At 44.9% G+C, this 144,179-nt stretch overlaps 1 protein-coding gene across 1 annotated transcript; it reads left to right on the top strand.

The window, feature by feature from the left end:
• Window positions 1–57,797: 57,797 nt before the first annotated feature.
• Window positions 57,798–134,789, top strand: TRPM1 (transient receptor potential cation channel subfamily M member 1). Its single transcript, XM_068990963.1, has 28 exons — window positions 57,798–57,927; window positions 59,278–59,366; window positions 71,042–71,121; window positions 72,597–72,792; window positions 75,861–76,074; window positions 77,204–77,328; window positions 78,013–78,184; window positions 81,106–81,280; window positions 82,140–82,263; window positions 83,404–83,476; window positions 84,353–84,453; window positions 89,035–89,208; window positions 89,377–89,511; window positions 90,359–90,409; window positions 94,223–94,363; window positions 95,427–95,456; window positions 99,924–100,216; window positions 102,040–102,268; window positions 107,627–107,749; window positions 108,167–108,298; window positions 111,113–111,241; window positions 114,649–114,900; window positions 116,384–116,558; window positions 118,124–118,144; window positions 118,911–119,055; window positions 122,339–122,541; window positions 123,475–123,607; window positions 133,532–134,789. The coding sequence occupies exons 1-28, from the start codon at window positions 57,798–57,800 to the stop codon at window positions 134,787–134,789; spliced, it is 5,103 nt and encodes a 1,700-aa protein (XP_068847064.1).
• Window positions 134,790–144,179: the final 9,390 nt, after the last annotated feature.

Raw genomic sequence — 144,179 nt, 5'->3', positions numbered from 1 at the left:
AGAGCTGATCCCACTCACCAGCCCAGTCGTGCACACCCCTCCCACACACACTCATCCAGGATCACATTTTCTCTGCAAATGGAGAAACTCTCCATCACAGATTTCAGCACAGCTAGAATCTATACTGGGAAAGACTGAGGGCAAGAGGAGAAGGAGGCAACAGAGGATGAGATAGTTGGATGGCATCACCAATTCAATGGGCATGAGTTTGAGCAAACTCTGGGAAATAGTGAAGGACAGAGGAGCCTGGCGTGCTGCAGTCCATGGGGTCGCAAAGAATCGGACACGACTGAAACTGAACAACTGAACCTCCACGATTTACCTGGGCCACCAGGAACCAAGTGCCCCCACTCCTGGAGGATGCTCTAGGCCTAGAGGTAAAAGTCAGATTGCACCTGTTCACCAAGATGAGTCCCTTGCCCCTTTCCTAGAGGTGGTGACACACACAAGTGCATCGGGTTCCTGACAAATGCTGGCTCCCTTGGGACTGAAACTGCTTGCCTGCAGGAGAGCACAACTGCATGAGGCACTCAGTGACCTCTGTGTTTGCTGAGACGGGATGGGAGGTGGCTGGTGCTGCCCCTCTGGTGTCTCGCCAGGCCCCTCTGTGGATCTTGCAAAGAGTCAGTATTTAGGAGATCAGGAAGTGGTCCTTATCACAGGGCTGCCTCGAATTATTTCAGCTGCACCAAGGTATTTCAAAGTCAGACCAAATAAACATTTGCATCTAAAAGAGGCAAAACAAGGTCATTTGAAATAGAAAAGAAAGCCTTTCCCGTATCCGGAGGGTGTGGCCAGACTCCCCCATGAAGCCTCACAGCGTTAACTTTGGTTTTATGAGTTTGCCAAGGCACGGAGCTCTCTGGTTTCAGGAGGAAAGTGTTTTGTTTCAAATAAAACATGAGCCGATCTAAGGTTCCTTCCCTGATCTGCTCCGTGGCCACCCCGGCCCCCTGCAGCTGCCGGGATCACATCTTTAAAGGTTTGTTTTTCCTGAGGAGGCAGCCGGGACCCACTGGGTGTTAACAAGCAATCAGGCTCAGGGCGGGTGTCTGAGTGTATGTTGGGGCAGGGCGGGGCGCTGCTCCCAGCCTCCACTCAGCATCCCGCATGTGGTCAGATGGGTCTCTGGCCTGCCCCCAGCTTTGTCTTTCCTCCTTCTTCATGTTGGGCCTGGCACCCAAGAGACACAGCCAGACATTTCCTGAAGAGTCTGGACCGAAACCAGGGTGTTCCTGTTCAGTCGCTCAGTCATGTCCAACTCCTTGCCACCCTATGGACTGTAGCATGCCAGGCTTCCCTGTCCCTCACCATCTCCTGTGGGAATCACCTTTTCTTTCCTTCTAGCGATTATTTCTGCCCTCCCCTGGTTTAAACACATCTTTTAAATTAAGCCCAAAGGGAGGGGCCGTCTGTATAGCATTCTGTGTGCTGACACCCCCCCTCCCCCACTCCCACAGGGACCTGTAGCATTTCCACCAATCGCTGAGCTCCTGGGTGACAACAGGGTCAGGGCACACCCTGGCCTCACCTGAGGTACAGGTACTCTTACATAGGTGGGACTTCCTATCCAAACCACATGCCCTCTGACCCTCATGGCATCCTTGCCTCAGAGGAGTGTCTGCACAGACCTTGGCCCTCCTCGACCCTCCCACTCCTCCAGGAGCCCTTGCTCATTCATTCATTCATGCATTGGGCTCAAGATGACTCATTCAACATCCAACTCTCCCTCCTCAGACCCTCTGAAATAGCAGGATAAATATAAAAACAAATCCTTTTGTTGCAGGAAGGGGGACCCCTTCCAGGGCCTGAAACTGGGCTCTTGTCTAACACTCAGAAATGAATTGTCCGGGGAGACACATGTGTTGACGAAGCAAGAGATTTTATTGGGAAAGGGCATCCTGGTGGAGAGCAGTAGGGTAAGGGAACCCAGGAGAACTGCTCTGCCATGTGGCTCACAGTCTCAGGTTTTATGGTGGTGGGATTAGTTTCCAGGTGGTCTTTGGCCAATCATTCTAATTCGGAGTCTTTCCTGGTGGTGCACGCATCGCTCAGCCAAGATGGATGCTAGTGAGAGGGATTCTGGGAAGTGGACGGACACCCAGTGTCTCCTTTCGACCTTTCCCCAACTCTTCTGGTTGGTGGTGGCTTATTAGTTCCGTATTCCTTATCAGGATCTCCTGTCATAAAACAACTCATGCAAATGGTTACTATGGTGCCTGGCCAGGGTGGGTGATTTCAATCAGTGTGTTTCCCCTTATATTTCAGTTCAGTTCAGTCACTCAGTCGTGTCCGACTGTTTGTGACCCCATGAATCACAGCACGCCAGGCCTCCCTGTCCATCACCAACTCCCGGAGTTCACTCAGACTCACATCCATCGAGTCAGTGATGCCATCCAGCCATCTCATCCTCTGTCGTCCCCTTCTCCTCCTGCCCACAATCCCTCCCAGCATCAGAGTCTTTTCCAATGAGTCAACTCTTCGCATGAGGTGGCCAAAGTACTGGAGTTTCAGTTTTAGCATCATTCCTTCCAAAGAAATCCCAGAGCTGATCTCCTTCAGAATGGGCTGGCTGGATCTCCTTGCAGTCCAAGGCACTCTCAAGAGTCTTCTCCAACACCACAGTTCAAAAGCATCAATTCATCCGCGCTCAGCCTTCTTCACAGTCCAACTCTCACATCCATACATGACCACTGGAAACACCATAGCCTTGACTAGATGGACCTTAGTCGGCAAAGTAGTGTCTCTGCTTTTGAATAGACGATCTTATTTACAAAACAGAAATAGAGACACAGGGGTAGAGAGCAAACATGGACACCAAAGGGGGAGAGGGGTGGGATGAACTGGGAGATTAGGATTGACATATATACACTACTAGGTGGCTCAGAAGTTAAAGCGTCTGCCTCCAGTGCTGGAGACCTGGGTTCGATCCCTGGATTGGGAAGATCTCCTGGAGAAGGAAATGGTAACCCACTCTAGTATTCTTGCCAGGAGAATCCCATGGATGGAGAAGCCTGGTAGGCTATAGTCCATGGGTTCGCAAGGAGCTGGACACGACTGTGAGACTTCACTTCACTTCACTTTATGTGTAAAGTAGATAATTAAGGAGAACCTACAGCATAGCACAGGGAACTCTACTTATTGCTCTGTGGTTCCCTGAATGGGAAGGAAATCCAAAAAAGAGATATATGTATGCATATAGCTGATTCATTCTAGTGTAAAGCAGAAACCGATACAATATTGTAAAGCAACTGCACTCCAATAAAAATAAGAAAAAAAACACCCAGATGCCATGGAAAACTAGAAAAAGTGCCACCAGTAGACCAGAATATGGGCGATTTCGCAGAAGAGACAAAGCAGAAGAGGTCAGACTAGTGGTGAAACCCAACATCCCTGAGGACCCACAAGGCTGGACCACCTTCTGAAAGGGAGGAGGGGTGCAGGGCCATGAACCTCTATGGGGAGAGTTACCTGAAGGGCCACCCAGGCAGTGAAGCTGGTTTCCTGTTTGCCTGGGGGATAAAGTCAGAAGACAGTTTTAGAGACTTCCCTGGAGGCATAAGATATGACACAATCGGATAAGAATCTTCATATCAATGGGGGTGAACAGAGGCTTTATCCCTGGTCTGGGAAGATTCCACAAGCTGCAAGGCGACCTAGCCTGTGAAAGTCAAAGTGAATTTGCTCAGTCGTGTCCGACTCTTTGCGACCATATGGACTGTAGCCTACCAGGCTTCTCCATCCATGGGATTTTCCAGGCAAGAGTACCGGAGTGGATTGCCACTTCCTTCTCCAGGGGATCTTCTCAACCCAGGGATCAAACCTGGGTCTCCCGCATTACAGGGAGACACTTTACCCTCTGAGTCACCATGGAAGATGCACCACAACTATTGATTGAGCTTGCATGCTGCAACTACTGAAGCCCGGGCCTAGAGCCCATGCTCAGCAATAAGCCCTTCGCAACAAGACCAAGCATCACAATGAACAGTAGCCCCAGCTTGCCACAACTAGAGAAAAGCCCAAGCAGCAATGAAGACCCAGCGCAGCCAAAAGTCAACAGTAACAAAAAAAGAAGACAGCTTTACAATAGGACAGGGGGCTGCAAGGGGCACCCCAGAGAGGGAGCAGGGCCACTGTCCCTTAACTGTAGCAAAATGAGAGGCAGATTGTCCCTGCATCAGAGGCCTCCTCAGAGTGGGAACAAAAGGTTTGAGGCTTTGTCTCTTCAAAGTGGCCCCCTCCCGGCATTCTGGCTCCCATGTGTTGGTCTGAGAGAAGCTTCTGTGGGAGATCCACAGCCTAGAGCCGCCCCACCAGGCTACCTCAAGGCATGGCCCTTAGGGGTGGGGGATGCAGCCAGAAAGGAAGGGTAGCTCCTCTCCTAGCCCTTCTCACCCCGGATGAAGACTCTATAGGTCCGCCCCTCCCCCCTAGAAAAAGAAAACACAGGTTGCTGGCCCCAGGTAGCTAAGGTGGACATCAAAGGAATGATTTCAGTGAGCCCAGACTTTTGCATATCTACCCATACACAGTAAAGCGCCAAATTCCTTAATTTGGGATATCTGGTTTTCTTTAATTAACAATCATCTTTTGATGTTCAGGGCTTTCCTGGTAGCTCAACTGGTAAAGAATCCACCTACAATGCAGGAGACCCCAGTTCTTGATTGCTGGGTTGGGAAGATCTGCTGGAGAAGTGAAAGGCTATCCACTCCAGCATTCTGGCCTGGAGAATTCTATAGTCCATGGGGTCAAAAGACATCACTGAGCTACTTTCACTCTTGATGTTCAGACCACCTGCCCTTTGTTGCAAAACTTCTATATAACCTGACTCCTCCCCCACTCACCTCCTGGAAGCAGTTCTCTCAGGGTCACTTGAAACACTGTCTCTCTGGCTTAAAGTCCTAAAAATTCCCACCAAATAAAACATAACCATCAAACTTTATGTTGTGAATATTTTTTAAGTCTACAGGATCAAATGAATTACTGCATGCAAAATGCTCAGAGCAATGCTTGGCATTTGGGTACCAGTCACTGCCCAGTAGGTCTTTTACTATCCTGATCTCATTTCTACACCAAGCACATTAAAACACATCAAGGCCGATTGATCCAGCTGTACATCCTTGGCCATGAATAGTGGTTACCTGAAGTGGGAGTGAGGTGGGAGAAAGGGGGTCAATATGTTGCAGGAAGGGGGACCCCTTCCAGGGCCTGAAACTGGGCTCTTGTCTAACACTCAGAAATGAATTGTTCGAGGAGACACACGTGCTGACAAAGCAAGAGATTTTATTGGGAAAGGGCATCCTGGTGGAGACCAGTAGGGTAAAGGAACCCAGGAGAACTGCTCTGCCGTGTGGCTCACAGTCTTGGGTTTTATGGTGGTGGGATTAGTTTCCGGGTAGTCTTTGGCCAATCATTCTAATTCAGAGTCTTTCCTGGTGGTGCACACATCGCTCAGCCAAGATGGATGCTAGTGAGAGGGATTCTGGGAAGTGGACGGACACCCAGTGTCTCCTTTCGACCTTTCCCCAACTCTTCTGGTTGGTGGTGGCTTATTAGTTCCGTATTCCTTATCAGGATCTCCTGTCATAAAACAACTCATGCAAATGGTTACTAAAGGGCCTGACCAGGGTGGGCGGTTTCAGTCAGTGTGCTTCCCTAACAACTCCCCCTGAGAGACTTCATACTCAAGATACTTCTTGGGAATTGAGGTGGAGGTCTCTTTCTTCTGTAACTTCTTTCTGCTGTGCATGGGCATAGGCCTGCCTACTAGAGCAGAAGTCTCTCTACCTGATCTAAGTCAAGGTATTTTTTTGCCTGAAACCAGCATTCACCCTTGTAATAACAGCAATTTAGTTTGAAATTGTTGGCCCCTCTCAGAGATGAAATAGACAGGGGCCAAACAGGAGACCTAACAGGATGGTCATCTCTGGTCCCCAGAAACAGAAGGCAACATATGGGGTGAGGGTTGCGGGGTTTGTGACCCTTTTTGATTGGTTGGTGGTGAGAAAACGGAGCTGAAGTTACCATCCTCCACCTGGGTGGGGGCTCCAGTTCTGTAAAAGAACTCAAAGACATTGTTGTGCATATTTATTTGAGTAGGAACCAGGACCGTGTCTGGAGGCTATACCAACCTTTGATTGTTTCTCTTGTTTCTGTATCCTCTCCCTTCCCTGATTAGCAATTGTTTGAATCCACCCTTTGGAACTCAGGGAAAGTAAAGGAGGCTGAATGAAGCCTGTATCTTACAGACAAATGGAGGACACAGAACAGATCTGTACTCCAGAGCCCCAAAGAGTCCTGCTTAGTTTTAATTTAGGGAACAGGGCAACTATGACTGTGATAACTTCCTGTCAAAATGGGGCATAGGACTGCCTCAGCTTGGAGAAAAGACACTGAATTGGAAGCATTTCTGAGTTCCAAGTCCTACATCTGAGCCTTGTATGATTAAAATCTCAATCCCTTGGTCTGTCATTTTGTTGTAAGAGACCCAATTAGAAGTAGCCAGAGGAGGGATAACTGGAATTTTAATAGACAAAATAAATCTCATTTCTTTTTAAAAGAATAAGCCTGAAACTCAGTTTGGACCTGGCACTGCGGGGAGACTTGTAGCCAGGTAGCCAGTTGCCTGATTTTATAAAAAGTAAGGTTGCAATTACTAGCTTACAGCAGACATTGTTTTGAGAATGGTGGCATCTAAACCTGACACAACTCAGAAAACTCAAGTGTTAGCAATACAATGTCTAATCAGAAATTACACCATAGTGTCACCTAGTTATTTCTCAGTATGTCTAATCATAGCCACTCTATTTTGACTTTTTAACTGTAAAATTTTCCTTAATAGCCAAAGCAGATGTCACCATTAATGACCTCAGTGTTTCTCTAGGTATGAGAAGATGCAAGAATTGGAACTCATAAAATCTTTTCTTGAGAGGATCTAACTGAATGCCTGTTCTGCCAGTTTTTTCCAGAGCACAGAGTATCTCATTTCTGATTTTCACCCTGAACTCCTTTCAGGGGCGTCGAAAGTCAGCAGTTGCAGTGGCCATAATTTAATCTTTGTAGACGTAGATGGCAAGCATCAGTTTTCAGTTGGCAGAGCCCCTTTTTGCTCATAAACTTGACCATGATTTTGAGGGGGGCATTTCATGACCATATTATCCCATGGTGCTGAGAATGTCCATTCTCAGGTTTGGCAAAGACTTTGTTGTTAGGCCACTCAATGTGCTGTTACTGGAAAGTGAAAATGAAAGTGAAGTCGCTCAGTTGTGTCCGACTCTTTGCGACCCGTGGACTGTAGCCCACCAAGCTCCTCCATCCATGGGATTCTCCAGGCAAGAGTACTGGAGTGGGCTGCCATTTACTGGACTAGGCCATAAAACAGTATCCAAAATTTTCTGGACCACCTGTCTTACTAGCCTCTTGGTCCAGGAAAATATTTTTTCTTGTTGCTTCTTCCCATATCTTGAGTTACACTGTTATCATCATCAATCTCATATGGAACTATATATTATTCTATCAGAGGTCTCAGTCACACATTTGGCAGTGGAAGAAACAGCAATTTTGTAAAACAGGTGAGATACAAATAACATAGCCAGCAGTATTAGTAAAGTCACAAGTAAGACTTAAGTTAAGAGCTTCCCTTAGATGTAGCCCAGTATATCTCAAGTCATCTGACTTAGTCTGCTCTGTAGAATCTTTATCTTCCAGAGAAATTATATATTGGCACCGTCTATAAGGTACATAGCCCAGTTTTCTAGTGTTACTAGACTGATTATCCTTCAGTTCAGTTCAGTCGCTCAGTCGTGTCCGACTCTTTGCAACCCCATGAATCACAGCACGCCAGGCCTCCCTGTCCATCACCAACTCCCAGAGTTCACTCAAACTCATGTCCATAGAGTCGGTGATGCCATCCAGCCATCTCATCCTTTGTCGTCCCCTTCTCCTCCTGCCCCCAATCCCTCCCAGCATCAGAGTCTTTTCCAATGAGTCAACTCTTCGCATGAGGTGGCCAAAGGACTGGAGTTTCAGCTTTAGCACCATTCCTTCCAAAGAAATCCCAGGGCTGATCTCCTTCAGAATGGACTGGTTGGATCTCCTTGCAGTCCAAGGGACTCTCAAGAGTCTTCTCCAACACCACAGTTCAAAAGCATCAATTCTTCGGCACTCAGGCTTCTCCACAGTCCATAGTATGATTTAATTGTTTCCAACATAGAGGGGAATTTAAACCTAAATTACCATAGCATGGTGTTATCTATATAAATCCATCTCATAATTGTGGGAGATTTTTTTCCTCCTTTGCTGAAACTTTGCTTGTTACTCTGATTGAGCTTGAGTAATAGAAGAAAGCTCAAATTTATGGCCAGAGTCAGAGAAGACATTATTAATTGGCTCAATGAGGGGATCCCATCTAAAAATATCATAGTCACCTGAATATGACTATAATTTTTTTTTAAAGTAAATTTTCTCAGGGCCAACCAGGTAGAGTCTTGTAGTAGAGAAATTTACAAAGGTAACCCAGAACTGCTGCTGCTGCTGCTAAATTGCTTCAGTCATGTCCGACTCTGTGCGACCCCATAGATGGCCTCCCAGCAGGCTCCCCCGTCCCTGGGATTCTCCAGGCAAGAACACTGGAATGGGTTGCCGTTTCCTTCTCCAATGCATGAAAGTGAAAGTGAAGTCGCTCAGTCATGTCTGACTCTTAGCGACCCCATGGACTGCAGCCTACCAGGCTCCTCTGTCCATGGGATTTTCCAGGCAAGAGTACTGGAGTGGGGTGCCATTGAACTAGACACAGGTAATTGGCCACAAACCCAACAATTGGATTGATTTCTAAAACTAGCATAGGGTCAGGCCTATGATAGAAAAGCATTTGATTTATATGCAAAGGTCCAAGAAGTCAAGGAAACATTATAAATGATCATACGAATCAGGTCCAGCATCTTGGGCAAGCTGTCTACCTTGGATGTCATCTTCTCATCCTGTTGTAGTGTAGTTTCTCCTCTGTTTGAGGATCATTTTAAGGTGAGATTAGGTCAGCTATCTTTTTTATAGACCAATCCAGTGGAGGGGCCTTTGGAAGTGGGAATTAGTCTGAGTTAATTTCCCTTCAGTTTCATTGTGCATGAGCTAGTTAAGAGTACCTGATAATAAAGTCCTTCATCCAGGTTGGAGACAGTCCCTTAAATTATGTCTTTTTCCAGTCCTGGTTGCAGGTCATGAGGCATCTGATCTTCATCCAAAGATAGATTACTGAGATAAGCTTCAGAAACAAACTTAGGGTGTTCTTTAAGAATTCAAATAAATTTTATATTAATATTACATAACAGCAAAGAACTATCCAAGAGATGAGTCTTACTACCTCCATCGGTAGACCTCCATTAACAAACTGGGATTTAGCATTTATTGAAACATCTTTTTCTCCCTAAAATTACCCTCATTTTTATCAAATATAACCAAATTAAGGCTAGCTTGTTTGCAAAATAGGTCTGTTCTAATTTTGGTCTGATGATTTATATAACCATAATTGATCATAGACTTTTTATTTTGCTGAAACATTTATAGAGTCTCAGATTGAACTTTTAAAATAAAACAGGGCTGGGAAACTCACACCAAAGGCTTATCACAGATTTTGCCTAACAAATCTAAGTGAATTTTTCCCTTTTTAAGGTCTCAAAATTCCTTGAGATTTTTGTACCTGTTAGTCAGATAACCTTCCTAATTAATTTGATAAACTTACTGGAAACCTAAGAGTTTCCAATTTCTGGAGGAGTCAGAGAGAAAATATAATTGATTTGTTTATAATGTATAATTTCACCAAAGTATTGTCATAATTAGTTTGAGAGGAAGGTTTTCCCTACTCCTGGAAAACATAATCCAAACCCATAATTTTTCAGACAGAAACCATAAAAGTTATAAGCATACTCACTGGTTCATTCAGTCTTTTTGTTGCAGGAAGGGGGACCCCTTCCAGGGCCCGAAACTGGGCTCTTGTCTAATACTTGGAAATGAATTGTCCGAGGAGACACACGTGCTGACAAAGCAAGAGATTTTATTGGGAAAGGGCATCCTGGTGGAGAGCAGTAGGGTAAGGGAACCCAGGAGAACTGCTCTGCCATGTGGCTCACAGTCTCAGGTTTTATGGTGGTGGGATTAGTTTCCGGGTAGTCTTTGGCCAATCATTCTAATTCAGAGTCTTTCCTGGTGGTGCACACATCGCTCAGCCAAGATGGATGCTAGCGAGAGGGATTCTGGGAAGTGGACAGACACCCAGTGTCTCCTTTCAACCTTTCCCGAACTCTTCTGGTTGGTGGTGGCTTATTAGTTCCATATTCCATATCAGGATTTCCTGTCATAAAACAACTCATGCAAATGGTTACTATGGTGCCTGACCAGGGTGGGCGGTTTCAGTCAGTGTGCTTCCCCTAACATTTTTGTTAACTTTTGTGAAGTCGTCAGGTTTTCCATTATAATACCAGGACATAGCAGAATGTTAAGAACTCCATATAATTTCTAGGATATTTGTATTAGTAATTTTATCATATATTATAATGAGAGTGGATTTATTACTCACTGATAATCTTTTTCATGTAATTTAACCAACCAAATAAACACAGTTTAATATCTCACTTTGGGATGTTTCAGAGGCCCTCTGAAGCACCTCAAAGTTAGCTAGAGGTCAAAAGAACTTAAAAAGAATTCAATTTAGGAAGTTTTATTGAAAAGATCAATTAAAAGGATTTAGAACATTTGGTCAGATTTAGTTGATGGGTGTATTATTTAGCTTGTTGATATGTCACAATGGGCTTTGCCAAGAAAATGCACTGGTCATAGCAAACACCCTCTTCCAACAACACAAGAGAAGACTCTACACATGGACATCACCAGATGGTCAACACCAAAATCAGATTGATTATATTGTTTGCAGCCAAAGATGGAGAAGCTCTATACAGTCAACAAAAACAGGACCAGGAGCTGACTGTGGCTCAGATCATGAACTCCTTATTGCCAAATTCAGACTGAAATTGAAGTAGGGAAAACTGCTAGACCATTCAGGTATGACCTAAATCAAATTCCTTATGATTATACAGTGGAAGTGAGAAATAGATTTAAGGGCCTAGACCTGATAGATAGAATGCCTGATGAACTATGGACTGAGGTTCGTGACATTGTACAGGAGACAGGGATCAAGACCATCCCCATGGAAAAGAAAGGCAAAAAAGCAAAATGGCTGTCTGGGGAGGCCTTACATATAGCTATGAAAAGAAGAGAAGCGAAAAGCAAAGAAGAAAAGGAAAGATATAAGCATCTGAATGCAGAGTTCCAGAGAATAGCAAGAAGAGATAAGAAAGCCTTCCTCAGTGATCAATGCAAAGAAATAGAGGAAAACAACAGAATGGGAAAGACTAGAGATCTCTTCAAGAAAATTAGAGATACCAAGGGAACATTTCATGCAAAGATGGGCTCGATAAAGGACAGAAATGGTATGGACCTAACAGAAGCAGAAGATATTAAGAACAGGTGGCAAGAATACACAGAAGAACTGTACAAAAAAGATCTTCACGACCCGGATAATCACGATGGTGTTATCACTCACCTAGAGCCAGACATCCTGGAATGTGAAGTCAAGTGGGCCTTGGAAAGCATCACTACGAACAAAGCTAGTGGAGGTGATGGAATTCCAGTTAAGCTATTTCAAATCCTGAAAGATGCTGCTGTGAAAGTGTTGCACTCAATACGCCAGCAAATTTGGAAAACTCAGCAGTGGCCACAGGACTGGAAAAGGTCAGTTTTCATTCCAATCCCAAAGAAAGGCAATGCCAAAGAAGGCTCAAGCTACCGGACAATTGCACTCATCTCACATGCTGGTAAAGTAATGCTCAAAATCCTCCAAGCCAGGCTTCAGCAATACGTGAACCATGAACTTCCAGATGTTCAAGCTGGTTTTAGAAAAGGCAGAGGAACCAGAGATCAAATTGCCAACATCCACTGGATCATGGAAAAAGCAAGAGAGTTCCAGAAAAACATCTATCTCTGCTTTATTGACTATGCCAACACCTTTGACTGTGTGGATCACAATAAACTGTGGAGAATTCTGAAAGAGATGGGAATACCAGACCATCTGACCTGCCTCTTGAAAAACCTGTATGCAGGTCAGGAAGCAACAGTTAGAACTGGACATGGAACAACAGACTGGTTCCAAATAGGAAAAGGAATACGTCGAGGCTGTATATTGTCACCTTGCTTATTTAACTTATATGCAGAGTACATCATGAGAAATGCTGGACTGGAAGAAACACAAGCTGGAATTAAGATTGCCGGGAGAAATATCAATAACCTCAGATACGCAGATGACACCACCCTTATGGCAGAAAGTGAAGAGGAACTAAAAAGCCTCTTGATGAAAGTGAAAGAGGAGAGTGAAAAAGTTGGCTTAAAGCTCAACATTCAAAAAATGAAGATCAGGGCATCCGGTCCCATCACTTCATGGGAAATAGATGGGGAAACAGTGGAAACAGTGTCAGATTTTATTTTCGGGGGCTCCAAAATCACTGCAGATGGTGACTGCAGCCATGAAATTAAAAGACGCTTACTCCTTGTAAGAAAAGCTATGACCAACCTAGATAGCATATTAAAAAGCAGAGACATTACTTTGCCAACAAAGGTCATCTAGTCAAGGCTATGGTTTTTCCAATAGTCATGTATGGATGTGAGAGTTGGACTATGAAGAAGGCTGAGTGCCGATGAATGGATGCTTTTGAACTGTGGTGTTGGAGAAGACTCTTGAGAGTCCCTTTGACTGCAAGGAGATCCAACCAGTCCATTCTGAAGGAGATCAGCCCTGGGATTTCTTTGGAAGGAATGATGCTTAAGCTGTAGCTCCAGTCCTTTGGCCACCTCATGCGAAGAGTTGACTCATTGGAAAAGACTCTGATGCTGGGGTGGGATCGGGGGCAGGAAGAGGAGGGGCCAACAGAGGATGAGATGGCTGGATGGCATCACTGACTCGATGGATGTGAATCTGAGTGAACTCTGGGAGTTGGTGATGGACAGGAGGCCTGGCGTGCTGTGATTCATGGGGTCTCAAAGAGTCGGACATGACTGAGCGACTGAACTGAACTGAACTGAACCAAGGCTCAAGGTCTAGTGAAATCAGCTCCGCCATCTTGGACCAAATTGGCTCTAACCAGTGTTCTTATGGCTGTGTTATTTCTAACAAAATCCATATATCTGACTAATTGTAATCCAATTTTAGAAAATCCTGATCATGCATAACTCTTTTTAGTATTTTTCATAACTTTTTTTTTAACTGAAGACACACTTCCTACTTTTCTTTAGCAACCAAGAACTAACTTTTATATCAACATTTTATAGATTGGTGAGCATAAATACCAGTGATAATTTCTAAAACCCTTGCATTTTTAGAACATTTAGGATGGCTCCAAACATTAGTCACTTATAGTCCCAAATTTCTTTGTTTCTCTGTAAAAGGAAATTAGGGTTTAGTAGTAAATGTGTCAAAATCTTATTTTATTTGGATAATGGCCTAACTATTTAATAGACTTCTAACACTTAGCACACTTAGCATAACCCATAGAAATTCAAGTTACGCCAATCTGGAGAGACTATTTTAGACAGATATTCCTAAAGAACATTTTCTAAGTTTAGTCATGAATTAGATATTACAATATAAATTTTACTAGTTTATAAAAAAACAGTCGGAAGATATAAAACTTTTCTTTCCATTTTTACTCAGTGTCAGAGGTTAGAGATGGTCTAGATAAGTGTTCCTGAGAGCACTGATCTCAAGGCACAGGGCAAGAAAATCAAGTTCTAACAAAATGGTGGTAGGTCTAAACCAAATGGTGGCCAGACAAAGCAAAATGGCCATCAAAAATCACAACACAGAACACCGAGTTGAAGTACACACATATAAACCTGGCAATCCTCGTCAGACGCTTTTTTAAATATAAGAATACAGTCTCTCAGAAAACCTCCTATAGAGACACAGAACTTCAGACCCAAGTACTAACACTTTAAGGAAAATATCTCAGGTCTTCAAAGATTTCAAAGGGAGGAAAGGAAGCCAGGTTGAAAGAAGAAGGGGGAGGAGGTGGGAGAGAGGGGTAAAAGGGGTGGCCTTACAGATGTCTCTTGCCACCTGCAGATACCCAGGAATTATGGGACTTTACCCTGGACTTCCCTGGTGGCTCAGAGGGTAAAGCATCTGCCTGCAAAGCGGGAGACCTGGGTTCAATCCCTAGGTCAGGAAGTTTCCCCTGGAGAAGGAAATGGCAACCCACTCCAGTATCCTTGCCTGGAAAATCCCATGGACAGAGAAGCCTGGTAGGCTACAGTCCATGGGGTCGCAAAGAGTCGGACACGACTGAGTGACTTCACTTTCACTTTCACTTTCTTTCCCTGGTGGCTCAGATGGTAAAGCATCTGTCTACAATGCAGGAGACTTGGGTTTAATCCCTGGGTCGGGAAGATCCCCTGGAGAAGGAAATGGCAATCCACTCCAGTACTATTGCCTGGAAAACCCCATGTACAGAGGAGCCTGGTAGGCTACAGTTCATGGGGTCGCAAAGAGTCAGACATGATTTCACTTTCACTTTCACCCTGGGCCTCCAGAGAAGGGAGGACTGGAACTTGGCCCTACCAGAAATCAGACCAGAACAGAACCAGAATTTGAGTTCTCTACCAAGAGGAGGTGATCAATCTTCAATCCTCAGCTCAGGCTGAGGCCCTTCGACCAGATTCCTGTGTCCACGACCGGAGAACTAGAAAAAAGGAGGAGGATAGGAAGGGTTAAGGAGAGGAAGGAGAGAACGGAGGGGAGAGAGGTCAATAAAGTCTCTTGCTCCTTACCAGTCAGGGCACTCTGGCCAGTTGTCCACGTCAGGAGGAGACCAGGGACAAAAAGGTCCCAGTTGCGGCTGCTCGGTCTGGTTCATTGGCAGGCAAGCTGGCCCCTGAGTACCTCAGTGGTTAGGATGTCAGTTGCAGTGAAGAGTCCCACTAGAGTCGCCATTTGTTGCAGGAAGGGGGACCCCTTCCAGGGCCTGAAACTGGGCTCTTGTCTAACACTCAGAAATGAATTGTCCGAGGAGACACACGTGCTGACAAAGCAAGAGATTTTATTGGGAAAGGGCATCCTGGTGGAGAGCAGTAGGGTAAGGGAACCCAGGAGAACTGCTCTGCCGTGTGGCTCACAGTCTTGGGTTTTATGGTGGTGGGATTAGTTTCCGGGTGGTCTTTGGCCAATCATTCTAATTCGGAGTCTTTCCCGGTGGTGCACGCATCGCTCAGCCAAGATGGATGCTGGTGAGAGGGATTCTGGGAAGTGGACGGACACCCAGTGTCTCCTTTCGACCTTTCCCCAACTCTTCTGGTTGGTGGTGGCTTATTAGTTCCATATTCCTTATCAGGATCTCCTGTCATAAAACAGCTCATGCAAATGGTTACTAAAGGGCCTGACCAGGGTGGGCGGTTTCAGTCAGTGTGCTTCCCCTAACAAATATAATGTCTATTGGTCTATGGTCATTGGATAAATCCTTTCAATTTCCTCTAAAAAGTACTAACTCCTGTAGGTAGGCAAGTATACAGATGACAAATACTCAAATGGATGTAACAGGACAACGCAGGCAGAGCCCTGGGACCTGAGGCCTCTCCAGGTCCCTGAGAGGCACTCAGGAATGGGATGGGGGTGGGTGGGGGCGGAGCTGAGGGGTGGACCCTGGAGAAGGGGCACTGCACAGAGCCAGGCCATGATATTCATCATCGCCACTCTCCTTTCTGCCCCGCTCTTCGATCCACCACGTCCCAGGGCTCAAGGCCCCCCCAGTGGACACAGTCAGTGAGTGGACAGTGATCTCATCAGAAAACGCACAGCCTTCCTGAAGGTCCAGGGTCCCAGCTTAGTGGGAGGCGCGGTGTAGGCACTGTTTGAGACAGCAGCTGGCTGACCCCAGGCGGGGGACGGGGGTCAAGGCACGAGGAGGGTGGTACAGCCTGTACCCTGCACCCCTTAGACCTGGAAGGCAGGTACACCGTTCATTCATTTCATAGTTCCCTGCAGGGCTAGCCTAGGGCCCCGGGGAAGAGGCAGGGGTGCGGCCTGCGACCTCCATCTTCCTCCCGCTCCTCCCTTCCCCCTCCTGCCCTTCCCAACCCTCCCTCCCTCTCATTTCCCTTCAGGTTCCTTTCTTTTCCTCCCCACTCCCCGCTCCTGTCCCCTTGCTTCTTTTTCCCTTTCTTGTCCCTCCCAACCCTCTTCCCTCTCCTCTCCCCGACCCTCCTTCGCCGTTATCTTTTATCCTCCCCCATCTCCTGTCCCTCCCGCGCCCTGCCCCCAAGCAGAGGCGGGCGGGCTGGGTGGCCCCGGGCTCGGGCCCCGCCCTGTGCTCGCACCTGCTCTGCGGCCGCGTGGATTCCCCGCCCCCGGCTCCGCGGCTGGAGGGAATGTGGGTCAACGCGGAGCCGCTGCGCCTGTGTTTGGGAGCAGACGGGGGACCCGGGACCTCTGCCGGGGCGGGAGCCGCAGGCGGCAGCTTGCGTAGCCGAGGACGCGGGCCCGCTGGCCCCTCCTCGCCCCCTGGCCCGCGGGAGGCTGCTTCCCTCCGTGATGCCCAGGCCGCTGCGCCCAGCGCGCCTGCACTTCATTTGGCCGGTCGGAGGGTCTCCCCTCCAGGACTTGGTTCCCGCTACCCGACGCTGCCCCCTAGTGTCAGCCCCCGGACTGCGCAGGCTGGAGCCCAGCTCAGGAGCACGCCCCTGTGAGCGTCTATCTGACTCCCCCAGACCCCGGCCCTTCTGCCCAGGTGTGCGGGGCCCTGGGTCTGCTCTGGGGGGAAGCCCCGAAGCGGCCCTCTCGCCTCAATCCCGGGCGGTGCTCCCGCCTGTAGCCTGGCTGAGCGCTGTCCAGCTGCACCCTAGCCCAGCATCCCGAAGTCCCGTTGCAGATCCAGGTCTCTGGCCTGCGGCAGGGACCAGCTATGGGACCATGGAGATGACCTGGCCTCCCAGGCATCAGCCCACCCTGGGCCTCGCTGCCTCCTGTACGGCCCTGGGACTTCTCGGGTGGGCATCGCAGCTCTACCACCTCCTAGTACACTCATTCTGAGCTCTCTCCAGCCTAGGCCTTGGATTCCTCCTGGACTTAAGCCTGATCCTGGAAAGCCCTACCCCTTGTTCACCTGACCAGTGGGTCACCTTAGCCCAGAACCATTCCAAACCCTCTAGCCAGAATGCTGCTTCCTGCCCTGGTTCCCGGGATCCACAATTTGCATCTGTCAGTGACCAGGCTGAGCGCTGGCCTGTCAGGGAGGCTGGTGTCTGTGAACCCCAGCAAGATGAACTTCTCATATAGGAAGCAGGAGGCCTGCTCAAGTCAGAGGCTGCCAGAGTCCATCCACCCCGACTCCACACCCACCCCCCACCCCCCTGCCCTCATAGGGCTCCAGGTTTGAAAGACTGCCTGGCGTCCTCAGTCATGTCAAACTCTTTTCAACCCCAAGGACTATAGCCCGCCAGGTTCCTCTGTCCATGGGATTCTCCAGGCAAGAATCCTGGAGTGGGATGCTCTTTCCTTCTCCAGGGCATCTTCCAGACTCAGGGATGGAACCTCTGTCTGCTGCATTGTCAGGCAGGTTCTTTACCACTGTACCACCTTCAGACAAATCATCTGTGGAGCCCTGTGGATCTCTTGGTAAACAGCGTTCAGGAGAAGCCAGGGTGGGCCCTGCCCACTCAGTTAGGAAACAGATTTGGATTCAGTTTAGTTTTGTTTTTATTTGAAGCTTTGGTCACAGGCAGGTTATCATCGTTGAGGATCTTCCTTCCCATCAACTCCCGCTGAGTTCTGAGGCTCTGCAATTCTCAGGGGAACAGACACTGGTTAATAAAACTTGGAAGGGGCTTTTTTTTTTTTTTCTTCATGAAGTAACCCTCCTTTCATGTCTGTTTACTGCCGGGCTCCATCTCTGGCTCCACATAGCAACTTCTGATTAAATGCCCAACATGTCCCGGGGCGAGAGACACATAATTGCAGTGCTTCGTTTTCCCATGTGATGATTAAGGAAAGCTTTGCTCATTTTGTACGTGTGGGAAAGAAACGATGTTAGTATTTGGATTTGAAAACTTGGTGTTGCTGTCCTGAGAGTGTGATACAGTGTGGGTTGCCCCTGCAATGGTTACGATACAACTTTGAAAACAGAACAGATTTTTGCTGTCAGACGGTATAATGGGGCATGGAGGGAGGTATTCCCAGCCTGCCTTATATGTAACGTTATACACAACAGCAGGACATATTTCTTCCTCAAACACTAGATAAACAACATACACCATAAATGAGGATCCTTTGTCATTAAAGATCTCAGTGTGACTAATGTTTTGGACTTTCCACAAGGCTTTTTTTCCTCAAGAAAAAGGAGAAAATATGCCTACCTGTACTGCTTCTCCTATGGAACTTTCCTGCCTCTGACTCTATGGGGAGAATGGAAAGAGCCTGGCCAAGGAGTCAGGAGTCTGTTCAGTGATGAATTTGGCTGTGAGCTGGCTGTGTTATGTTGCAGAAATCACTGCCCTTCTCTGGTCTCAATTGCATTATATGTGTATAGACAAGAGAGTAATCTCCCTTCCTCCCTCTCTGTCTCTTTCCCTCCCCTTCCTTGTTTTCCATATTTTGGGGGTTTATTTGTTTGTTTCTGGGTTTTCTTGGCTGCACTGGGTCCTTGTCATTGCTGCACAAACTTTCTCTAGTGAGTGGGGGCTACTCTCTTGTTATAGTGCTTGGGCTTCTCATTGCATTGGCTTCTCTCGTTGTGGAGCCCAGGTTCTAGGGCATGCAGGCTCAGTAGTTGCAGCTCATGGGCTTAGTTGCCCCTCGGCATGTGGGATCTTCCCAGACCAAAAATTGAACCTGTATCCCTTTCACTGGAAGGAGGATTCCCAACCACTGGAGCATGGGGAAAGTCCTCCTGCGATTTTTTATTATGGAAACTTTCCATTTCAAAGATAACCAATTGTAGAGAGAACAGTGAATAAATAATAAGCCATCATGTACCCCCTCACCAGCTTCAACAGTGACTATCATAGAACACATCTTGTTTCATCTTTGCTTCCACTCAACCTCCGACCCCCAGCTTGTGCATGCGTGTTCAGTCACTCAGTCATTTCTGACTCTTTACCACTCCATGGATGGTAGCTTGCCAGGCTCTTCTGCCCATGGAATTCTCCAGACAAGAATACTGGAGTGGGTTACCATTTCCTCTTCCAGGGGATCTTCCCCACCCAGGATTCAAGCCCATGTTTCCTGCATTGACAGGCAGGTTCTTTACCTATGAACCGCTGGGGCTTCCGTACCTCCAGCTTATTGGGAAACAAATCCCTAAACATCAGTAATTTCATCTATATATGTTTCAGGATTATCTGATTTATCGCTGCAATCTGGTTGCTTGAAACAGCACTACTCTATTAGATTAAGATGCTCTGGCTTGACAGTTTTGGCTGGGACCAACTGGACTGTTCTTCTGTTGATGCTGCCTGGTTCTCTCATATAAAAGTAGTTAGCTGGTGTCTTGCTTGTGGCCACACAGTCTGTGATGGCTTTATGTGTCTGACAGCTGGCCTAGGTGCCTCCATTGTCCATGTGGCTCCTCCAGTTAGGCTAGCTCGGGCTTGTTGTCATGGTGGCAGCGTTCCGTGAGTTTCCAATGGCAAGAGAAGGCAAACCTCAATGGGAAGTTACTTTCCAAGCCTGCTGCTTGTGTCATGTTTGCTAAAGTCCCATTTGGCAAAACAGGTCTTGTGTAGCCCTGCCCAGAATCAACACGGGAGGGGAAGAGAGATGTACAAGGAGGGAGAAACAGGGGAAGTAATTTACTGGGGGCTGTTACTGCAGCAATAAGGGATCAAAACCATCCCCAGAAAAAGAAATGAAAAAAAGCAAAATGGCTGTCTGAGGAGGCCCTACAAATAGCTGTGAAAAGAAGAGAAGCAAAAAGCAAAGAAGAAAAGGAAAGATATACCCATTTGAATGCAGAATTCTAAAGAATAGCAAGGAGAGATAAGAAAGTCTTTCTCAGCAATCACTGCAAAGAAATAGAGGAAAACAATAAAATGGGAAGACTAGAGATCTCTTCAAAAAAATTAGAGATACCAAGGGAACATTTCATGCAAAGATGGACTCAATAAAGGACAGAAATGGTATGGACCTAACAGAAGCAAAAGATATTAAGAAGAGGTGGCAAGAATACACAGAATGAAAGTGAAGTCACTCAGTCGCGTCCGACTCTTTGAGACCCCGTGGACTGTAGGCTACCAAGCTCGACCCAGGGATCGAACCCAGGTTTCCCACATTGGAGGCAGACACTTTAAACTCTGAGCCACCAGGGAAGAGAAGAACTGTACAAAAAAGATCTTCATGATTCAGTTAATCACGATGGTGTGATCACTCACCTAGAGCCAGACATCCTGGAATGTGAAGTCATGTGGGCCTTGGAAAGCATCACTACGAACAAAGCTAGTGGAGGTGATGGAATTCCAGTTAAGCTATTTCAAATCCTGAAAGATGCTGCTGTGAAAGTGTTGCACTCAATACGCCAGCAAATTTGGAAAACTCAGCAGTGGCCACAGGACTGGAAAAGGTCAGTTTTCATTCCAATCCCAAAGAAAGGCAATGCCAAGGAGTGCTCAAACTACCGCACAATTGCACTCAACTCACACGCTAGTAAAGCAATACTTAAAATTCTCCAAGCCAGGCTTCAGCAATATGTGAACTGTGAACTTCCAGATGTTCAAGCTGGCTTTAGAAAAGGCAGAGGAACCAGAGATCAAATTGCCAACATCTGCTGGATCATCGAATAAGCAAGAGAGTTCCAGAAAAACATCTATTTCTGCTTTATTGACTATGCCAACGCCTTTGACTGTGTAGATCACAATAAACTGGGGAAAATTCTGAAAGAGATGGGCATACCGGACTACCTGACCTGCCTCTTGAAAAACCTGTATGCAGGTCAGGAAGCAACAGTTAGAACTGGACATGGAAAAACAGACTGGTTCCAAATAGGAAAAGGAGTATGTCAAGGCTGTATATTGTCACCCTGCTTGTTTAACTTAGATGAAGAGTACATCATGAGAAACTCTGGGCTGAAGGAATCACAGCTGGAATCAAGATTGCCGGGAGAAATATCAATAACCTCAGATATGCAGATGACACCACCCTTATGGCAGAAAGTGAAGAGGAACTAAAAAGCCTCTTGATGAAAGTGAAAGAGGAGAGTGAAAAAGTTGGCTTAAAATTCAACATTCATAAAACTAAGATCGTGGCATCTGGTCCCATCACCTCATGGCGAACAGATGGGGAAACAGTGGAAAGAGTGACTGACTTTATTTTTTGGAGCTCCAAAATCACTGCAGATGGTGATTGCAGCCAAGAAATTAAAAGATGCTTACTCCTTGGAAGGAAAGTTATGACCAACCTAGACAGAATAGTAAAAAGCAGAGACATTACTTTGCCAAAAAAGGTCCGTCTAGTCAAGGCTATGGTTTTTCCAGTGGTCATGTGTGGATGTGAGAACTGGACTATAAAGAAAGCAGAGTGCTGAAGAATTGATGCTTTTGAACTGTGGTGTTGGAGAAGACTCTTGAGAGTCCCTTGGACTGCAAGGAGATCCAGCCAGTCCATCTTAAAGGAGATCAGTCCTGGGTGTTCATTGGAGGGTCTGATGTTGAAGCTGAAACTCCAACACTTTGGCCATCTGATGCGAAGAGTTGACTCATTTGAAAAGACCCTGATGCTGGGAAAGTTTGAGGGCAGGAGGAGCAGGGGATGACAGAGGATGAGATGGTTGGATGGCATCACCGACTTTTGGGTGGGCTCCGGGAGTGGGTGTTGGACAGGAGGCCTGGCATGCTGTGGTTCATGGGGTCACAAAGAGTCGGACACGACTGAGCAACTGAACTGAACTGAACTGAACCATAAAGATATATTCCTAAAACTTAAGCCCTTTGTCTTTTTAATATAACCACAATTCTGTTATGAAAGCCTACCAAACTGACTACAAATCTTTGATATGGACGATATCCAGAGTTCCCCCATTTTCATATAAATGTGGAGAAATGGGACCTTTTGGGCAGAACTGGTAAATAATATGGTGCAGCCACAGTGGAAAACAGAATAAAATGGAGTATTGATTGTGTGTAACTGCTGTTAAGTTTTTTATGACTGTGTGCACTCTTATAGCATAAAATATATCTCTGTTATTAAAAATGTTTTACAAACCCAAAGGTTGGTCATTTTGTCAGTAGCAGAGGGGACAGAGTTCTCAAGGAATGAGGAGCATTTGTAACAGTTCTGAGGGCTTTTTGCTTGGGTCTGAGCAGCCACACTATGGCTTTATTGTCATTCATTGTCACTTGAACAGCTACTTTCACATTTCACCAACTTTAAATCTCTCAGTTGCTGTCATTAGTGCAGTAATAAGACACTCAAGTCCTTGCAAGCAAGATCAGTTGAAATACACAATTTTCCTTGATGCAATATAGGTATTATTCTCTAAAATGTAACTGTACACTCTTAGGTCTTAACAGCCATTTAGACAGGGTGGATCTGGATTCTGTGAGGTCTGAAGATTACAGACTTGTGAGACTCCTGTAAGAATTAGATGTTGCGAAAACCAAGTTAGGTATAAAAGTGAATATTTAGAATGAGAAAATAAATCACAACAAATCAGAAACTTTAAAGGGCTGAAAAATGCCCCAAACACTGTAAATCCAGAAATATAACATAACATTAAAAAATATTAACTTCCTGACATAATTATATAGTACTTGTTTTTCTACATTTTTGGCTAGACTTTCTTATATGGCAGTTCTTTTGTCATATATTTTTATAAAGTGTTTAAAAGATGATTAGAAAGTGAAAGTGAAGTCGCTCAGTTGTGTCTGACTCTTTGCAACCCCATGGACTATAAGCCTGTCAGGCTCCTCTGTCCGTGAGATTTCCCAGGCAAGAATACTGAAATGGGTTGCCATTTCCTTCTCCAGGGGATCTTCCCTACCAGAGATCAAACCCAGGTCTCCCACGCTGCAGGCAGACTCTTTACCATCTGAGCCACCAGGGAGGCCCTAAAAGATGATTAATCTCTGTTATACAGCACAGAGATCAGCTAACTTCTCCTGTAAAAGACCTATCAGTAAATACATCAGGCTTCATGGCCATAGGGTGTCTGTCACGACTACTCAACTCTGCCACTGCAGCATGGAAGCTGTTTTAGATGATGTGCAAATAAAGAAACATGACTATGTTCCAATAAAACTTTATGTAAACGGGTGCCAACCCAGGAAGTGACAGCAAGATGGTGTAATAGGAAGACACAAATACAGAAATTAACAACAACAAATAGTCCAAAAAAGTGTTTCAGAGAACTTCATAAACCAGTTAGGAAGTCATAACATCTCAGGAAGGTGAAAGCTAAGAATAGCTGTGTTGAAACAAGGAAGAAAAATCCATTTCATTTAAACCGCATCAACCCTTTCCCCAAGCAGGCACAGCTTGCTATCAGGAGAAAGTGCAGCTCCCAGCCTCTCCTTTGAGAGGAAGAGAGCAGAACATACGTCCAATGTTTCAACTTTTCAGGGGGCTGCCCAAGAGACTGGTTTCTGTCTTTGCTGACTCAAAGCAGTGATAGAACTAGGAGAGCTCAGATGCCCGGGGCCACAGAGAAAGCTCAGCAGCTTGACACTGCTCCAGAGAGCTTGCAGTACTACAGGCAGACACCAGAGGGACCAAGACTACAAGCTCCTGAGAAAGAAATTGGCAGACCTCATCAGGAAGATCCTCTGGAAGAGGAAATGGCAACCCACTCCAGTATTCTTGCCTGGGAAACGCCATGGACAGAGGCGCCTGGTGGGCTACAGTCCATGGGGTCCCAAAGAGTTGGACATGACTTAGCGACTAAAACAACACAGCAGCAACAACAACTTATCTCTTTAGACAAGAATATGTTGGTCCCTGTGAACTGGTGAACTCTTTCAACGTTCAGTTCAGTTTAGTTGCTCAGTCGTGTCCAACTCTTTGAGACCCCATGGACTGCAGCACGCCAGGCTTCCCTGTCCATCACCAACTCCTGGAGCTTACTCATATTCGTGTCCATCAAGTCAGTGATGCCATCCAACCAACTCATCCTTTGTCATCCCCTTCTCTTCCTACCTTTAATCTTTCCCAGCATCAGGGTCTTTTCCATTGAGTGAGTTCTTCCCATCAGATGGGCAAAGTATTGGAGCTTCAGCTTCAGCATCAGTCCTTTCAGTGAATATTCAGGATTGATTTCCTTTAGGATTGACATTAGATCTCCTTGCAGTCCAAGGGACTCTCAAGAGTCTTCTCCAATACCACAGTTCAAAAGCATCGATTCTTCAGTGCTCAGCTTTCTTTATAGTCTAACTCTCACATCCTTACATGACTACTGGAAAAACCATAGCTTTGACTAGATGGACCTTTGTTGGCAAAGTAATGTCTCTGCTTTTTAATATGCTGTCTAATTTGGTCCTAGCTTTTCTTCCAAGGAGCAAGCATCTTTTTAATTTCATGGCTGCAGTCACCATCTGCAGTGATTTTGGAGCCCCCAAAAATAAAGTCAGTCACTCTTTCCACTGTTTCCCCATCTGTTTGCCATGAGGTGATGGGACCGTATGCCATGATCTTAGTTTTATGAATGTTGAATTTTAAGCCAACTTTTTCACTCTCCTCTTTCACTTTCATCAAGAGGCTTTTTAGTTCCTCTCCACTTTCTGCCATAAAGGTGGTGTCATCTGCATATCTGAGGTTATTGATATTTCTCCTGGCAATCTTGATTCCAGCTTGTGCTTCATCCAGCCCAGCATTTCACATGATGTACTCTTCATCTAAGTTAAATAAGCAGGGTGACAATATACAGCCTTGACGTACTCCTTTCCCGATTTGGAACCAGTCTATTGTTCCATATCCAGTTCTAACTGTTGCTTCTTGATCTGCATACAGATTTCTCACGAGGCAGGTCAGGTGGTCTGGTAATCCCATTTATTTGAGAATTTTCTACAGTTTATTGTGGGCTTCCCTGGTGGCTCAGAGGTTAAAGTGTCTGCCTCCAATGCTGGAAACCCAGGTTCGATCTCTGGGTTGGGAAGATCCCCTGGAGAAGGAAATGGCAACCCACTCTAGTACTCTTGCCTGGAGAATCCCATGGACAGAGGAGCTTGGTAGGCTACAGTCCATGGGGTCGCAAAGAGTCAGACACGACTGAGTGACTTCACTTTCACTTTCACTTTTGTTGTGATCCACACAGTCAAAGGCTTTGGCATAGTCAGTAAAGCAGAAATAGATGTTTTTCTGGAACTCTCTTGCTTTTTTGATGATCCAGCAGATGTTGGCAATTTGATCTCAGGGTCTTCTGGCTTTTCTAAATCCAGCTTGAACACCTGGAAGTTCATGGTTCACGTAGCCAGGTGTTGAAGCCTAGCTTGGAGAATTTTGAGCATTACTTTGCTAGTGTGTGAGATGAGTGCAATAGTGCAGTAGTTCAAACATTCTTTCAAAGAGCACAGTGAAAATGGCCACCAAAGTGTGAAAATTGCAAAAATATCATTGCACATGTAATTAAAGAGAATTGCACAATTATGTTTATTGACAGGGTGAAGATGTCAGAACAATCTGGATAAGTGAAGAAAGCTGGCTCTTAATCCCGTCCAGGCAGCTCTACAAACAAGAAGCTTGCATAAGCGGCAAACATTCCCCTAAGGATTCACGCACAGATGGGCACAGTGGGTGCCTCGAGGGAGGGGTCCTTTCCAATTTAAATCCTTCCTTGATGTTTGATGGTTTATCATGTTTATGAGTTGTTTTTACTTTAAAAAAACACATTTATTGTAAACATTTAGAAGCATGCGTGCATGTGTGCTAAGTCGCTTCAGTTGTGTCCAACTCTTTGGGACTCATGGACTGTAGCCCACCAGGCTCCTCTGTCCAAGGGATTCTCCAGGCAAGAAAACTGAAGTGGGATGCCATGCCCTCTTCCGGGGTATCTTCCCAATTCAGGGATCGAACTGGAGTCTCCTGCACTGCAAGCAGATTCTTTACTGCTGAGCCACCAGGGAAGCCCATGTAGAAGTATAAGTTCAGTTCAGTTCAGTTGCTCAGTCGTGTCTGACTCTTTGCGACCCCATGAATCGCAGCACGCCAGGCCTCCCTGTCCATCACCAGCTCCCAGAGTTACCCAAACTCGTGTTCATCGAGTTGGTGACTCCATTCAGCCATCTCATCCTCTATCGTCCCCTTCCCTTCCTTTCCCCAATCCCTCCCAGCATCAGGGTCTTTTCCAATGAGTCAGCTCTTCACATAAGGTGGCCAAAGCATATCAAGATACAAAAGAGAAAGTTCTACCAGCGACTCCACCTCCTAGAAATAAGTCCAATGATCATCTTTGAATTTGTCAGTTAAGGAATTCATACAGACCTTGAACTCTGGATGTCTCTCCAGGCTGCTCAGCCTTTTCCCACAACCCTAAATTCGGCCATAGCAGATTTTTCTAGTTCCTGGATGATCTTTTGACACGTTGGGCCACCCCTACCCTGCCCCACCCCGCCCCCCTCCCCTGGCCTGTAACTGAGGCCATCCAGGGGCCTCATCTGTTAGTTCTGCACCAATGGCCCCTTGGGCAGCATCCCCTTCCCAACAGAAAGATACATCACAGTAACCCCATGGCCCCAACAGAGGACAAGGACCCCAACGCAGATTTCTGTCTGCAGCTTCACCTCTGCTGCTCCCAGGGGTCCCTCCAGACCCCTTGACTGGTCCTTTCCTGTCTTGTTCATAAACGTCAGCCCTGTCCACACTATACTGTCATTGGCTTTGGGGACACTTTTAAATTCACCTTGTTCTTCCCCTCTGTTTTCTACTCATTACCAGCAAATGGCAAATGTGCTCAATCCTTTGCAGATTTCAGATGCTCAACAAATAGATGTTGAAAACAGCAGAGTGAAGGAGGCTGTGTTTATGGGTGATTGTGGTCCCCACTCGTCACACTAAAAAACCCCATCACAGCAGCCAGAACTCAGGCCCTACATGGTGGAGCATTCTGCCATTTACAAGGGACTGGGAACTGCGGGGGCTTTTCCTGCTGTGGGAAATAAACATTCCCAAAGGCTCACAGCTGCCAGGTCTTCTGTCAAGAAGCAGCCAGGCTTTGGCAGAAGGCAGGATCACCTGTCTTTCCTGTGACACATGGGCAGGAGGGTGGCCAGATGGGCCACAGGGAGGACAAAAGTCACCCCACTGTCCTGGGCTGCACTCTCAATACAGGTGATCATCTGGGCTTTTGTTTAGGGTCTTTTCCTGGCCCTGCACTCTTGTCTTTAATCCTGATTTAGGATGCACCCCAATGCAGGATGCTTAAGCCTGGTGAATGGGGCAGGATTAATAACATTTGGGCTTAGAGGGAAGTTAATTCTCTCCACTCTTTGGGGTCTGGAGATCTCGGAAAGCACAGATATCTCCGGGCACATGTAAGGACACGGGCTCTCCCAGGCTCTGTGTTAGCAGCAGGTTTCCCGGCCATTCTCAGGCTGCTCCCACCTGGAAAGAACTGTCTTGCTAAACTCACAGCCTTGACCATCCTTTGGGCGCTGCCATGAGGAGACATTTTCCTTCATTGGCCCCAAGCCAGCGAAGACTTTCTGAGTCCTGACAAGCCAAGGAACACACTGCTGACTTAAAAAATATTCAAAACCTAAAAGTTGGGACTTATGTTTCATTCAGCAGGAAGTTTTAAGACTTCAAACCCAGAAGGCAGCATTTCAAGTAACCCTGAGAGAACTGCTCTGAGAATCTTACTCAGACTTTTGTGTCCATGTGGACAAATGTGCCTTGAAGGTAGATGGCCAAGAAGCGGATTTTGAATATTCATAGAAGCAGTCATTGGCTTTCTGTACCAAACAAATTTCTTTGCCTATGTAAATTTTTTCCCCTCCAAAAATCTTTGAAAAAGAAAATAAATAGCACCTGAAATCTCAAGAATCTGAGATAATGAGTATTATCATTTTTTACCCATACACACAGACACACATGTTTACATTAGTGGCATCTCTTCAGCATTTATTATTATAAAAAACTTAGGTATCCTCTAAGTGTTTCCTTCCGACTTTCTCTTTTCCAATTCCCCACTTCCCTAATCTTTTTTAATCTAACATGGACCTCTGGTTAAACATGCTGAATTGAAAGTTGCATTAACCTCTGTTCCCTCCCCAAACTCAGCTAAAATGACAGTAAATGGATGACAAAGGCATTATCCCTAAATGACAAAGAGCTCAGCAGAATATTGGACAGCCCTTGAGAAATGCCCGGGACATTTGGGAAGCAGGGAAACAGCTGGGTTGACTGCTGACCTTGATTCAGCAGGGCTGGGGAAGCTGAAACCTAGCTGCCTTCAGTTGGAAGCACACGGGCTGATTTGCCCCCAATGACCCCGGGAATGTCAGTATTGGGGGGCATCTGAGATCCTTTGGGAAAATATGAAATCAGCAGCAGTTGCAAGTCAGCCTAAGAAGCAACTGAATCTCCAGGTTGTCTCCTTCACCCCTCAAGTGACTTCCCGTCCCTCTCCTAATAGTGAAACAGGAAGGAAGGGGGACAGGGTACAACCTTTAAAACAATGACATAGCCCAAGGACAGAACATAAACTGATTAGAAACAAACATCACCAACTCAGTGGATATGAGTTTGAGCAAACCCCAGGAGAGAGTGAAGGATAGGGAAACCTGGTGAGCTATAGTCCATGGGGTTGCAAAGAGTTGGACGTGTCCTAAGAGACTGAACAAGAACAAGGTCAAAGATGGCAAATGGGTCAACTCTACTAGACCTTAAGCCTCAGTATATGCTCACTGTAACACATTAGCTAAATGATACATGCACAGATGCTGTGACATTCCCAAGGCCAACCATTAAGGTAAAAAAATGGGCAGTGGACCAATTTCTGGAAATCCCCACCCCTTCCTCCAAATAGCTGGAATAGTCCTCCCATTCATTAGCCTGTGAAATTAACCACTCCTATAAAAACTGACAACCCAGTACCCAAGGGCTGTTCTCCTCTTCAGAGATGGCCCACACTCTTTCTGTGGAGTGTGTTTCTCTCTAAATAAATGCACTTCTTACCTACCACTGTGTCTCTCATTGAATTCTGCAGAGACATCAAGGACCTGAGTTCCATTATGTCTTGAGGCCAGGTGTGTGATCTCAGTTAAGAGACCAATTTGGGTTGCATGGTTTCAGCAGGAGGTGAAATTGCTGTCTGGAGAGGTTGAAACCATGAGCCCCATGGATGCGGGAACCCCAGGCACAGTCCAGGGTACAAGATCCATTCTGGACCCAGGACACAGGGGATGTGAAGTACTCCAGACCTTTCCTCCCATGGCTCAGGGAACTTAGGGGTCAAGCTCATCCACCCAAGTCAGAGGCTAAAGAGCTTCTCTTTGCAAGATTTACTTTATAGGAAAGATACACAGACATTGGTGTTACCAGAATCATACCCCAGCCCCTCCCTTGAATTGAAACTAATTACTCTTAGCTAAGAGTCAGAATGAAGCTGCAAAAAAAAACCCCAAAATGAACATAAGAGCTGGTTGGAAACAACTAGGTCCGAGATAGCAACCTGCAGTAGATCTTGAACCTCATCATAGGCTCACTGTGACACATTCCCTAAAGGACACACCCACCAGCCCAAGGCGGTTGACAGTTGCCATAACAACAACCAGAAAAGCCCACACAAAGGTTATTTTAATGATGGTATGCATATTGTACCATGATTTACTTATTTCTCCTTTGAATGACACTGATTTTGTTTCCAGTTTTTTTGCTACTACCAAAAATGCTGTAGTTAAGATCTTTAAATATATATATATATACATTTATATACACATGAAAGTGAAAGTGAAGTAGCTTAGTCATGTCCAACTCTATGCGACCACGTGGACTGTAGCCCACCAGGCTCCTCACTCCGTGGGATTCTCCAGGCAAGAATACTGGGGTGGGTTGCCATTTCCTTCCCCAAGGGATCTTCCCTACTCAGGGATTGAACCCCGGTCTCCTGCATTGCAGGCAGATGCTTTAACCTCTGAGCCACCAGGGAAGCCCCTTATATACACATATATGTGTATTTAATATGCATACAGATACATATATATATATATATATATATATATATATGAAAGTGTCATTTGCTCAGTTGTGTCTGACTCTTTGCGACCCCATGGACTATAGCCCTCCTGGCTCTTCTGTCCATGGAGTTCTCCAGGCAAGAATACTGGAGTGGGTTGCCAAGCCCTCCTGACACAGGGATTGAACAAGGGTCTCCTGCATTGCAGGCAGATTCTTTACTGTCTGAGCCACCAGGGAAGCCCATACATATACATGTAGAAAAGATACACAGATGCTGGTGTTACCAGAATCATACCCTTGCCCCTCCCTTGAATGGAAACTGATTATTCTTAGCTAAGAGTCAGAATGAAGCTGCAAAAAAAAGAGATATATATATGTGTATATATATATATATCTTTACATTACATAGAGCTTCAATTTCTGTGAGATAGAGCCCATAGAGGAGTTACTAGTCAACAAGTAAGTGTACTTTTAAAATAATATGTTAAATGTATTTTATTTATTTATTTGAATAGTATAGCTAGTTTGACTTCCAAAAAGTACTGCAGCAATGAATGAGAATATACATTTCATCAAGATCTCCTTTCACGTTCTTCAGTAAAATTCTATCATTTCCTCACGTTGAACTTACACACTTGTTGCTAGGTTTATTGATGGGTGTTTTGTTATTTCTTTAGCAATTTGATGGGGATTTTTTTTTCTCACTGGGGCTTCCTATTTGGTGCTAGCAGCAAAGAACCCACCTGCCAATGCTGGAGACATAAGGGATGTGGGGTCGATCCTTGGGTTGGGAATATCCCCTGGAGAAATAAAAGGCAATCTACTCCAGTATTCTTGCCTGGAGAATCCCATGGACAGAGGAGTCTGGTGGGCTGCAGTCCATAGGGTTGAAAAGAGTTGGACATGACTGAGCGACTTAGCACGCATGCACGAGGCGGAACTCTTGGGCAATACAGGGATGTGGCACCCAATGCTTCTGCAAGACTAGGGAGAATTAGGACTGAAAATGCTACTGGGGGACTTCCCTGGTAGGTCCAGTGGTTAAGACTCTGTGCTTCCAATGCAGGGGGTCTGGATTTTATCCGTGGTCAGAGAACTAAGATCCCACATGATGCAAGGCACAGCTGAAGGGAAAAAAAAGGGCTAGGGCTTAGCAACACCAAGTCGTGGATTGTCTCTCCAAAACCATTTCACCCACAGGCTTCTCTGTGTCACCCAGGGCAACTCCATCCTTCCAATAGCTGTGGTCCTGAGCCTGCTGCGCACTGACTTTTCTCTACCCCTTCCCCGCCCTGTCATCCCCAGGCCTGGTCCTTCACACAGCCCCTCAGCTCTGCTGTCACTGTATCTTCAGGGTCAGACCACCACTCACCACCCTGCTCCTGCCTTCTCAATGACTGGGCTCCCCTTCTGCCCTGGCCCATCCAGCTAGCCCTCCCAGGGACCACAGGGGTCCTTTTCAACTGCAAATCAGGCCACATGGCTCAGCGAACTCTATGGCTCCTTAGGCCGGCTTGCAGGGCCTCCATGATCCCCACTGCACATTGACCCCACTTCCAGCAACCTGTGCTTCCTGGCTCTTCCTCTTTCCAGACATCCCCCCACATACACCCCCTTCCCCCCTCCACCCCCTCTTCCCGACTGCTCCCTTGGCCTGGAGCCTTCTCCCACATTCCTGTACGGCTTAGACCATCCCTTTCCTGGGAGCTTTGTCCACACTGAGAGAGTGGGGAGTGTGTTGAAGAGATGGCAGAGTTGGGCCTCTCCAAGCTCCTAAGCCCCCTAAGAGGAAGAGGTCCTGTCTCCGAGGTCAAGCAACCTCCTGGGGCAAGAAGGAGTGTGTGACACCCCAGGAGTCTGACTCAACACACTAGCCTGTTCCTCATTCTCTCTACCCATCCCCTTTTTTCCTGCAGCCCCCCTCCTTATCTCCCTTCTATCCTCTGGTATTTGGGGTGGTCCTGCTCCAGGATTCCTTCTCAAGGGGAATCCAGAGAAGGGTCAGGATGAGTGAATCTCAGATTTCAGCAGTGATTGCAGCAGCTCACAGTTCACTAAAAGTTAACAAGGTTAGGGCTTCCCTGGTGGCTCAGATGGTAAAGAATCCGCCCGTAATGCAGGAGACACGGGTTTGATCCATGGGTCAGGAAGATCCCCTGGAGAAGGGAATGGCTACCTGTTTCAGTAGTCTTGCCTGGAGAATCCAATGGACAGAGGACCCCGGCAGGCTATAGTCCATGGGGTAGCAAAGAATGGGACATGACTGAGTGACTAAGACACACATGTTGAGGTTAATAGGAAAAGGAAATGCCAAAGCAGAGAGTCCAGCTTAGAGTGCTATGCAGGCTCCAGCAGCTACCATTTATTTATTGAGCTAAAGCCTGTCTGTCCTTAAAAAATTCACCTATGACCTTGGGAATACGTCACTGTCCTCTGAGGCTCAGTCTCTGGGTTCAAGAGGACAGACTGTCCACGTCTGCAGGGAGTGATGTCACCTGTGCCCACAGAGGCGAGAGCCGGGTGGGTAACGATGCTGACACAGAGCACCCCATGGGGGACACCCACCACATGCCCACCTGGAGCCCTGGGCCAGAACCTACAGCCCCACCTCCCTTAAGAAACTGAGCCCTTTTGTGTGGGGCCAGACCGGCACCCCTGAAATAGCCATGACAGAGAGGGACTCACAGAACACTGTGAGCCCCAACCCAGACTGGATAGACCATCAACAAGGATGTCTGTAACAGGCCATGACAGCAGGTTAACAGTGGAGAGAGAGCGTGCCTTAGGCTGGGGGAAGGAGCTGTGACCCAAGGGGCCAGGCCTTGGTGCTGGTCTTACTTCCAGACTGGGGAATCTGTGTGCCGCCCTTGGTGGGGGTGGCCCACCCTGTAGCTGTGGGCTGTCTGCCCCCATCTGCGCCTTTCCGCTCTGCACACTCAAATCCCTCCCGTGTGACCACCCTTTACAGCCACCACTTTCTCAAAGTGGATTTAATTTCAATCGCCATTTGCTAAATCTGCCCCCTCTAAACCTTGAGGGGATGGAGGGATTAAGCCTGATTACAGATGTTATAGAAGCACCCCGGAGCCCCAAGGCGGGAGTCTGGAAAGAGGGCAGCTGGAACCTGCACCTGCTCTTCCTGGGCTGATCAGGCTCTGGACCCCTTTGACCAGCCCTTCGGAGGCCCCCACAGGGACTGTGTCTCCACCCATCCCAGGACACGAAAAGCAGGCTCATGGGCTCCGTGAGGAAGATGAGCAGCTCCTTCAAGAGGGGTTCACTCAAGAGCTCCACGTCAGGGTCACAGAAGGTGAGTGGGCAGGCAGAGGGCCTGCGGGGAGGGGATGCTGGTCTCCCGCTGCCCTCTTTCAGAGTGCCTGGGTGGTGGAGGTGGGCGTCCGAGACTAGAGCTCCTGTGTCAGGACTGCTCCTCACCCTTCATGCCAGTATATCTAACGCCCACCCCTCCCAGCTGCCCCCACCATGCACATATCCCCCACAGCTCTCGAGAAGGTTACTAGGGGTGTGAGCCGTGCAGATAGTGTGAGTCTCACATTCCATTCCTCCACTGTAATGTCACCCCCTTAGCTCTTGGGGTCTTGCCTCAAAGTTCACCTTTGTTCCTCATCACATGTCTGCAGGATAACTGTGAGGACTTTGGGGAACCCTCAGTGAAGATCAGAGATGCCTCAGAGGGTCCTGGGAGGGCCAGGGGGCTCCTGGGACTCAAAGCAGACTGATGAAAAGAGGTTGTAATGCCCCTGCCCCTGGGCCCCGTACAGCGCCTTGCAAAGGGGTGTGCTGACTTGAACCCTACCTGTGCTTTTCCCAGGTGACTGGACTTGGGGGTCTGAGCACCTAGGGCCCTAAATGATTCTCTGAACTCAGGGGACCTGGACAGGCCAGCACTTAACCCTTACCATTCAGAGGGCGGTGAGATCCAGCCAGGAACCCAGCCTGGGCCACTCTGGGGGCCTCTGGACATCTCAACCCAGAGGCTCAGGGAGGGGGAATCTCTGTTTTCCCTGGGGATGCCCACTGAGGGAAGGGAATAGGGGAGGCAGCAGAGGTGCCACAGTGCACAAACAGGGGCCTGCCCTGTGTGGGCGGCGAGGACACCCCTCTCCCACAAGCCCTCGCTAGCACCCACATGCAGGCTGACTCCAGGGCCTGGGACTTGAGCCAGGAAAGGCCTTTCCCCTGGGCTGGAAGCAGAGGGGTCATCTTGGGGCTCCCCAGGCTTCAGACTCCCAGCTGCAAACTGGGTGGGCAGGTATGGACCAGTCTCTCACATCCCATGAGCCTGAAGATTCAGATGGAACAAATGAAAGGCTTTCTCTTCTAAATAAAGAGTTAAAATTCACCTGTCTCAGAAATAGAAAAGATCCATCCTTTGGGGGCTCTGTGGGGGCATCTCTCTGCTTTTATGTGTGTATGAGTCAGTGTTCTTTGCGGGGACAGTACGCACCCATGTCTTGTGCAAAATCAACATCCAAAAACCCACCACATCAATTGGCAGGAATGAGACCAATGTGCAGCCTGGGACCACGTGACCCCTTCTTCCCAAACCAAGCGTCCACTCTGTTCTCACTGATAAACTCTGAAAAGGAACAGGCTTTTGTTGTTCTTGAACATGATATTTCCTCTTGACCTGTGCCTGACACTGGAGAGGGAATGGGAGCAGAGGAAGTCCCAAATGGTGCCAGATGGGGTCTGGACTCAGGGAATTGGGCAAGAGGGGAGGAGGGGGAAGTGCTCATCTTTTGTTCAAGATTGAAAAACACCTCACTAATATAGACACACTCACAACCTTCGCTGTAGGAGACATGCCATCAGTGACAATTCCAAGAACAAAGGTCTCAGCCCCACTTCTCATTTCTGAGCAGACAGTGCCAAACTCATAGAAAAGCTGCATAAGGTAAAAAGTCTTAATGTCATCGTTTGCCCTATTTACAGCCCTCAGCCCTGGAACTGAGAAGGGCTCTTGCTGAAAGAAGAATGAACGACAATACCTCTGGCTTTAAGGAAGCCACTCTTTAAAGCGGTGCTAGGAAACACCCCCCAAATCACACAGGCAGATAGTGGACTGTGCCCATTCTATTTTTTTTACATACTTGGCCCTCCTTTGACATCACTAGCTCAAGGCCAGGTCCCTATTTCCTAACCCAAACCCACATTCTTCTGCCTGGTGTTCACTGAAATACACCAGGTGTCCCAAAGGGAAAAAGACTAACACAAGGTATAGCACGCACAACCTCCCTGGGGTCCTCTCATCCGAACCTTCCATTGCCAAAGGCAAATTTGGCCTTTAGTCCTTGTCTGACCAGCTCTTCTCACCTCTAAGGCTCTTCCTATGGTCTTAGACAGACAGGGATGGCCGGCACGCAGTCCTGGGCGATGAACCAAAATCAGTGGACTTTGGGGCCCCTGGAGCTCCATCCTCAGCTGCCTGGCAGAACGGTCTGTCTTCCAGAAAAAGCCTCGAGTGTTCACAAGGGAGATAGAAAATATGTCTGTGTGCGACTCCTTGTCTGTACTTTCGTCTCCGTCTACATTTTATTTAGCTAAAAGATGCAGAGGACATTTAGAGTCCACAGCCAAGGTCTTAAACACAACTAAATAATAGTCTGGCCCAGTGATTATATCTTAGAGTCAACCTTGAAAAACTGTAGTCCATGTACTCAAGAGAAGCTACACAATGCTTGTGTCAGCGTTGCATGCTGCAGAAAATCAAAAAGAACCAAGCAGTCCCTCTAGGAGGGTAAGGATCAGCTTCTGTTTATTCACACAATGGAATACTCTACAGTACTTGAATAACCAAGCCAGTTATCTCAGCATGGATGCACTGAATAAAAAAGCAAACCCTGAAAGGGCACTCTTTATTGAAACTCTAGAACACAGGAAAATTCCACATAAATACACATATTTCTTTAGTGTGGAGGTGGTTAGCTGTATCTGTAGTGTGCTCTCCCGCCCCCTCCTTCCCTCTTTTTAAAGATAATAAAAAAATACGAAGCATATATGGAAATTCGAAACACCTGTAACAGCAGGACTGTGGGTCTGTGCTTGTCTGTTGTATTAGCTGTGTCTCTGTTATTGAAATCAGAGGCATGTTTTCATGATTTTTTTAAAAATGTGCTGATACTTTGCTTTTTAATGTCACAACTGCTGCTGCTGCTGCTGCTAAGTCGCTTCAGTTGTGTCTGACTCTGTGAGACCCCATAGGTGGAAGCCCCATCAGGCTTCCCCATCCATGGGATTTTCCAGGCAAGAGTACTGGAGTGGGGGGCCATTGCCTTCTCCGAATGTCACAACATAGGATTTTATTTCATTAATTCATTCAAATGTTAACGGAAGCTTAGTCCATGCCAGCCACTGTGTGAGGCCTTGTGAATAGACAAAGACTTAGATTTTGTGAAGCTGATATTTCAGTGGAAGAGATGAAGTATAACAGAATGTGGTAGGAAGTAAACAGGGGTAGGATAGAGAAAGATAGGGTTGGGTAGGTGGCCATCCAATTTACAGATAATGTCTAAATAGCTGGCATTTATACTCATGCCTTCGGTTTCAGAAGGATTCAGCTATTCAAAGAGCTGAGAGAACATTCCAGGCCAAAGGGAACCAAAAAATGTGCTAATACCTTTAAAGTAAGCCACAGAGGCAGTGAGGGTAAACCGTCACTGCCTCACAGGGTGTCCTGACCTGGGGTTGCCCAGCTGTGCGAATGGAGGATGAATTGTGAGTGAGGGCAAAGCACATTACAAAGCGGGCTGAGAAAAGACTCCTGTAAAGCCGCCCCCAGGATTGTCTGAGCCTCCTTCTCGAGGTCAGCATGCAGGCTGGGGTCACCGCCGCCAGTCTCACCTCCTTCAGTCCCACTGCCCCTCCTCTTGCAGCAGCGGTGGCAGGCCTTTGGCACTGTGACCAGATCCAGGGCCCCAAGGGGTTCTGCCTCCCCTACTTCTCAGAGGGCATTGCTAGAACCTTGGGTGTCATGAATACCCACATAGCCTGCATTTGGAATCCACTTACAGAATTCCAAGTGTGTGTGTCTTCAGTTGCTCAGTTGTGTTCGACTCTTTGCAACCCCATGGACTGTAGCCCACCAGGCTCCTCTGTCCATGGGATTCTCCAGGCAAGAATACTGGAGTGGGTTGCCATTGGTTGCCATTTCCTCCTCCAGCAGAATTCCATATGTAAATCCAAACCATCCCCGTCCCCAAACAGGAGGGGCCCAGCTCCCTACTCTGTCACGAAGGCCATAGAGGTAACAGACTCCCACCATGACCTGTCTTTCCACAGTTGCCCCAACATCTGTGGGACAAAACCTGAAATCTGACTGTTGTGAATAGTCAATTGTTGTTACATCTTCAACCCATTATAGACTGATACTTTCATAGAATGCAATACAAATGAATTATTAAATGATGAAAATTTTAAAAGAGATACAAAATTCAAGCCTTAAAATTCAAGTTTTAAAAAATTATTAACTGGAACAGACATCCATTGATTCCTTCAAATTGCTGCACTGGCATGGCCCTCATGGCAGCCCTTACAGTCTACAGCCCCGTGCTCAGGGCGCACTATGAATACAAGGGGCCAGGAGACTACACGACTCCTTTGATCCCTGCCACTACCCCAGGGAGCAGGGCTGTGGTCACCTTTGAGGCTGAGGAAGATTCTCAGAGCAGAGCTGAGCCAGGGGAGACTAAATCTGGGCCCCGTCTTTCCCAGGCACTGTGGTGCCTGATTCTCTAGCATCTGAACTGGGCAGGGGAGCTCCCTTTTGTGTGAATATGGAGCTTTGGGGATCCCCAGGCCCAGGAACAGGCCCCAGACTCCATGTTCAAACCTGAGCAGAGTTCCCCAGGCAGCCACCCATGGGAGAAGGGCCTGGGTGATGTGGAAAGAGCCCTTGAGTTTGGGAGAAGGTGCCACAGGGGCCCCCAGCCTGTGGACAGTCCAGTCACCCTTCACCTATGTGACAACAGGTGTTCCCAGGGACGGTGGGTCCAGCCCCTCTCTGGGGCCTGTGGGGTCGCCCACTTGCCTGCAGGTCCTAGTTTCTGGTTTACTTGGACTCCTCACTGTTCGGTAGCCCCCAGGTTTAGCCCAGGGGCAGAAAGGTCAAGGCCTGCTTCTTCCACTCTGAGAGGCCAGGGTGGGGGAGTTGTTATTCAGTCGCTAAGTAGTGTCTGACTTGACAACACCATGGACTGCAGCATGCCAGGCTTCCCAGAGTTTGCCCAAATTCATGTCCATTGAGTCGGTGATGCCATCCAACCCTGGGGGCGGGAGAGAGCAGGGAATGGGCTCGGAGTCACTTGCTCAAAGGATATTGCCCACTCTTCTCCCTGCCTCTCCTCCTCCCCACAGTATCGGAGAAAGGGCCCTGGAAAGAAGCTGCCAGGGTGCCAGGAGTCAAAAGGAGTGGGTTGGGATGCAAGGTCTGTGTTTGAGGAAGTTGGAGGGGGAGTACAGGAGGGGCGAGCAGATCTAACACTGCCCAATAACTCACAGGCCCCCAGGGATGATGTTGGGTCCAGGCTGGGCTGAGGGGCACCCCTGGGCTGAGACCTGGCCAGAGCCCACCACGACTGCTGTGTTGTCCAACCAGCCTGCCGCCCTTGCTTTGGGCAAATACTCAGGGGAAGGTATGACCCCGGCAGGCCAATCCCCACCCCAGTGTAAAGGGGATGCCAAACAAGAGACTCTTGGAAGGCATTCCAAGGAAGGCACCCCTGTACATTCCAGGAGGAGTTTGGCTGGGCCGGAGGGGAAACATTTGGTTGCTTTGTTGAGTTGGCCTGAGAACGAAGGAAAGCCATCACAAGGTTGAGACAAAATCTCTGATGGGTTGGGAGGGGCTGTAGGCAACCAAGATGTCCTGTTGCTTCAGGACCCCCAAGAGGACCCTGTGAAGCCTAACATCAAGAACAGCCTGGAGACAGCAGCCCCTAAACCAGAGGGACCAAGGAGTCCCTTGTTAGAGATTCACAGTGCACACCGCCATATTAAAGGTTCTGATAAGTCTTGCATGAAAGAAACTTCCATTTAACTCAGAGCATCCCACCAAAACACTTTTCATGTCACCATTTTTGGAGCAGTTCAAGGGGAAGGTTGGGGACGCAAAGGCAGCCCTGTGACCTCTGACCTCACCTTACCCTTTGGCCTGTGCTTCACTGCACACAGCAGATCAAGCCACAAACCAAGCCCTTCATCAGAACCCCCATCCCTAGAAGGCAGCTCAGGTGACCCCCACCTCCTGGAACCAAGGCCCCTCTCCCCTGGCCCCTTTCAAAATATCCTCCCCAAGAGATTTTCAGCTGCTAAGAAAAGTCATACTTTTTCCCACATCAGCCCCTCTGGGTCTTGGGACACATTTCCTCTTTTGAATGCAAGTAAGTGTCTGGAAAAGGTGCACGTGACCCTGAGCAGTAGGTATCACATGGTATAACCGTGGGCCTCGCTGGCAGGCTTGACCTTCAGCTCTAGAGCAGCCTAGAATGCTAGAAAAGAGCCTGGAGCTGGGAAAGCCTCAGTGTAAATCCTAGTTCTGCTGTGTGGCCACAGAGAAGCCACTTAACCTCTCTGGGCCTTGGTTTTCTCATCAGTAAGATGAGCTGGTTTTGCATGGGACTTTTCTAGAAAATTTCTTACTTTCTATATGTTTTATGCCATTAACAACAACGACAACCACAATTTGTAACATATCACAGGTTTAATTTTTAGAACACTGGCTGAAAGGCAAACAAAACCCCATTATGATCAGCTAGGAAGTTATTGGTGCAAGTATGTCATGATTCTTTGTTCTCTGCAAACCCACTGTGGTGTTTTAGTAAAGCCAGGTGCATGCCATCCTTCCCCAGCAAGCACATCTTAACCCTGCTGCATGCTGCCGGGACCTCTTGGAGCTCAGGAACCAGTGATGGCAAATCAGAAAACAACACTGCCATCGGGGCAGACATCCAACAGGGTCACCTGGATAAGGTGACAGCTAATGAAAGCATGACAGCAGCAGGAGGGGCAGAGCCTCAGGGCAGGGGCTCCAATTCTATGTTGGCCCCAGAGAAGGAGGCACTGAGCAAGGCCTGAAGGACAGGTGGCTCAGACGGTAAAGAATCTGCCTGCAATGCAGAAAATCTGAGTTCTATCCCTGGGTCGGGAAGATCCCCTAGAGTAGGAAACAGCAACCTACTCCAGTATTCTTGCCTGAGAAATCCTATGGACAGAGGAACCTGGTGGGCTACAGTCCATGGGGTCGCAAAGAGTCGGAAACGACTGAGTGACCAAGCGCACATACATGCACATAACTTTACTGCAGTCAGCTTTGACCTGTTATGAAGGTTTTCGATTCAACAGTAAAAGAAAGATGGTCCAGAAGACTGAGAGTTGGGACTTGGGCAGGGGGGAAGTGGAGGGGGATTGAGTTGCATCTCACCGGATTAGACTGGATTTCACATTCTTCCATGGGCTTGGAAGAACCCCTGGCTTGAACAATGCAGTGCTTCAGTGTCTTCTAATTTTACATGGTGCTGTGACATGTATTTCATACTGTCAAGTATGACAGTATGTTTCCCTGGCAGGCTAGGAGAACACATAGGGAAACAGAGCCAGTGTTGCAGTCACTGGGGCCGCCTGCTCCCCTGAACATCCTAGAGTCTGTTAGCACCCACAAGCCCCCTGCTGCCCATCCTCCCTCACCCCACATCCAGAGGAAGCAGTGTAAGCCCCCGCTCCCTCCCATTCTCTGGAGATAATTGGCAGGTGGTTGGTACCCCACTGGCTTCTACACACTCAGACTGGGAAGTACACACACACGGAGGGGTTAGTAGATGGAATCATCTTCGTGTGTGTGTGTCTGCTCAGTCGTGTCCAACTCTTTGCTACCCTTTGGACTATAGCCTGTCAGGTTCCCCTGTGCTTGGGATTTTTCAGGGAAGAATACTGGAGTGGGTTTCCATTTCCTTCTCCAGGGGATCTTCCCGACCCAGGAATCAAACCCGGGTCTCCTGCATTGCAGGCAGATTCTTTACCATCTGAGCCACCAGGGAAGCCATTTTTACTCAAACAGAATTCCGTAGTTCTCATCACTCACACCTTTAGCAGCCCATGTACTCTTTCAGCAGCATCCCTGTAAGCCAGCTGATCTAGAGCTAAGTCTATCTTGCATTTCTGGGTATTTCATCTATATATGTGTACCCGTAATGGGGTCTTTCATTTTTCTCCCCTCTTCTTCCCTGTCTACTCACTATGTGCGTGTAACACAGCATCATGATCACTGTGCTCCAATGAACAGACAGTAGAGTCTGTGGACACAGAACGAATACATGTATCTTGGGGTTTTGTCAGTGTCTGCTTCTAAAGATGGGATCAAAAAGAACATGTTTCTTTGTCTTTGGGGACGTAGGTGATTTAAAACTCTTGACATCAGCCCAAATAATTTGAGGAAACGTAGGTCCAGAAAAGGTGACCTAGGACTGGACTTGGCTGGGCTTCCCTTGCCCCCTAAGACCCAGCCCCACCCCATCCCCCTCAGCTCTCCAGCCACACACAGTGCTCCTCTCCTCCGGCCCACTGGTCCCGCCACCTGAGGGCTTTGCACTGGCTGTCCACTCCCCTGGGCTGCCCTTCCCAGAAGCCTTACTCATTCATTCCCTCAGACACCACATCTGTGGCAGCCACGCCTTTAATTTTCCCTCTTTACATGATGAACCTGCTGGTTTATTTACATTCAGTCTGACTAGAGTGACTGCTCCAGAAAGCAGGGCTCCATCCACCTAGGTGTCCTAGCTCCGCAAAACTGCAGCCTGCGTGGTGAGGGGGTCTCCCTGGGCCTGTGGTGGAAGACGAGCCCTTCATGGGGTCTGACTTTACACTGTACTCCTCGGTATTCTTTTCTTTCAGTGCCTTTTTTTTTAAAGTTTTCTTTTTTTTAAAAAATGTGGGCCATTTAAAAAAGTCTTTATTGAATTTGTTACAATGTTGCTTCTGTTTAATGCTTTGGTTTTTTGGCTGCAAGTCATGTGAGATCTTAGCTCCCTGAGGAGGGATTGAACCTGCACCCCAGAACTGGAAGGTGAAGTCTTAACTTCTAGACCAGAGAAGTCCCCTCGTTGCCTCTTTTTGTAGCCAGATTCCCACCATCAGCCTTTCCAGTCCCTCTGTGGTTAAAAAGACTCTGGGACCAAAAAGGAGCAAAATGTATCCACACTTGAATCCCCTTGGCCACTGGGAGGAACCTGAGGAGCCAGAGATCTCTCCTGGAAAGCTATGCTACAACCAGTCAAGCCTCCTTCCCCAGGGTCTCCTATCCCCTCAGGCCCATGGAAGAATATGTGCTTTTTAATACTGCTGGTCGTGGTTAATACAAAGGGGGCAGAGGCTGTAGATTTGGGAGTGCTCATTTGCTGCCCAGTGGCCATTCTAATACTGTGTGAAGCCTCATTGGCCATGGGAGGAAGGGTGAGCGCGAAGGAGGCCAGGCAGCTGTGGGTGGTGGGGATCATGGACCCACCTGGGGGGCTGCAGGATCCCAGCAATCCCGAGATGGGGGCGAGGGTACAGTTCAAGGGTAATCCAAGTAATGGCCTGGGAAGCAGGAAGGCAGCTGGAAGGCTAATGCTCCTTAGTATCTGCTTTCGTGTGATTAATGGCTGTGGATAAACCCTTGAGCCCAGGAAAGCGGGTGCCACAGCTAAGCCCGGCCGCGAGCATCACTTTGGGTTATGCTGGGAGCAGGGAGTATTCCATCCATTTACATTTTAGCGCAACTGTTTGAGGACAGTGGCCAAGTCATCATCTGAGAAATACTAAAAGCTGAGTAATAACAGAGGTGGGGCTCTGAACTCACGGAGAGAGCAGAAAGAAGGCCAGGAGGGAGCCTGGTGCTGGGGCCCCAAGTACCCTCTCACTGCCTCCTGCCTGGGCTCACAGGTCTTCTGCCCCACCTGGACGGCTCCTGGCCGCACCAGTGGTAACACCAGGAGCATTCTGCCTCTGAATCATCTACGTGCCTTTCCTCTGCATGTGATCCATTTGCACTTCACCAGTACCCTGTAAACAGCAGGATCGGTGCAGACAAATCAGATGCCAGGCAGGGCATTAGGCAGGTCCCCGCGGTCTCAGGTGTGCCCAGCATTAACCCTTCAGCTGCTGGGTCATAGAGAAGAGCTCAGGGTCCCAGGGGAGGCACTCGGGTGCCTGGGCAGCTCTGGACAATGGCTATTTCCTAACATGTATAGAGGCATCCTGATGTTTTCCCATCTGAAAGTGTATTCCTGCTGAAGCCCAGCCCTGCCTGTGACTACCTGCCTGTGCAGGAGGCAGGTGCTTGGTTCCTAAAGTCACAGGTGAAAACACTTAAGCTCAGAGGGCTCTGGACTTTGGCACCATCCAGCGTTCCCATCAGACCAGGCACTGACTGCATTTGTCATGTCCTTTCCTTTCTGCCAAATTGGCCCGCTGCAACCAAGGCTCGTTGCCCCAAGGTAGCTCTCACTCATCCTCCAATGTTGGTTAACCTCTGGGCCAGGAGAGGCACCCCACCCAGATGTTAACTGTTCCCGCCCACCTGTCCTCACAGGAGGAGCCGCTGTTTCTCTCCCAAGAACAGTGAGTTGCCTGTCTTTGCCCAGGGGTGCCTGGCTGCTGCCCTCACTGAGCACACCCTCCCTCCTCCCCCTTCCTGGTCCTCGGGGGAAGGAGGTGAGTGTTGTTCTCACACCCATTCACTCCCCACAGGCAGTCAGTTTCTATGCCAACGTCTGAACTGCCCCCAGAGCGACCACAGAGCTGACAAACTCCCGGCCTCTTCTGAGCAAGTGCTAAAGCTGTACTTCATGATTGTTCTGTTTGTTTGTTTTTTTTTAGGGGGAGGAAGATGTTCAAGATTTTTTTGGAGTATAGTTGATTTACAACGTTGTGTTCAGTGTACAGCAAAGTGAATCAGTTATACATACACATATACCCACTGTTTTTTAAAAAGGCTCTTTCCCCATATAGGTCTTTACAGAGGATTGAGTAGAGTTCCTAGTGCTGTACAGCAGGTCCTCGTTTGCTATCTATTTTATACATTCTAGTGTGCATATGTCTGTTCTAATCTCTCAGTTTATCCCTCCCTCCATCCCCTGTAGAATTGTTCTTTATACCCATGTCTTTTACCCTACCTTTTTACCCATGTCCCTCCATTCCTTTTTGTAAGACCCTGCTAACCCATGGTATGAGGTTGGACCACTGAAAATCTGCCATTTGTATGGGTCAAAACCAGCCAACTAGCGGCAATTACTTCAGGGAGTTGCTTCAGGGAGTTGGCAATTTAGAGCCACATTGATCTCCGACTGTGGTCAGATGGGCTGTAGAGGCGGCCAGGAGAGGGCAGCAGAGAGCTGAGCCGGCACAGCTCTGGTCCACATGCGCGGCTGGGGCTGGTGCACGAAGCCAGCCGCCTCTGGCCTCTTCTTGAGCCCTAATCCTGTCCCAAGTGGGGTTTCCGGAGGGGGCAGCTGCCTTCCATATCCATCTCTGCGGTGGCTCCAAGGCTCTGGAAGCAGGGAACCACTGGCTCCGGCAGCCAGCTTTTGGTTTTATTTATTTTCTCTGTTGATTCTGTTTTTCATTTCATTGGTTTCCTTTCAAATTTTTATTATTTCTTTACTTGCCCTTGTATTAGGCTTAATTTGTTCTTTCTCTGGTTTCCTAAGGTGGAAGCTTAGACTATTCATTCTTTATATTCCTTCTTTTTAATTATAAATGCATCAAGGCTATATATTTCCACCTTGGCACTGCTTTTGCTGCATCCCACAGATTTTGCCTTGTTTTGTCGTTGAGTCGTGTTTGAGTCTTTGTGACCCCTTGAACTGCAACATGCCAAGCTTCCCGGTCCTTCACCAAGTCCCAGAGCTTGCTCAAACTCATGTCCATTGAGTCGGTGATGCCATCCAACCATCTCATCCTCTGTGGCCCACTTCTACTCCAGCAGTATACATTTACCTCTAATCTAGGTCCCCTTGAATAACATGCCAGTTCAGCCCATCTTCTGGGCGCCCGCAGAAGCACAAACACCAGGCCTGTGGGATGACTGGAGAAAATGCAAATCACAGGGACCCTACTGTGACCACGCAGAATGGATCACAGCTGCCTCTGCCCTGTTTCACATTCCCAAGAGGAAACAGACCAGTGGACTGGACTCAGGCCATTACTGCAGAACCCACTCTAGACACAGTTCTCCCTTTGTGTGTTCAAGTGTTCTCCTTATCTTGTATTTGTAACTTTAAAAAAGATTTATTTATTTTTATTTGGCTGCACTGGGTCTTAGTTTCAGCATGAAGGATCTTTAGTTACTGTATGTGGGAACTTAGTTCCTGACCAGGGATTGAACCCAAAGCCCCTGCAGTGGAAGGTAAAGTCCTAGCCACTGGACCGCTGGGGAATTTCCCCCACTGAAGGTTTCCTTTGACATCTCCAAAATCACTGAGTCTCCAGTGTCTATTCTGCCAGTAAGCCCATCAAAGGCATTGTTCATTGCTATTATAGTGTGTTTGATTTGATTTCCTGTTTATTCTTTTTTAGAGCTTTCATCTCTTTGGATGTATTTCCCCTCTATTTTTGCTTGTCATCTTTTTTCACATTAGACCCTTTAGTGTAAAATCGTAATTATTTAAAATTCTTGGTCTGATGATTCCAAAATCTCTGCTGAATCTGAGTCTGGTTCTGTTGTTTCTTTTGTCTCTCAGACTGTTTTTCCTTGTCTTTCAGCACTCCGTGTAATTGTTGAAAGCAAGACATGTTATATTGGATAATGAGAACTGAGGTTCATATGACTTTAGTTGGAGGCTTTATACTTATTTGGCTAGCAGTTACACTGTGTTTGCTCTTTACTGTGGTTGTAGATGTCTGAGGCTTTACTTTCATCCAGTGTATTTTTTACTTTCATCTATTTTTTTTTTGGTCTTTGAGTTCCTTTGAGAGTCCTTAGCATCTGAGCCTTGTGATCCACCCAGCTGTAGCCCTTCTATTCCACAGGAGCTCTGTTGTGGTGGGTGGGAAGATATGAGGGCCAGTGGGTGTACAGAAGCATTCTGTTACCCTAAGATCAGGTCTCAGTCTTAGTGTGCCTGTGCCCTGGGCTCCAACCTTCACAAGTGCGTCTCAGCTTTCTTCTCCCACTTACACAAGACAAGAAGACTGGAGGAGGTTAAAATTATAAATTTTATGTTATATATATATAGTTTAGGGCAGGTAGAGAAGGGGGCAATAGAGGATGAGATGGTTGGATGACATCACCAACTCAATGTACATGAGTCTGGGCAAACTCTGGGAGATAGTGAAGGACAGGGAAGCCTGACATGCTGCAGTACATGGGGTTGCAGAGTCAGCCATGACTTAGCAACTGAACAACAAATAAAAGGATTTTATGTGTATTCTTTAAAAACAACAAAAACATTAATTGGATGCCATCAACTCTGCATCTGGAGACTGATGTCTTCACTTGGTTTGGGTGTTTTCGGCAACACAGATGAGGGGGAGAAGGGGAAACACCCCAGGCCTCCTGCAGCTCCCTGGAGGGGCAGAGATGGGAGCACAGAGGCAGGTGAGAGTAGCCCCCAGTGGAGCAGAGGCAATGGAACCAGGCAGGGGCCTCAGAAGAGCTTTGGCACAAGGCTGCCAGGTGTGGATAGAGACCCCAAGAGCACAACCAGAGTAGGGCCCTGGGGAGGGAACTCCAGGAGGGGCTGCAGCACTGCGGCCGCAGCAGAGAAATAGGAGCCCAGAGCACAGCCATGGCATAGAGCTGGTAGCCCCTGTGGGGGCCCGCAGGGCATTTAACACTCAGGAGAACTTCTATCAGGTCCATGGGGACTCCTGCGCTATGATGATGTCCCAGGCCGTGGAGTCATGTCTGGCAGGGAGTACTGGCCTGTGCACAGTCGCTCCCATCCCAGGTGGGATGGAAGGTGCTAGGGAGCCAAGAAGGACACAGAGTCCCCAAGCTGGACCACCCAGGAAGGAGTTTGTCCTGCTGGAGAAGCTGGCCCTTTGTGGAGCTTGGGACAGAAAGTGGGGCCTGTGCTCCTCAAATGTGCTGGATAAAATGTCAAGGGCAAGAAAGAGAAGGAGGGAAGGAGGGCAAGCTTTAGAGCCCTGCAAAGAGAGGGCAGAGTTGCCTGGTCTAATGGGGTGGGAGCAGGGCCACAGAGGCAGGGTTGCACAGAATGCTGAGCGTGACAGCTGGCCACAGGACAGTCACCAGACCACCCTCTGCCCCTGACTCTCCAGGTCCTGTCTGGCAGGGGGTTCAGGGGGTTCAGGGGGCAGACCCTGGAGTCTGAGAGAGCAGGGGTCTGCCTCCATTTCCAGCTGGTTTAGCTGGGACACTTTCATCAGGTACCATTCTTGTCACCCAGCTGAAGGTGGGTGACAGTGTTAATGATTCAGACAGAATGCACACTGGGAGATGATCCCATCTCACCAAAGCCAAGGAGGTTTCTATAGGGATCCTTAGCATCCCATCTCCAGACCTTCGGAAGGACCTGGGCAGGGGGCAGTTTGCCTCAGAACAGTCATCAGCCCCCCAGATGGTTAAGCTCCTGGTACTTGGGGAGGGGGCTTCCCAAACCCTTCCTTGTGACTTTGGATCTGAGATACACTTGGAGGTACTTCAGAAGAAAAAGGGGGATTAAGGGCCAATGAGTTTGGAGAACACTGGGTTATGTAAAATTAAAGACGTTTATTGGTTGTAGGACTTCTCAGAGCCTTTCCACATCCTAACATGTGAATCTCTAAAAGGAAAATACAATCTTCAAAATGGTCTCAGTTAGTTCGTATGGGACCATTTTTTGAGAATGTCCAGTCTCGGAGGAGCCCAGTTTAGAAGTTTAGGGAATGTTGTTCCTGGGCAGACTTGATTCTCTAAGGAACAGCATCACTGAATTAGGAACTCCTCACAGCAGAGATATTCCTCTTTATCTCAGGGGCTTAAAAAAAAGTTTAATTGGTACCTTGGGAGGAGGGAACTGGGTGTGATGGGGAGAGAAATCTCAGCTAGCAAATTTTCCCAGCACTAGGGGAAATTCCAGACTCATTGCTAACAATCTCATAGCCAGTGTTGTTTGTTGTTTGCTTTTTTTCTGAATCAACTGGGAGAGAAATGGTAACATGAAAAAAATAGAGTGATTCAGTCCTGAGAAGAAGGAAATCCCGTGATTTCCCCCCTCCCAATCCCGCCCCCCAGCCCCTGGACCTGGAGGGCATTGCCCTAAATGAAATAATTGAAATAAGTCAGATAAAGAAAGACTGAGTCACATGCCTGTGTATTGGGAAGAAAATAGACCTTAAGTGGTATCACCACGAAAAAAAAAAGAGAGAAGAAGAGGGTGGAGATGGTAGCTAATACTATTTCGGTAATCATTTTGCAATTTATAAATGTATCAGATCAACACTTACTTACACGATGTTGTGTGTTAATTATTTCAATAAAGTTGGAAAAAATAAACATAACATGAGACCTTGGAACAGAGAAAGGAATTAGATAAAAGAACCTAAGTTTAGCTTTTTAAGGGAACTCCATACTGTTTTCTATAGTTCAGTTCAGTCGCTCAGTCATGTCCGACTCTTTGCAACCCCATGAACCACAGCACGCCAGGCCTCCCTGTCCATCACCAACTCCCAAAGTCTACCCAAACCCATGTCCATCGAGTCGGTGATGCCATCATCCCTTCATTCTTTCTGGAGTTATTTCTCCACTGATCTCCAATAGCATATTGGGCACCTACTGACCTGGGGAGTTCCTCTTTCAGTGTCCTTATCTTTTTGCCTTTTCATACTGTTCATGGGGTTCTCAAGGCAAGAATACTGAAGTGGTTTGCCATTCCCTTCTCCAGTGGACCACATTCTGTCAGACCTCTCCACCATGATCCGGCCATCTTGGGTGGCCCCACACGGCCTGGCTGTATCAATTTACATTCACACCCATGGTGTAGGAGGGTTCCCTGTTCTCCACACCCTCTCCAGCATTCATTGTTTGTGGATTTTTTGATAATGACCATTCTGACTGGTGTGAGGTAATACCTCATTGTAGTTTTGATTTGCATCTCTCTGATATTGTTATATTGAGCATCTTCTCATGTGCCTCTTGGGCATCTGTATGTCTTCTTTAGAGATATGTCTATTTAGGTCTTCTGCCCATTTTTTGATTGGCTTGTTTGGTATTTTTGCACAGGGGACTCAGCTTGGTACTCTGTGATGACTAGAGGAGTGGGAAGAGGGGGTGGGGTGAGAGGGAGAATCACTAGGGAGGGGATATATGTATACATAAGGCTGATTCACGCTGTTGTACAGCAGAAACTAACACAACATTGTAAAGAAATTATATTCCAATGAAAATAAATTAAAATTAAAAAACTAAGGAACTCTGAATAAAACACAATCTTTAGTTAGTGATAATATGTCGATATTGGCTCATTAACCATAACAATATACCACAGTATATGAGGCTTTCCCAGGTGGCGCAATTTTAAAGAATCCACCTGCCAATGCAGGAGACACAGCTTTGATCACTGGGTTGGGAAGAACCCCTGGAGAAGGAAATGGCAACCCATTTCAGTATTTTTGCCTGGAAAATCTCATGGACAGAGGAACATGGCGGGCTGCAGTCCGTGGGGTCACAAAGAGTTAGACATAACTGAGTGACTGTTCACACACACACGCACCATAGTATATCTTGTTGTTGCTCAGTCATTAAGTCGTATATATGCTACCAGAATAATGTATTGGAGAAAGAAATGGCAACCCACTCCAGTATGCTTGCCTGGGAAATCTCATGGACAGAGGAGCCTGGCGGGATACAGTCCAAGGGGTCACACAGAGCCAGACAGGACTTAGCAATTAAACAAACAACAACAACAGTATATACAACATATATACATTTATATTCTAGTATAAATGGACCATAATAATATGTTTATATTATTAAAGAGTATAGGGGAGATGGAAACTATCTATACTGTCTTTCTCTTTTTATTTTTATTTGTTTTACGTTTTATTTTCTTTAACACCAAAAACATTTTGTATTGGGTATAGCCAATTAACAATGTTGTGCTAGCTTCAGGTGAACAGTGAAGGGACTCAGCCATACATATACATGTATCCATTCTCCCCCAGTGGAGAAGGAAATGGCAACCCACTCCAGTGTTCTTGCCTGGAGAATCCCAAGGACGGGGGAGCCTGGTGGGCTGCCGTCTACGGGGTCACACAGAGTCGGACACGACTGAAGTGTCTTAGCAGCAGCATTCTCCCCCAGTCCCCCTCTCATCCAGGGTATGCTGCTGCTGCTGCTAAGTCACTTCAGTCATGTCCAGGGTATACTGTCTTCTCAATTTTTCTATAAATCTAAAACGGTTTTTAAAATTAAAGTCTACTTAAAAATTTTTTTAATTTTTAAATGGCAACCCACTCTAGTACTCTTGCCTGGAGAATCCCATGGACAGAGGAGCTTGGTAGGCTACAGTCCACGGGGGTCACAAAGAGTCGGACACGACTGAGTGACTTCACTTTCACTTTCACTTTAAAAATTTTTTAAAAAGTAAAATGCCAGAATCTTTCTTGCTGTTTCTAGAACCGAACCTTACAGACCATAAGCTCTGTGCTCTCACACTGGTCACCTTTCTCCAGAGCACCCTGCCTGGGCCTGTTTTTCAGATACTTTTTGGGAGATTTTCATCAAATGATTAAAAATCAAAGAGTCACTGTTAATGGAAACATGATTCAAGTGACATTGAGTACTTGATTCCCAGAATGTTTTGTTTCAAGCCTTACTGAGATTTACAGGATGTGCCTAAATTTTTATTTTGGTGTATTTTTTTCTTCATTGATTATTGCAACTGAATTGGGTGAAACCCAAATTTTAGTAGCTGTGAAGCATTGCTCAGAAGAGATGAGGCTGGTAGGAGATACGCTGATGAAGACCATTATGAGCACTCCCTTTCCAACGAGGTGTGAGGTAGAAACAACCGAGGTGCCAGGTGGCCAGGCGAGGCCCCGTGTGTAGAATGTGTCTGTGTTCCAAGGCACCTTTCAGGGCCCAGCAGTGAGGAGGCACAGCTGGCTTCCTGAGGCTGAAGTTCCTCCTTTTATCTCCCAGTGAGCCTGTGCTGTTGCAGTCAGCTACTATAAACAAAATCAGACAGAGGCAAAACAACTTCTTGCATGGTTCCTGCCCAAACGTCTCTGAAACACAGACATCTCAAAGGAAGACAAGGGCACAGGGACTTCCACATAATTGGACCCACATTTTGGGAGATGTGCCACTGTTCCAGAGTGAAGGCTGAAGAAGCATTAACCACCAGTGCTCAGAATTTGTAAGAAGGGCCCTCCTCAGTCCCATCAGAGAGCAGAAGATGACATCGTGGAATTAGATGTCTGGCGGTTCCACCACCGAGACGTGGTGGGTCCTCTTACAGGTGGTTGATTAGTTTGCAGATTAACTAGATGTCAGGAATTTGATGACAAGAAAAACCACCTCAGAAAAATGTTCTCTCCTGGGGACTCCCAGAAGCTCCAGCCATGAGCAGGCCAGCCCCCAGAAGGACAACGCACACACTGCCCTGTGCCCAGACTGGCCACCCCAGTTCCTGGAATTTATGGATGGTGACTGCAGCCATGAAATTAGAAGGCACTTGCTCCTTGGAAGGAAAGCTATGACAAACCTAGACAGCATATTAAAAAGCAGAGACGTCACTGCCAACAAGGTCCGTATAGTCAAAGCAGTCACGTACAGATGTGAGAATTGGTCCATAAAGAAGGCTGAGTGCAAAGAATTGACGCTTTTGAGAGTGTGCTGAGAAAAGAGAATGCTCTTACACTGTTGGTGGGAATGTAAACTAGTACAGCCACTATGAAGAACAGTGTGGAGATTCCTTAAAAAACTGGAAATAGAACTGCCATACGACCCAGCAATCCCACTGCTGGGCATACACACTGAGAAAACCAGAATTGAAAGAGATATGTGTACCCCAATGTTCATTGCAGCACTGTTTACAATAGCTAGGACATGGAAGCAACTTAGATGTCCATCAGCAGACGAATGGATAAGAAAACTGTGGAACATACACACAATGGAATATTACTCAGCTATTAAAAAGAATGCATTTGAGTCAGTTCTAATGAGGTGGATGAAACTGGAGCCTATTATACAGAGTGAAGTAAGTCAGAAAGAAAAACACCAATACAGTATATTAATGTATATATATGGAATTTAGAAAGATGGTAACAATGATCCTATACATGAGATAGCAAAATAGACACAGATGTAAAGAGCAGACTTTTGGACTCTGTGGGAGAAGGCAAGGGTGGGATGATTTGAGAGAATAACACTGAAACGTGTATATTACCATATGTAAAACAGATCATCATTTCAGGTTCGATGCATGAGACAGGGTGCTCAGGGCTGGTGTACTGGGATGACCCTGAGGGATGGGATAGGGAGGGAGATGGGAGAGGGGTTCAGGATGGGGAACACATGTACACCCATGGTTGATTCATGTCAATGTATGACAAAAACAACTACAGTATTGTAATTAGCCTCCAATTAAAATTTTTTTAAAAAATTGATGCTTTCAAATTGTGGTGCTGGAGAAGACTCTTGAGGGCCCGTTGGGCTGCAAGGAGATCAAACTAGTCAATCCTAAAGGATATCAACCCTGAATAGTCATTGGAAGGACTGATGATGAAGTTGAAGCTCCAATACTTTGGCCACCTGATGCGAAGAGCTGACTCATTGGAAAATATTGAAGGCAAAAGGAGAAGGGGGCGGATGAGGATGAGATGGATTGATAACATCACCAACTCAATGGACATGAATCTGAGCAAACTCCAGGAGATAGTGAAGGACAGGTAAGCCTGGTGTGCTGCAGTTCATGGGGTTGAAAAGAGTTGGACAGAACTTAGCAACTGAACAACAACAACCACACCAGTGTGAGGCTCCTACAAAGCTCTGAGGCAGTTGGTCATTTCCACAATAAAATCACCAGCTTTCTTTTTACTGCAGAGATTATTCTGGAAACTAAAATATAGTCAATGTTTGGTTGTGTTTTCGTTTTTTTGCCCATGTGCTTGTGATTCCAGGACATATCATCTGCCAGCATTTCAACATAACCCATTGAGAAGCCAAAATAAATAAAGAGAAGAGAAAAAGGAAAAATGAAGAGAAAGCGCCCAGGATTAGATAGGAAGCTGTTGTCCATTTGGACTCTCTTGGCCTGTGTCCTCCACTGAAGAATGACCAGAGCTCTGTCTTCACCAGTCTAGAGCCATGTGGGAGGGGGAGGGAATGTGAAAAGGCTGCTGCCAATATTCAACTATTGATCGGAGAAGCACCCTTTGGAGAATGACCTATGCATTTTGGTCTATGTGGCCCGTGAGATTCACCAGAAAGACCCTCTGCTTTTCAGACGGAGAGGGGTGAGCTTCCCAGGCCTGTGTCCCAGATGTTTGAGGATCTTCTTTCCCCAAAGTAGAAAAACCTTCCTTGTTCTTCTGTCAGTCGGTGGAGGATTTCCAGAGCTATGGAGTCAGAGTTTATGGTCATCAAAGGTTTTGATGGACCTGTCAGTCTCTGCCTGATCAAGTTTTCCATTTATTTTTATGACTATCCTTGATCTCAGTATCAAAGGCCTTCAAGTCCACTCTGACCTTCCTCATGTATACAGGCATTGTTTGATGACATGTGAATTTTAATTTACAAAGCCAATATATTTGTTTGATAAATCTACCATTTCAGCTTTGTTTCAAAGATTCTGCCAAGGGTCATAGGCCAAAAGTCAACACTACTTGGTTTTAAAATGTATGTAAATAATTCAGAAATATTGAAAGTGGATGCTCACTCCTGCAGCCATTTCCAGGAGCAGCATAATCTGTCGAGCAGGTACAAGTCCTGCATCAAATGAGACTTTCAGAAGAAGGCCTTTGGGACAGAGCTCTAGGTCAGGATTCACAAATGACCAGTGCTGGCCCGAGCACTTGGCACTCCCCAGGGCTTTTTCATCCCTCCCTGGACACCTGTATTAATAATGGAAGACCTCAAGTCAATAATCTAATCTTCAGCCTTGCTGCTGCTGCTAAGTCGCTTCAGTCGTATCCGACTCTGTGCAACCCCATAGACGGCAGCCCACCAGGCTCCTCTGTCCCTGGGATTTTCCAGGCAAGAACATTGGAGTGGGTTGCCGTTTCCTTCTCCAAATCTTCAGCCTTGGAACACTAAAAAAAAAAAAAAAAAAACAAGCGAGAGTTGGACTGTGAAGAAGGCTGAGGGCTGAAGAATTGATGCGTTTGAACTGCGGTGTTGGAGAAGATTCTTGAGGGTCCCTTGGACTTCAAGGAGATCCAACCAGTCCATTCTGAAGGAGATCAACCCTGGGATTTCCTTGGAAGGAATGATGCTAAAGCTGAAGCTCCAGTCCTTTGGCCACCTCATGCGAAGAGTTGACTCATTGGAAAAGACTCTGATGCTGGGAGAGATTGGGGGCAGGAGGAGAAGGGGACGACAGAGGATGAGATGGCTGGATGGCATCACAGACTCGATGGACGTGAGTCTGAGTGAACTCCGGGAGATGGTGATGGACAGGGAGGCCTGGCGTGCTGCAGTTCATGGGGTTGCAAAGAGTCAGACATGACTGAGTGACTGAAATGAACTGAACTGAAACCTGAATCAAGCAGAGGGAAGGAAATAAGACTAGAGTAGAAAAAAATAGAATAGAGAATAGGAGAACAATAGAAGAAATCAATGAAACCAAAAGCTGTTTTCTTGGAAAAATAAACACCATTGATAAGTTAGTTAACGAACCAAGAAAAAAAAAAAAAGAAGACTCAAGTTAGTAAAATCAAGAGTGAAAGACAGGATACCAAAACTGATCTTCTGGAAATAAAAAGGATAATTTTAAGGGAAAACCATAAGCAACTACATGCCAGTGGAGTTGTAGTGTATAACAACTAAAAACCCGGATGTAATGAACAAATTCCTGAAAAGATTCAAATTATTGAGACTGTCTCAAGAAGAAACAAAAAAGTCTGAGTAGATCTATGAAAAGCAAAGAGCTTGAACTATTAACTTTAAAACTTCCCACAAAGAAAACCCTAGGCTCAGATGTTTTCACTTGTAAATTCGATCAAACTTGTAAAGAATTAATACTAACCTTTCACCAACTCTTATAGAAAATAGAAGGTGAAACATTTCCCAGGTCATTCTGTGAAGCCAGGATTATCCTGATTAAAAAACAAGCAAACAAACAATAAAACTGGACAAAAGCATTGCAAGAAATGAAAACTATACTTATTAAGACATCATTTCTTAATAAGATGGACAAAAAAACCCAAAAGTTTAATAACACATTCTATAGACACAGCTGCGGGGAAACAATTCTCATAAAATATTGGTGGAAATGCAAGATGGTGCAACCTCTATTGCGGAGAAGGCAATGGCAACCCACTCCAGTGTTCTTGCCTGGAGAATCCCAGGGACAGTGGAGCCTGGTGGGCTGCCATCTATGGGGTCGCACAGATGGAAGGAAAACTTTGCAATGTTAGCAAAATTATGTGTGCATTTACCCTTAATTCCAATAATCTCACTTCTAGGAAACTAGCCTAGAGATGACTGGCAAAATACAAAAGGACACGCGGCAAGGCTTTTTGCTGCTCAGTGATTTGTAAAGACCAAAACTCACCCAAGTGTCTGTCTGGTTGAATGAATTTTCAAGCATTCACTCAAGGATTCAGGATACACAGCTACAAAACAGAAATGAGACACGGCTAAGTAACGCCTCCCCAAAGTGGAGAAGATAAGTACAAAAAGCAAGGTGGGAAAAAGTGTATAAAGTCTTCTATCAGTTCCATGAAAAAAATACATGTGTCTATATAGACACAGAATTAATATTATATACCAATACTCAAAAGGAGAAAGATTAAACAAAAAATATTTTAAACCTTACACTTTAAAGTAAATAAACTTTAGGAGGAAATAGATATAGTAGCCAGACACTTCTGAAAAAACCTTCTTTGCAGTTTTGAGTTTGCAATAACGTAATCATTTTCAGTTCAGTTCAGTACTCAGTCCAGTCTGACTCTTTGTGACCCCATGAATTGCAGCACGCCAGGCCTCCCTGTCCGTCACCAACTCTCGGAGTTTACCCAAACTCATGTCCATCGAGTCAGCGATGCCATCCAGCCATCTCATCCTCTGTAGTCCCCTTCTCCTCCTGCCCCCAATCCTATTTTATGTAATTATATTAAATTGAGAAGCCAATTTCTAAAAACCTAGGGGAAAATTCCATATGTGAATCCAACTATGTATCATTTTTGCCAAGTAGCCACACAAGGCAGAATCATTTTTAAGTGATGTGAAAACCCTAAGTCTCTTCAGTTGGGTCCAGCTGTTTGCGACCCCATAGACTATAGCCAGCCAGGTTCCTCTGTCCATGAGATTCTCTAGGCAAAATACTGGAGTGGGTTGCCAGGCCGTCCTCCAAGGGATCTTCCTGACCCAGGATAGAGTTGATGTCTCTTCTGTCTCCCACATTGGCAGGTGAGTTCTTTAGCACTTGAGCCACCTGGGAAGTCCTTGATGGGATATACCTCAGACCAAAAAGAAAAATAAAACAACATTTTAAACTGCTTTCAGTAATTTATGAGTCACAGTAATACTGTTGCTCTGAAACTTTACCTAAGTTAAAGCAAAAGAGAAACTGTGTCAATGACCTGAAGATAAGAGAGCATAAAGAAAAAGAGACATAAATATAAAATCAAGGACTTTAAAGAAAATCACTGTTTCTAAATGTGAATGGGAAATCATCAGTACGAACTCATGATGAATTTTCTTTTGTGTATATTATATAAATTAATATATGTGATAAAAATCACATTTATTTTTATTAATATAACCTGTTAGCATATCATGTTCCTTTCTGGTCCTTTTTTCTCTAAGTATATTTTTACAGTTGGAATCAAACTGTACAGAAAATTTACTCATATTTTCCTCCTAGGATTAATTATATTGAAAATTAAAATATTAAAATAGAATATATTAAAATATTAATAATATTTTAAAAATAATGTTTTATTCAACTGCAAACATCCAAAATATCATTTTAACATGCAATCGGTAAAAAATATGATCACCGGTCTTGGCCATTTCATGTGTTTTATGCATAGATTTCATCTCAGATTGAACGGGGCATGTTTCATGTTCTCAGTCAGCAGGCAGATGGGGCTGGGGCCACCGTGTTGCACGTGGTAGTCCCAGGGGACTGGGCTCAGCATGCTGGCCCCGGGGAGGATGGGCATTGGCTTGCAGAGGTCTGGGTATTCCATTCTCTCCATCTTATCTGACCCTGAGAAGGGCTTAAATGACCAATGACAGTCATGTCCACTGACTGGAGAGCCACTTACTGGCTGGCTGGCATGGGGTTGGTCCTTGGCACTGACCACCAGGCTTCGTGTTCTGCAGCCATGGTGGGGCTGGCCATAGAGGCAGCCACAGGGAAGGCGGGAGGCCTTCCTCGTTGCTCCAGTCTGATTCCTGATGCCCCAGAAGCACCCAGCACCCATAATTTTCCCTCGAGCCATGCAGTCAGACCTACAGCCACCTGCAGCCTCCCCTCTGCCCAGAAAGACTCCTGCTAAAACCTGTGAGCCCATCAGGGATGTGGTCTACAGGGCATATAACCCTGCTGCCAGGCCAGAGCTGCTTCAGGGTAGGTACTGCCGACTCACTCCAGGCTGTGTGCATGGGCAAAGCTTGGCAGGAGTCACGCTTTACCCGACCCCAGCACCCTTGCTGGGACAAAGATGTCAAAGATGACTCTGCCCTCTAGTGGGCAGAGACCTGGGACAAGCTGCTGAAAGCAAAGGATAGACCTCTCCTCCCCAGGCCCCCTGCACAATCCTGCATCCACCTCCAAACTTCAGAGGCTCCCCAAGCCTCTGGGCATCCCCCAGGTGTAGGTATGTTCTCCTGCAGCTGGCGGTGGGGGCTGGTCCCAGGCTTGGCCTGCGGTCGCAGGCTTGGCCTGCAGTCCCAGGAGCTCTACAGGGTGGACCTGACAGCCTGGGCCAGTTAGGGTCCTGCCCGCCTCTCACAATGTCTGGGCAAACAGCCTCTTGACTCACATGATCCTCAGTCTCCTCATCTGTAAAGTGGAAACTCCCCCAGTGCCCCTGGGGTCCAGTCTGCCTGCATCTCTGTTGGTTCCTCTGGATGACAGAGGGAACCCAGGCTGAGGAGAATTGCACCCCCCTCTGCTGGGGAGGCATTCCTTGAGTGGAAGGCCATGGGTGGGAGAATTTCAGGGGTCAGGTTTCTTCTTTCCTCATTCATGTCCATTGAATCGGCAATGTTATTTAACCATCTCATCCTTTCCTGCCCCCTTCTCCTTTTGCCCTCAATCTTTCCCCCATCAGGGTCTTTTCCAATGAGTCAGCTCTTTCCATCAGGGGGCCAAAGTATTGCAGCTTCAGCATCAGTCCTTCCAATGAATATTCAGGGTTGATTTCCTTTAAGACTGACCTGTTTGATCTCCTTGATCACTGGACTAATCATTGCAGCAAACCTCAGAAGCTCTCATCAGGGTAGTTGTGGGGTGACTGTGGACATAGGTTGCTCGGGCTGTGGTTGGAGTGGGGACCCGGGGCTCAGGGGCACCAAGACAAGGCTGACAGTCACATGGGACTCACATCCACCTCGACCTCTGGCCCAGCCTCAGATGATATGAAAGGATTAGGGTAATTAGGGCACTGCCTTCAAGCTAAGAGGCTGCTGAAAGAGCCAGTTATATCCAATTGTCTCAATTATTCAAACAGTGCTGACATTTTTAGCTGGGAAGGGCTGCTGGGGTAAGGGTCACTTCAAAGGGAAAGTTCTCACTCCCCTCCTCCAGCCTCCCCAGACCCCAAGGCTACTTTTGTGGTATGGACATTGAACAGCCTGGTGGGCTGGGCTTTGGCTTCCTTTTTGGGCTTGGAAGCGAGGTCACAAGCCTCATGGGGATCATGAGAGCTCAGTATGGGGGCTCACGTGCTCCTCATGTGGACACCTCCTCTTAAAGGGTGGGCCTTCCTCGGCCAGCCTCCTGCCTGGCCAGAGGAGGAGGCGGAAAGAGGCCAGCTGCACCCTCTTGGCCCCGTGCTGGGGCAGGTAAGCTCAGGTGTGGGGGAGTGTTGGAGGTAGGACTCAGCTTCCTGGGGCCTCCAGCTCCTCTCCTGTGGAGCCTGGCTAGACAAGGTCATGTGGGAAGGGCCAGTGAATCCATGTTTCCTGAAGGGACAAGCCTATGGAACTGGCCACCACCAGGCTCCATTGTCTAAATGCAGATGCTGGGGTTCTGCTGAGAAGCGCCAGCTCCAGGGCTTGGCCTCCTGGCCTTCACTCCCTAGCATCTTACCTTGGTCCCCTGCTTCCTGCAGAATGTGTATCTGTGAGTCTTCCTCTTGGCCGGGATGTCCCTGTAAGCCTTTATCAGCTGACTTTTTAGCTGTTACTTAAAACCTCGGTGGAAAGATTGATTGGCTGTGAAGGAAGATGGAGATTCCTTCTCACTGCTAGGGGGCGGGGGGTGGGAAACGGTAGCTGGCTTCTAGAAGGCAGTTCACCTGCCAGTGCAGGAGATCCAGGAGATGTGGGTTTGATCCCTGGAGAAGGACATGCCCCCTGGAACAGGTCATGGCAACCCACTCCAGTGTTCTTGCCTGGGAAATCCCATGGACAGAGGAGACTGGCAGGCTACAGTCCATGGGGTCACAAAGAGTTGGACACAACTTAGCATGCACATATGCCCAAGTCCAACAACTGCACAACTAAGGATATGTCCTAAGGAAATAATCCTGATGGAGTAATGTAAATATAAGCCAACATTTATAGAGCACTGTTTACTACAGTAAAACACAGGGGACAATCCAAATGCTGAAATAGAGGACTGGACACATAATCGTGGTCTATCTACAAGGTGGAATGTAGTCTTTTTTTTTTTTTCGATGTGGACCATTTTAAAAATCTTTACTTAATTTGTTACAATACTGCTTCTGTTGTATGTTTTGGGTTTTGGGCCTTGAGCCATCAAGGATTTTAGCTCCCTGACCAGGGATAAAACTCTCCTCTCTAGCACAGGAATGTGAAGTTTTAACCACTGGACCACCAGGGAAGTCTTTGTAATGTATTAACTTTTTAAAAGACAGAGAAGAATGAATAACGACAAAGCAGGATAATCATAGTTTTCATTACACACGCGTGCACACACACACACACACACATCTTATCTATTCATAGGAAAGAGCCAAGGAATACGTTGAAATGCTAGCCATTATTTTAAATGCAGTTAGTTTGTCTGATGTTTATTTATTCCTTTGTACATTTCTTTTTCTTTTACTTTAACAATATTCAATAAGAAATACATTTTCCTTTTGTTACCAGAAAAATTGTAAACTTTAGCAAATATTAGCAAAAATAGTGGGAATGTGGGGAATGTTGAAAATATTCACAGGATTTGTTCTCGGTTGACCAGAGGTAGGAGACGGGAATAAAAGAAGGGAGAAAGGTCAGGAGGAAAAAGACAAGACAGATTTGCTGAGCCTAAAGTAAGTATTTATGGAGGAAATAAGAGGGACAATCGGCCTCTCTGGGAGAGGACCTTAGTAATACAGGTCTGATTTTGGGAAAGGGTTGTCTTTGGGAATGTTCACCAAATTACATTTTGCAAACTATTGAGCAACATTAGAAAATATATATATATATAATATACATATAATTTGATTTGTTTATTTATGGCTGTGATAGCTCTTCATTGCTGTGTGGGCATCACTCTAGCTGTGGCCATTGGGGGCTGCTCTCTAGTTGTGGTGCTCAGGCTTCTCTTATTGCAGAGCATGGACTCTAGGGCACACAGACTTCAGTAATTGTGGCTTCCGGGCTCTAGAGCACAGGGGTCGTTGCTCCATAGCATGTGGGATCTTTCTGAATCAGGGACCGAATCCATGTCTTCTGTGTTGGCAGGAGGATTCTTTACCACTGAACCCCCAGGGAAGCCCTTCAAGCAGCAGTTTTGATTCATGGCATTTGCAGTGATATTTGTCCCATAAAGTGATCATTCCCTGCCTTGTATTTTAGACCCCAGAAAATATAACTAGAAATGTCAACCAGTGCCGAGGGTATTTGCTGTCATGGTTTATGTTTTATTAGTTATTTTTCAGCAGAAGTCAGGGCTTGTGTTGGGTTTGGCTCCTTCGAAACTTCATTTATTTGTTTTGCGAAGTTGGTAAGTACAAGGCACAGAAAGATGTGCAGGCATTTAAGTGGTTGGTCTTCATTCTGAACTAAGTGAAAACAAAGCAGACTTTCTATTAACTTACAGTCCTCTTGACTTGGAGCACTAGGTATTCTTAGAAAATTCTCTCTTGCTTTGTTTGAAAATGTTTTAAAGTTGTTCTAGAATTTTCTGTGCGTGTGTGCACATTTGTGTGTGTGTGTGTGTTAAAGTTCTAGATCTGGGAAAATAGAAGCCCTCATCCAGAGGACTAATGAGACCCAGTCCCTGACCTAGAGATTAATGGCATTCAGTATTTAAACACCTCCATTAAAAAGACAGTCACCAGGAATGCATTAATATGCAGAGAGATCTGTCCCTAGACATCAATGTACATTGTAGAGTAGCTGTATCCAAACAAAAATAAGTCATGTTAAAAAAGTTAGTGAAATATAAAAATGTATTTAACTCAATATATCCCCAATATGATCATTTCAAAATGTGGTCAACATAAAAAGTGTATTAGTTTTTTAATGCGTTCGCACCTATTAGCTCAGTTGTGTCTGACTGTTGTGTCCACAGATACAAGGCTCCTCTGTCCATGGGATTCTCTAGGCAAGAATACTGAAGTGGGTTGCCATTCCCTTCTCTAGGGGATTTTCTCAGGAATCAAACCCACTTCTCCTGCATCTCCTGCATTGGCAAGCAGATTCTTTACCACTGAGCCACCTGGGAAAAATCCTCCCAAACACTTTTTCTTTTCTTTCTTTCTTTCTTTTTTGGGGTGGGAGGAGTGGGGTGACAGTACTGCAAAGCACATAGGATCTTAGCTCCCCAAACAGAGATCAGATCCACATCCCTTCATTGGAAGGTGAAGTTTTAATCACTGGACCTTCAGGGAAGTCCCCACTTTTCTTCCTAAGGTCCAGTGTTAGACATGGCAAATGATAACTTGCTGTTTTATGTGTAAATTCACAGCATATCCCAACTCAGACCACCCAGATTTAAGATGCTCCATAAGCTACCTATGGCTGCCATGGTGAACTCGACATTTACACCTCAAGGGTGGTCCTTGCACAGCTAGATCGTGCCAGAAAAATCTTATTACAACTTTTTTTTTTAAATTCAAAATAGAGATAGTTCTGTTCTCTATCCTCCTTAAAGGGAGGACCTCAAAAGCATCTGCCCATTTTGGAGAAAATTTTTTGAATCTGCCAGAAAAGACAGATGTGAGATGAGGGACAGAGCCATGCAGGGGAGTCAGCCCGGCCACCTGGCCATGAGACTGGCCAAGCTTGTGGCTTCACCATGTCACTGTGTCTTATGTCTCGACGCCCCCTAACTTCCCAGTTGTTGTTCAGTCACTCAGTCGTGTCAAATTCTGCGACCCCATAAACTGCAGCATGCCAGGCTTCTCTGTCCACCACTATCTCTCAGAGTTTGTTCAAACTCATGTCCATTGAGTCAGTGATGCCATCCAACCATCACCTCCCAGAGCTCCTACCAAAGTCCTAACCCCTCCACTGTCTGTTTCCTCATCTGTGAAACCACAGTGAGGGAGCCCATGGTCTCTGCATGGTCCCCACCCCAAATGTATCCAGGTTTGAGCGGGCATCACTGTGCCCATCACAGCAGAGAAGGGACTCCTGGCATTCTTCCCTGTCCTGCTGTCCCCTCTTCAAGAGCACTTTTCTCATTTCTCCTGTGTGGGGGTACTCACAGCCTCAGCCGTGCAGGAGGTCTGTCAGCCCGAGTTCCCACATCCTCAGGGCAGTGCAGGGCAGCCAGAGGTCAAGGTTTTCACATGGGGACCTCTCTTGCAGTTAATAACAGCAGCGAATTCTCCTGATACAAGGGTCAAACCAAGTCCACGTGTGGGCCCCATGCAGCCCTGGATGAGAGCACAAGACGTCTGCTCTAAATAGACACATGAGACCAGCGGTTTCTTTTGGCTAAATTGGTCCACAAATCACCATTTCACTGTGGCCTTTGCTGTTAATTTTGGCCCAAGAAGCAGGGCCACTGAGTAAACAGAGACTCACCCAGCAGCAAACCAGCTCTTAGTTCCGAAGCCACTTCCTGAGGCCCAGACCAGGCTGCCCCGTTGCCCTAGCCCCACCCTCCCCACCTTCCCTGGGCACCCCCACTTCAGCCCTGCCTTCTCCAGGCTGTGCCCTGCCCTGCTGCTCCCACCCACGCCTCCCCAGAGGCCCCTCCCCATCCACATGAACCCATTCCAGAAGGTCCTGATGCCAGCCCTATTCTGAACGGGGGTGGGGATGGGAGGTGAGGCTGGCTGTCTACAGCTCCTCAGGACTTGGCTCTAAATCCACATAAAAGTCCAGCAAATGACCTGATCATGAGATCTGGTAGTTACTCCCCAGGTTGTATAAAGGTTATCTGGGGCTTTTTATTGTTAATAGCAGATACTTCTTTTTTTTTTTTCTTTCTTTGAAAATAAAACAAAAAACGAGCTGGCAGGGCCATCAGCCCACTTCACTGTGACCCTCCTTCCGCAAACCTGGCTAGTCCATCAAGGACACACGATCCTTAGCAGGCTCCTGAGACACTGTGTCTGTCCTCCACCTCCCAGACCTTGTGTCCCCAGCCCTCTCTCCTGCTCCTGGGGACTCAGTGCCAGACACCTTCCTCTCTACTTCCTGCCGCCTCTCCATCAGCAATCTCTCTGATTCCCATTATCTAGAGTTATCTAGATATCGCTATACCCTGGGTCTCACCCATGCAACCAGCTGACCCCTTTCCCTCCCTGGAGGTCCAGTGGGTGCCTGGAACCTGAGGTGTTCACTGCAGGGGGCTGGATTGTCTTCCTCAAGCCTGGGCCTGCGTGGCCCCACCTCCATAAATTGCACTCCCAGCCACCCAGCTCCACCAGCCAGAAACCTAGGTTCGTGATTAGGCCCCTCCCGTCCCTCCATCCCCATCAACATCAGGTCCTTTCCCAGCCCCAACAGCACCACCAAATATCCCATCTGCCTGCTACTGAACCTTCTTCCCCAAGTAAGAGAAATTGACTAGAGGCCAGACCAGGCAAGGCTTTTTCTTTCATTATTAGGAATTGCTGTCCATTTGTGTAATTTTATTATTAGTTATTATTCTGTTATTAGTTATTGTTAATCTTTTACTGTGCCTAATTTATAAATTAAACTTTATCATAGGTATGTATGCATGAGAGAAGGCATAGTATATCTCGAATTTGGTCCTATCTGGGTTTTGGGCATCAGCTGGGGGGTCCTAGCATGTAACCTCTATAGATAAGGGAGGGGAGCTGTTGGAATGACCAGGATTTCCATTTAAATGTGTGTGTGTGCCTGCGTAGTTGCTTGGTCATGTGCGACTATTTTGTGACCCCATGGACTGTAGCCTACCAGGCTCCTCTGTCCATGGAATTCTCCAGGCAAGAATACTGTAGTAGGTTGCCATTTCCTTCTCCAGGGGATCTTCCTGAACCAGGGATTGAATCCACGTCTCCTGTAACACTTCCCAAATATGGCACTAGTATCATCTCAGTTGAAGCTCAGAACTATGCAAAGCAGTGTCCCTTTCAGAGACAGGAAAGTTGCAGCTCAGTGTGGTGGGCAGTGCTCCCACATTCCCCTACTCAGCTTCCTGCACTCTTTCAGATGGGAGCCTAATCCCCAGGACAGGGGTCCCATTACCCTGCCCCAAGGCATTTCAAATAACCACTTGTTCCCTGAAAAAAATAAAATGCTTCTCAATTTCTGTTAAAAAAATAAAATAATATAAATATTTGTGGTGGAAGAGACTGCTTCAAATGAGTGAGCAGGGATTTAGCCTAGGGGCTGGGGGGACTTGGAGGGTTTATGAATGAACCCCAGGAGGCTCTGCTTCCTTTCATCTCAGTCCACATGCCCTTCCTTAATCCCTTGGCCTGACTCAGCCCTGGGGCATCCTCTGGAGGGCTGGGAGGACTGTTTACCAAGGGGCCCTCCACCCATCGCCTCTCACCTGAATTTGCCTCTGAGACTGAGCTCGCCCCACGTCAGCTGACTTGGGTGACTCCCTGCTCTGTGTGCCCAGCTGCCCTCAGGGGCCCAGGGGTGGGCTGGTGCCCGCACCCCTGGCCACACTCCACCTGGGCTTCTGAATCACCCCTTAGTCACCAGGGGACAGTGAGCACCACCCTTCCACCAGGCACTTCTACAGGAGACTGAGCAGGGCTGTGGCTTCCGAGATTCTTGTGGGAGGAAAAGGGTCAGATGAGAGAGGGAGGGTGTGTAGGAATAGCTTGCCGGAGGGGCTGGGGAGCAGGGAGCCAGAGAGCCTCCCTGCCGGGCCTCTGGACAGAAAATAGACCCTGTGAACCATGACTGCAAGCATAGAGTGAGTGACTTCCGGGACCTCTTGTTCATCCTCAGAAGATTCTAGAACATTTCTGGAGACTAACCAGTAACATAGTACCACAGACTTGATGGATATGCATCTCCCACAAAAATCACAGGAGCCACAGTCCTGCTCGGTCCCCTGCAGGAGTGCCTGCAGTAAACTCCAGGAGATAGTGAAGAAGAGGGGAGCCTGGAATGCTGCAGTAGTCCATGGGGTGGTAAACAGTCGAATACAACTGAGTGACTGAACAACAATAACAAGCAGTAACTGGAATTTTGGAACTGGATTCTTCCTAACTAAACTAAAAAAAGAATAAGAAAAATTCAGAGTTAGTACTAATGCAAAGCCTCTCTTTCCTCAGGGAAAGTATGGTAATCACATATTAGCTTTTTCATTAGAAAAAGAATGGATTTTTGGTGAAGCAGAGGGAAGTGGGTTGAGCCTGGAGCTGTGTGGATACCAGCTGCTGCCCTTGCCCATGGCTACAAGCAGAGTCAGTGCTGGGCGCCTTGAAAAGCCCCCTCCTGAGTTGGGGGAGCAGATGCCAGGCTGATGCCCCTGGAGGCCCACAGATGCCCTGCACCAGCAGGAAGGGTGCCTGGGGGGTGTTTGAATACTGCCTGTGATGGAATAGATGTGACTATGTTTGAGGCATGTTACTGCTGGCCCTGTTCCTTACCCACCTTAGCATTTGAGACCCTGCAGGGCAGCTGGCTTGTCCCCCTTGTGATGCCAGGGGCCTGAGCCTAGTTTCCAAGGGGCTAGACCCTGGCTTTCTGATTTCCCACATGCATGTGTGCCCTGTCGCTAAGTTGTATCCCTCTCTTTGTGACCCCATGGACTGTAGCCCACCAGTCTCCTCTGTCCATGGGATTTCCCAGGCAAGAACACTGGAGTGGGTTGCTGTTTCCTCCTCCAGGGGATCTTCCCAACCCAGGGATCGAACCTGAGTCTTCTGCATTAGCAGGTGGATTCTTTATCACTGCGCCACCTGGGAAGCTCCCCTGATTTCCCACACCTGTTTACTAACAGTTTTCTGTGAGGGGCCCACTTGTTGGTTTCTTATGCAGGGGTGGGGTGGAGGCACTGGGAGGAAGGGTCAGTGAGCCATTAGAGGGAGTGGGGCCTGGAGAGGGATCAGAGGGTGGGAGCCGGAAAGGGTGGGCGGGACTGGGGGACAGGGCCAAAGATGAGGCAAAAAACTGAAGGGTGTTCCAGGGTCAGGTCTCTATAGCTCCTGTGACTGTTCCCCAGCCTTTACTTGCCATTCATGGCCTTTGGAGTTTTGAAGGTCAGTGATTTCAGTTATTTTCCAGGATGCTCCTCAATTTGGTTGTCGAAAGTTTCCTCCTTATTAGATTCAGATTTTGCATTTTAGGCAGTTTTTCTTCTCTGCATTTCATCTAGAGGCTCATGGTGAATATTGGTTTCATTGCTGGTGACAGCTCACTTTATTTTAGGTGGTATTCACCAGATTTCTCCAACCTGTCAGGTTTCTCATTTCACCTTTGTGATTAAGAAATATCTGTGGGAGATGCCTTGAGATTGTGTAAGTGTACTGTTCCTCTCCAATCCTTTACCTATGGCATGTAGATTTCAACAAAGATTCTTGACGGTTGCCAAATGTTGATTTTCTTTATTTTCTTTATTTTTTAAATATTTATTTATGTGGCTGTGCTGGGTCTTAGTTGTGGCATGTGGAATCTAGTTCCCTGGACCAGGGGTGGAACCCGGGCCCGCTGCATTGGGAGGGTGACTAAAAAATGCAAGAAACAGCTTTCCCATCTCCCCTATATATTTATTTATGTATAAATTTATGCCACTGTGAGTTCATGGATCCTTATTTCAGCCAAAGGGTTACAGTTCTTTATTGTGATCATTTAGTTTCATGCTCACATCTCAGATAAAGCCAATGAGAGCCCTTTCAAAGAGGGTTGTGTGTTTTCTGACAAGTTCCCAAGTGGAAAGTAAACACTTCCTTACTTTCTGGCACAAGATGTTCCAAGCTCTTCTTGTACTTTCTCTGCCCCAGATCTGGATTCAGTCATTTGTCCTAGGAGCCCTGGCTTTTTTTAGTGGAGAATGTTGTTTAGAAACAAATATTTGCACACTAGGTATATTCATTTGTCAGAGTGTTTTTAGCCCCTTTTGGTGGATGGAGCCAGGAAATAAATATACATACATGTATATGTGTGGTCAGCCGATGATCCCCAGTCTCCTGAGCTCTGTGCTTTGTGTAACCATGTTGGTCTCAGCCTGTGGAAAATGAAGCTCCTGGCTAGGCATGCCCAGGGCATTCACCCAGGCCTCACTGCAGGGAGCCCCACAGACATCACCCCTCTAGGACTGATATGGCTGCCCTAGCCCTTGTGGTTCTTATTCTGATTACAAAATACACTTCAGACAAAACCAAGGGAACTTGGAGGAATAAGATTTATTAGTCACATGTCCTGGAGGGTCTATGGCAGACTTGAGGGATGGCCACACACCAAGGTCATACATTCACATCATTCAGATTTTTAAATGGGAAAACTTACACCCACATGGAAAACCACACACAGATTCTTATGGCATCTTTATTTGGAATTGACACAATTTAGATGCAACCAACTTCAGAGGGTAGATGGGTAAATAATCTGCGGTACATCCAGACCATGGAATATTATTCAGCACTAAAAAAGAGTTATCTGTCAGAAAGGCATGGTAGAAGCTTAAAGGCATACAACCAAGTGAAAGAAGGGGCTTCTAGGTGACACTGCTTGGTAAAGAACCTGCCTGCCAATCCAGGAGACATAAGAGACACAGGTTTGATTCCTGGGTCAGGAAGATCCCCTGGAGGAGGCATGGCAACCTACTCCAGTATTCTTGCCTGGAGAATCCCATGGATACAGGAGCTTGAAGGGCTATAATCCATAGCATCGCACAGAGTCAGACACAACTGAAGCGACTTAGCATGCTTGCAAGTGAAAGAAGCCAGCCTAAAAGGACTTTAGAGTGGGTGATTCCAATTATACAACATCGTAGAAAAGGCGCAACTATGGAGATAGTAAAAATTCAGTGGTTTCCAGAGAGTAGGAGGAGGGAGGGATGAATAGGCGGAGCACAGAAGATTTTTGGGGCAGAAAACACTGTGTATGATACTATAATGGTGGATAGAAGTCATTTTAATTTGTCAAAGCATAGACTGTACAATGCCAAGAGTGAAATAACACACACTATCAACTTCGGGTGGTAATGATTTGTCAATGTAGGTTCAACTTTGGTAAAAATTACACTTCCCTGGTGGAGAACGTTGATAAGGATGGAGGGCAGGGAGTTTATGGGAAATCTCTGTAGTACCCTTTCAGTTTTGTTGTAAACCTAAAATGGCTCTAAAAAAAATAAAGTCTTAATTAAAAAATTTTTTTAAATTGAAGTGTAGTTGATTTACAATGTTGTGTTAGTTTCAGGTGTACAGCAGAATGATTCAGTTATCTGTGTCTATATCTATGCATCTTTGGCCGCATTGTGCAGCGTGTGGGATCTTAGTCCCCGACGAGGAAATGAACCCAGGTCCCACAGTGACAGCACTAAGTCCTAACCACTGGACCACCAGGGAATTCCCACATATTCTTGTTCAGATTCTTTTCCTTTATAGATTATTACAAGAAATTGAGTATAGTTCCTTGCACTATACAGTAGGTCCTTATCATTTATCTGTTTTATATATAGTGGTGTGCATCTGATAATCCCAAGCTCCTAATTTATCCCTCCCCCCCAACCTTTCCCCTTTGGTAACCATAAGTTTGTTTTCTGTGTCTGTGAGTCCATTTCTGTCTTGTAAATAAGTTTGTTTGTATCACATTTTTAGATTCCACATAAAAGCAATATCATACGATATTTGTCTTTCTTTATGGCTTACTTCACTAAGCTTGACAAAAAATAAAATCTTTAAAAAACTAAGCAGGGCCCCAGGCTATGGGCACCTCCTTTCCACCCAGGTCCCTGAGGCCTCTAGGTCTCCCTCTGAGGGACCCACTGCCAGCTGCTCCTGGGGTATCATTCCCATACGTGGTGTCTATTTTCTAGAAATTATCCTGTGGCTTGCTTTTTCACTTACCATAGCTCAGTGATTTCCCCCTATCGATAGAACAAGAACATCCTATTCTCTTTCAAAAATTTTGTTTGTTTTGTCAAAGAATTGCATCGATGACTAATTCCATGATTTGGGTAACAATCCCCTACTGATAAGCAGTAGGTGACTCCCAGCCTTTTGATATCACAGACAGTGATGCAGTAAATAGCTTTGGGCCTGTGTCAGCTTGTTCAGGCATATTTGCAGAATAAAATCCTAAAAAATGGCAAGTGAAAACATATAAGCTTTGTAACTACAACAAATGATTGCCAAATAACCCCTGATGGTAAATGTACCAATTTCCAGCCCCAGCATCAATGTTACATGAGGCCCCAGTTTTTCACAATCTTCAATATTTTTAATTATAAAAGTAACAGTTGGTGAATCTGAGCACCAGTTAGAAACATTACTTATAAAATGACTATAGTGCAATGGGGCCTGGGAGTCTAGAGAAGACCAGGTTCTTGTCAGCAAATTGGAGACCTGATCAGAATGACTTCCTTGTTGGTCCAGTGGTTAAGACTTTGCCTCCCAATGCAACAGACATGGGTTCCATCTCTGATCCAGGGGCTAAGATCCCACATGCCTTGTGGCCAAAATAACAAAACATGAATGGAAACAATATTGTAGCAAATTCAGTAAAGACTTTAAAAATGGTCCACACACACACACACACACACACACACACACACACACACACACACACATCTTAAGGGAAAACAAAACAAAACAAAGACCTGATCAGAGACTGACAATTTTGTCAGCTTTTCCAATAACTCAGGTCCACACCAGGCTCCGCAGGGCACTGGCTGTCTCTAGGGGCACCAACATTCCCCTTCTGTAGACTCTGATTTTCATGCAAAGCACAGGTTTCCTAGCCCTACGGAAACCACAAAAGCATATTTCTGAGCCATTTCTCTTAAAAGGAACCAGAGCTAAGATCCTGAAAGGCTTGCATTCACCATTCTTGGAGGTGTTTATTCAGATGTTTTGGGCAGACTCCCTGTTACTATTCATTTTTTAAAAGTAAAATAATGAATTCTGAGGTTGGTTTGGGAATATCTCAGTCTAATGTCCACTTTTTTCCTCTTCTAGGGACAGAAAGCTTGGATAGAAAAAACTTTTTGCAAACGAGAATGTATCTTTGTCGTTCCCAGCACTAAAGACCCAAACAGGTAAATTGGAAGCCATAATTAAGATGTTATTCAAAATAGCCCTTGTCCACCAGCTGCCAGCAACTATTCTGGTGTTTGAGGGAAAGGGAGGAGGAGTCAAGGATGCCCAGAACTTATTCTCCATGTGAGTCATTAAGCAGAGAGTCACCTGGGCTATAAACTCCTCCGTCAGGATGCAGACAGCCAAAATGACCTACAGATTCAATGTAATCCTTATCAGAGTTCTGGGTGACTTCTTTATAGAAATCGACAAGCTGATTGGCATGGAATTGCAAGGGATCCAAAATAACCAAAACAATCTTATAAAAAAGAACAAAGTAGAAGGGCTCGTGTTACCTGATTTCAAAACTTTCTACAGTTCTACACTAATCAAGGTAGTGTAGTACTGGAATAAGGGTAGACATAAAGACCAATGTAATAGAACTGAGAGTCCAGAAAGAAACCCACTTATCTATGACTTGTCTATGATTTTTTGGCAAGGTTACCTAACCTGATGGGGGAAGATTAGTCTCTTCATCAAATGATGCTGAAACAACTAGACATCAAGGTACAAAGGAATGGCTTTAAGCCCCTACCTCACACCACATATAAAAATTAACTCCAAATCTATCACATATCAGATATAAGGGCTAAATCTATGAAGTTCTTAGGCAAAAACGTAGAAGTTAATCTTCATGACCTTGGATTTGGCAAATGATTCTTTGAATTGACACCAAAAGTATGAGCGGCAAAACAAATACACTTTCAATGTTAACTTGTGTAGAGAAATGTTTTACTAAAGCAATGGAAGAATTTAGCAATATTGAAAAATCCTTGAGGGTCAACTCTATATGGGGGGGTGGGTAGACAGTGAGTGTCCTTTGTCACAGAATTTCAGTGATTGGTGGCCATAATCATGTTGTCAAAACACCAAAAAGAATTAAAGAACTTCCCTGGTGGTCCAGTGGTTAAGAATCTGCCTGCCAACTGCAGGGGACACAGGTTTAATCCCTGGTCTGGGAAGATCTCACATCCGTGGGACAACTAAATCCCTGTGCTACAACTACTGAGCCTGCGCTCTGGAGCCCTTGCTCTACAACAGGAGAAGTCATTGCAATGAAAAGTCTTCAACTTAACTATAGAGTACCCCCACTCACTGCAACTAGAGAAAGCCCGGATGCAACAACGAAGACCCAATACAGCCAAAAATAAATAAATAAATAAAAATTTTAATAAAAATTTTAAAATAAATACAACAATTCTTAAAAGAAAAAGAATTAAGATGTGTTCAGTAAGGAAGGGCAGTCATCCAATGTGTTTAAAATAGTCTGGTGTGGAAATAGATATGCACTGATTATCTGGAAAAGGACACCATAAGGGGTATTTCTGTCCCCAGTAAAACTGGATGAGGAAAGTGTTAGTCTGCTTCTATTCAGGTTAATGCAGTGTAAGAAGGAGAATGTTCTAGAAAGACCAAGCTTTGTCTTTGTTTTCAGGTGTTGCTGTGGCCAGCTCACCAACCAACACATTACCCCTCTGCCAAGTGTAACAGCCAGCAAAAATGGAGAGGAAAACAAGCTGGCGGAAGTTCAACCTGAAAAATGGTCTGTTGGTAAACACACCCAGAGCTACCCCACAGATTCCTATGGGATTCTCGAATTTCAGGGTGGTGGATACTCCAACAAAGCCATGGTAAGAGAGGCCTTGGGAAGGGGTGTCACAAAGCCACAGCCTCCATCAGAGGCCCAGCCTCCCAGACTCTGAGACCGTAGACACCTGGGTCTTCTTTCAAGGGCGTGATGCAATCTTCCTAGAGTTTTCATTGTAAAGACAAGAAATATATCTGCACACTCCAATTTTAGCCGTGAGATTTGGAAACTGGGCACTGTGATGAAGAGCACATGCTGTGCTGTGTTCAGTTGTGTTTGACTCTTTGCAATTCCCTGGACTGTAGCCCTCCAGGCTCCTCTTTCCATGGAATTTGCCAGGCAAGAATACTGGAGTGGGTTGTCATTTCCTCCTCCAGGGACTGAACCCAGGTTTCCTGCACTGCAGACAGATTCTTTATTGTCTGAGCCACCAGGGAAGTCCCAAGAATACTGGAGTGGGTTGTCATTTCCTTCTCCAGGGCATCTTTCTGAATCAGGGATCGAACATGCATCTCCTGCATTGCCAGGCAGGTTCTTTATCACTGAGCCACCAGGGAAACACAATAAAATCTATACTAAGAATCACAGTCCAGCCGGACTCTACAAAGATACTGTTCCATCTCCAGGGATAAGAGACGAATTATGTCATTTGGTTTTTAGGGTTGTTTGGGGCTTTGTTTTGTCTTTTCTATTAAATAACTGCGGGCATTGAGCCACCCTTAAATGGGTGAGGAGCGCCTGGAGATATTTCTCTCTGAAGTCCAAGCCCAGCCTCCCTTGGCAGGCATTCAGCTGGTCCGAGAAGACAAGAAGACGGCGGCCTTTCACATTTGCATGTAAACAGGGAGTGCCCTCTGCCTTTCTGAGGAGCCCTGCCAGAAAGGGGAGGCGGCAGCACTGGGATCCCTTTCAGCCCATTCTAAATAATACTCCCACGGTCCCTGTCAGGCCATTTTTGCTATTTTATTCTATTTCACTGGCCCAACATCATTGTTCAGATAAAATTCAGAAGTGTTCCAAGCAAATACCATAGCACTGGGTCTTCCAGAAGGACGCCCTGCCTACTGGCCAGGACACAAAGAGGCATTTTACAGGGGCCAGTGCATGGACTCATTAACCTCTTCTTCACCTTAAGGGAAAGGTCCAGCCCCAAGATCAGTTACAACCCCCATTTCCAGCACCCATTCCCTCTAAGACATCCTGTCCAGCATCTGGAGCCACATTCCAGCTGAGCCAGCTTGGGACCTTTTTTAAAAAAATTTTTATTGGACTACAGTTGATTTTCAATGTTGTGTTAGTTTCTGGTGTACAGCAAAGTGAATCAGCTATACATATACATATATCCAATCTTTTATAGTCTTTTCCCATACAGACCATGATTAAGTTCCCTGTGTTATACAGGAGGTCCTTATTAGTTCTCTATTATATGTGTAGTACTGTGTGTAAATGTCAACCGGAATTTCCCAGTTTATCCCTCCTCCACACCTTGGGTTCTATAGGCTTCCCTGGTGACTCAGTGGCAAAGGGTCTGCCTGCAATGCAGGAGACTCAAGTTAGATTCCTGGGTTGAGAAGACCCCCTGGAGAAGGAAATGACAACCCACTCCAATATTCTTGCCTAGGAAATCCCATGGACAGAGGAGCCTGGTGGGCTACAGTCCATGGGGTCGCAAAGAGTTGGACACGACTGAGTGACTGAGCGACTGAGCACGTAAGCATGCACAGAGCTTTACCGCAGTCAGCTTTGACCTGTTATAAATGTTTTTGATTCAATAGTAAAAGAGAGATGTCCAGGAAAACTGAGATTTGGGATTTGGGTGGGTGGAAGGGGAGGGGGATTGAGTTGACTATCACTGGATTCGACTGGATTTCGCTTTCTTCCATGGGCTTGGAGGAATCCCTGGCTTGAACAATGCAATTTAGCAACGGATCATGAGCACATGAAATATAGCCCAACAATGACCAATTGTTAAAAAGCTTTACATAAAGTAGATAAATTCCTAAATTGCTCTAAAATCTTTGTAAACCTAACAGGCATATTTCTTAGAAGTTTCCAATGAACAAAAAGTATCCAGAAATAAAATCAATCTGGAGTAATTTCTGTGCTCCTATGAATGCTAGACACAGTAAAGATGTATTTCAATTGTTGTTTAGAACTATAAATGGTCTTTGCTTTGAAATTTTAGAATGTGTTTCCTTTGAACTTTGGTTTCATTTTCTACAAATTTGTTTCTACAAAATTTCTGACAAATTTGTTAATTTGCAGACATTTGTGCATGTGTGTGACAGTACTTAATATTTTGGGGATTATTTACTTTAAAAATATTTTTTATTGGAGTATAGTTGCTTTACAATATTGTGTTATTTTCTGCTATAAGTCAGAAACAGAAAAACGAATGTCACATATTAATGCATATATGTGGAATCTAGAAAAACGGTACAGATGAACCTATTTGCAATGGACATAATTTTTAACAAGCTAGTTAAATAATTGAAAACAAATCTTTGCTAATAATAATATCTTTCAGTATTGGACAATTTCAGGATTCCTTTTACTCTCAGTATTAATTATTGTCATTATAGAAGTTCTGATACTAGGAAAATTGGCTGAGAACTTTGACAAAATAAATCATCCTAAGGCAATGAAAAATGCAACCCACTCCAGTATTCTTGCCTGGAGAATGCCGTGGACAGAGGAGCCTGGTGGGCTACAGTCTAGGGGGTCACAAAGAGTCTGACACGACTAACACTTACACAACACAAGGCAATGAAAAAATAAAAGATAAAATACAATACCCCCAATTACATTTGAATTTCAGATCAATAACATGTAATTTTTAAGGATGCCCCAAATATTGCAGGAAGTATACTTATACTAAAACATGTTCCATTGTTCATGTAAAATTCAAGTTTAGCTATGCATTCTATATTTTTACTTGCCGAATCTGGCAACCCTCCAGTGTTCCTTCCCATTGTGTGGCCACGGACTTGCACAGAGGGCCCCAGATCCCTGCCAGAGAGAAAGGCAGGCAACTGTCACTTGAACTGGAGTGACAGTGACACGAGGGTCAGACCCAAGAAAGGGTGCTGAGGGCCACACCCTCTTTTGCAGTATATCCGGGTCTCCTACGACACCAAGCCAGACTCGCTGCTTCATCTCATGGTGAGAGACTGGCAGCTGGAGCTCCCCAAGCTCTTAATATCCGTGCATGGGGGCCTTCAGAACTTTGAGATGCAGCCCAAGCTGAAGCAGGTCTTCGGGAAAGGCCTGATCAAGGCTGCCATGACCACTGGGGCCTGGATCTTCACCGGGGGCGTCAGCACGGGTAAGTGTCGGCCCTCTCCCTGGCTGTGAATGTGGAGACCCTGAGATCACTGTGGTTCCCTAGAAGCTTTGGGATAATTAAGATCAAGAAACAAAACATGCTACATCCTGAGATTGAGACAGGCTGGGTCCTGAGACCCTTCGCTGCAGCGCTGGCAGCTGGACACACCTCTCCTTGAGATACAGAATCAAAGTAACTAAAGAGAGAGTCTCATAAAGTTATTTTTATGGGACTAAACAATATCTATGTGTATGCACAGTTGGGACAAATTCTGGACCCAAAGTTACAAAGAGACTGAAAACAAAAAAATAACTGCCACTTCTGAAGAGCCTGGAGCAAAAGCAGGGGATCAGGAGAAAAACAGGGTATTGTGCATGCCCCCTGCACACAGCACCACCTAATAGGTGGGCAAAACACCTAAGCCACCCCTCCAGACTTACCCCTGGATACACTCCTGATCCTCACTCCATGTAAGGAACCAGCTCACCCCACCTTGGGAAACAAGCAAGAGCACCTGTTGTTTGTTCTCACTACCCCTCCTGCAGCAGCAGGGACCCCAATAAAGTCTTGCCAGAATCTTGTCTGGCCTCTAGGCGATCTCTGTTGATGGGGGAAGGCCAAGAACCCTGGTTGGTAACAATAATATTTATGGCAGAAGTGAAATTTTATGTGGTATCTTGGTATTTATTTTGGTATGATCATGATAATGGTCAACATCCCTGGCACCTACTATATGCTATTCTTTGACGTGAGCACTGGACAAAGCCTCATTTTCACTGAGGCTTCTGACAATTCTTTTCCCATCACTGAGGCCCAGAGAGGTTGAGAAACACACCTGGCCATCTGACTCTCAGCTTTAGCTGAATGCAGACAAAGGGAGACCCTTGCTTCATCCATCCTTAGGTCTTGGAAACTTGTAAAGGAAATTCCTGTACAGTTGCTTTGGTTTTTATTTTCCCTTTCCTAGGAGCTAATGCAGGATGACTAGTTTTTATGAGCTCAGACTTTCAGTGATTCAACCCTATTCTGCAGGAAGTGGAGCAGCTCAGAGCAGGGATCCCTAAAGTTCCTGAAAAGTGATTTGATGGGAGGTAAAGGGCCTGCAAATATGACTTATGGCTGCTCACAGGTGTCATCAGCCACGTGGGGGATGCCTTGAAGGACCACTCCTCCAAGTCCAGAGGCCGGGTCTGTGCTATAGGAATTGCTCCCTGGGGCATTGTGGAGAACAAGGAAGACCTGATAGGAAGGGATGTAAGTATTTTCTCCCCAGAGGTGTGCAATTTTTAAAAACTGAAGCCTTTATTTTGATGTCATTGTAGATTTCACCTGCAGTTGTAGGAAATAATAAAGAGAGGTCTCATGTAGCCTTTTCCCTTTCCTTAGCAGTAACTTCTTGCAAAATGATGATACAAGACTTCAAGCAGGATACTGACCCCGCCCCCCACCCCACCCCCCCACCCCAGTGCCTCAGCAGTAAAGAACCTGCCTGCCAGTGCAGGAGATGAAGGTTCTATCCCTGGGTATGGAAGATCCCCCGAAGAAGGGCATGATCTAAAATGTTGGGATGTTGGGACTTCCCTGTTGCTTCAGTGGTTAACACTCCATGCTTCCATTGCTGGGGATGTGGGTTCAATCCCCGGTCAGGGAACTAAGATCCCGCATCCCATGAGGTTTGGCCAAAATATGAAAAAAAATGTTTTTAATTGCAAAATTAAGATACTGGGTTGTCATGACAAAAGTATTTTTTCTAATTTAACATAAAACTTAGAAACAAACAAACAAAAAAAACTTTCAATAGAGAGGCTAGGGAAGGCAGAGCAGGTTGAAGTGCACAATTAGATGAAGCCGTAGCTCCACATCTGAGTGTTTTTGTTTCTCCTGTTAGTCTTACTGTCGAAGTTCTGCAGCTCTGAACTGTGCTGTGCATTTCATCAGGTGACACGGGTGTACCAGACCATGTCCAACCCCCTGAGTAAGCTCTCCGTGCTCAACAACTCTCACACACACTTCATCCTGGCTGACAATGGCACCCTGGGCAAGTATGGGGCCGAGGTGATGCTGAGACGGCAGCTAGAGAAGCACATTTCTTTGCAGAAGATCAACACGAGTAAGTTGTTCCACGGGTTGGGGCTGTCCTACAAAACAGGCTGGAGAAGAGACTGCCCGCAGGCATTTACAGCCTTCCCCCGACTCCTACTCGACCATAGCAAGACCCTTTCCCGTGGCCACTGACCAAATCCCACTCCTTGAGCTGCACTAGGATGCTTTTCCCCAAGTTCACAAGGAGTGCAGACCCGAGAAACAGCCCTGCAGCCGTTGTCATGGTGATGGCATTCCCCACCATGTTGACAGTGGTTCTCATTTCTTGTAATGACTGTCGTTACTTTAAAATAATTTTTATTGGAGTATATTTGATTTACAATGCTAAGTTAGTTTCTTCTGTACAGCAAAGTGACGGTTCAAACTCCAGTGATTCTTGATGTCAAACAATGGTCAAACGATCTTAAAGGGTATTTTGTTGTAACCATTATTGGTAAGATTGCAAAAGACATTCTAGACCTGGGAAATGGTCATTGTAAATGATAATTAAAGGGTCTGTAGGGCTGCAGTGTAGTTGGAATGAGACAGCGTGCTATGAAAAGTTGTGGATTTCCAAGCAGCAGCTGCCTGGCTGATGGCTCTCACATTTTTGCTGTTCTGGCCACGTGCATGTTGACACCGCCCAGCCTCCCCTGCCCATGTGACCTGTGGGCTTCCCTTTGTCATCCTTTGCCCAGGGTTCTGAGTGGGGCAGGGACAGCAAAGGGGTGCTCAGTCGTCACCTCCCACAGCACGGAGCTTCAGTAGTCCAGCCTGAACCATGAAGAACCAGCTTTCCTCTGTTTTTAGAAAAGAAGGTGATTGGGTCCCTGAAGTCCTGAAGATCTCAAATGTCAAGCCTTGCAGAGGTTGAAAATCTCAAGGGCAAGTCTGCATAGTCTTGGTCCATTTCTTCAGCATCTCTTGGTTGATTCATTTCTCCAGCATCTCTTGGTTGGTCCATTTCTCCAGCATCTCTTGGCTAGAGAGCCTGCCTGGTACATACCAGACCCTCAACACATAGCTTCTGAAATGAATATTACTGAGATTACTCTGGTAGGAGACTGCAAAGCTGTTCACAGTGGGACTTCCATGTCAGTCCAGCAGTTAGGACTCCATGCCTCCATTGCAGGAGACATGGGTTCTAGCCCTGGTCAGGGAAGTAGGATCCTGCATGTCTTGAAGTGCAGGCAAAAAAAAAAAAAAAAGTTCAAAATATTTAAGAGTTACTGACTATAGAAATGCATTGTGGAAGCAAACCAGAACCTCTCAGTTCCCCTACTTGAAGTTCTTAGACCTTCTCCCAGCTGCGCTGGCAGTTCCTATCTAAAGTCCTTCAGAACCATGAGACCAAGGACATGTCTTCTATTCACTACCTTATTCACCGAGATCAGATAACTCCTGTCACAACAAACAGACACTGGGGAAACATGCTCAGAACACAGTCTGTCCTGGCCAGTTTGAGGGTAAAATTGTGAAGTAGGAAAATGGGTCTCTGCTGCTCCTTCACTCCCACTATCTCCCCTCCCACCCAGAATCCTGGGTTCTTGAGGCACGCCTGTTACCACCTGCTTCCCAGAGCCCACCTTCTGGTTCTGCCACCAGAGTCGGCTTGTCCTACCATGTTCAGAAGAGTCCTGTCATCTCATAGAGGCAGAGGGAGGACTCTGGGGGAAGTTATTATTTTTAAAATTGATTTTTATGAGAGTGAAGTTGCTTTACAAGGTTGTGTTACTTTCTTCTGTACAGCACAGTGAATCAGCTATATGTATACACGTATCCCCTCTGTTTTTGGATTTCCTTCCCATTCAGATCACCACAGAGCACTGAGTAGAGTCCCCTGTGCTGTACAATAGGTTCTTGTTAGTTACTTATTTTATGCCTGGTTGTATATATATGTCAACCCCAATCTGTCAATTCATCCTACTCCCCCGCCTCTTGGTTTTTCCTCTACATCTGTGTCTCTATTTCTGCTTTGTAAATAAGATCATCTGTACCAATTTTCTAGATTCCACATACATATATGATGTTTGTGGAAACACAATTTTAATCAGTATATTTTTATTGAAATATAGCTGATTCACAATGTTGTGTTAATTTCTGGTGTACAACAAAGTGTGTGTATGTGTATATATATATATATATACACACACACACACATATATATATGATTCTTTATGGGAACAAGTTATTAACTGGTGAGCTAATGATGGTCCATGCCTTTGCCCTCTTAGATAACTCACTGCCTATTCCAGGCACTGGAGGCTAATCAACAGCTACTATACCTACTATAACAACACTGCACATTCATAGCACTGCTTGAGGTTGACAGACCACCTTGACTTGACAGCCTCACAGTTTCTTATACTTTACATCCATTGCTCCTTCAGGAGGCAGAGGAGGCCCTGGGGTGAATCACCTCTTACTGATGGTCTGCTGCAGTTCAGGGTGGCCTGGTGACTGGCCCCATCTCATAAGGCTAATTCACATGAGGCTGGTATTATAGAATGGAGCTTTCCTAGCACTGGTCCAGACACCATCTGCAGTGTCATTCTTGAAGGGACAGCCATCCAGAGTGGGAACATCACCCAGGACAGGGTAGCAGGGAAGTATTCTTTTAGCAAGAAGAATCTTCCATGTTTCTCTCATCTCACCTTGAAGCATCTTGTAAGCCATGTGAGTGATACATACAGTTGAACCACATACGTGTTGTCAAGTTCATCATTTTAAGGCTCTGTTTTTTCCAATAAGGCTATGATGTGGGCTTTTAATAAAAGAACGTGAGCAGCCATCACATCCTGAGGGCCTTCAACTCTCCCAGTGAAAACTAACCCTCTGTAAGCGCACGTCCAGGCCTAAGGGTTTCCTTCTCCATGTTTCAGGAGTCAGAGCAAGGGGTCAGATGGGGCCTTGACAGTGGTCTGAACTTGGATGTGGTATGTGTTGCAGGGCTGGGGCAGGGCGTGCCCCTCGTGGGCCTTGTGGTGGAAGGGGGCCCTAACGTGGTTTCCATCGTTCTGGAATATCTCCGAGAAGATCCGCCGGTCCCCGTGGTGGTCTGCGATGGCAGCGGCCGGGCCTCAGACATCCTGTCCTTTGCCCACAAGTACTCGGAGGAAGGAGGGTAGGAACTCTGACGTGTTAGGAAGGGTGGGGTTTGAATTGCCTCTTGTGAGGCCCAGAAGGAGTCGTGGTATGGCTAGCCAGCCCAAAAATATAAGAGAAGGAAGTTTTTCTAGCTCTACTCTCCCACTTCCCAGGGTCAGTAGGTGAGGGTGCTCTCAGAAGCAATGTTTCTTATGGATTCTTTCTTGGGCAGGGGGAGGGTATACAGTCTCTCTCAACTTCATTTTCCCTTCTAAGGTTTTCAACCTAATAGCCTGAAATTTGGAGCTTCCCAGCTTGGCTCAGCGGTAAAGAATCTGCCTGCCAATGCAGGAGACTCAGGTTCAATTTCTGGGTCAGGAAGATCCCCTGGAGTAGGAAAAGGCAACCCACTCCGGTATTCTTGCTTGGGAAATCCCATGGACAGAGGAGCCTGGTGGGCTAGAGTCCATGGGGTCACAAAGAGTCAGACACAACTTAGCGACTAAGCACTCACACAGCCTGAAATTTAGGACAAGTGTAAATGCAGCTGTTAACTGTGGTCCCTTTTGGACTCCTATCCTGGTATCCTGGAGTATCCTCCAATGGTTAATTTTCAAACCAAAGATACCAGACATTATCACATTCAGCAGTCCTCAACCTTTTTAGCACCTGAGATCAGTTTTGTGGAAGACAGTTTTCCATGGACAGGGGACAGAGGGATGGTTTTGGGATGATTCAAGCACATCACGTTGATTGTGCCCTTTATTATTACATCAGCTCCACCTCGGATCATCAGGCATTATTAGATCTTGGAAGCTGGGGACCCCTGACTCATATAGATTTATTCATATGGATTTCACCTGTGTTTTCTTCTTTCTCCCATCTCCTTCAAACAGGATAATCAATGACTCCCTCAGGGATCAGCTTATAGTGACCATCCAAAAAACATTTAATTACAACAAGACACAATCACATCAGCTGTTTGCAATGATCATGGAGTGCATGAAGAAGAAAGAACTGGTAAGTGTCTTGAGTGGGTTCTCTAGGCAGCTCCACAGAGAAAATTGTTTCCTTTCTGATGCTGCCTATGTGTGCAGGATGAAGTTGTTCCTATTTCCATTCAGGCTTTTCCAAGAGGCAGTTTACAGACCCTGACCCAGCTGGCAATTCTGTCCATGTGAGGGAAGCAGGTAAAGCATAGGCAGGTTCTCCTCAGAGTAGGGATACAGGTGCATAGGATCTTGTGTGTGTCAGGGCACCTCAGGCCGCATCCCACCAGTTCTGAGGCTGATGTCATCAATGAGATTTAAAGTGTTGGAGTCACAGGGATTTCCCTTGTGGCCCCTATGCTTAAGACTTTATGCTTCCACTACAGGGGGCTTGGTTGGATTCGATCCCTAGTCAGGGAACTAAGACCCCACATGCTGTGTAGTGTAGCCAAAAAGTTTATAAAAAAATTAAATAAATAAAGCACTGAGGAGTGACACCCACCATGCTTTCAGGTGTGCTTAGAAAATTCTACCAAATACCCTCATTATTTTCTACCCTTTGCCTCCTTCAAGGGGAAAGTGAAAGTGTTAGTCACTCAGTTGTGTCTGACTCTTTGCGACCCCTGGACTGTAGCCCTCCAGGCTCCTGTGTCCGTAGGATTCTCCAGGCAAGAATATTGCAGTGGGTTGCCATTCCCTTCTCCAGGGGATCTTCCCATCCCAGGGATAGAACCTGGGTCTCCCACTTTGCAGGCAGATTCTTTACAGTCTGAGCTACCAGGGAAGACTTTTACCTCTTCAATTATAAGGAAGACGCACTCTTGTTACACAGGCACTCTTCAAAATTCTAAATCGACAAATTTCCTACAAATGTATCAAATCTGAGTAGAGATGCCTTTGTCACTTTCAGTAGCCATTTAGAAATTAGCATGCATGTCCTGCATGGGCTCTCTCAGCTCCACGTGGGGTGAAGAATAAAATAAGGTCCCGGTGAGGATACAAAATGCTGTCCCTTCTGGAAATCAGAAGGCCCTGATGGAAAATCCCCTTGCTCTAGGGATGGTTGTATTAACATTGGCCTCTGAGGTCCTTTTTTTAAGCAACACTCTAATTCTCCCTCTCAATTTCCGCTTTGCTTTACTCAGTCTTTTCACGATTAATCTATTTTCAGGTCACTGTGTTTAGGATGGGTTCTGAGGGTCAGCAAGACATCGAGATGGCGATTTTAACTGCCCTGCTGAAAGGTGAGCTCTCAGAAATGGCTCCTCCTGTCCTTTCCATGCTGGCCTCTCCAGGCCCTACTCTTGGCCAGGAAACCCTCCCCCTGCAACCTCCTCCCGCCAGGAAATGTGTCTGCTGGGGATGGAACCCTGAGCTGGCCAGGCTGCCTAGAGTTACTGTAGTCTAAAGCTGTGGTAACATGATGAGGCTCCAAGTGGGTTCTCTGGAAAGGGACTTTTCTGGGAGGAGGGAGCAATGGATCACTGGTTCTTGATGGCTAAGAACCAGTTTCCATTGACAGCTAGCTCATGACAGGTTTCAGCTCAGAGAGGGTAAGCATGAAACAATTTTTCATTTGTGATCCCTGTCACTGCACTTTGTCAATTTTCCCAGACTCTCCTAACGATAGGCTGCCACCTGGCTGCTTGAGGAGTCACCTCCCTCCTCCAATGCGAAGGGGAGGGTGCTGGAGGAGAGAGGGGCAGAGGTCCCCATTGGGCCAGCCTCCTGGTGGTACTGAGCTGGTCTCCCTGCAGTAGGGGCTGGTACCCTGGACTGTGCTCCCCTTTGATCTGGAGGAGCAATGCCCCTTGACCTGGCCCGGCAGGTGTCTGGGTGGCCCCAGGGCTCCCGCCCTCTTGCAGAATAGGAAAATGGGGTCGCTGGCTTCCTCCTCTGTTCCCCCCAGGGACAGAAACCTCTTTCCTGACATGGAAAGAGGTTGCCTGCATACTCCTCCCAGCCAGCTCTTAGAAAATACTGAGTCACTCAGGGGCCAGAGAAAAGGGTGAGATGCTGAGCCAGTCTGTGGAAGCCCATGCTCCCCACTCAGCCTCTTCCCCCACAACCTGCCACAGTGCAGGCATGAGGTGAAAACTGCCCCGTCTCTTGCCTTCCAGGAACAAATGCATCGGCTCCGGACCAGCTGAGCTTGGCCCTGGCTTGGAACCGTGTGGACATAGCTCGGAGTCAGATCTTTGTCTTTGGGCCCCGCTGGCCGGTGAAACTAAGTGTTTTCAATCTATGCTGTTTGTCATGACTTTGTACAGAGGGTGTATTAGTACAAGCTCCCTTGTGCTGTGGATCTCAGAAAATCTTCTGGGGTTTCTGATGACCCAATGTCTGGTCGCTTCCCTGGTGGCTCAGATGGTAAAGAATCTGCCAGTGATGCACAAGATGTGATTTGATTCCTGGATCAGGAAGATCCCCTGGAGGAGGGCACAGCAACCCACTCCAGTTTTTCTTGCCTGGAGAATCCCATGAACAGAGGAGCCTGGCAGGCTACAGTCCATGGTGTTTCAGAGTCAGACGCAACTAAGCAACTAACACCAATAATGTCTAGTTGTTAGGATTATTAGGAGATGTTGCTGTGTCATTTCAAAGAACCAGCAAGAAATAAGAGCTCCTGGCACTAACTTCAGATTCAAACCAGTGCTCTTGAATAAAGAGCACTAAATATTTTATCATTGCTGGTGAACATGGGTTTTTACACTTTTAAGAAGAAGAAAGAAGATTGCTCATTAAAATGAAATACAATGATTGCATTGAAAGCATTGATTTTTAAACTATGTTCTATGAAACCCCAGAGGGCTAGGGGACTATGTGTTTGACCTTTGTGTGTAGTCTTTGGGGCGTGGTATGTTTGTATGTGGTTTGGTGTATTGTATACGTGTATCTATGTGTAGTATGTGTGTAGGGTGTGAAATGTATGTGTGGATGTGTGGTGTGGTTTACCGTGCATGCAGTGTATGTCTGTGGGATCTGTGTATGTGTGTGTGTGTGTGGTTGTACATGGGTGTGGTGTGGGGGCATGTGTGTGCAGATATGAGCAGGCATGATGAACAACTCTCAGCAGCCTCCTGCTCCTTCAATCAAAGCAGCTTCTTTACAACTTGTGGTTACCAAGTGGGAGAGGAGTAGAGGAAGGATGGACTGGGAGTTTGGGATTAGCAGATGCAAACTGCTATATCTAGGATGGATAAACAGCAAGGTCCTACTGTACAGCACAGGGAATTCTATTCAGTCTCCTGGGATAAATCATAATGGAAAAGAATTTTTTAAATGTAATATATGTGTTTATTTATAACTGAATCACTTTGCTGTATAGCAGAATCCCAGGGACAGAGGAGCCTGGTGGGCTACCATCTATGGGATTGCACAGAATCAGACACAACTGAAGCGACTTAGCAGCAGCAGCAGAAATTAGCAGAACATTGTAAATCAACTATACTTCAATTTTTTTAAATTATTATTTTTTTTTAAAGCAGCTTCTTTGATAGGTTTTGTGTATTGGGACTTGGGGAAAATTTTTGTTTGCAGAATTAGGGCTCTGCTGCTTCAAAAGGGGGTTTGGAGTATCTAGAGGGTTCATGTCAAACTTTAAAAACCTTATTTCTCAAAACAGGCCTGGCATGTACCTTCAAGGTACATCTCATTTTCACAGTTACCTTTTATCCAATTAGTGTGAAGAATTTAAGCAATTAGTGTGTGCATGTGTGCTCAGTGGCTTCAGTCATGTCCAACTTTCTGCAACCCCATGGACTGTAGCCCATCAGGCTCCTCTGTCCATGGAATTTTTTAGGCCAGAATACTGGAGTGGGTTGCCATTTCTTCCTCCAGGGGTAAGGAATCAGAGAAGTGTATTAAAGGAATAAGATACAAGTTTGGGGAGTGGTTTGTGCCTGTTGTTTATTGAACTACACAAGTTAAAAGAACACTACCACACCTTACATATTTTAATTTCGTTTTGAATCTCCCGGTTTGTCTACTCTTGGTAAAGGATTTTCGAGCAAAGTGAACTGGTCCATGAGTGGTGATGAGGCAGAGAAGCTAAGAGCTCCAAGACAGGGCTGGCAGGAAGGGCAGTGTCATGAGCTCTGGAGACCGTCTACTCAGAAAGAGGAATCCCAGACCTTGGTTGGTTTTTCTCTTTGAAGGGCAGCTTTCTGAAGACACAGCTCTGAATCAGCCACACCGAGAGAGCCAGGTTTTCAGGATTACAGAAAGGGCCTGACCTGGGGAACACATCACACACACAGGGTGCCAGGCTGAAGTAATGGCCTGCACCCACTTTCTTGTTATAGAAGCAATAAGCGGTTTCTAGAAAGTGTGGAAAATACAGACAAGCAAAACGAAGGAAACAATCACTCGTGACCACCTCCCCCTAGAAAAATTCAGCAATACTGTCAATATTTTATAATTTCATTTTTCACTCTTATGTTGGAGTTAAATTCTCTCTGACTTCCGTTTTCATGCTGCTTAGTGTTCTTTGCTTTCTGTTATTCAGTAAATGCATAAATATGGTTGAAAAGCAGATTACAAATCAGAGCATGCCATGAAAAGCAGAGCCCTCACGCCCACCTCCGAAAGCCCCTCAATTGTCCCCGTGTTCTGCTTTCCAAGGGAGCTGTAGCATTTTACATTCCCATGAGCAATGTAAGAGGGTTTCTTGGCATTGGCAGGTTTTAAAAAAATTTTAGCTTCTTTAATGATAAGTAGTAGTATCTCATTATGGTATATATTTATTTATGATCAAATATACTTTATATTCTCAATGAAGGAGGGACAACCTTCAAACAAATTCCTAATGAAATTCTCATTTAAGACATACATATTTTTTTCTTTATTGTTTAAATTGAAGTATGGTTGATTTACAATGTTGTGTTAGTTTCATGTGTACAGCAAAGTGATTCAGTTGTACTTTTGTATAGATCTGTATTTATTCTTCTTCAGATTCTTTTCCATTAATACTTATTTGTTGCTGTTTAGTCACTCAGTAACGTCCGACTATATGCGACCCCATGGGCCATAGCCCATCAGGCTCCTCTGTCCGTGAGATTTCCCAGGCAAGAATACTGGAGTGGGTTGCCATTTCCTTCTCCAGGGCATTTTCCTGCCCCAGCAACTGAACCCATATCTCCTGCATTGGCAGGCAGGTTCTTTACTGCTGACCACCAGGGAAGATTTAATGCATATTACAAGACATTGAATATAGTTCCCTGTGCTGTATATTAGGTCCTTGTTTATATTTTATTTTTAATTGAGATATAATTGACATATGACATATTAGTTTCAGGTATACAATATAACAATTCAATATTTGTGTATATTATGAAATCACTACAATGTGTCTAATTACCATCTGTCACCACATACAGTTACAATTTTTTTTCTTGTGATGAGAACTCTTAAGATCTACTGTCTTAGCAACTTTCAAATACACAACACAGAATTATCAACTGTAGTCACCATGTTGTACATGATATCCCATGGCATTTATTTTATAACTGGGAGTTTGTACCTTTCAACAATCTTTATTCATTTCGCCCTCCTCCATCCTCCATACTAGGTCTTTATGTTAATTCTAAAAATGGAAAAACCAGCAGATTTTACTGTGATTCTATACAGATTGTTCACAGCTGAGCCTAACATTGTAGCTGAACTCAAAGAGAAAGAAAGGTAGCCCTGGGTGAGTAACCGGGGCCATACCAAGGAAAACACAAGCATGAAGGTTTGTACAGTCCATCCATTGTTTAAATTATGCGATCTTTGAGTTTCCTTCATATTTGGACCTTGCCTTATTTGAATAGATAGATGTTTGCTTTCCCTTGCATTTCTTTTTTTAAGAATAAGTTTATTTATGTATGTATTGTTGAGTGTGTTGGGTCTTCATTGCTGCACGTGGACTTTCTCTAGTTGTAGCGTGTGGGGGCTACTCTCTAGTTGTGGTGCACAGGCTTCTCACTACAGTGGTTTCTCTTGTTGTGGAGGACTGGCTGTGAGCACAGGCTCAGCAGTTGGGGCATGAGGGATCTTCCTGGACGAGGGATCAAACCTGTATCTCCTACACTGGCAGGCAGATTCTTTACCACAGAGCCACCTGGGAAGCCCGTCCCTTGCATTTCTAATTGATTCTCTCTTTTCTTCTTAGCATATTCCTTACATCATCAAGACTATCTATTCTTTTATTACTGTCTGTTGAGTGGAATTCCCTTTCTTACAGTATCTTTCAAAGGCCCTTGTTTCTCTGGAAACATGTGCCTGTCAGTTACACCCAGGAGACCTCAGCCCAGGCTTCTCTCCACACAAGCATCTGTGGTTTCACTTGTCATCTCCGGCCCCTCACAGCTGTTTTCTCTTGTTTCCATCACTTTCCACAGACATTTCTTTTTGGTGCCTTTGAATTTACCTCTCAGCACCCTTTCCTTTGGACAACAACACACATCAACTGAAACAGCCACTTAAAGTACATGAATGTACTTCAAGCATATAAGTAATAGAGGGTCGCGAGATCAGGGTCTTTGCCACCAGACAACCTGGCCTGTGACAGCTAAGTGTATGTGTGTGCGTGTGTGCTCACAAGTATGTGTGCCTGTGTTGCCTGTGTGCATGTCTGTCTGTGTGCTCATGCTTGCACCTGTGTGTGTGTGCCTGTGTATCTGTGCATGCATGTGTGTGCTCCTGTGTATCTGGACGTGCATGTGTGTGTGTGTGCACACATGTGCATGCAGAGGGGAGGCACTGGTCCTGGAACAAGGGGAAGCTTTAATCCCTTTCCCAACCCTGCCTGCTTGAACTGCAGCCCCTGGGAAGCTTGGCACCCCCGACAGATAGCAAGGCCACGGAGAAGGAGAAGAAGCCACCCACGGCGACCACCAAGGGGGGAAGAGGAAAAGGAAAAGGCAAGAAGAAAGGGAAGGTGAAGGAGGAGGTAGAGGAAGAAACTGATCCCCGGAAGCTTGAGCTGCTGAACTGGGTAGGTGGGACGGCTCTGGTCCTTTTCCTGGGCTCACAGGGACCCCTCGGAGCCAGTCACCGTCCTCGAGGGGAAGGTCCAGTTCTCGCTGCCTCCTCAGCTGCCCTGTGAACTTGCCCCTACCCAGCACCCCCCAGGTACTCATGCCCCTTTCCTGGGCTCACACAGGTGAATGCTCTGGAGCAGGCCATGCTGGACGCACTGGTCTTAGACCGTGTGGACTTTGTGAAGCTTCTGATTGAAAATGGAGTCAACATGCAACACTTTCTCACCATCCCGAGGCTGGAAGAGCTTTATAACACAGTGAGTGATCACGAAGGAGGGAGAGTGGAGGGGAGCTGGCCCCATCAGAACACGGCTTTAGTGGAAGAGAGAGGGAAATGGCAACCCACTCGACTTGCCTGAAGAATCCCAAGGACAGAGGAGCATGGTGGGCTACAGTCCTAGGGGTTACAAAGAGTCGGACATGACGGAGTGTCTAAGCATGCATCATTTACGGGCCAGTGTTCTCGCCTGACCAGTGGCTCAGCGAGGGTCCCATTCTCACCTACCTCTGCCAGGCTACCCAGCCCCCCACCCCATCTGTACCATTAACTCAGGGATGGTGCATGAGGACAAGTTTCTTCAAAGGAAGAGTCCAGCTCCTAGAATCATTATCAGAGTGAAAAGTTCCCGGGGTGAGCAGTCATTTGTTCCTGGGGACTACCACTTTTTATGAGGCTTTGATAAAAATGGAAAACTGAGTTTGCACAACAAGGAGCTCCTGATATGAGAATCACAGTGTTTGGATAAAATCTTCTTGGCTTGTATTCTCACCATATGAATTTTTAGATGTACATTCCCTTCCCTGTTCTAAAATTTTAAGCCTTAGAGGTGGTCCTGAGCAGTTGCTTGTAAAACTTGATGAACTTTTAAGACAATATGGTGCCCTGTGAGATTCTCTTTAAAATAATTTGATAAACGGTATTTAACATATTTTTGAACATGCAGGATACTTCTTACCCATGACCAGTCCTGTGTTGTAAAAGACATAGGCTGATCGTGGATGACATCCCAGCTTTCACAAATTCATTAATTCTATACAGTTGGATTTTGCTCTAAGAGTTGAAGAGAAAATCATATTTAATATGGCTGAATGCTTCTCTTTCAGAGACTGGGTCCACCCAATACACTTCATTTGCTGGTGAGGGATGTAAAAAAGGTCAGTCTTCTCTTTTTGTCTTTGCTTTTGTTTATATATATAATTTTTTTTGAATGAGCTATTTCAAGGTTTATTTGTTTTTTGTTTTATTTAATTTTTGGCTGCATGCCATGCAGCATGTGGGATCTAGTTCCCTGATGAGGGATTGAACCTGTGCCCTCTGCATCAGGAGTTTGGTGTCTTAACCCTTGGATCAGCAGGCAAGTCCCAGTCTGCTGTTCTCTAGTCCTTTACCTGTTGACTTCTTTCAATAAGACATTTTCTAAAGCAATTTTTAAATTTCCAAATGTGGTATCATTTTATTGGAGGCATAAGAAATCATGAATTCTTCTCTCCATAAAAAGAGTTTACTTTTTTCCAATGTCATCTTCTTCAAGTGTGGTGTTCATCCCACACACAATCGGCTTGCACTAAATGACCGTTTGGTGGTAGGTTGGTCCCAGCCAGGGGTGGAAGTGGGGGAGGACAGCAAGTTCCTTTCTGCTGCCCAGGGCCCTCGTGCTCTGCAAGTTTCAGATTTGCCCTCTCTCCTTCCCTGTGCCTCTTTCCAGAAGTCCTAGCAGGACAGGCCTCATGTCATTCTGCATGTCCCACGCAACAGTTCTTCCTGGCCCTGTTTCCTCATTAGACAGTGATAGCCACCTCCACTTCACAGCCCCATCGCCCTTTCCAGCACTACCGCTCCTTACAGTCTTGTAGGATTCCGTCTACTCCCTGTTCTGTCGTGGAGTTTCTGGGGTCCTGTTGGCCACCACAGGCTGGAGGATCAGACCAGGTTAACATAGAATGATTCATGAGGCCAGAATGCAGCCCCTGGCATGCAGAGTACAGGATGGGTGTTTGTGTTCTGAGCAGGAGGGAATAACTCATACAGGAGAAATGGGTCTTCAGTCAGAGTCCCAGAAAGACTGTTTAGGCTTCAAACAGATATCTGATTCTACTGATGTGAGCATGTGGCTTTTACTACAAATGTTACCAACCTGGCTTCTTGACCTTCCCCAATCAATAGAGATTGACTAGAGGCCAGACAAGGAATTCAGGTGAGGCTTTATTGGGGTTCTTGCAGCAGCAATGGGGAGTGAGAACAAACAACAGTTTCCCTTGCTTGCTCCCTGAGGAAGGGCAAGCTGATTCCTTAGGCAGTGGAGTGAGAGTAGGTGTGTGTCCAGGGTCGGGCTGGAAGGGTGACTTAGGTGGTTTGTTCACCTCTTCAGTTCAGTTCAGTTCAATCGCTCAGTCGTGTCCGACTCTTTGCAACCCCATGAATCGCAGCACGCCAGGCCTCCCTGTCCATCACCATCTCCTGGAGTTCACTCAGACTCAGATCCATCGAGTCGGTGATGCCATTCAGCCATCTCATCCTCTGTTGTCCTCTTTTCCTGCTGCCCCCAATCCCTCCCAGCATCAGAGTCTTTTCCAATGAGTCAACTCTTCACATGAGGTGGCCAAAGTACTGGAGTTTCAGCTTTAGCATCATTCTTTCCAAAGAACACCCAGGGCTGATCTCCTTCGGAATGGACTGGTTGGATCTCCTTGCAGTCCAAGGGACTCTCAAGAATCTTCTCTAACATCACAGTTCAAAAGCATCAATTCTTCGGCGCTCAGCTTTCTTCACAGTCCAACTCTCACATCCATACATGACCACTGGAAAAACCATGGTGCTATATGAAGGGGGCAGTACCCTGCTTTTGCCCCAGGCTTCTCAAAAGAGGCAGTTGCAATGTTTGGTCTCCCTGTATCTTTTGGGTCCAGAATTTGCCCCAACTGCACATGTATGGGATTATTTTTAGGCCCATACAGTTCCTTTGTATTTTGTTGTTCAAGGAGAGATGTGTCCAGGTGCAAGCATTGCAGTGAAGGGTCCCTAGTCCCAGCCTATCTCACAAATGCTCATTGGATCAGAGCAGAATCATTGGGTCTGGGAACCAAGAGGGACCAGGGACTGCCCTGCCCTTGTTTCCCACTTTCCCAGATTTCTTAATTAAGGAAGCATTGAGAGTCAAAAGCCACTGCTACTCAAGTGTAGACCCAACCAACCAGGTCTCACCTAAGTGGCTTCGATCATTCTCCTCCCGCCCTCCCCAGACACAGGATGCCCTCACTTGAAAGCCAAAGCCTCCTACATCTCATGAAGTTGAGGCTCCATCTAAGACACTTGCATCCACTGGGCCCATCACATGCCCACCATGCGGGGTCCACCACATGCTCATGTGTTCTGTCCTGGGGCCAAGCATGATCATATCTGCGGTACTCTCTGCCCTCGGCTGCAGCAGCCCCTGCTCTGCCTCAGTGTCACCCTCCCCAGGAAGCCCTTTCTCACCTGCCCACCCAGGCAGAGTGGGGGTCTGAACATGCTCCTGTGTCGAGATTTGGGTGGCTTGGCCCTTAATCCCCTCCCCTGCCACGAACAACAAGCTCACCGAGGCAGACATGTATCTTGTCCCCTCATGTGAAATCCCTGACTTGATCAAGGATCACGATGAGGGCTGAACAAACTTGCAAAACCTGAGTGAAGGATGAGGTCCCTGTGCACAAGGAAGACATTCAAAAAGTGTAGTCTCCGTGAGTGGAGAAGGAAATGGCAACCACTCCAGTATTCTTGCCTGGAGAATCCTATGGACAAAGAAGCCTGGTGGGCTACAGTCCATGAAGTCACAAAGAGTCAAACATGACTAGTGACTAAATAACAACAGAGTCTCCATGGGATGGACCCCAGGTTTCTGCCATCATTTCAGCAGCAGGAAGTTAACTAAGCCAGAAATAGCATATAGTATAGCATCCTTATAACGGATGGGTCAGCTCTGCCTCCTGGATCAGCCAGCTGCCCAGGGGCATGAGTGACTGGCTTACAGGTGCATGGATGCCCTCAGTCCCTCTCCCTTCTGCCTACACCCTGCCTTCATTTTAACACAGCCTCATCCATTCTGCAGCAGAACTCTGCCTCTTCACCAACTCCCAGCCACCTCAGGGAGTTTGTGTTCTTACTGAAACCTTCAGGGTCCCTCAGAAAATCCTGGGGCACCATGTGGAGATTTCTCCAGAAAGGTCCCAGTCCCCGGAGTGTCCCGTCCTCCCCCTACCTCCCACAGAGTCCTCCTGCCCATCATGTGCTCACTCCCACCTTCTGTAGAAAATCTGGACACCAGCCCCTGAAGATACCTTCTCCCCTGCAAGCAGCTGTCAAAGCACCTTCTCAACAGGGCAAATCTGCTCACATCAAGGAAGGCTTGTACCAGCTACACCATCTGTTCTCAATGATTTTTTTCCCTTAATCAATTTTTTGTTGAAGTATAGTTGATATACAATGTTGTGTTATTTTTTGCTGTACAGCAAACTGATGCAGTTATACATACATATACATTCTTTATATGTATATATATTCTTTATTTTTATTTTTTGGCCTCACTCTGTTGCATGTGGGACCTCAGTTTCCAGATCAGGAAATAAACTGGTGCCTCCTGCAGTGGAAGGTAGAGTCTCAACCTCTGGACCACTGGGAAGGTCCCTCTTTCCTTTATGTTTAAATGCACATTACTGATCATTCTGTCCAAGCCCACAGACGAGCCCAGACCTCTCCCCTATAGGCCTGCAGGTTTCTAACTCATCTCATGGGAAAGTTTAACCCATTTTCTGGAACATGGTTCACCCTCTTATCTCCCTCCATCCTGTGGTAACAGAAGATTGTTCAATGCCCCATTGCTTCTGTTAACACCCACATCACCAGCAGGGATGGCCACGACGCCAAGGTGTGTGATGCAGTCCAGGCTGCAGGAGCTTCTCGCAGGGCCTGATACATGGCTCCTTTCCTTACAGGGCAATCTTCCTCCTGACTACCACATCAGCCTCATAGACATTGGGCTTGTACTGGAGTACCTCATGGGTGGTGCCTACCGCTGCAACTACACGCGCAAGAGCTTCCGGACCCTCTACAACAACCTGTTTGGACCCAAGAGGGTAGAGCTCAGTGGACACGCAGTCTTCTGTGGTTCCCAGGGCCACACATGGTTCTTTGCTCACCTCCACAGTAACTCAGCCTATTCAAAGCCAAGCTCATCACCCCATCCCCCCACACATCTTCCAATCCTCCTGCAGTGGCTCTCGGTGTGAAGCATCCTTTCTTCCCTCCACACATTGGGCCCACAGCCCAGCACTTGCACCTGCCCCTTCCTTTGTCCACGACTGTCTTCCTCCTGGGCTCCTTTGTCTCTCTTTTCTTCCATGCACCCTATCTCTCGAGCCACCCTGATCCTCCAAAATGAGGAACCTGTTGGGGCATTCCTTGCCCACAAACTCCCAAGGCTCCCCAGTGCCTGAGGAATCACTGTCAAGCTCATGATCAAAGCGTCTAAGGCTCTCCCTCATTATCCACACCCTGTTGTGGGTGACCATGTACCGCTTTCAGAACAAACTCTACTAATGTGTCAGCCGCATCCCCCACTTCAAAAGCCCATGTGTATCCCATGCCCAGCTCATGTGTGAGACCTCCCATGAAGCCCTCCTCTCGCCCTACTCAGAGCCCCATAGTTCTGTGTCTGCGTTTCTGTGAGTGAACTTCTCTGTTCTCCCTGGGGTGGGGGTCCCATGTCTGCACGTCTCTCTCCTCATATGACCTGCGCTGACAGAAGCAGAGGAAAGGAAAATAGATTTTAATAGATAAAAGAGTACTTTATATCATTAACTGTGAAGGACAAATGCTTTCCCTAGGTTTGTCCTTCATTGTTAATTATACAAAGTACTTTAAAAATTTTATTTTTAATTGGAGGATAATTACTTTATAGTATTGTGTTGTACAGTATTAATTGCTTTACAATATTACAATACAATGTTTCTGCCATATATCCACATGAATCCACCATAGGTATATGTATATGTTCCCTCCCTCTTGAACCTCCCTACCCCAAGTACTTTTTAATCTATTATCAATCTACTAGCGATATCAATAATGTATAACTCATAGTATTGTAACTTCAGTTATCTGATTCCATTGAATTTTTTTCCCTCCCTTTTCATTATGCAGCCGAAAGCTCTCAAACTTCTGGGAATGGAAGTAAGTAGGACTTGTTTCCAGTGGTTTCATGGTATCATGGAGCCTCTTCATTTTGTATTTAACATAAAATTGATTGAATTTGTTTTCCATGAATAAATCCACTTCACCACACACCAAGATTTACTTGGATGATTTAGTCAGATTATATTCAAAGGTCATAGATATTTTTTTAAAAGGTAAAAGCCATCCAGCTGACTTTTATTAAAATCAAGAACAAATCAAGCTCACCCATTATTGTTGGCATCATTATCCCCTCTGGTTTTTAAAAGTGTTCTGGAAATTTTGCCACATGAAAACATAAATAAGGGAAGAATATACAGAAGGAGGAGGAAATGATTATTGGCAGAAAAATATTTTGTATAAGTCCAGGAAAATCAACAAAGCTTCCTCGTAATGGGACAAAAATATCCAGAAATAACCTAACAAGTGAACTTAAGAACAAATCACTAGACATGAAAATACATAAACGAGTAGAAGAAGTACCATAACACAATATTAAGACTGAGTATTGTAAAGATTCTTCTCAAATAAATTCATGAGTTAAGTAGCATTCCAATTTCTGTATGGATTCAGGGTAGGAGGTTTTGTTTCTTGTTCACAGTTGACACCGACTTTCAGCATAACTAGAAGGGTTATGAAAGTCAGTGTTGCATAATCCCTTAGTCTCTCAGACTGGTTGTATCATGTAGGGTTTATCTGCTGAGTGAAGCCTTGGTGGAACTCTCCTATATAATAGCCTGTCCAGTGTTGTTGTTAGAGGCCCATTTTTTCACCACTGTAGTAATAACGTTTATAATAGGAGTTCATCGGGGCTTTCTATTTTCTGGAGTCAGCTTTGGTCAGTTATATTTTCATAGAAAACAATTTACTTTATCTAGACTTTCAGGTTCACTGGTGTAAATCTTTGTTGTTGTTTAGTCTCTCAGTTGCATCCTACTCTTTGTGATCCCATGGATTGTAGCCTGCCAGGCTCCTCTGTCCATGAGATTTCCCGGACAAGAATACTGGGGTGGGTTGCCATTTTCTTCTCCAGGGGATCTTCCTGACCCAGGGATTGAAACCATGTCTCCTGCATTGGCAGGGCGATTCTTTACCACTGAGCCACCTGGGAAGCCCCATAAACCTTTACCGAGTATTTTAATTTTTTCAATTTACTCAAAAGTGTCTTTAGTTGTATGCCATTTCTTGTTCCAGTTTTTTTTTTTTTTCATATCTTCTCCCTTTCTTCTTAACCATACCTGTCTTTGGATTTCATTGGTATTTTTGTTTAACCCAGCAACTTTCTTTTTTCTTTTTTCTATTTTATTAATATATTTTAATTTGTATTCATTCCTTCCATATAGTTTGTATGGAGTTATTGTGTTATTTTTATTGACTCAATTTGAAAGTGTTTGCCCATTTTCAATCTTCTTTGTATTTCAATAAATTCATGAAGAGTATACATTTTTCTCTGAGCATTGTTTTTCATGGTATCCTACAGGTTTCAGTAAGTAGAACTTTTATTGATATTCATTTCTAAACAGTTTATAATTCCCTCCTTAATCCAAGAGTTATTTATAAGCATATTTTAAGTTGCCTAAATACAGACTTTTGTTATTGCGGTTATCTTAGTCTCATTGATTTCTAGTATTACTCTTTAGGTGTAGACTGTATGATTTCCAATATCTAGAACTTGTTGAGATTGAAAATCTCAAAAGAATTGAGGAATAATGCCAGGTGGAATTTTGTTAATGATCTACGTGTGTTGAAACAAATGTATTTTCTCAGTTTGTTGGGCACAATTATATACTTCTCTGCAGGAGACCTGGGCTTGATCCCTGGGTTGGGAAGATCCCCTGGAGAAGGGAAAGGCTGCCCAGAGTTCCCTGGACTATATAGTCCATGGGATCACAAAGAGTTGGACAGGAATGAGCGACTTTCGCTTTCAGCATGCAGTCAGATCAAACTTAGTAATTTTATTATTCAATTTGCTTCTATATGTACTAGTTTTTTCCAATTAATTTCTGACTGAGGTGTGTTTAGAGGCTCTTACTATGATTTGTGATTGTGGATGGATTCATTTCTTAACTTCCAGTTCATATCTTTTGTTATTTTATTGGGTTGCTTCTCTTTCACTTGTTGCTTTGTGTCTGTTCATGCACTTTAGGGAAATGAACCCTTTGTTGGTTATTTTCTGTCTATAGCAATATTAAAATTATTTTATGAGAAGTTGCATATAATTAATATTTTAGTAACATACTATGGAAAGGTAGGATTAAAGGGGTTTCTGTTTGGGCCTTCCCTGGCAGACTCCATTGGTTAGGACTGTGCTTCCACTGCAGGGGGCATAGGTTTGATCCCTGGTCAGGGAACTAAGGTCCTCCATGTTTTGTAGTGTAGCAAAAAAAAAAAAAGCTTTCTGTTTTACAATATTTCATTAGTCCTTAGTGGATTTTTATTTGACTTGATATAAACTTGAAAATAAAGCTATGTTTCTTTTTAAATTTCAATATTCCCTAAATGACTGAAACTGCAGTTTTACTGGGACAAATTAGAACAAAAACATTTAAATTCAAGGCAAGATATGATACTTTCAATAAAAACATCAGAACACCTCATAATGAGCTTATAAAACTTGGTTTAGTCATGATCTACTTGCCATAAGAATTGAAGACTCAGGCTCCACCCCCTCCCCCCCCCCCCCCCATGCCCAGCCTCTCCATTCATGTGAACATGGGCAAATTATTCAGGCTTTAAGCCACAACTTCCTCATCTGACTGACTAGAAGACATTAACAACCTCTCAGGATCAGTGTGAGAATAAAAGAATGTCACTGATGAGAAAGCTATTTGCAAAAGAGCAGAGATCCATTTTTGTTATCCTATTGGGTACTGGATCCTCAGCCTGGAATAGTCTGTTCAGTTCAGTTCAGTCACTCAGTCGTGTCCGACTCTTTGCGACCCCATGGACTGCAGCACACCAGGCTTCCCTGTCCATCACCAACTCCTGGAGGTTACTCAAACTCATGTCCATCAAGTCAGTGATGCCATCCAACCATTTCATTATCGGTCGTTTTCTTCTTCTCCTGCCCTCGATCTTTTCCATCAGGGTCTTTTCAAATGAGTCAGTTCTTTGCATCAGGTGGCCAAAGTATTGGAGTTTCAGCTTCAGCATCAGTCTTTCCAATGAATATTCAGGACTGATTTCCTTTAAGATTGACTGGTTGGATCTCCTTGCAGTCCAAGGGACTCCCAAGAGTCTTCAACACCACAGTTCAAAATCATCAATTCTTAACGCGCTCAGCTTTCTTTATAGTTCAACTCTCACATCCACACATGACTACTGGAAAAACCATAGCTTTGACTAGATGAACCTTTGTTGGCAAACAAATGTTTCTGCTTTTTAATAGGCTGTCTAGGTTGGTCATAGCTTTTCTTCCAAGGAGTAAGTGTCTTTTAATTTCATGGATGCAGTCACCATCGGCAGTGATTTTGGAACCCCCCCAAAATAAAGTCTGTCACTGTTTCCATTATTTCCCCATCTATTTGCCATGAAGTGATGGGACCAGATGCCATGATCTTAGTTTTCTGAATGATTCCATGCCACATGCATGTTTCACCACCAGTTTTCCCAGTCATGAATGCCTTCCTTTAGGATCCTGCTCTATTATTAGAATGACCCCTCATAATCCCTTGGAAGTGGAAAGCATTGGCCTTCCATTTATAACATATCCATGAGAAGACAAATCTCATTCAAAATAGAACCCCTGCTTCCTTAAACTATTGGTAGATGTGTGTGCATGCTCAGTCATGTCTGATTCTTTGAGATCACATGGACTGTAGGCCTTCAGGCTCCTCTGTCCATGGGATTCTCCAGCCAAGAATACTGGAGTGAGCTGCCATCTCCTCCTCCAGGGGATCTTCCCAATCCAAAGATCAAACCCCTGTCTCCTGCATCTCCTGCATTGGCAGGTGGATTCTTTACCACTGAGCCACCTGGGAAGCCCAAACCACTGGTAGAAAACCAAGATATTTTTCTCCACTTCCTTCTACATTTTTCCTATTTATCTCTCGTTCAGAGTGTTGGTATTTAAAAACATCCCTCAGGAAATGAGTTTGGGCTTTATCTCTCCCACAGGATGATTTGGATTGAAGTGTTATTTTTTGTTTTCAGCTTTGCAGCTTCTCTTCAATTTTTAGAGGCTTCTGGAAAAAACAAACAAACAAACAAACAAACCTGCCAACCCAGGAATATAAACTTCAAACAGTAGTATGCCTTTTCAGCTCATTTGATTTTCAATGGTTTACTTCTCATAACAAACATGTGCACCTTTTCAAAAGAATTCATAAGATGGGTGGACACACAGATGTACTTAAGAAGTCTCTCTGTTCCCGCAGACAGCGAGGTTTCCCTTCTTCCAGTTGGTCCTGAAACCCTTTACTGCATGTTTATGGCAGAGCCACGGTAAGGGTGTTTCTCTCCCCTCAGGATGACGAGCCGCCAGCCAAAGGGAAGAAAAAGAAGAAAAAGAAAAAGGAGGAGGAGTTGGACATTGATGTGGACGATCTGGCTGTGAGTCGATTCCAGTACCCCTTCCATGAGCTGATGGTGTGGGCTGTGCTGATGAAGCGCCAAAAGATGGCGGTCTTCCTCTGGCAGCGGGGGGAGGAGAGCATGGCCAAGGCCCTGGTGGCATGCAAGCTCTACAAGTCCATGGCCCACGAGTCCTCCGAGAGCGAGCTGGTGGACGACATCTCCCAGGACCTGGACAATAACTCAAAGTGAGTGTCTGGAGGGAACATAGAGCTCAGGGAGACCTGGTTGTTCTGAGAACCACTCCTTTTCCAGGAAGGGTGGCAAATATGGTTCTCACTTAAGTATCATCACATTTAAAACTTGTTCATCAAATGCTTTGCCATTGTGTCAATATTTTTCCTCTGTCTTTCTGAGGCGTTTCTGGACTGTCATTGTTTTTGTTGACTGTCTTCTTGTGCAAACTATGGAAATGCAATTTTTCATTAATTAATTTTTATGTGAGTATAGTTGCTTCCGGAGAAGGCAATGACACCCCACTCCAGTACCCATGCCTGGAAAATCCCGTGGATGGAGGCGCCTGGTAGGCTGCAGTTCATGGGATCACTAAGAGTCGGGCACGACTGAGCGGCTTCATTTTCGCCTTTCACTTTCATGCGTTGGAGAAGGAAATGGCAACCCACTCCAGTATTCTTGCCTGGAGAATCCCAGAGACAGAGGAGCCTAGTGGGCTGCTGTCTATGGGGTCGCACAGAGTTGGACATGACTGAAGCAACTTAGCAGCAGCAGCAGCAGCATAGTTGCTTCACAATGTTGTGTTACTTTCTGCTGTATAACAAAGAGAATCAGTTACACTTATACGTGTATCCCCTCTTTTTTGGATTTACTTCCCATTCACATCACCATAGAGCACTGAGTAGAGTTCCCTGTGCTGTACAGTAGGCTCTCATTAGTCATCTATTTTATACCTAGTTGTGTATATATGTCAATCCCAATCTCCTGATTCATCTCACCCTCCCTTCCTCCTTGGCATCCATACATTTTTTCTCTATGTCTGTGTCTCTATTTCTGCTTTGCAAATAAGATCAACTATACCATTTTTCTAGGTTCCACATACATACATTAATACCTGATATTTGTGGAAAAACAATTTTAGACAGTATATCTTTATTGAAATATAGCTGATTTACAATGTGTTAATTTCTGCTGTACAACAGTGTATACATATATATATGATTCTTTTTTATATTCTTTTCTATTATAGTTTATCATAGGATACTGAATATAGTTCCCTGTGCTATACAGTAGGACCTTGTTATTTATCTACCCTATATAAAAAAGCTTATGTCTGCTAACCTCAACTACCCACCCCCTCCCTTCCCCAGTTCCAGTTGGTAATCACTGCTGTGTTCTCTATGTCCTTGATTCTTTTTCTGGGAAACACAATTTAAATGCAAAGACAACAAAACTGATTTTCATAAGGAAACACACATTCAGAGGAGTACAGCCTTAGTGAACCTATGCCCTTGGACTTGATCTTCCCAAGGACCTCTTAGGTAGGACAGGATGGCTACAGGGGGCTGGAGCTAGGTATTTCCCTACCCTCAGCTCAGTCAGTCTCTGATAAAACACCAATAGGTTGGACTCTGGTTAACTAGTTTTCCCCAGGGCAGGCTTTGTTAGGAAGAACAGAGTGCTCTGGGCATAGTTCAGAATGGACCCTCCCCAGGCTGGCAGGATGAGGGGATTCTCCTCCCATCTTCCCTGTGAGAACTCAGTGGGGCACCTGGAGGTAAAACAAATGAAAGCGTGGACACACTTCTTTCTCTAAGCCAAGGCTCCCCAGACTTATTAATCTGCCGACTTGTCCTCACGGGGCCTCTGGAAGTCAGCCTCCAACATGGCTGAGCACGGACCCTGGCCTCTGGCTGCCCTGGGAGCTCCCTGCTGGGAGAGGACAGGGAGTCAAGGACTCTGTGTCCTGTGGCTCCGTGATGTCCCCATGGACACGGCTCTCTAACAAAGTATATGGCTGTCACTGCCTCACCCGCTCCCATCTGTGTCTCGGCAGAGACTTTGGCCAGCTGGCTGTGGAGCTCCTGGACCAGTCCTACAAGCATGATGAGCAGATCGCCATGAAACTACTGACGTATGAGCTGAAAAACTGGAGCAATTCGACATGCCTCAAACTGGCTGTGGCAGCCAAACACCGGGACTTCATTGCCCACACCTGCAGCCAGATGCTGCTGACGGACATGTGGATGGGGAGGCTGCGGATGAGGAAGAACCCTGGCCTGAAGGTACCTGTGACGTGGCTATGTAGTGTCAAGTGACACCTGTGGGCTCTGACTCCCTGCCCGGCTGAGCTAAACACTTTCTGTGGATTATTTCATCCATGACTCTGAACAACCCCGGGAGGGAGACCCTGTGGCAATCCTTGCCTTACAGATGGAGAACCTGAAACTTTGAGATGAAGGGCTTCGCCTAGGATCCCAGCTGTAAGGTGAAGGGCAGGACCTGAACACGGGTGGTCAAACACCAGAGCCCAACCTGCAGCAAGACTAGCTTGTGGGCATGGAGTCTACTCTAACGAGTTGTGCACCCCTGACCATCCACCCACCACTAAGACAGGCACCTGAGCTCTGTGGCTATAGATTGCCTTATGACTCTGAAAGTACTTGCTATCATTTTATTATTAATTTTCACTGAAATATAGTTGATTTACAGGGTTGTGTATATATATATATATATTCCTTTTTTACATCCTCTTCCATTATAGGTTTTTGAACATAGTTGCCTGTGCTATACAGTAGGTCCTTGTTGATTATCTATTTTATACATAGTATTATGTAATATTACATAAAATTACTATGTAATAATAGTTTTAATATTATATTAAAAGTATTTTAATATAATAGTTTGTATCTGCTAATCCCAAACTCCTAGTTTATCCCTCCTTGCTTTGGCTTTATTAAATATGTTTGTTTTCTATGTCTGTGAGTCTATTTCTGTTTTGTAAATAAGTTCATTTGTATTCTTTTTCTAGATTCTATATGTGAGTGACCTTATATGATATCTGTTTGACTAACTTCACTAAGTATGATAATCCCTGTCGTTGTTGTTTAGTGGCTCAGTTGCATCTGACTCTTTGTGACCCCATGGGCTGTAGCTCACCAGGTTTCTCTGTCCATAGGATTTCCCAGGCAAGAATACTGGAGTAGGTTGCCATTTCCTTCACCATTGGATTTTCCCAGCTCATTGATAGAACCCACGTTTCCTGTGTTGCAGGTGGATTCTTTACTGATGAGACACCAGAGCAGCCCATGTAATCTCTAGGTTCATTCATGTTGCTGTAAATGGTATTATTTCATTCTATTTTATGGCTGAATAGTATTCCACTGTATATATGTACTACAGCTTCTTTATCCATTTTTTTGTTGATGGATATTTATGTTGCTTCCATGTCCTGGCTATTGTTAATAGCGCTGCAATGAACAAACATTGGGGTGCATGTATCTTTTTGAATTATAGTTTTGTTCAGATATATGGCCAGGAGTGGGCCTGCTGAATCATTTGGCAACTCTATTTTTAGTTTATTGAAGAACCTCTATACTGAACATATCTATGAACCAGAAACAGATTCACAGACATAGAGAACAGACTTGTGGTTGCCAAGGGGGATGGGTTGGTGGGTGAGGGAAGGATTGGGAGTTTGGAATTAGCAGATGCAAACTAGCTTATATAGTATGTATAAGCAACAAGGTCCCACTGTATAGCTCAGGGAACTATATTCAATATTCTGTAATAAATCATGATGGAAAAGAATATATGTATAACAGTCAATTTGCTGTACAGCAGAAATTAAACCCAATATTGTTAATCAACTATACTTCAATAAAATTAAAAAAAAAAAAAAAACAACCAACCAAGGTCTGGTCCAGCCTCAGCATGCAGCTGCCAAGTGGCAGAAAATAAGAAAGCCAGAGGAGCACCCCCAAGTCCACTCTGTGATCAAGTCTACAGGTCCATATGTTCCAGCTCTTCAACCCATAAACAAACAGGGTACATGTGTACTAAAAGTTCACCAGGACTTCCCTGGTGGTCCAGGGGTTAAGACTTTAGGCTCCCAATGCAGGGGGCACTGGTTCGATCCCCGGTCGGGATCTAAGATCCCACATGCTACCTGGCACAGCTAAAAAAAAAAAAAAAAAAAGTAGTTGAATATATATACTAAAAAGTAATTTTTAAACATGCAAGAATTTAAAGAGTGAGATTAAACTGTATTGTCTTCAGCAGCACTGTCCAACAGAAATAAATCACATATGTGCTTTAAACTTTAAATATTCCCATTACAAAAAGATTTTTAATAGCTATAAAAAGTTTTTCAAGTACATTGTAAAAAGTAAAAAAGAAACAGTTGAAGTTAACTTTTAAAACTTATTTGTTTATTTGGCAGCACCGGGTCTTAGCTCAGCATGCAGGATCTTCAGTCTTCATTGAGGCATGTGGGACCTTTTAGTTGCAGCATATGGAATCTAGTTCCCTGACCAGGGAGACAACATGAGCCTCCTGCATTGGGAGCTCGGAGTCTTAGCCACTGGACCACCTGGGAAGTCCTGAAGTTAATTTTAATAATATATTGATTTAAACCAGTAGGTACAAAATGTTTCCAAAAGGAAAAATATCATTAATGAGATAGTCTATATTCTTTTTTTGTACTAAGTTTTTGAGATTTGGTGGGTGTTTTGCAATCTCTTCCTTTTCTTTTTTTAACCTAATGCTTTTTTTTTTGATATAATGTCTATCCATTGGTATAAATATTTGTAAGCATCAAATTTCCTTCAAAGCATTTTTAATTTGCAATATAAATATGTAATTATTATAAAGCCAGGATTGTTTTTTTAAATTTAATTCTTTGACTTGTTCATATCATATGCACATATGAAAAAATTAAAACTGTTTATGGGACTTCCCTGGCAGTCCAGCGGTTAAGACTTCACCTTTCAAGTGTGGGTTCAATCCCTGGTTCCATCCCTGGTTAAGGAGCTAAGATTCCACATGTCTCTGGGCCCAAAAACCAAAACATAAAACAGAAGCAACATTGTAACACATTCAATAAAGACTTTGAAAATGGTGCACATCAAAAAAATAAAAATAAAACTGTTTAAAAGTGTGACAGGTCTTTCTGCTAACTCCTGTCCCCCATGTGACCTATTCCACCCAGTGGCAACCACTGATATTTGTTTCTTGTGTATATTTCCATATGTAAAGTGAATGTGAATACTCTCTTTCCTTTTCCTGGTGAATTAAATATACTTACTGTTTTTCTTTTTCACAAAGGTTGACATAGTCATTGTTATGTACATTTTTTCCACTTCTCTGGGAACTCTTTCTGTATTACGACATAGAACATTCCTTCATTCTTACCTGCTTCCCCTGTTTTCCTTTACACTGGACTGTCACAGCTCAGGCCAGTCCCCAGTGTAAGTCACTCACCCCTGGGGGTGCTATACTCATGGCCACCAAGGCTGCTCTTGGACACACATTGTGCCTCACATATCTGCTAGGTGAACATCCAGAAGGGGAGCTGTTGGCCCCATGGGGATATGGACTTTTGATCTTGATAGCCTTTCCTTCTGTGGAAGTGTACCCCCTGCCATTGTGCAGAGAGTTTTCCCACAATCCCACCAATATGGTGTGTGAGCACACACTGGAATTTTTACAATCTAATGATAAAAAATGAGATCTTTGCATAGTTTCTTTGAATGTCTTTCCCCCACCCCACCCCCGACCTTTTTAAAGATGCTATCAGTTTCTTTATTGTTATTTTATTTTTGGCCACACTGCACATGGGATCTTAGTTCCCTGACCAGGGATCAAACCACTGGACTACCTGAAAGTCTCTGAATATCTCTTGTGAGTGAAATTGAACCCATTTGCTGTAAATACAAATGTCCCTAAGTTCACTGCTTTTCCCATTTTTTTGCTGGGTTGTTAGAAATTTCCTTCTTGAAGTCTAGGAGATCTTTCCTAATTAGAAAGATTCGTCCTTTGCCTGTGTCAAGAGCTGCAAGTATATTTTCCCATGAGTTGTTTTTTTTTTTTTCTACTGTGGTTATGATATGTGTTTTTGCTGTGCAGAAGTTTGTGATTTAAGTATGAAATCTGTTGATCTTTGCTTTGATTGTGTCTTGATTTGGGAGCATCATTAGAAAGGCTTTCTCCTCCATTTATGAAAGAATTCTCATGTGATGATTCTTAGTTGTTTAATTGTCTCTCTATGCATCCCCCTCCCCTATTTTCTTTCATGAAATTATTGAGCTAGACAGTTATTCTAGTGATTGTGTGAGATATGGATTCAACTTATTTATTTTATAGATGATCACACAGATTCTCAATACCATGCATTAAATAGTCATCTTTACTCCTCCCATTGGATGTGGTGTTTGTCTCACAAGTAATGACTTTTGTGTATTTGAATCTTTTTCTGGATCCTTCCATTCTGCTCCATTGTTTGGTCTCTTCATATACCTGTACTACACTGTTTTAATTATTAGTGTTTTATAATATAATTTTTAGTATATGATAGAAATAGCCCCTTTGTGTTGTTCTTAATAATGGATGGCTGAGGGGAAAGTTTTTTAAAAAATTAGGACTTAACATTGGAAACAGCTCAGTATTGGAGGTACACAGCACAACACTGATAAAAATGGCAAGAGTGGCACTTCCTTGGTAGTCCATTTGTCAAAACTCCACTGTTCCAATACAGGGGCTAGGGGTTCGATCCCTGGCCAGAGAACTAAAAACCCACATGCTGCCCAGCATGGCTAAAAAATTAAAAAACAAAAACAGAAACGTGTTTTTTTTTTAAAAAAATGACAGAGGTCTCCATCTATAGGTTAGGCCATCCTTTTGCTGTCTAGGCTGAGCCCATGTTAAGTTCTTCTTTCTTGTTTTCCTAGAAGAACAAAACCAATTTATTTATTTTATAGAATCAACACACATGATTGAGTATGAGGACTGGTAAATCAGAATCTGTAATACAGAAATCAGGATTTCTATATTACATTCTTGAGGCAGAATTCCTACTTCTTCAGAAAAACTTTGAGTTTTTTTCTTCTTTTTTTGTTTTTTATGTTTTTTATTATTGTGATAAAAGTCACATAATATAAAACATACTATTTTAGCCTTATCTAACTATACAGCTCAATGGCACTAAGTACATCCACAAATCCGTCTTTGAGGTGTCACATTCGTCTTCCAACTCTTGGCCCATATATTCACATTTACATCTAAGTTATTTCTATTTAAAATATTTTGGTCTAATTAATTAATTTTTACTTACTATATTTTACTTTTAAAAATTACCTGCTTTGAAACTCAACGTAAGATCTTCACTTTTTAAGTTAGGATTCCACACCATCCTGCTTGCTGTTCATCTTGAACTATGTGCTGGTTGTTCACATTTCTCAGTGTCTGCAGTTCTATCCATGTACCAAACCGAATAAGTCACAGACCATCAGAGCAGAGACAGACCCACTCCAGGGCTGCTAGCTTACTGAGGAATGCTGACGCTCATCATTTAAAATTTTACCTATACTGGGAAAACTTTCAAGAGTTCTCATAGCTTAAAAATCCACTTTTCTCAACACACCTAGGTTATCATGGGGATTCTTCTCCCTCCAACCATCTTGTTTTTGGACTTTCGTACCTATGATGACTTCTCCTATCAGACATCCAAGGAAAATGAGGACGGCAAAGAAAAAGAAGAGGAGAATATGGTCAGTGATGCCCCCGACCATCAACCCTCATCTTCAAAATGATTGTTATTTCTCTTGCCGTGAATTTAGACACTGCAGGAACACAGAACATTTGAGGTTGAACATCATTAATGTATTTATTTGTTTTCCTTATACCTTCATTGGTGAAATGTCTATTCAAATCTTTTACTCCTTTTCTTTTTTTAATTTATTTTTTATTGAAGGATAATTGCTTTACAGAATTTTGTTGTCTTCTGTCATTAGCCATTGGAAAAATTCAGTTGTTAATAAATCACAATAATATGTCAAAAGAAAAAGAATACAGAACACTTTTATAATCCTTGATTTGGGAAGGTGCCTGTCTGTTGACTGTGAGGCTAGGGTCCCAGGAGTTTCCCATCTGGCAGCCTCTTGCCATGTGCTCTGCTCTGTTTTCAGGATGCAAATGCAGATGTCAGCTCCAGAAAGGGGGACGAGGAGAACGAACACAAAAAGCAACGAAGTGTCCCCATTGGGACCAAGATCTGTGAATTCTACAACGCCCCCATCGTCAAGTTCTGGTTTTACACAGTAAGGCCTCCCTTAGCATGTTTTAGATGTGTGAGAATCAAGAAGAATGATTCTTCTTCTTCAAAAAAGTGCTTTTAAAAAAAAAATCAATGGATTAAGATGAATTATGCAAATAGAAGTGAGACTAATTCAGATCCTCAATTAAATTATATAACATCCCTTAAATGCAGAATCTAAAAAGAAATGATACAAGTGAACTTACTGACAAAACAGAAAGAGATCCACAGACTTAAAAAACTGACTTATGGTTACCAGAGTGGGAGGATGGGGGTAAGGGATAGTTTGGGATGGACATATACACACTGCTATATTTAAAATGAATAACCAACAAAGACCTACTGTATAGCACAGGAAAAATTCTGCTCAATTTTACATGGCAGCCTGGATGGAAGGGGAGTTTGGAGGAGCATGGATACATGTATATATATGGCCAAGTCCCTTTGATGTCTACCTGAAACTATCACAACATTATTAATCAGCTACACTCCAATGTAAAATAAAAAGTTAAAAAAATCAGTGGATTAAAATGAATTATGCACATGAAGTAGGACTAACTCAGATCTTCAACTAAAATTGGACCTAGATAGATAATATTTATATACAGGAATGTGATCATTCTAGACTAAATATACCATTTCATAAAGCCAAATAATCATATTCTATTTCCTTAAGAAGAAGGATTTTCAAATGTCTTATAGTAATACACACTTAGGAAAATATAGTTCTAGTCCAACAATAAACAAAGATGACTCATATTGAGACAGCAAGTTCACGGATGCTATTTTTCAGAAGACTGATGGGATCACTCAGAGTAGAGTTGAATCCAAAGCATGAAGTCCTGTATTTGAGGAATGAATCAAGACCTCCAAACTGTGGCCACATACTCTCATACAGCCCTATCTGTGGCCACTGTCTGGATTGCTCTAGGAGGGCACTGCACCTGAAGCAAGAATTGTCCAGTCTTACACATGCAGATGGGCAGAAGTGGGGCAAAGAGACTGGAGCAGTTTGGAAGGTTCTGAAGGAAACTGGGCTGGTTGTGGGTGGTCCCAGCAGGGGTGGTGGGCACACTGTGCCTCCTGAAATCACTGCAGTCTTCAGGAGGGTTGTGAAGCCCCAGGTACCAGGGCACAGCCCATCTCAGGCAGATCCTGGCCATTAGTGGTTCCATTAGTGACTGGGCATGAGCAGGTGATGGAAAGTGAGGAGCCAGGTCCAAGGCCATGGACAGGGCGATGGATGTGGGTAGGCAGAAGGTGGAGGCGGAGCTCCGGGGCACAGCACCCTCAGGGCTACATGGGGACCCAGGCCAGTGAGAGCCTGGACACCCGACCTCTTGGCAGCCACACCTGAAGCCACAGCTGTCCATCTGTTCTGGTCAGAACCAGCTGAGGCCCAGGTGGTTCTGAGCCCAGGCCCAGAACCTGAGCTCAAGTGGATAAAGAGGGTGGAGCCAAGAGGCTGACAAGCCTTGGGTGTCTCCCCAGGGCCTCTAAATGCAGCCTGCAGATGTAGGGGAGGGAGGTCGCATGCTTTTACAGCTCAGGAGATGCAGCTTCAATTCCTGGGCTGGGAAGAGCCCCTGGAAAAGGAAATGGCAACCCACTCTAGTATTCTTCTCCTGGAGAATCTCATGGGCAGAAGAGCCTGCAAGGCTAGAGTCCATGAGGTTGCAAAGAGGTGAACACAACTGACATGACTGAGCACAAGGGGTTCCCAATGCAACCCAACTTTGAGAACTCTCGCTCTAACCTCCTGCAAAGACTAGACATGGGATGCTGCCTGTATCCTGATTAAAAAAAAAACAATCAGGAAGGGGCCATTAAAAAAAAAAAGACTGGGAATCACAAATGATCAGTTGCTAGCACACACCTTACCCACACCACCAAAACTTTAGAAGGGGCCTGGACCAGAGGGGTAGGGGCTAGAGCTGAAGATTCTTCATCTTTGGAGTGAATCAACCTCACTCATCTTCAGATCACCTTCCTCAACCTCATACCTCACTCCTGTATCACTCAGCTCTACATGCCTCAAAGATAGGGACCCTGTTGTGGGTGCAGCACACCACAGACATATGGATGCTAATTAAGGGGCCTCAGGACTGCTGGGCGGGCTGGGCAGATTCCCCATTGTTACCCTCCCCACTTTTGAAACTCCCCTGTCCATCAGCAGTGGGAAGATTGAAGAAGGAAGTTAGCAATGCAGGGAGGAGTCAGTAACATTTTCCAATTTCCAGGAATGTAGAAGGCATACCAGTATACTACTCAGTGTTTCTCTATTTATCATAATTTTGTGCAACTTCATAATTTCCCCATGAAGCTGATGTGCATGCATGTGTACGTGTATGACTCTTTGTGACCCTTCGGACTGTAGCCCACCAGGCTCCTCTGTCCATGGGATTTCCTAGAGAAGAATACTGGAGTGGGTTGCCATTTCCTCTTCCAGCAGATCTTCCCGACCCAGGGATCAAACATGAGTCTCCTGCATCTCTTGCATTGGCAAGCAGATTTTTTACTGCTGAGCCATAAGGGAAGTCCCATGAAGCTGACACTAGCAACAGATACACTTTCATTTAGAGAATGGACTTTCAGTGTGCATATTATGCTAAAGTACAAAATGCCTCCCAACCTGCCTCAAGGTTCTCTTACTGCACCTGTGATGTGAGTAGAAGGTTTCCTCTAATAGACTCAGTGCACCTAAAAATGGAAATTTGTTTTAGAAGATTTGTCCCCCTGTAAACAGGGTTTCAGAGCTTTTCCGGGCTCTGATTCCCACCCCCTACCCCAGACACTGCTGTCGATCTCTGTCTTTCAGATATCCTACCTGGGGTACCTACTGCTGTTCAACTACGTCATCCTGGTGCGTATGGAGCGCTGGCCCTGCCTCCAGGAGTGGATCGTCATCTCCTACATCCTGAGCCTGGCCTTGGAGAAGATTCGGGAGGTGATGCTCTGAAGACCTGTCCCAGCCCCACTCACCAATGACTTCAATTCAGATGTAGATTCTTTATTTATTTATTTAAATTCTTTTCAGCCACAAGGCATGCAGGATCTTAGTTACCCGGCAGGGATTGAACCTGTGCCCCCTACAATGAAAATACAGTTTCCTAACTGCTGGATCACCAGAGAAATCCTCATAAGTTGCTTCTTATTGCAAAAATGAGTCATGTAAATCCCAAGTGCCCTGGATGTTTCCTTTCCAGGTGTCACAATCCCAAACTGATTCTGTTCCCTCGCAGATTTATATCCTTCTGTTTCAAACTGAAACTGAACTTGGAAATCAGAACACAAAGCAGAGTAGGTGGTATTTAGTGATAAAAAAAACAAGTCTCAGGGCCCGTAAAAGCAGCAGGAATTCTGCCAGGTACCTAAGATAAACCCATGACTCCAACTGGGTACAAATTGGGGCTCCATTTTCTGGGAGTTGAACGCAGACAGGGAGATGTAGGAGACAACATTTTTCTTGTAACTTAGGACTTCGAACCACCCTGTACTAGCTGGGTCTTCCTCCATCTGAGGTGGGGATTTTTGTGCAAGTGGTTTATTAAAGGAGAGCTTCCAGGAGAGCGGGGCGAAGGAGCAGGGTGGTCAGCCTGAGGGAAGTGTGGCTTCAGTGCAATCTGTCCCTGGCCTCATTGGCAGGGGACTCTGAGTGTATTCAGTACTGTAGAGTCTGTTCCATCTTGACCAAAGGGACCTGAGTTTCATACCCACATGAATCAGCCAGCGGGGCCTCTGGGTAAGGGCTCCCATTGCCCAAGTGGGAGGGAACAGTGGCCCTTGCAGCAGGTGGGGGCTGGGCACCCCCACCCAGAGGAAGCCTCCAGCACCTCTGGGTAGGCTTCCAGCACATCTGCTGCAAACACAGGAAACAAGGTTTTCAATGAAGTGTTGAAAAAGGACACCAGTTCATGCACGACTTATATCACGGGGACTTGAAACTCACATATCTGAGAGGGCAGTCTTTGCAGGTGGCAGAAAAAGTGTGGGCCAGGTCCTTTTCTTTCTAATATCACCTATATAATGAGGTTTCAGCTCATTATATCAGCTTATAAAGGGAAAGCTTACATCCAAGGAAATGGCAATCCACTCCAGTATTCTTGCCTGGGAAATTCCATGGACAGAGGAGCCTGGCAGGCTACAGTCCATGGGGTTGCAAAGAGTTGGGCACAACTGCAAGACTAAATAGCAACAACAAAGGTCCGCCTAGTCAAGGCTATGGTTTTTCCAGTGGTCATGTATGGATGTGAGAGTTGGACTGTGAAGAAAGGGGAGCGCCAAAGAATTGATGCTTTTGAACTGTGGCATTGGAGAAGACTCTTGAGAGTCCCTTGGACTGCAAGGAGATCCAACTAGTCCATTCTAAAGGAGATCAGGCCTGGGTCTTCTTTCGAAGGAATGATGCTAAAGCTGAAACTCCAGTACTTTGGCCACCTCATGAGAAGAGTTGACTCATGGGAAAAGACTCTGATGCTGGGAGGGATTGGGGGCAGGAGGAGAAGGGGATGACAGAGGATGAGATGGATGGATGGCATCACTGACTTGATGGACATGAGTTTGAGTGAACTCCAGGAGTTGGTGATGGACAGGGAGGCCTGGCGTGCTGCGACTCATGGGGTCACAAAGAGTCGGACACGACTGAGTGACTGAACTGAACTGAACCCAAGAAGAAATGAACTTGAGATAACACACAGCAGAATTTCGTATTCTTTCTCCCACTGAAAGAGAAGCAGTATTATTTATTTGGCAATATATTTTTTGTATTGACCCTTTCACTGAACTGAAAAATTATTACTGGCAACTTCTTCCCAGGAGAGCTAATTACATGCTGTCAGTCTGATGTCAGCCCCAAATGAAAAGTGCCAGGTCTAAAATGTTACAACCCATCTCCTACACTTCTTTCTTTTCTACCTGGGCTCATTCAAACTCTGTGCATGCTACAACAGGGACTTCCCAAGTGGCCTGCGTGCCATCTCTAGTGCTACTGTGAGCTCACTGAGCACCAGCCCTATGCTAAGACATTGTTCTTTACCGCAAAGAGCCCATTGTCCTTGCCCCCCACCCTCAGTTATAGGAAAGAGGGCAGCAGGCATAAGTTAGAGTGCATGAGTTTTCAAACTAGTGAATGCCTTCTGAGTTGGCTTATGAATAGCTACCACTCCATTCCACCCCTGGGGTCCCCAGGACCTATCAAGAAACTCCATAGCTAAAGGGGCACCACCTTTAAAGACCCCACCCTGCTGCACACCATAGCTACATCTATGTTTGCTTTGTGTGTGCCCCTGCATGCTGCTTGTTAAATATTTCCAGTTCTACTCTGAGGAGAGACATCACTTTGCCGACAAAGATGTGAGTGTGTGTTAGTCACTCAGTCATGTCCAACTCTTTATGACCCCATGGACTGTAGCCTACCAGGCTCCCCTGTCCATGGAATTCTCCAGGCAACCGTCCTAGAGTGGGTTGCCATTCCTTTCTCCAAGAGATCTTCCCAACCCAGGGATTGAACCTGGGTCTCCTGCATTGCAGGCATAGTCTTTACCCTTTGGGCCACTAGGAAAGCCTCTGAGAAAGTGTTCTTTTAAGCTGTGGTAACTTTGAAAGGGTAAGATCTCAAGCAGGAGAAAATGAAGCTCAGCTTTCCCCTGAATTCTCATCTCCGAGTTACAAAGGAATTTGGGCTGATTTACCCGTCCTATCCCAGTCCCTCCATCTCCTGTGGGTGGATGCCCCTCTGTGGGACCACATAGGTTTATCTCTGCTCTGGGGTTTTCTTCCTGGACCAACTCTGGAACATGGGCTCACCGGCACGTGTCCAGAAAATTGGAAAAGGGGTCAAAAGGCAGCTGCTTTTGTTATGGCCAGAGGGACATAACTCAGAAGGCATTTCCTGAGAGTTTGTGAAACTAGGAATCTAAAGGCGTCTTGTGGAATTTCCCTTTCTAGATATTTTATCTGCCTAAGAAGATGAGTACTTAGAAATCTCGAGCAGGAAGGGGGACCAGATGCCCTGGAATGCTGCTGTGCTGTGCTTAGGTGCTCAGTCATGTCTGACTCTTTGTGACCCCATGGACTGTAGCCCACCAGGCTCTTCTGTCTGTGGGATTTTCCAGGCAAGACTACTGGAGCAGATTGCCATGCCCTCCTCCAGGGGATCTTCCCAACCCAGGGATCGAACCCAGTTTGCCCACATTGCAGGCAGATTCTTTACTGTCTGAGCCACTGCGGTTCAGGGGAAGCCCCTGGAATGCTGCTCCAGCCCTCCATACCCAGGATTCTAAGGTTAAGCTTCCAAAACCACTCTCCCTGTTTTTTTTTTTTTTTTTGTTGTTGTTGTTTGGCATTTCTTTTCAGATCCTCATGTCAGAACCGGGTAAACTAAGCCAGAAAATAAAAGTTTGGCTGCAGGAGTATTGGAATATCACAGACCTCGTGGCCATTTCCATGTTCATGATTGGAGCCATCCTTCGCCTCCAGAAGCAGCCTTACATGGGCTACGGCCGCGTGATCTACTGTGTGGACATCATCTTCTGGTACATCCGTGTCCTGGACATCTTTGGTGTCAACAAGTACCTGGGACCCTACGTGATGATGATCGGAAAGATGGTTAGTGCTGATGGCCCATGAGGAACTGCAAGCACAAGGCTGTTGGTTAGGACCTGGGGTCAGGCCTCAGGCGTGACTCTGTGACGTTTCATTTGATCTTTCCCCAGCAATTGGTTTCTTACAGGAAATGTTCTTTGCTTTAAGCTCTTCTACATATTGATCACTTAATTAAATCCAGTTGACAAACAAGAGTTAAGGGCCTACTGTATGTGTATGTATTTCTGTCGATAACCCAATGGTTAATCTCCTAACATGTTGTAGAAGCCAGAGACAAACAGGTGGGTGCAGTCACTCCTCCACCGCAACTCCAGACAGTTTTCAGATCACACACTCTAGACTGGAGTAACATATAACTTGCTCAGTGCTCAGTCAGTCCTGGTTGACTGCAATCCCATGGACTGTAGCCTGCCAGGCTCCTCTGTCTGTGGAATTTTCCAGGCAAGAATACTAGAGTGGGTGGCCATTTCCTTCTCCAGGGTATCTTCTTAACCCAGGGATTGAATCTGCATCTCCTGCATTCCATATCTCCTGCGTTGTAGGCAGATTCCTCACTGAGTGGACACAGGCAATGCAGGGGATGAAGTCAAGACAAATCCATGGCAACATTTATCCAGAAGAGGCTATAGAATATGCAACTAAGAATGAACCATCCTTACATCACTTAAAATAGTCTCAGGGTTAGGACTGGTCCTAAAAGACAGGACATCTTTCAAGCTTAGGAATCACTCTTTGTATGGCAAGTGGTTTTGAGGGAAGGAACATATAGTCTAGGTGATCCCAGTCAGGGCTCTCATATTCAGGGATGTTCAAAATTAAGAATTACACAAGGCCAGTATCCATAGCAACCAGAGCATTACTCACTGTAACGACTCACCGTTTGTATAATGAACGAACATTAGTATACACTCTCAACTCACCATCTTATACCCCCTTAGACATCTCCTCTTCTTACCCCTGAGTTTCCCTTACAAATTCCTGTTTTCCCATAATGGTTCTCTTTCTCTACTTGCAGTCGTAGTTACTAGAGGAATTTGTTATGGGTAACAAGAGAGGAGGGGCTTCACTGGTGGCTCAGATGGTAGAGAAGCCACCTGCAATGCTAGAGACCTGAGTTTGATCCCTGTGTGTTGGGAAGATCCCCTGGAGAAGGGAATGACTACCCATTCAAGTATTCTTGCCTGGAGGATTCCAAGAACAGAGAAGCCTGGTGGGGTACAGTCTATGGGGTTGCAAAGAGTCAGACATGACTGAGCAACTAACACATACACAAGAGAGGAGAAGAAAGATTGAGAGCAGGAGATGGGAGTGGCAATGTTCTAGAATAAGGTGTATGTGTTGCATGGAATACAAGAACTAGTAGCCCATGGATGGCAGGGAGAGGGGGAAAGAAGCTTCCTCCATCCTAATTAAGCACTCATGAAGTCTCTGAGGGGAGCACACAGTAATGAACCAGGTGGACTTGGCCCATTTCCTCTCTCCTCAGATGATTGACATGCTGTATTTCGTGGTCATCATGCTAGTGGTGCTGATGAGTTTTGGAGTAGCCCGTCAAGCCATCTTGCATCCAGATGAGGAACCTTCTTGGAAACTGGCCCGGAACATCTTCTACATGCCCTACTGGATGATCTACGGGGAGGTGTTTGCAGACCAGATAGACCGTAAGAATAGAATTCATAGTAAGATTCTGTTCCCTGCTTCCTGAGGCAGATGATCAGTTCCAAATTAATGGAAGAACCTGTGTTAATTTGGGAGTAAAGTATTTTTTATTCTGTCATAGGCATCCAATTATTTTATGAAGAAATCAGTACAGATTATGAAACACAGATTTTTTGAGACGCCAATCTTCTACTCTGAGAACCATTCCCTGGAATTCTGAGTCTCACATCCCTTGAGCACATTCTACACATGAATGTGGTCCCAATGCCAACATCCTAATTTTTCTTCAACCTAAATTTCTTTCTGCCCCAAGATAGAGCTCATGGTGTTATTTCAGCCAAATGGGACAGTGAGCATGAAGGTGACTAGTGCCTTGTGTCATCCTGTTCAGGCTTCACAGTTCCTTTTCCATGTAGCTGTGAATCTCCTCCTCACTCCTGAGGTGCTATTTTTGTAATATCAACAGTAATATGGATGTTAGCAGAGGAGATGAGCTGCAATCTTACATGGATTTCTGGGGAATGCAGGCCCCAGCTCTGCCCAAGCTGAATTGGTAGTGTCTCTTGTGTTATAGGGAAGTGAAGTTCAAATGAGCTTACATGATTTCACCTGGACAGTTACTACATTATCAGTGAACAAGTAGCTTCAGACCCATATTCATATTCACACTGCATATTTCGATTTGCATATTGTGTTCTGTCAAAAAGCGCCAGGTACAGTACCATGGCTACTACTTCCAGTAGAAGCAGAAGCTTCTGTAGACTAGAAGGTTTTGAATATCCTTGCGTTGTAGGAGATGCAGGGTTCTTCAGTGTATCTTCACTAGGTGAGACTGATAACCAGTTCACACAAATGCCTTCCACCTACTGCATTTCGTCATGTGATTCAGACCACATTTTTATCATGATTATCTCAGAGTCAATTAGTGGATGTGTTTGTAGCTTGGTAAACCAGAACATAAAAATCTAATTTGGTTTCAAAAGAATATTAGCTTCAGTAAACATACATAAATGTGGAAAAAGTCCCTGGATCTAGACATAAGTTGTAATATTTTTTAATTAAATTGGGTAAAAACAGAAAATGAAGAGGCAAACTTGAGGCTATTTTCAGTAACAGTGGGAAATGTAGATTTTCAATTCTTGATCTGATTACTTCATAGTAATTTTGTATTTATTTGTGCTGATGAGGTATTTGGGTTGGCATACAGGGGATGTTTGATTGGTCAACCTACACATTAAAATGATCATCTGTCAGTAGCCTCATGTCTTTTTCACAGTCTTTTTAACTAGTGAGCTTTAGCTATTGCTTATGACATCATAAAATAAATATTCATGAAATATATATACATATATTTCCTAGAACTAATAATGTGCACAATTCTCCTAAGTAGATCACTGTTTCCAAGTGTGAATGTGTAATTCCCTTGAATACTTTGCATTTCTTGACAACAAAACAGTTCTTATATTACTCATCATTTGTTTGACATTTCTCTCAACTGTCTTATTTTCTTTTCTTCCTTCCTGTCAAAACTAAAAAAATAAAATGCTGCTATCCAATCACTCTATAGTCTACGCCATGGAAATTAATCGTAAGTTTACACATAATTGATGACTCTAGTCTATGGAATGTGTGTATTAATTAAAGTCTCTTCCTCAGCTAATTACCCAGAGTTGTATGCTGGTTTCAAATACTTGTTTTCTGGTATCAGTGCTTTTTTAAAATAGGAAGTGAAAAATAAGTAGACTGTGAATTCATGGATATTACTTCATTAATGACTCTTAGGATCATTCTATCTTTTTCTTCAGAAAATCAGTCCCATAGGATCAAAGTAGCATTTCATATAAGCAGAGAGAAAAAAGATTGTTTTTCAGAGCACAGAATAGTCAATTAATGAATTTGAGCCTAGAGAGGATACTTACCTCCTACCTCATAATAAAATCATTTTCAAAGTTAATGATCAAGAAGACAACGTAAGTTAATATTACATAATTAGAAGACCCAATCACTTTCTAATGGTTAACAGTGAAAAAAAAAAACCATAAAGACAGATGTGTCTGCTTAAAGATGAAGAACACATTTTTTCATCATATATTTTCACTGTAGATTGAAAAACATAATGCAGAAATGAGAAAATATTTATAAATATGATAAGTTAAGACTAACTCTGAGTGCAGAAATGAGTTTCTTATCTCCTTTGTATGAGTCGATATCTTTCACATGGAAAATTACTGATTAGGAAATCAGAAAAAAAAATCACAGTAAAAAAGAAATAGGTCCTTTAATAGCATAGGTCAGTTATTAATCTTTCCATTCTATGTGAAAATCAAGCACAAAAAGCCAAACTCTCATTTCAGCTCCTTGTGGTGACAACCAGTACGATGAGGAAGGCAAGCGGCTCCCCCCTTGCATCCCGGGTGCCTGGCTCACGCCTGCCATCATGGCCTGCTACCTGCTAGTGGCCAACATCCTGCTTGTGAACCTGCTCATCGCCGTTTTCAAGTGCGTGTCACAGCCGATGACCGTGTGCTTGCTATTTACTACTTTACAGATTTTCAGTCTAATCTCAGAAACCTCTGAGGCTGCCTGGCGTTTACATGGAATCCACTAGGACTTTCAAATGCATACAAATTTTTTTTTTGCAGTCCTTTTTGTTCAACCACAATCAGACTTCATACATTCCTAAATAAAGAGTTGACACCTAAATATATTTACATTCAATCTTAGTTTGTATTTTAACACTTTGGTATGAATTTTAATCTAATGAAAGTATTTCCTCAGATGAAAGTCTCTTGAGATAGAAAGATTTATCAAGTTGAGTCTTGAATTTATGATCAGAGGCACAAAAGCAAAGCTAATTTTATAGGCTGTGGCAAACACTGGATACTAACCTGAGCAAACTCCAGAAGATAGTGGAGGACAGGGAAGCCTGGCATGCTGCAGTCCATGGGGTCACAAAGAGTCAGACATGACTTAGCCAATGAACAACCATGACAATTACTGTACTATTTATTACATGAAATATTTTTCTTATAATTTACTGAATAGAAGATAAAGTGACCTAGAAAAGAAATGGCTTAAAATTCACAGTCCAGTTTCTTGTAAAACTTGCCCCTCTTGGCATGATGCATTGAGGATGTGACCATGTTTAATAAATGTTGGAAAAACTATTTTAGCTTCTAAGATGAAAAATATGAGAGAAAAATCCCTCACAGAAATAGAGACTCTCAGAGCTGACCAAGGCACTGGAGAGAATATGGTTACACTCCTGACTTAACAGATGAGAAAATGAAGGTTGACAGAGGTTAGCTGGCTTTTCTAAGGACCCCGTGTAGACCACACACTTGATCAGGATTCCAACAATTCTAGGCTTACTGCCTTCTGCTGGAAGCTAAAAGAAGACAAAGATTGTACCAACCTAATATCCAAAATTTGATTTAGGTCATACCTGAATGGTCTAGCGGTTTTCCCTACTTTCTTCAATTTAAGTCTGAATTTGGTAATAAGGAGTTCATGATCTGAGCCACAGTCAGCTCCCGATCTTGTTTTTGTTGACTGTATACAGTGTCTCCATCTTTGGCTGCAGAGAATATAATCAATCTGATTTCAGTGTTGACCATCTGGTGATGTCCATGTGTAGAGTCTTCTCTTGTGTTGTTGGAAGAGGGTGTTTGCTATGACCAGTGCATTTTCTTGGCAAAACTCTGTTAGTCTTTGCCCTGCTTCATTCCGCATTCCAAGGCCAAATTTGCCTGTTACTCCAGGTGTTTCTTGACTTCCTACTTTTGCATTCCAGTCCCCTATAATGAAAAGGACATCTTTTTTGGGTGTTAGTTCTAAAAGGTCTTGTAGGTCTTCATAAAACCATTCAACTTCAGCTTCTCCAGCATTACTGGTTGGGGCATAGACTTGGATAACTGTGATATTGAATGGTTTGCCTTGGAGACGAACAGAGATCATTCTGTCATTTTTGAGACTGCATCCAAGTACTGCATTTCAGACTCTTTTGTTGACGATGATGGCTACTGCATTTCTTCTGAGGGATTCCTGCCCACAGTAGTAGATATAATGGTCATCTGAGTTAAATTCACCCATTCCAGTCCATTTTAGTTCGCTGATTCCTAGAATGTTGACATTCACCCTTGCCATCTCTTGTTTGACCACTTCCAATTTGCCTTGATTCATGGACCTGACATTCCAGGTTCCTATGCAATATTGCTCTTTACAGCATCGGATCTTGCTTCTATCACCAGTCACATCCACAACTGGGTATTGTTTTTGCTTTGGCTCCATCCCTTCGTTCTTTCTGTAGTTATCTCTCCTCTGATCTCCAGTAGCATATTGGGCACCTAATGACCTGGGGAGTTCCTCTTTTGGTATCCTATCATATTGCCTTTTCATACTGTTCATGGGGTTCTCAAGGCAAGAACACTGAAGTGGCTTGCCATTCCCTTCTCCAGTGGACCAGGTTCTGTCAACATAGACAGCATATTAAAAAGCAGAGACATTACTTTGCCAACTAAGGTCCGTCTAGTCAAGGCCATGGTTTTTTCTGTGGTCATGTATGGATGTGAGAGTTGGACTGTGAAGAAGGCTGAGTGCCAAAGAATTGATGCTTTTGAACTGTGGTGTTGGAGAAGACTCTTGAGCGTCCCTTGGACTGCAAGGAGATCCAACCAGTCCATTCTGAAGATCAACCCTGGGATTTCTTTGGAAGGAATGATGCTAAAGCTGAAACTCCAGTACTTTGGCCACCTCATGAGAAGAGTTGACTCACTGGAAAAAACTCTGATGCTGGGAGGGATTGGGGGCAGGAGGAGAAGGGGACGACTGAGGATGAGATGGCTGGATGGCATCACAGACTCGATGGACGTGAGTCTGAGTGAACTCCGGGAGATGGTGATGAACAGGGAGGCCTGGCGTGCTGCGATTCATGGGGTTGCAAAGTGTCAGAGACGACTGAGTGACTGAAGTGAACTGAATATCCAAAATAATGCACCTTCAATAAAAAATGTTCAATAATTAATGAACTCAGTTCCAAAAAACTGTAGTCAACTAGTTTTATGACTGAACTGAAAGTTTAAATACTTCAAAATGCTTAGTTGAATGGCTCATATCTTTAACTATATGAAATAAAATATCTGGAGCAGTCTGTAGACTATGGTGTGGTTTTTCAAGAAAGTAGGGGATAACAATCTCAATACCCTTCATTCTTAATTATTTATACAAGTAAAATGCCCTTCAATGTAGACAAGCCACACTGATAGACAAACCAAAAGACAAGTCATCTAGAAGTCAGCCCTAATTCCTAGAATGGAACCAAAAGGCCATTTTATTGCATATTTTCAATTCAGTGTGAGTAACTCTGATTGTTCTGGGAAATCACAATCAAAAGTAATACAATTGCTTTACAACTTTGTGTTATTTTCTGCTGTACAGCAATGTGAATCAGCTACATGTATACATAACATTGTAAAGCAATTATACTCCAATTTTAAAAATTAAAAATTAAAATACTTATTCTAGTGCTAAAAAAAGTAATACAACTTTGCAAATAGGTTCCTCTGTACCATTTTTCTAGATTCTACATATATGCATAAATACACAGTATTTGTTTTTCTTCCTGACTTATTTAATTCTGTATGACACACTCTAGGTCCAATATGATTATATTATATGACTTTTGTTTACTATATGACCATATGGTTATATTATGTGACTTTTGTCACGATAAAAAAATTTTTTTTGAGTAATATAGCTAACTAAACCTGTAATCTTTTTAAAGCAATACCTTCTTTGAAGTGAAGTCAATATCTAACCAAGTGTGGAAATTCCAGCGTTATCAGCTAATCATGACATTTCATGACCGGCCTGTCCTGCCTCCACCAATGATCATTTTAAGCCACATCTACATTATCATCATGCGTCTCAGCCGTCACTGCAGGAAGAAACGAGAAGGGGACCAAGACGAACAGGATCGTGGATTGAGTATGTGCTATCCTGGGCGAGTTTCTAAAGAGTTACAATTGGATACCTGTTAGTTTATTACTAATTAATATCACTGAAAGTCCACTCCTGAGGGGATGAAAAATTGAGAGAGTTCTTGAAAATAACTTTTCTCTATAAACCCATTGTTCCTTTCCAAATGTTTTACTGTGTTACACTTGAGGAGAATGGGAAAATATTCCTGCCACCTTGCCTCTATCCATAAGATATATGGAAAACATTTTCCAGAAAATGCTTGGTTTCACGTTCCAAATAGCAGCAATTTGAGTTGTGTTAAAAAGTGAGCTGTTTAGGTGTCATGCAACCCAGCAGACGCAGCCAGACGCTCTGTGCTTGAAATTTGAACTTTCAGTGAAAGGAACCAGTTGGGAGCTTGGGATTAGCAGATGCAAACTGGTATATATAGGATAGAAAAACAGTAAGATCCTACGGTAGAGCACAGGAAACTATATTTAATACCCTGTGATAAACCATAATAGAAAAGAATATGAAAAAAAATGTGTGTATAACTGAGTCACTCTGCTGTACAGCAGAAATTAACACAGTATTATAAATCAATTATACCTCAATACTCTGGAGGAGTGGCAACCCACTCCAATATTCTTGCCAGGAGAATTCCCTGGACAGAGGAACCTGGCAGGTTACAGTCCATAGGATCGCAAAGAGTCAGACACGACTAAAGTGACTTAGCATGCATACCTCAATAAAAATTTTTATTAAAAGTGAGCTGTTCATCTCCAATGGAAAGATGATCACTGATATTACAGAGTCTTTGTGTGATAACCAGTCCAGGAGGCAGGGTGCTGCCTGCAAGGGATAGGGAAATGAGCTTGATTAAAGGTGGCCTGTGAAAATCACTAGGACACATCTACCTGGCTGATGTCTCACGTGGTAACCTCTTCTGCTTATGCATAGAGCTGTTTCTCAGCGACGAGGAGCTGAAGAGGCTGCACGAGTTTGAGGAGCAGTGTGTCCGGGAGCACTTCCAGGAGAAGGAGGATGAGCAGCAGTCTTCCAGCGAGGAACGCATCCGTGTAACCTGCGAGAGGTGCACCTGGGGCATGGCCACCGGGGGAGCGGGGCATCAGGGCCGAGGGGGACATCGAGTTCGATTTAACATTCACTTGCAGTTCTCCTGTTGACCCAACTTTGGCTTTTTAATGCGTTTCCCTCCCTGAAATAGTGTGAATGTTCCAAATGATGCTTATACATTGTATAAAGAAGTGAATGATGACATTTATCGCAAATATCCCAGGCCAAAACCAAACCAAAACAAACAAAACTGTGACAGTTCTTCCCCAGCCCCTAAATGGGTGCCTTTACAATTCAGTACATGGGGAGAACCATCAGCTGCAGGGCTGTGTAACTGCTGGGGACGTTTCTCCCCGCTCTTGACAAATGCTGTTGCCTTAGCCAAGGGTGGTCTGTCCCCAGCTTGACTTCCTCATCCTGACTGTGCCCTCCTTGCTTCTTCCCATCACCTTTCCACCCTCAGGGAACAGAGGTACAGGAAGCGCAGTCATCTGTCCTGGCTACCCATCAAGATCAGCATCATCGCTTACAAGCTACACGAACTGTAGCTTGGGAGTCAGTCAATTAGAGGAAGGCAGGTCTGGGAGGGACAGAGAGGGACTTGTTCTATGCTTTGTAGTATTGCACTTCCTGCAGCAGCACACCACAGAGCAACTAGCAAAGGTGGACAAGAACAATCAACCCACACTATGGACATTTTTTTTCCCGCATTTTGTAGTCTTTAAGAACCTTGATCACTTCATAAAAGCAACTGAAGCTTGTTAAAGTGCATGAGAATTGATAAGACATCATTCCAAAGACTTGAAGGATGAGCATAGCGAGGGAGCCATGCCTAAGGGGATTCTGGAGCATCATTCTTTTTAAATTTTATTTATTTTATTTTGGCTGTAACAGGTCTTAGTTGTGGCACTGGGGAGCTTCGATCTTCATTGCAGCATGCAGGATCTTTAGTTGCAGCATGAGAACTCTTAGTCAAGGCACATGGGATCTAGTTCCCTGACGATGGATCAAACCTGGGCCCCTTCCATTGGGAGAGCAGAGTTTTAGCCACTGGACCACTGGGGAAGTCCCCTTCTACCCTGGAGTCTTGAGCATTAAAGTTTTCTGAAACCATGTATTTCATGTCTGATATACATGTGTATACTGAGAAACTTAAAAACATGGTACAATGTCAAAAGAATATGTCAGCACATAATTCCCAATCAGGGGCCCCAGCAATTACAAGAGAATACATGATACACAGTGAAGTCTTCCTGGTGTGTGTTTAGGCCACCGGCTCTGCCCCAGGCCACAGGAGGGACGGTGCCTCAGGCAGCTGCAAGGCTCTGTCCCCTCCCCACTCATACACCTAGTCACCTTGTATTAATAATTCTACCAGCCAAACTCAAGGGTTATCTACACCAACTTTTGGCCTTAATACTTTTCAATAAAACTTTGAGATACTTCTTTGCTATTTTACTAGTAATTACTAACCTTTCAAGATGATAAAAAATGGTTTCTGTATGAGAAGGATAAGGTGCCTCATCTTATAACCTAATCTTCAGGTTTTAGTTATACGTTAACTTGACTGTAATCACAGGCAGTGATTTACCATGGGAACAGTGCTCTTTCACCCTGCCTGGCACCCTCTCCCTTTCCCAGCATTGTTTGGATTTTTACCATTCTTGGATCAAGGCTCCAGGAATGTGATTATCAGGTTGCTGCCAAATTGCATTTTCCTCTTGGGGCTCCTTGCACACGAAAGAGGAATGAAAGTGTGCTGGGGCTGGTGGCAGCGGGTGGGAATGTAGTAAAAACACAATGCTTTCCATTTCCCTTGGCTGTGTTCTCAGGGTGACGGGAGCACATTCCTGCCCCTCCACTTCCCTTTGTTGACGCTTTCTTGGCTGAATCACAGGTAGATTCCAGGGACAGAAAGAGGAGGGGGTCCAGGAGAAAGTGGCTTTCCTTCACCCTTAACCAGGACTGGGGAGCAATGTGGGAGGAGGATCTTGTGAAGGTCTTGGGTTTCCTGTCGGCTTAATGAGAAATCAGCAATTGATCTTTTGGTGATCTTTGGTATCCTCTTCCCAAGTACCAGGAAGAGAAGATGCTGGTAAGAAAGATGCTTCTAACAAAGACATAACGAAGAGAAACAAGACAGTAACTGCAAAAAGACCTGAAAGAGTGATCAGTCTTAGAAAGGAGGTGGTGATTCCTCTGATGGAGAGAATGCCGTCCACATAGGAGTGGGGAAGCTGGGGAAAGAGCTTACCTGAAAGTCTTAATTTTATAAATTCATAAGAGTCAAGGATGCTTAGATGATAGAAGAGGAGTGGGATGAAGTGGTGGAGTTTCAATGTGTCTGGTAAATGACAATCTCGCTCCTTATGTGACTTTGAAAGCCAAATCGGAGATCATTGCAGCCATTGGACTGAGATTAAAAACATCAGCTTTATTAGTAATACATTTTGTGCTAGAGGATGTGGATCAGGTCTTGCCAAATACACACTCCTGTCCTCACCCAGGCACAGGCAGCTCCAGGAGCCCACAGCCCACGCCGTCTTCTCCCCTGCTAAGCTTACTCCATGACTCTGACAAAATGAGAACCCACACTCCCTGCAAGCAGCAGGCTCCCAGAGAGAGAGAGAGAGAGTGAGAGAAGTACACTCATGTCCTGGTCCCCACTCCAGAAAATCAGTTTTTGTCAAGAGTAAATGAAAGGCTAGAGAGAGGCCAAGAGTTTTATACGAATGGAAAATTCGAATTGTAAGAAGAAGCAGTAGGAATGGGGAGAAAGAATGACCCAGCAACATTACAGACTTGAAGCCAGAGGGAGGATCTGAGTTCACCTTGAGGGGAAATACAGTAGGAACGTCATTAACCAAGAGGTTGCCTGGTGGCAGTAATGACAACCCAGTTGTGACTCTGTATTGTGTCAAGTCAATGTGGCTCCATGCCTCTCAACCTGATGGCAAGGATGCAGAAAGTGAATGATGCTTGGGGTACAGCAAAAGGGAGGCTGATGGTGGCCTGGGCTGCTGAGAACCAGTCAGTGCAGGTTCCATGGTGATGTCAGGGTTCACAAATGGCAGCAAAACATATTACATCACCTCCAGCCCTGTTTATACCTGTCCAACCCTGTAGTCCTGGTCATGATGGATGAAGGCTTAGGGACTGTCACTACTATGTTGGAAGTAAGGGAGAGACAACCTAGGATATCAATAAGAGCTTCTCTGAGGGCCTGACCAGAGTCTGGCCAGAGCAGAGAACAGAGTCAGGAAAGGTTAATGATTTAGATGACCTGAATTCTAGAATCCAAGGTTTGAGGTATGCCTGGCCAAGCTGCTGTGTATAAATGATGTGGCATGGAGACAGAATCCCAGAGAACTTAATATTCTTCAGTGATTACTAAGTCTTTTGCTGACTGAAAAGAATGAGTACAGAAGATTGAAGACTCAAGTATTGTTCTTTGTTTAGTCTTTCACATATAAAAACTCCATAAGTAAGCACAACCAGGTGCCACCCTGGGTGTTCTCCCTACAATTACTAAACTTAAAAGGCAGCCCCATACGAAGAAGCAGATGGGAATTAAAATAGCTGAATTTTGGCTGGATGAGACAACTCTATGATCTATAGACCTGGAATGAAATGACAGGGTAGGAATAGTCTTAGAACTCAACATAGATGACCATGCAATCTTGAAACATGGGTCTTGTCAAGGAGGAACCGGACCTGGTTACTCCACTAACATTATGTTTTTATGTTACCTTTTAACTCTATCATTAAGGAAACGTTCCCATATAATTTGTGAGATGCCTTGCAGGTAAAGGGTGATTGTTTCACATAAAACAATGACTGTACAAAAAATGAGTTTTAATAACTGGCTTACTACAGAGCTCCCAATGTCTGTGTTCTGTCCTTTGCAAAGACACACAGGACTCTTACCATGAGAATGTGAATTTGGACCTCATATTTTTTTTTTGTTTATTTTTATTTTTAATTGGAGGATAATTGCTTTATAGTGTTGTGCTGGTTTCTGCTGTAGAACAAAGTGAATCAGTTATAAGTATACAGATATCCCCTCCCTCTTAAGCCTCCCTCCCACCTCCCGTCCCACCCCACTAGGCCATCACAGAGCACCAGGCTGAACTCCCTGTGCTACACAGCTACTTCTCACTAGCCTGGACGTGATATTTAATAGATAAGAGTCTATGAAAGTCAATAAAGTTATGCCCTACTTAGGCATATATTCTCTTGGTGCATGCTAAGTCGTTTCAGTCAAGTCCGACTCTTTTCAACTCCATGGTCTGTAGCCCTCCAGGCTCCTCTGTCCATGGGATTCTCCAGGCATGAATACTGGAATGGGTTGCCGTTTCCTTCTCCAGGGGATCTTCTCAACCCAGGGAGTGAACCTGCATCTCTTGTCTCTTGCATTGGCAGGTGGATTCTTTACCACTAGTGCCACCTGGGAAGCCCAAGTTACTACAAAAGTTCCAGTGATTTATAGATTGTTGTGCCTATTATGTGAATGGAATGGAAAACATTATTCACAGAACCTTAACAAAAATGCATTTTGGTTAAACTACTTTCAGGTTTAGTGGTATATAAGATTCAAATTTAAATCCTCTAGGTATTAGATATACTGAGATACGGACAAAAATATTTGAAGATCTGTAACCATTATGACCAACCTAAATAGCATATTTAAAAGCAGAGACACTACTTTGCCAACAATGGTCCGTCTAGTCAAGGCTATGGTTTTTCCAGTAGTCATGTATGGATGTGAGAGTTGGATGGTGAAGAAAGCTAAGTGTCAAAGAATTGATGCTTTTGAACTGTGGTGTTGGAGAAGACTCTTGAGAGTCCCTTGGACTGCAAGGAGATCCAACCAGTCCATCCTAAAGGAGATCAGTCCTGGGTGTTCACTGGAAGGACTGATGTTGAAGCTGAAATTCCAATACTTTGGCCACCTCATGTGAAGAGCTGACTCTTTGGAAAAGACACTAATGCTGGGAAGGATTGGGGGCAGGTGGAGAAGGGGATGCCAGAGGATGAGATGGCTGGATGGCATCACCAACTCAATGGATATGGGTCTGGGTAGACTCCAGGAGTTGGTGATGGATAAGGAGGCCTGAAGTGCTGCAATTCATGGGGCCGCAAAGAGTCGGACACAACTGAGCAACTGAACTGAACTGAACTGAACCGAACCACCTCTACCCGTATGGTCATGTCATTCTATACCTGTTCAGCACCTAGAGTTCAGGGAATCCTTTCACCGAAAGTTTTTAAAACTAAACTGAAACTGCAAGTACAACCCACAGAAAGCATCTATAAAAGAAAAGAAAAAGTGATAGACTGGATTTCATCAAAAGAAAAAACTTTTGCTCTACAAAAGACACTGCTATGACAATGAAAAATGAGGCACAGACTGGGAGGAAACACATGCAAATCACATATCTGCTGTAGGGCTAGTGCACAGGATATCTAAAGAACTCCCAAAACTCAATAATAAGGGGGAAATGATCCAATGAAAAACGGGTCAGCAACTTCCCTGGTAGTCCAGTGGTTAAGAAACCGCAATTCTAACGCAGGGGGTGCAGGGATCTCGCATGCCACAAACAAGACCTGGTGCAGCCAAATAAATAAATAAACATTAAAAAAAAAAAAAGAACCGTACACCAAAAGAAAAAGTAGTCAACTAACTGTATGATAGCTTTAAAGAGAAAACATGACCTTAGAAATATGACATTATTGGAAATATGTCTTCGAGAGGAAATCGAATTTATTTAATGGGTAGGCTGTGGACCTAGAACAGTTTTTTGTTCTGTGCTGAAAAGAAAACAGAATTAAGATGTCAAAAGTCAGGAAAGTCTGTATCTCACTGTGAGTTCTGTTATAAACGATGGATTTCTCTTATATGCTCTCCTGCCATTCAGTGTGTAGAGATGGGACCCTTTCCCAACGGTTTCCTCCGTCCCTTCTCTTTCCCCTCCTGAAATGAAAACCCCTCCTTTGATTTCCATATATGGATGTCAAGATTTGTGAAACACACTTAAGTCATCATGTTATAAAAGTTACAAGTCAAGGCTGGAAGGCGAGATAGTTTTCCAAGTGTCCTTTCTGTTAAATCATTTCAGAGAGAAGTGAATGGCACCTGGTTCTTTCTTCCTTCTTTCACACATGCTCTAAAAACTCAATACAACTTTCCTTGATTTGGCATAAAATGTTCTGTCTCCATGCTGTAGCTATTTAAAAATGAGCTTGAAATAACATTCTATTTAGTTACTTTTTTATTGGAGTATAGTTGCTATACAACGTTGCATTTATTTCTGCTGTACAGCAAAGCACCTCAGCTATATGTATACACATATCACCTCTTTTCTGGATTTCCTTCCCATTTAGGTCACTGCAGAGCCTGAGTAGAGTGCCCTGAGCTGTACAGTAGGTTCTTGACAGTTATCTATTTTGAAATAATATTCTTAACTTAAACCACATCTTGAAGCTTTATTTCCTCCACAGCTTCAGTTAAGGGAGTGGCTACAGTAGGGATGGGGCATTTCTGAGACACCTAAAGAGGCTTCTTACGCACAGTGGGGTTATCTAGTCATCACAGGGGAGGAGGGACGGTTAGGGAGATGTCAGGGTGACAGAATCAGATGAGTCTGAGGTCTCCTTTTTTTGAGTGGCTGGTGATGCTGTCTTTTGGATTAGGTCACACAAGGGATAAGTCAGGCAGAGAATTAGAAAAGATTTGAGAAGATACTTATCTCTATTTTACCAGCTTATTTATTTTTAAAAGTTTGCACAGCTGCTTCATCTCAAAATTCTGTGTTTGTTCAAGGATCTCAAGTCTGTTCCAGAGGCAATGTGATTTCTAATACAAAAAGAATGAATCCTCGTGGCAATGGATTTGAAGGGCGTGAGAAGACATGACATTTAACAGAGAAAATTAAGTTGGACTTGAAGTCATGGAAAATTAGGAGTGAAAAGTTCTTCTGTTGGTTCCTGAAATGCAGGAGGAGAAAGAACCCTTAGAAACTGTAGTCGGGCTCCCTATGGTTGTTGTAGTTGTTTAGTCGCTAAGTTGTGTCCAACTCTTTGCCACCTCATGGATTGTATCCTACCAGGCTCCTCTGTCCATGGGGTTTCCTAGGCAAGAATACTGGAGTGAATAGCCATTTTCTTCTCTAGGGGATCTTCCTGACCCAGGGATGGAACCCACGTCTCTTGCTTGGCAGGTGGGTTCTTTACCACTGAGTCACCAGGGAAGCCCAATGGTAGGGAAGCTTTTTTTTTTTTTAATATTTATTTATTGAAGCATAGTTGATTCACAATGTTGTGTTAGTTTCAGGTGTACAGCAAAATGATTCAGTTTTATATATATATATATATTTTTTTTTCAGATTCTTTTTCCTATAGAGATTATTGTAAAATATTGAGTAGAGTTCCTGGTGTTACACAGTAGGTTTATCTTGATCATCTATTTCATATATACTAGTGTGTGTATGTTAATCCCCATAGGGAAGCTTCTAAAGGAGGAAGTCACATCTCCTCATACATGGTGAATTTGGTGAAATCGGTCCTCCTGGTGGCAAACTTCCAGGAAGCCAGATCCTTCCTGCTCAAATGATGTGGTTTCCTAAGGGGCATAAAAATAGTTCTCTCCTCACGAAAAAAATTAAGAATAGAATCCAAGGACCCTCCCACACATCAGAGCACAGCTGTTCAATGCGGCCAACAGTAGAACCTTAGCAGGTTTTAGTTCAGGCAACATTATAATTTCACAGGCTGTTGCCTGATCGTCTAAGAATTAGAAGAAAATCCAAAAGCAGGTATTTATAATCTGCCATGATCTTCCTTACAATCCCATAAGGGAATACCAATTATTAAATATAGTTAACAATTTAAGTTCATTGGTATTTCTCAGATAGCTAAATGACTACTTGTCCCTGAAGTAAAATATCTGATAATCTGAACTTAATTATTTTTGCATTAAAAATTATTTCATTGAAGTATAATTGATGTATAATATTGTATTAATTTCTGCTTCAAAGTGATTTAGTTACATACATATATATATTATTTTTCATATTCTTTTCCATTATGGCTTACCCAGGATATTGAATATAATTCTCTGTGCTATACAGTAGGACCTTAATTGTTTATACATCCTACATATACTAGTTTGCATCTGTTAATCAGAAACTCCCAAACCTTCCCTCCCCACTCTCTCTCTCCCTTGGTAACCACAAGATCTGTTCTCTAAGTCTATGAGTCTGTTTCCATTTCATAGATAGGTTCATTTGTGTCATATTTTAGATTACACATATAAGTGATATCATTTGGTATTTGTCTTTCTCCATACGACTTAGTTCACTTAGTCTGATATTCTCTAAGTCCATCCATGTCGCTGCAAATGCCATTATTTCATTCTCTTTTATGGCTGAGTAATATTTCTTTGTCTATACATACCACATCTTCTTTATCCATTCATCTGTTGATGGACACTTAGGTTGCTTTCATGTCGTGGCTATTTTAGTGCTGTTATAAACACAGAAGTTCATGTATATTTTTGAATTATGGTTTTCTCTGAATATATGCCCAGGAGTGGGATTGCTGGGTTATATTGCAACTCTATTTTTAGCTTCTTAAGGAACCTCCATACTCTTCTCCATAGTGGCTGCACCAACTTACATTCCCATTGACAGTGTAGGAAGTTTCCTTTTCTCCACACCCCTCTACAGCATTTGTTATTTGTATACTTTTTGATGAGGGATATATTGTCTGGTGTAAAGTGATAGCTCATTGTAGTTTTGATTTGCATTCCTCCAATAATTTGTGATAAACCTAAACTTAACAATGTATTTTCTGAATCCCCTGAATTTCAAATAAGGATTTGAATGTATTTATTTTGTCATTGTAACCATTCCTTGCTGACAGCTATACTCAAATCTCTCAAACTTAAGTGCTAGTGTCTTCCTTTATCATCAGAGGCAGTGTGATGTGCCAGCTAAGACAGCAGAGCTGGAGCTCATGTTGGAGCCCCAGTGTCTGCCAGCTGTGCATCCTTAGGCAGATTACTTACCCTCTCCTTGACTCTATTTCTTCATGGGTAAAATGTTGTTGTTCTTCAGTCACTAACACTTCAGCAATCCAATGGACTGCAGCTGCTAGACTCCTCTGTCCATGGGATTTCCCAGATAAGAATACTTGTGTGGGTTGCCATTTCCTTTTCCAGGGAATCTTCCTAACACAGGGATCAAATCTGCGTCTTTCTACATTGGCAGGCAGTTTCTTTATCACTGAGCCACCTGGGAAGCCCCATCAATAAAACGGGGGTGTTGGAAAGACTGCCTGCCTCATAGGGCTGCTGTGAGATTAAACAAGCCTAGAGTAGGACCTCGGTGAGTACATATTAATACATATATAAGGAACTTAGTGTGATGAACAGAGAAGGCAATGGCACCCCACTCCAGTACTCTTGCCTGGAAAATCCCATGGACAGAGGAGCCTGGTAGGCTGCAGTCTACAGGGTCACTAAGAGTCAAACACGACTGAGTGACTTCACTTTCACTTTTCACTATCATGCATTGGAGAAGGAAATGGCAACCCACTCCAGTGTTCTTGCCTGGAGAATCCCAGGGACGGGGGAGCCTGGTGGGCTGCCGTCTGTGGGGTCACACAGAGTTGGACCCGACTGAAGTGACTTAGCAGCAGCAGCAGCAGTGTGATGAATGGTAAAGAGCACCGTATCTGTTAACTGTACTTCTGTTGTTTCCTGATGTTCCTCAGGGTAATTTTCAGTGGTTATATTACGAGTGTGTGACGTTTAAAAATATGTCCGAGTCCCACGATTCCCCAAAGCCTGAAAAAATCATACAACAACAAAAACATTAATTTTTGGTTTTAATCTTTAGTTCATCTCGGGGTAATACACCTGTCCCTTTGTATTTACTAGAGTTGAAAACATGTCCATGAGGTTGGAGGAAATCAACGAAAGAGAAAACTTTATGAAAACTTCCCTACAGACTGTGGACCTTCGCCTCTCCCAACTGGAAGAACTATCTAACAGAATGGTGAACGCGCTGGAAAACCTGGCGGGAATCGACAAGTCTGACCTGATACAGACGCGGTCCCGGGCCTCCTCGGAATGTGATGCCACGTTCCTTCCCAGGCGGAGCAGCATCAGCAGCGCCGATGGCTACAGCCTGTACAGGTACCATTTCAACGGGGACGAGCTGTTGTATGAGGATACCTCCTTCTGCATGCCCCCGGGGGCAGCGAACAGGAAAAGAGCTGGTTCCTTCCGTGGGAAGGAAGAGAAGGACCAAAGGACGTACCTGGCCCCAGAGCGCCAGGGCAGCCTTCGCCTGCCACCCAGTACCGGCGCGCCAGCATCCCCAGACCGAGGTCAGCTTGCCTCCGACAACGGCAAGAGCAGCTCGGAACCGAAGTCAGGTTCAGATACTGGGATTTCCGCTGAAAATGATGAAAGGCAGGTAGTCCCTAAAAAAGAAGAAATGACTTCCCCACGTTTAAGTCAAACAGATGCTATACATGGAGAAAACAAGTCGGATTTTCAAAAAAGCACTCAGCTGACAGTGGAAACCACAAAGATAGAAGGCACCATTTCTTATCCCCTGGAAGAAACAAAGCCAAGCCGCTATTACCCTGATGAGACGTTCAGCGCTTGTAAAACGCTCAAGTCCAGAAGCTTTGTGTATTCCCGGGGAAGAAAGGTGGTTGGCGGGGCTAACAATTGGGGTGCAGCCGGGGACCCAACATGCCCCTCGACAGTTCAGCAGTGGACCACGGAATGGAAGTATGAAGTTCAAAAGATTATGCGTTCTCGGAGCACGGAAATACCTTCCTTTTCGTCCGAAGCTGCACTGCAGGCTGAGCATTGTGGACATTTCACAGACAAGGAAGATGAAAACTGTGTTTTTAAAACAGCCCCTCAGATCTCTTGCTTGTCTTTTACTGACAGAACTGACAAGGAAAACTTACTGTCTGTGAAAACACACCAAACTTTGGGATTCCCATCTTCAAGGTCAAAAAGTTTACACAGCCGTCCTAGGAGTGTGAAAGCCCTCCAGGGCAACTTACACAGACCTGGACATGCCAGCAGTGTAAGTAACTTAGTAGTTGTGTCTGGAATTACAATGGAAGACCCCAAGGTTCAGCAAGAGAAGACTTCCTCAGAAACAGAGTGCTAGTGTGTTTTGTTTCTTTGGTTTTTACATCAGAACCACAGATGAGCTCCATCTTGGTCATCTAGACATCATCAGTTTCTGAAAACATTTTCATTAGAGATCTTTAACCATTAATTTAATTTACATTTTGATTAATCTAAAATGTAAAGGCACTAAACTTTAAGTAAGTTTGGTAGCATATGTTAATAAACTTAGTTTTTTTTTTTTAGTTTGAATAGGATCAAGAAAAGTGAAGACTCCAATTGCTTAATCAATAGGCAAGAGCCTATGAGCTCTTTGGGGCTTCCCAGGTGGCTCAGAGGTAAAGAATCCACATGCCACTAAAGGGAGACCCAGGTTCAATCCATGGGCCGCGAAGATCCCCTGGAGAAGAAAATGACAACCCACTCCTGTATTCCTGCCTGGGAAATCCCACAGACAGAGGAGCCGGGGGGCTGCAGTCCTTGGGGGTCACAAAAGAGTCCATCATGACATAGCATCTAAACAACAATTACAACAATCTCTATTTCTGAGGGCAACCAAAAGCAGACAAAGACATGCTTTTGGGTGTCACCAATAGTTTATTTAAGGGAGTAAGCAGCTATGTGAGAAAGAGAAATGAAAGAAAAAGCAAACATGAGAAAAGGAGGGGTGGAAGAGAAAACAAACTAAGAGGTGCAAGAAGGGAGGACTGGAAAGGGGACTTAAGTATCATATCTTCTTTATGGGTTTTTGTTTTATGTTTTCATGTTTTAAAATTACACAATAAGAAGAAAAGGCCACGATTATATCAGAGGTCACACTGTAATAGGGTAAGGTGACCAATAGTTTTGTTAATGTGTAAAAATAGTGTCCCATATGAATCTTCTTGTTGTCATATAGTCCTGGATGCCAAATACAAATTAATTGTACTTCTGTCTATTGCAATGGTCTGTGTAAAGCTGTGGCTAAAATCTAAAGGATCCATGTTCGAGGTGGGAGTTCTCAAGAGTGTCAAAGATGAGTCACAGCTAAAAACGAAAGGTAAGGCTCAACTTGGAATTTCAGACATAACATTGCCGTAAAGTGGCTAAGAGTTGGGGAGAGAGGTAGAGAGAGAGACACAGTGCCGTTGTGCCAAAGGTACTGATCAGAGAGACTCTGGAGGCTGAAGAAGTTCATGCACAGATCAGAATCCCTGAACTGGGCTGGATTTACCAGAAAGCACTGCTACACCATTGCATGGATGATGGGACTTTGACATTTAATAAATGATAACATTTATTTAATAAAGAAAACAATTGCTTATCTATTGCTACATCGAGATTGTTCAATCAATCCTGCTCCCTGTGTTATTTGACCCAAGGATAAACCCATTCTATTTGGCCTCATTCCTAATTCTTTGCGTTGGATGCCCAGAAAATTTTCAGCCCTTTCAGTTCAGTTCAGTTCAGTCTCCAGTGTTGGAGTTTCAGCTTCAGCATCAGTCCTTCGAATGAATATTCAGGACTGATTTCCTTTAGGGTGGACTGGTTGGCTCTCCTTGCAGTCCAAGGGACTCTCAAGAGTCTTCTCCAACACATAGTTCAAAAGCATCAATTCTTAGGCCCTTTGCCACACCCTAAAATAAAAAGTGTTTCTCAGAATAAGCTGGAGAACCTCTGACAGCCTTAGAGAACAGGTTTGAAGAAGGCAAAGCTTCTCATCAGAATTCTCCACCTGTCCACTCATTACACCTGTCGCCTTTCTAGGTCCCTCCTACCTTGCCTCAGGTGTGGGGCCTGAATCTATCCCCAGGAGTCTCACTGAGTCTCCTGTTGACATACTGGAAAGGGTAGCTATTCCCTTCTCTAGGGATCTTCCTGACCCAGGGATTGAATCCAGGTCTCCCACATTACATGTGGATTCTTTACCATCTGAGCCACCTGGGAAGCAATATTTCTAATTCTGGTTTACCTAATTTATTCATGTTTCCTATCATTTTCTTTGTGTCTTTAGCTCCATGAAATGCTGGGTGTTGTTTTTTGATCTGTATGAAGGGTATGTCTTCCTGATGTGCTTTTACCGTCTGTAGGAATGCTATTCTGATCTTCTTTTTTATTACAATACTTGTCTATGGGATTTGACTTCCATGCTTTCCCTTGATTAGTGTTATGTGAAATAGGTTTTCTCAAACTTTTTGAAGACGGCAGTTGTCAGCATAGCTTTTCTAACTTCAAAAGAGAACCTTCTTTATTTTCACAGTCTGGCATTAAAATTTTGTAAAAGCCAGGGGACTTCCCTCATGGGCCGGTGGTTAAGAGTCCATGCTTCCACTGCACAGGGCACAGGTTCAGTCCTTGGTCAGGGAACTAAGATGCCCTGCAAACAACAAAAAAAAATTGTAAAGTCAGCTTATTTTCAGAGATTCCTGGTCCTCCATCTTTATTTGGACCTTCCCTTTCCTTTGTCTTGACTTGGCTCATTTTGTTTCCATGCTCAGCAGTCTGTTCTTGGTGTGGTTCCCTTTCTTTAAAGGAAGCACAGGTAGGTCAGTTTCAAGAGTTCCTCTAGCAGCTTCCAAAGTTCTACCCCTCAGACCTCACCAGGAGCCCCTGCGCTCCCAAACACCATTCTCTACTTCACTTGCTCTTCTCCACTTGACTGGCCAGGCCAGTAAATACCTTCTGGCTATTTGGGAATTCTCCAGATGCCTCATTGATTCCCTTTGCTGATATCACAAAAATCTTCTAAGTGCTGTAGTTTGCTCCTACTTACCTATATTTTGGAAATCTTGGGGAAACTAGTTCACTTAGATTTGTGGTGAATGTTGTCCGTGGGGCTTCGGTTTTGCTTTATAGTTCCTTTGTCTGTTTTCCTGGGGAAACTGAAAAATTATGCTGCTGTTGTCATCTTCCCAGAATTCCCCCTCAGGAAAAAGATGTTTTAAATGTCTTAATAGTTATCTTCAAGGGCCATATACTCAGGTAATGGCATAGTTTTGTAGATGTTGTTGTTGTTTAGTTGCTCAGTCATGTTCTGACTCTTTGCGACCCCATGGACTATAGCCCACCAGGCTCCTCTGCCCATGGGATTTCCCAGGCAAAAATAATGGGTGTGTTGCCATTTCCTTGTACATAACCATCATACACTACCTCTCCCCGACTGCTTCCACCATCACTTTCTGTTATCTGGACTCTTCTAACAGTCCCCAACTAGCATTGTTAGGGAAAGTGGGGTCTGGCTGCTGGCTGCTCTAAAGTCAGTAAAGGGGCAAGGTTGGTGGGAAGTTTGCTTTATTTCAGAAGCTGGCAATGTTGCAGGGGGTCAGGGGGAGAGGAGACTCCTGTTCAAAGGCTGATTCCCACCACTGACAATTAGTGGACAAGGGCTTTTCTAGGCAGGAGGGGGCTTCATGCAGAAACAGTACAGGCAGCTCTGACAGTCATCTTGAAATCGGTCATCAGTGGTCTGACCAGTGTCATCTTGATCATTTTGAGTACAATTAATCTTCAGTCCTGGAGTTGGTTTGTTCCCATTTCTTTGAGGACAGTTCTCAGAATTGTGGCAGCTTAGGTCATGAATACAGTCTGGTTGTCATGTATTGATAGTTAACCTCTTCTGCCTGGTGGGGGTTTTAGTACCTGTAAGACAGTTCATGGGTTTGAGCAAGCTCCAGGAGTTAGTGATGGACAGGGAAGCCTGTCATGCTGCAGTCCATGGGGTCACAAAGAGTCGGACACGACTGAGTGACTGAACTGACTAACTGAAGACAGTTCACGGGATATGGCTCAGAGTATCATCTATAGCCCCTGAGGAGGAACTAAAGGTCCTTGACTGTGCTTAATGACTAAACTGTTATTATTTTGTCCTGTTTGACTGTTTTCCTTTGCTTCTGAATTTTCTCACTTCTCTGATTAAATATATTCTTTGACTCAAGTTTTTTGACAGGCAGGAGGCAGGTTTAGGGCATGGGAGATGGGGGAGAAGCAATGTAGGGTCCTGTTCTATTCAGTCTCACAGCTTCTACCATTATGTACCTCTACAGTGGTGTGTGTGTGTGTGTGTGTGTGTGTGTGTGTGTATTTTTAAATGTCAGATCAAGTCATTCTCAACTCAAAGCACCACAAAAGCACCTGAACTTTCAGAACCTATGTGATCTGGCTTGTTGATTTTCTCTGACCTCTTCTCCCACTGGATTAGGCTGCTCTGAACACACCAGACAAGATCTCAACCCTGGGCATTTGCATGACTCTCTCCTCTTCCTCCTGATTTCCACCTGGCTTGCTCCTTCACTCCCTTCAGTTTCTGTCTGCTCAAATGTCATCTGATCAGAAAGACTTCCCTGATCACACTCCATCTCCCATTGAAAAAAAGCCCTCATCCTCTTCCCATATTTTTCAGTTTATGGCACTTGTTATACATTAATTTTGTGTATCTTTCCACCTGTAATGAAAGTGCCAGGAAAGTAGAAACTGTCTTCTTAGTGACCCAAGTAGTTTTTAACACAGAGTTAGCAATCAATAGGGCTTCCCTGGTAGCTCAGATGGTAGAGAATTTGCCAGCCAGTGCAGGAGACCCAGGTTTGATCCCTGGGTCGGGAAGATCCCCTGGAGAAGGGAATGGCACCCCACTTGCCTGGGAAATCCCACAGACAGAGGAGTCTGGCAGACTACAGTCCATGGGGTCAAAAGAGTCAGACATGACTGAGTGACTAAAGTGCATCCATATGTAGCAATCAATACAAATTTGGTAACTGACTGAATGAATATATACATTACCTAGCACATAATAGGTATTCAAAAAGTGTTAGCGCTTTTTCTTCCCCTCTTCACAGGGAAAAGGAAATGGTCTGTAGGGAATACCACTATCCCCCACCATTTTTGTTTAGTCACTCAGTCATATTCAACTCTTTGCGACCCCATAGACTGCAGCATGCCAGGCTTCCCTGTCTTTCATTATCTTCTGGAATTTGCTCAAATTCAAGTCGATTGAGTCAATGATGCCATCCAACCTTCTCATCCACTGTCACCCTCTTTTCTTGCCCTCTATCCTCCTATCCTGCACAAAAGAAGAACCAATACAAGAAACAGAGTCAGAAAAACAGGAGGACAAAAGAGTGACATTAGAGACAAAGGAGGAGATAGGCAGCTATTTCAAAGGTACAGAGTATCAAGGAGACCAAGACTAGTGCTTGGAATTGCACTGATTCTCCCAAAATTCAGACACTAAATCTGAAAATCAGTGAGTATTTGGAGATAGGAGATACCTCTTTGCGGGGTAATTAATGTTAAATGAGTTCATAAAGGCTGGGATCCAGTCCAACAGGATTAATGAATGCCCCTATAAGATGAGGCACCGGGAACAAAATTAGGTCATTTGCAGATGTGGACGGACCTACGGTCTGTTATAGAGTGAAGTAAGTCAGAAAAACCAACATTGTATATTAATGCATATATGTGGAATATAGAAAGATGGTACAGATGAACCCATTGCAGGGCAGGAATAGAGACGCAGACATAGAAAATGGACATGTGGACACAATGGAGGGGTGGCTGCATTGGGAGGGTAGCACTGACACATATATACTGCTGCTACTGCTGCTGCTGCTGCTGCTGCTGCATCGCTTCAGTCGTGTCCGACCTTGTGCGACCCCATAGATGGCAGCCCGCATATATACTACAACGTGTAAAGCAGATAGCTAGTGGGGAGCTGGTGTGTAGCACAGGGAGCTCAGCTCAGTGCTCTGTGATGACTTAGGGGGTAGGATGGGAAAGGTGGGCAGGAGGCCCACCTCAACAGGGAGGGGATATATGTAAACATATGGCTGATTTGATTCATGTGCAGCAGAAACTAACACACTGTAAAGCAACTATATCCCCCAATAAAAAATTAACTTGAATAAAGAAGAGGCACCACAGTGAGTTCTGACACCCTGCACCCACCCACCACCCATCTCCCACTGCTTAGCTCTCTTCATTGTCTGCAAGCCCAGAGTGCTCTCACCAGAATTCTATTTTTCCTACTTGATCTTGGGCTTCCCAGCCTCCAGAACTGTGAGAAATAAACTGCTGTTTAAGCCGCCCGGTCTGTGATGTTTTCTTATGGCAACCCAAGCACACTAACACAATTAGGTATCTGAAAAAGTCCTAACATTTAGGGTAGGTCAAGACAAATCTGGAAATCAGTTTTTCAGTTTTTTAATTGTATGGTCACTTAATAGAGTTGTAGATCCTAAAACTTGTATGGCAAAGCCCAAGTCACAGTAAGCCATTTCAGCATAAAGAAAGATCCATACATTCCTTGCAAAGCGTGTGTGGGAAAACAATCCATTTTATCCAGTTTTATTAAAGTATAATTGACATATATCACTGCACAAGTTTAAGGTGTACAGTTTAATGATTTGACTTGCATAATTGTAGAATGATTACTGCCGGGAGCCAGTGTGAGGAATCCCGCCCGTGACAAGGTCATGAGGAAGGAAGCTGACATACGCAAGGCGTGCTCAGACTTCAGGGGCCCCTCTGGAAATTCCTAAGCATGTACCCCAACAAAAATCTGCCGGCTTTTGTGCTCTGCTTTTCCACTCTTCTGACATTTTCTGGAAAAAGTCAATTCAGGGCTTTAGTCTTCTGCATTTGAAAGAGTGTTTCAATCCAAATACCCCTCTGATGGCTTTCTAACCTGCCTGCAGGACTCGTACAGCTGCGCATGTGATTGTTTGAGGCCTCCTGACCGCAGGAGGCACAGGAAGCTTAAAACATCCTAGGAATGTAGGGGCTTCCGAAGAGTCAAAATCTTTAGAATAGGACTGATTAAAAGTTTCATTTGTTGAGTCAATGCTTGCTGCCAAATTTTCATATCCTTTGTTTTTAGATATAGTTGGTATATAAAAAAACAAGTAGTAGACCTGGTATTAGCAACATTAGATCTTTGAGTTAAGTACCTTCTTTGTTATAACCCACTGTGCCTTTGTTCTATAGAGATGTAACTTTAGCGCTTTTAAGGAGATGCAGATTAAAGAAAAACACTTCAGGAGAAACAAAATTAACATTCATTAAGGAAGAGAGCCAAAAAGTGTTAACAAGCCTCTTGGCCAGAAGATAATGTAAATCACCTGAGACCTTTTGTTTACAAAATGATGTATAGAAAGAGTCTGGGCTGCGAACGCTACATAATTTTGTGTTACCCATTGATCTCCATGTTTTATCAAAAGTATAAAAGGCCTTGTGAACAATAAAGGGGGGGACCAGCTTCTCGGACCAGTTTCTTGAACTAGTCTCTCGGCCTGGTTTCTTGGGAATCTGGCTCCCCCCGTGTCTCTCTCTCTCTCTTTTTCTCTCCCTTTTCTTCCCTCTGCTCTTTACTTTAATTTCAGGCTGAATTTCCATCTGGGGCGCGGAGGCTCTCCAGGTCTACTTATTTGCCCTGGTTATTAAGATCCGCGCGAAAGGGAGCTTAAGGCGAGGCACCCTTAGATATTCAAGCGGGCACCGGTGGCCCAACGTAGATGGTGCAAATTCCTTGTCTGGAATTTTATTGGTCTTCCGCGTAAACCAAGCTATTCAGCCTTCTTCCTCCACTTAATCTTCCTACTACACTATAGTTTCTTAATCTAATCTTATATTAATAAATAAACGAGTTTTTCCACGCCAACGCCGTCCACCCTTCGAATTCCCTGGATCCACCGGGGCTGGACCCCGGCAGATTACTGCAGTGAATTTAACTGGCATTCATCATCTTATATAAATACAGCAAAGAAAGAGAAAAAAACAGTTTTTCCCGTTGTGATGAGAATTCTTAGGATTTACTCCCTTAACTTTCCCATATAACATATAGCAGTATTATATTGTTTCCCTAGTACTTACTTTTCTTATAACTGGAAGTTTGTAGCTTTTAACCACTTCTCTCCAGTTCCTCTCTCCCACCTCCTGCCTCTGGGAACCGCAAATATGATCTCTTTTTTCTGAGTTTAGTGTTTTTTTTAAATCTATTTAATGCGGACGAATCACAGACAATTCATAAAAAGGTGTTAAATGTATGTGTACAGCAGTATATGTAATACCTATAACTCAATGGACTTGATATTTTAAAGTACAGTTGTAGAACCCGAGCAAAAAGAATCATATGTCACTCAAACAAGTTAACCAGAAAGATCACTGGGGTTCTGCATCCAAGATAAAATTTTTTTAAAAAAAGGTAAATTTTGAAGTCTTATTTAAATTTTGTTGTTTAGTCAATAAGTCTGTCAAGTTCTTTTCGACTCCATGGACTGTGGCCCACCAGGCTCCTCTCTCCATGGGATTTCCCAGCTAAGAATATCAGAGTAGGTAGCACTTTCTTCTTCCGGGGATTGTCCTGACCCAGGGATTGAACCCACATTTCCTGCATCACAGATGGATTCTTTACTACTGACCCACCAGGTTGTTGTTCAGTTGCTAAGTTGCGCCCAACTATTTGCCATACCAGGCTTCCCTGTTCTGCATTATCTCCCTGAGTTTGCTCAAACTAATGTCCATGAAGTCTGTGATGCCATCCAACCATCACATCCTGTCACCACCACCTCCTCTTGCCCTCAATCTTTTCCAGCATCAGGGTCTTTTCCAATGAGTTGTCTCTTCCCATCAGGGAGCCAAAGTATTAGAACTTCAGCTTCAGCATCAGTCCCTCCAGTGAATATTCTGGGTTGGTTGATTTCTTTTAGGATTGACTGATTTGCTCTTCAAGTGACTCTCAAGAGTCTTCTCCCGCACCCAAACTTGAAAACATCAATTCTTCACACTCAGCCTTTTTTATGGTCCAACTCTCACATCCAGTGCATGACTACTGTAAAAACCATAGCTTTTACTATACAGACATTTGAGCCACAAGGGAAGCCCTTAAATTTTTCAGTGTTTCCATTAGGGACACTTGTCAGAATGATTGTGACTCAGATGGCCTCACTGGAGCTTCCCTATGGCATTAATTATAAAATGCTAGATTAGGGATTTATTCTTTAAAACATAAGAAAAACCTAGTTTCAATTAATAATTTACCAAAATCTAACATCACCAGTCCCCTTCCACCCAAGGCGGCTCCAGTTCGGAAACATGCTAGAGTTCAGAAATGCCCTGGGCTTCATAAGCCGAAGGTAGCTGATTCTTTGCATTTATTGCGTCCATAGCCTATTTGGTCCAAACAGTTAAGGTCTGCCTCTCGCTGGGCTTTTTGATCATTTATCTGCTCACTGGTATTTTTACACGTGAGGATAGCCAAGAAAAGAAAGGAAGGTAACTTGCTTAAGTAAACGGAGGCGTTCAGGTTGCCTGGCAACGTCCTCTGTCAACAGCCTCAGTATCCCACGCAATTCAGCAGGACACCCGAGTCTCATGGCTCCGTGCACGGACAGACACACTGGGTGATGGAAGGCACCGCGCTGACCGTCTGATCCCGGTCACTGCCCGCTGCCCCGGGCCG

Source organism: Capricornis sumatraensis, chromosome 19, assembly GCF_032405125.1.
Source record: "Capricornis sumatraensis isolate serow.1 chromosome 19, serow.2, whole genome shotgun sequence".
NCBI lineage: Eukaryota > Metazoa > Chordata > Mammalia > Artiodactyla > Bovidae > Capricornis > Capricornis sumatraensis.
Note: the sequence above shows the minus strand (reverse complement) of the source record. Positions and strands in the feature narration are given on the sequence as shown.

Bases quoted from the DNA above. Each gene is read 5' to 3' on its own strand.
- TRPM1 (XM_068990963.1), top strand. From the start codon at position 57,798: ATGCAGTCAGACCTACAGCCACCTGCAGCCTCCCCTCTGCCCAGAAAG. The intron at 71,122-72,596 runs GTAAATTGGAAG...CTTTGTTTTCAG, and splicing joins AGCACTAAAGACCCAAACAG to GTGTTGCTGTGGCCAGCTCA. The intron at 100,217-102,039 runs GTGAGTGTCTGG...GTGTCTCGGCAG, and splicing joins GACCTGGACAATAACTCAAA to AGACTTTGGCCAGCTGGCTG.